The following is a 144179-nucleotide window of genomic DNA, read 5'->3' as shown; positions in this document are numbered from 1 at the left end:
CCGTAGATCCTCGCCATGGGCAACGTCCTGGCCGCCAGCTCCCCGGCCCCCCCTCCGGCGGCCCCGCCCGGGCCGGGCTCCGGCTTGGTCTCAGTGCCGCCGGGCTTCTCCATGCCCCCCGTCGCTGGGCTGGTGCCCCCCACGCAAGACCGCCCCGCCGACGACAAGTGCGACCAGCTCCCCAACCCAGGAACGTTTGAGCAGTGTCACCGGAAGTGCAAAGGTACGGGAAGGGTCCCCCACTCAGGGGAAGGGAAAGGAACAAAGCAGATTGGTTGTGGCTGGGGTGAAGTGGCCCTCTGTCATGGGGCTGAGAAAGAACGTGAAGCGGATTGGCTGCTGCTAGGTGACGTGTGTGAGGGGAAGGGATAGATCCAGAATAATAATAATAATAATAATAATTATTATTATTATTATTAATAATAATAATAATAATAGATCACATCAGCTGATTCTGAAAATTGCATTGGATAGATCACATCAGCTCTAGATTGTTAAATATGGTTTTCTGTGGGCAAGCAGATGACAACTACTGGATGGCATATGTTCTGTATCAAAACTAGATCTGATGTGGTCTATCCAGTGCAATTTTCTGAATCAGCTGGTGTAGTCTATCCAGTGCAATTTTCTGAATCAGCTGATGTGGTGTATCCAGTGCAATTTTCTGAATCAGTTGATGTGGTCTATGCATTGCAGTTTTCTGAATCTGCTGATGTGGTCTATCCAATGCTGTTATCTGAATCAGCCGATGTGGTCTATCTAGTGCAATTTTCTGAATCAGCCAATGTGGTCTATCCAATGTAATTTTCTGAATCAGCTGATGTGGTCTATTCAATGCAATGTTCTGAATCAGCAGATGTGGTCTATCCAATCCAGTTATCTGAATCAGCGGGTGTGGTCTATCCAATGCAATTTTCAGAATCAGCTTATGTGATCTATTCAATGCAGTTATCTGAATCAGCTGATGTAGTCTATCCAATGCAGTTATCTGAATCAGCTGATGTGGTCCATCCAATGCAGTTATCTGAATCAGCTGATGTGGTCTATCCAATGCAGTTATCTGAATCAGCTGATGTGGTCTATCCAAGGCAATTTTCTGAATCAGCTGATGTGGTCTATCCAATGCAATTCTCTGAAACAGCCAATGTAGTCTATGCAAGGCAATTTTCTGAATCAGCTGATGTTGTCTGTCCAATGTAATGTTCTGAATCGTCTGATATGGTCTATTCAATGGATTGTTCTGAATCAGCTAATGTAGTCTATCCAATTTACTGAATCAGCTGTTGTAGTCTCTATCCAAGGCAATTCCCAATCAGCTGATGTGGTCTATCCAATGCAATTTTCTGAATCAGTTGATGTAGTCTATCCAAGGCAATTTTCCAAATCAGCTGATGTGGTCTATCCAAGGCAATTTTCTGAATCAGCTGATGTGGTCTATCTAATGCAATGTTGTGAATTAGCTGATGTGGTCTATCCAGTGCATTTTTCTGAATCAGCTGATGTGGTCTATCAAATGCAATTTTCTGAATCAGCTGATGTGGTCTATCCAATGCAATTTTCTGAATCAGTTGTTGTAGTCTATCCAAGGCAATGTTCTGAATCAGCAGATGTGGTCTATCCAATGCACTTATCTGAACCAGCTGATGTGATCTATCCAATGCAGTTTTTAATCAGGTGATGTGATCTATCCAGTGCAATTTTCTGAATCAGCACCCCAAATAACCAAACCGAATCTAAAGTTGACCAAAAACAGATTCGTAACCCTTTTGGTCCTAATATTGTAGAGTGGTCCCTGGTCAGAAAAAAGGTTGGGAACTATTGGTCTACACTGTCGAAATAATACAGTTTGACCCCCCCTTTTGGTCAGTGCAATATGATCCTGAGAGCTGAACCTTGTTTTCCCCCCGACTATTTCCAGAATTGTTTCCCATCCAAATGGAGGGCGTGAAGCTGACGGTGAACAAAGGGCTCAGTAGTCACTTCCAGGTAAGATGGAACGCTTGCTGTTTTCAGGGAGGGTTTCCCAAGGGAGTGGCTTTGGAAACACATTATTGTGCGGCCGCCTCTCCGGTCTACAAAAGTTAGATGTCGGCCCCTTTAATCATCCATGAATGTTGTCTTCCTCGAAGGTGAATCACACGGTGGCCCTCAGTACCGTCGGCGACTCCAATTACCACTTTGGGGTGACCTACGTCGGGACGAAGCAGGTCAGCCCCACAGAGGTACGTACACGTGTGTGTGCAAAGATTCAAAAGGGGCTCTAAACCCAGTCTAGGATGGTCACAAGCCTTGCAAAACCATTAATGCGCCAACAGCCTCCCTTTGGGGGCACTTCTTCCTCTTAAGGAGCCTCCCACCAACCCAACAGGCAAGCATGATGGGAGTTGGAGTCCAGAATCCCTAACTAGGATAGTCACAAGTCATGCAAAACCATTAATGGAGCAGGAACTCCCCTTTTGATCCCTCTTCCAAGAAGCCCTGACCCACCTCACCCCCAACTTCCTCTTTCCAGGTCCAACAGGCCACGGATGATGGGAACTGGAGTCCTGAAACCCAATCTAGGAAGGTCACAAGTCTTGCAAAACCATTAATGCACCAAGAACTCCCCTTTTAATGCCTCCTCTAAGAAGCCCTAACCCCCCCCCCGCCCCAAACTTCCTCTTTCCAGGCCAAGGATGATGGGAATTGGAGTCCAGAAACTCTTCTCAAGGCTCACCAAAAGTCCAGAAACCCAATCTAGGAAGGCCAGAAGCCTTGCAAAACCATTAACGTGCCAAAAGCCTCCTTTTGAGGGCCCTTCCTCCTCTTCAGAAGCCTCCCACCAACCCAATAGCCTGCTTCACCCGCGCTACGTCTCTCTTTTCCGCTCAGGCCTTTCCCGTCTTGGTGGGCGACATGGACAACAGCGGCAGCCTCAATGCACAGATCATCCACCAGCTCTCCAGCCGGATCAGCTCCAAGTTGGCCTTTCAGGTATGCGCCCAAGGGTTTGCGCTCCCACCCATGGGTGGGATGGAGCAGTATATAAATAAAGTTTTATTATTATTACTAAAAAAGGACGACCCAAACAGTGACCAATGTCCGGTCATCCTCACATCGATACCAGGCAGGATTCTGGAAAGGGTAATTAAGGAAGTGGTCTGCAAACATTTATTTATTTACAACATTTACTGTAATATGTCGCCATTCTCACCCCGAAAGGGACGCAGAGCGGCTTACAAGATACATATACATACAATATATTAGTGCTGCTGTGGCCCAGTCTGTGAATATGTGTTTTGTGTGTGTATATATGTGTGTTTGTGTGTATTTATGTGTGTATACATGTGTATATATTTGTGTTGTGAGCCAGAAGCCTTAACAGAGCCAAACACAAGTGAAAGGTCCAAACAAGGTTTATTAATAAACAAAAATAGCTTAGAAACACTTGAATTCAGTGAGTCTAGCAATAAAACAAAGTCTGTAGCAACTGCTAAGCAAAAAACGCAACTTGGAGAATAATCCGGATTATACAGGAATATAATCCGGGATAACAAAAACTTTTAAGCAAACTGCTTCAAAATCACAGAATTCACTACACACAATGTAGCAAGGGAGAAAGCAAAAACGTGGTCAGGAAACAGTCCAAGGTTGATGCACGTCCAAAAGCAGAAGTTGAGTCCAAAACGCGATGTCGTCGTCCAAAAACAATCCAAAGTCAGCAAGGAAGTAGAAGTCAGCACTTACAGGATTCCAGTCAGTAGAAGCACGGAAGCACAGCGATCTGCAGTCCCAGGACCCAAGGCAAGAGTAATGGCAGCAACAAAGTCCCAAGCCCAGTACAACACTTTGCCTACTGCAAAGTTCCAAAAGTTTGATACCATACTTTTATCCTATAATTCCTCATCAGAGGTGGAGCTGGACTCCACCGTGTCTTCATCACTCTCAATACACATGCACACATATATACACATATATACATATGCACACATATATACACATATATACATATACACATGCACACATATATACACATATATACATATACACATGCAAACCACACATATATACATATACACATGCACACATATATGCATATACACATGCACACATATATACACACATATATACATATACACATGCAAACTACACATATATACATATACACATGCACACATATATACACATTATACATATACACATGCAAACCACACATATATACATATACACATGCACACATATATGCATATACACATGCACACATATATACACATATATACATATACACATGCAAACTACACATATATACATATACACATGCACACATATATACACATATATACATATACACATGCAAACTACACATATATACATATACACATGCACACATATATGCATATACACATGCACATATATATACACATATAAACATATATACACAAGCACACACAAATATACACATATATACACATGCACACAAATACATATACGTTGCCTACCTTCATAATCTTTGAAAAACCTTGCAGCTTAAAAGCCTGGCTTCTTCCTGCCTACAGGAAACCTTTGTGGGAAGATGTTCTCTAGTCCAAATTGTTTCATGTCCGGGATTCCTGTTTTCAGAGGCCACAGCAACACATGGCCAGGGTGCAGCTAGTATTGTAATATAATATCAAGAATTAATCACATTTTTCCCCTCAAAGTAAGGCAGAACTATAACTCCCTCCCTTCTCCCTTTGCATCCTTTTTCTCTTCCCTCGCAGACGCAACAGTCCAAGTTTGTGAACTGGCAAGCGGACTGTGAGTACCAGGGCACAGACTTCACGGCGGCCGTCACGCTAGGGAACCCCGACGTTTTACTGGGATCAGGTGAGGTGGCTCCTCCTTTCCCTTCTTGATATTCAGGTATATTGAGTATTCTTGTAGAGTTTGGTTCAGATCCATCATTGTTTGAGTCCACAGTGATCTCTGGATGTAGGTGAACTACAACTCCCAAACTCAAGATCAGTGTCCCCCAAACCCTTCTATAGTGTTCTGTTGGTCATGGAAGAACTGTGTGCCAAGTTTGGTTGAATTCCATCGTTGTTGGGGTTCAGAATGCTCTTTGATTGTAGGTGAACTATAAATCCCAGCAACTACAACTCCCAAATGTCAAGATTCTATTTTCCCCAAACTCTGCCAGTGTTCACATTTGGGCATATTGAGTATTCATGTACAGTTTGGTCCAGATCCATCATTGTTTGAGTCCACAGTGATCTCTGGATGTAGGTGAACTACAACTCCAAAACCAGAGGACACTGCCCACCAAACCCTTCCAGTATTTTCTGTTGGTCATGGGAGTTCTGTATGCCAAGTTTGGTTCAATTCCATCGTTGGTGGGATTCGGAATGCTCTTTGATTGTAGGTGAACTATAAATCCCAGCAACTACAACTCCCAAATGTCAAGATTCTATTTTCCCCAAACTCCACCAGTGTTCACATTTGGGCATATTGAGTATTCATGTAGAGTTTGGTCCAGATCCATCCTTGTTTGAGTCCACAATGCTCTCTGGATGTAGGTGAACTACAACTCCAAAACCAAAGGACAGTGGCCACCAAACCCTTCCAGTATTTTCTGTTGGTCATGGGACAACCGTGCGCCAAGTTTGGTTCAATTCCATCATTGGTGGGGTTCGGAATGTTCTTTGATTGTAGGTGAACTATAAATCACAGCAACTACAACTACCAAATATAAAGATTTTATTTTCCCCAAACTCCACCAGTGTTCACATTTGGGAATATTGAGTATTTGTGTAGAGTTTGGTCCAGATCCATCATTGCTTGAGTCCACAGTGATCTCTAGATGTAGGTGAACTACAACTCCAAAATCAAAGGACACTGCCCACCAAACCCTTCCAGTATTTTCTGTTGGTCATGGAAGAACTCTGTGCCAGGTTTGGTTCAGTTCAATCATTGGTGGGGTTCAGAATGCTCTTTGATTGTAGGTGAACTATAAATCCAAGCAACTACAGCTCCCAAATGTCAAGATTCTATTTTTCCCAAACTCCACCAGTGTTCACATTTGGGCATATTGAGTATTTGTGTGGAATTTGGTCCAGATCCATCATTGTTTGAGTCCACAGTGATCTCTGGATGTTGGTGAACTACAACTCCAAAACCAAAGGACACTGCCCACCAAACCCTTCCAGTATTTCCTGTTGGTCATGGGACAACCGTGCGCCAAGTTTGGTTCAATTCCATCGTTGGTGTGGTTCAGGATGCTCTTTGATTGTAGGTGAACTATAAATCCCAGCAACTACAACTCCCAAATGACAAAAATCACTTTTTTTTAGTGAAGGACATACCTTGGGTTGTTAGGTGTCTGGACTAGATGGCCTTCAGGGGTCCCTTGTAACTCTCTGATTCTGACGGCCACCTCTTTGTTGGTAGGGATCCTGGTGGCGCATTACCTGCAGAGCATCACGCCGTGCTTGGCGTTGGGCGGGGAGCTGGTGTACCACCACCGCCCGGGAGAAGAAGGCACCTTGATGTCTCTGGCCGGGAAGTACACGGCGCCCAACTGGATCGGGACCCTGACGGTCGGGCAGACGGGGGCCCACGCCACCTACTACCACAAAGCCAGCGACCAGGTAGGCAGGTGGTCCTCTGTCGGGAGGGCTTTGATTGTGTCTTCCTGCCTGGCAGAAGGGGGCTGATTGGATGCCCTTTGGGGGTCCCCTCCAACTCTAAGGTCCAATGGCTGTATTTCTCCATACATGCTTACATATTCCTCCAATAATAATAAAGAGTGAAAAATAATAATTGTAATAATAATAATAATAATAATAACAGAGTAAAATAATAAAATAATAATAATAATAATGGGAGTAAAATAATGTAAATTTAATAATAAGAATAAATAGAGTAAAATAATAATTGTAATAATAATAATAATAATAATAACAGAGTAAAATAATAAATGTAATATAATAATAAAAAAAGTAAAATAATGTAAATGTAATAATAAAAATAGAGTAAAATAATAATTGTAATAAAATAATAATTATAACAGAGTAAAATATTGTAAATGTAATAATAAAAATAAATAGAGTAAAATAATAGATGTAATAAAATAATAATTATAACAGTAAAATAATGTAAATGTAATAATATGAATAAATAGAGTAAAAATACATGTAAAATAATAATAAAAAATAATAGTAAAATAATGTAAATGTAATAATAAGAATAAATAGAGTAAAATAATAAATGTCATAAAATAATAATAATAATAGAGTAAAATAATGTAAATGTAATAATAAGAATAGAAATAATAAATGTAATAAAATAATTGATAATAACAGAGTAAAATAATGTAAGTGTAATAATAAGAATAAATAGAGTAAAATAATAGATGTAATAAAATAATAATTATAACAGTACAATAATGTGAATGTAATAATATGAATAAATAGAGTAAAATAATAAATGTAATAAAATAATTATAACAGTAAAATAATGTAAATGTAATAATAAGAATAAAAAGAATAAAATAATAAATAATAAAAATAAATAGAGTAAAATAATAGATGTAATAAAATAATAATTATAACAGAGAAAAATATTGTAAATGTAATAATATGAATAAAAAGAATAAAATAATAAATGTAATAAAATAATAATTATAACAGAGTAAAATAATGTAAATGTAATAATAAAAATAAATAGAGTAAAATAATAGATGTAATAAAATAATAATTATAACAGTAAAATAATGTAAATGTAATAATATGAATAAATAGAGTAAAATAATAAATGTAATAAAATATTGATTATAACAGAGTAAAATATTGTAAATGTAATAATAAAAATAAATAGAGTAAAATAAATGTAATAAAATAATAATAATAAGAATAAAATAATGTAAATGTAATAATAAAAATAGAGTAAAATAATGAATGTCATAAAATAATAATAATAATAATAATAGAGTAAAATAATGTAAATAATAAGAATAAAAATAATAAATGTAATAAAATAATAATGTTAATAACAGAGTAAAATAATGTAAGTGTAATAATAAGAATAAATAGAGTAAAATAATAGATGTAATAAAATAATAATTATAACAGTAAAATAATGTGAATGTAATAATATGAATAAATAGAGTAAAATAATAAATGTAAGAAAATAATTATAACAGTAAAATAATGTAAATGTAATAATAAGAATAAAAATAACAAATGTAATGAAATAATAATGATAATAACAGAGTAAAATAATGTAAGTGTAATAATAAGAATAAATAGAGTAAAATAATAAATGTAATAAAATAATAATAGAATAAAATAATGTAAATGTAATAATAAGAATAGAGTAAAATAACAAATGTAATAAAACAATAATAACAATAAGAGTAAAATAATGTAAATGTACTAGTAAGAATAAATAGAGTAAAATAATAAATATAATAAAATAATAATAAGAGTAAAATAATGTAAATGTAATAATAAAAATAATAAATGTAATAAAATAATAATGATAATAACGGAGTAAAATAATGTAAATGTAATAATTATAAATAAAAATAATGTAAATGTAATAAAACAATAATAACAATAAGAGTAAAATAATGTAAATGTACTAGTAAGAATAAATAGAGAAAAAAATAAAAGTAATAAAATAATAATAGTAAGAGTAAAGTAATGTAAATGAAATAATAAGAATAAATAGAGTAAAATAATAAATGTAAAATAATAATTAGAGTAAAATAATAAATAGAGTAAAATAATAAATGTATAATAATAATAATAATAATAATAATGATAATGATAATAATAACAGAGTAAAATAATAAATAACCTTGACTCGAGTATAAGCCAAGGGGGCTTTTTCACCTTAAAAAGGGGGCTGAAAAACTTGGCTTATATTTGAGTATATACGGTAATTGGTTTCTTCCATCTTCACGTCCTTTCTTTGTCTCTCCTCCAGTTGCAAGTTGGGGTAGAATTCGAAGCCAGCACTCGGATGCAGGACACCAGCGTCACGTTCGGCTACCAGCTGGACCTTCCCAAAGCCAACCTTTTGTTCAGAGGTATGGAAATATTACACACCATCGATTCTCATGAGAAGACCTCGAGTGGGCTCGAAAGGTGCCTTTATGGCAGAAGGGGGTTGGACTGGATGTCCTTTGGGGGTCCCTTCCAACTCTAGACTGGGAGCCTGGCGGAAACTTCTTCTCCGGAGGTTTGTAAGCAGAGGCTGGATGGCCATCTGTTGGGAGGGATCGGATTGTGCCTTCCTTTATGGCAGAAAGGGGGTGGGCTGGATGGCCTCTGGGGATCCCTTCCAAATCTAGGATTCCATCTATCTATCTATCTATCTATCTATCTATCTCTCAGTCGTATATATGGCTGGATGGCCACCTGTTGGGAGGGATTGGATTGTGTCTTCCATTATGGCAGAAAGGGGGTGGACTGGATGTCCTTTGGGGGTCCCCTCCAACTCTAGTGGAATGTAGACTGGGAGCCTTGCGGAGACTTCTTCTCTGGAGGTTTGTATGCAGAGGCTGGATGGTCATCTGTTGGGAGTGATCAAATTGTGCCTTCCTTTATGGCAGAAGGGGGTTGGGCTGGATAGCCTTTGGGGAGCACTTGCAAATCTAGAATTCTATCTATCTATCTATCTATCTCTCAGTCATATATATGGTTGGATGGTCATCAATTGGGAGGGATCAGGTGGTGCTTTCCTTGATGTCAGCAGAAGGGGGTTGGACTGGATGGCTTTGGGAGTCCCTTCCAGGTCTAGGATTCCATCTATCTATCTATCTATCTATCTATCTCTCAGTCATATATATGGTTGGATGGCCATCAGTCGGGAGGGATTGGATTGTGCCTTCCTTTATGGCAGAAGGGGGTTGGACTGGATGGCCTTTGAGGGTCCCTTCCAAATCTAGAATTCCATCTATCTATCTATCTATCTATCTATCTATCTCTCAATCTCTCAGTCATATATATGGTTGGATGGCCATCAATCAGGAGGGATCAGGTGGTGCCTTTCCTTTCTGGCAGTAGAAGGGGATTGGGCTGGATGGCCTTTGGGGGTCCCTCCCTTTGGGAGTCTGGTGGAGTCTTCTTCTTTGGAGGTTTGTAAGCAGAGGCTGAATCTGTTGGGAGGGATCAGGTGGTGCCTTCCTTTATAGCAGGAGAGGGTTGGACTGGATGTCCTTTGGGGGTCCCTTCCAACTCTAGTGGAATGTAGACTGGGAGCCTGGTGGAGTCTTCTTCTCTGGAGGTTTGTAAGCAGAGACTGGATGGCCATCTGTTGGGAAGGATCGGATTGTGCCTTTCTTGATGTCAGCAGAAGGGGGTTGGACTGGATGGCCTTTGGGGGTCCCTTCCAAATCTAGGATTCTATCTATCTATCTTGTAAGCCACTCTGAGTTGCCTTTGGGGTGAGAAGGGCGGCATAAAAATGTTGTAAAGAAATAAATAATATGGTTGGATGGCCATCAATCGGGAGGGATCAGGTGGTGCTTTCCTTGATGGCAGCAGAAGGGGGTTGGATTGGATGGCCTTTGGGGGTCCCTTCCAACTCTAGGTCTCTGTTCCGCCCCCTGGCTTTACTCTGGCACTCTTTGACACCCCAGCTTTCCCTTGGCAGGTTCCGTGGCCATCAGTCGGTGCTTTCCTTGATGTCAGCAGAAGGGGGTTGGACTCGATGGCCTTTGGGGGTCCCTTCCAAATCTAGAATTCCGTCTATCTACCCTATCAATTTTTTTAAAACTGTTTATGTCACTATTGATTGTTTATGTGATTTATATGATTTGTATTTTATTGATTGTTTATTGATGTTGTGTTCGATGTACTTTGGGCTTGGCCTCATGTAAGCCGCACCAAGTCCCTTGGGGAGATGGTAGCGGGGTGCAAAGAAAGATTATTATTATTATTATTATTATTATTATTAGCTATCTCTCAGCCATATATATGGTTTGTTTACAGCTTTTCTATTCCGCCCTTCTCCTCACCCCGCAGGGGACAGGGCGGATTACAGTGTACACATATATGGCAAACATTCAGTGCCAATTTTTGACATACAAACATATACAGACATAAACAGAGGCTATTTAACTTTTTCTGGCCGCCGGGGGAGCTGTCGCTTTCCTCGTCCATCTGCGACACTGATGAAGCACTTCCGCATTCCCCGCATGCTTCCCCGCTGGAATGCTTTGCTGGAGTCTTCTTTATGGCCTCATAAATCAGTTAATTTAGCCGCCCCACACTTTATTTTCCTACTTGACAGATGCAACTGTCTTTCGGGTTGCAAAGGTCGACAACAGGCTACACACAATTGGTTGGAAACCCACTCCAACCCGGGCTGGCTTTGAACTCATGACCTTTTGGTCAGAGTGATCTTCATGCAGCTGACACTCAGCCAGCTGCGCCACAATCCTATGGTTGGCTGGCCATCAGTCGGGAGGGATCACGTGGTGTTTCCTTGATGGCAGCAGAAGGGGACTGGATGGCCTTTGGGGACCCCTTCCAACTCTAGGTCTCTGTCCCGCCCCCTGGCTTTGCTCCGGCCCCCTTTGATACCCCGTCTTTCCCTCGGCAGGTTCCGTGGACAGCAACTGGATTGTGGGGGCCACCTTGGAGAAGAAGCTTCCCCCCTTGCCCTTGACGCTGGCCATGGGCGCCTTCCTCAACCACCGCAAGAACAAGTTCCAGTGCGGGTTCGGCCTCACCATCGGATAGACACCGGGGGGTGGGGGGCTCCCACGCCTCCGCCGGCCGCTCTCTCGTTCTTCTCTCTCTCTCCGCGCCTCCTCCCCACCTGCATCCTCTCCCCCCCTTTTTTTATTTACCTTTGCCGTTCCAGAGGACACAGGGCGGTTGGGCAGTGCCAGCATGACATGATGGGCAGTGCCAGTAGAATGTGTTGGGGCAGCGGCAGCATAATGTGTTGGGCATCGCCAGTGTAAAATAATAATAATTCGGGCAGTTCCAGCACGTTTTGAGCATTGCCGGCATAACATAAGGGCAATCGTTAGGCAGTGCCAGCATGATGGGTTGGGTATTGACAGCATAATATTTTGGGCAGTGCCAGCATAATATGATGGCCGTCACAACGTGTTTCGCACAGCCAGCGTAATGTTTTAGGGAATGCTAGCATAACAATGTAAAATAATGGTCAGTGCTAACATATGTTGGGCATTGCCAGCATAACAATTTGGGCAGTTGCAGCATAATGTTTTGGGCAATGCCAGTATAAACACGATAGCTATCGTTATGCACTGTCACCATAATGTTTTGGTAATGCTAGCATAACATTTTGGGCAGTTCCAGCACAATGTTTTGGGCATTGCCAGCATAACACAATAGCTATCATTACACACTGTCAGCATAATGTGTTGGTAATGCTAGCATAACATGTTGGGCATTGCCAGCATAACAATTTGGGCAGTTCCAGCATAATGTTTTGGGCGCTGCCAGTATAACACAACAGCTATCTTTACACACTGTCTGCGTAATGTCTTAGGTAATGCTAGCATAACATGTTGGCCAGTGCCAGGATGTTGTGTTGGGCATTGCCAGTGTAAATTAATGCACAATGCCAGCATGTGTTGGGCATTGCCAGCATAACATTTTGGGCATTGCCTGCATAACAATTTGAGAAGTACCAGCACAATGTTTTGGGCATTGCCAGTATAACACGATTGCTATTGTTATGCACTGTCAGCATAATATGTTGGTAATGTTAGCATAACATGTTGGCCAGTGCCAGCATGTGTTGGGCATTGCCAGCATAACAATTTGGGAAGTGCCAGCATAATGTTTTGGGCATTGCCAGTATAACACAACAACTGTCATTACACACTGTCTGCATAATGTCTTAGGTAATGCTAGCATAACATGTTGGCCAGTGCCAGTGCAAAATAATGCATCATGCCTGCATGTGTTGGGCTTGCCAGCATAACATTTTGGGCAATACCAGCATAATGGGATAGCCATCATAATGTGTTTTGTGCTGCCAGTATAATATTTTAGGTAATGCTGGCATGTGTTGGGCAGTGCCAGTGTAAAATAATGCATAATGCCAGCGTGTGTTGGGCATTGCCAGCATAACATTTTGGGCAGTGCCAGCATAACAGGATAGCCATCATAACATGTTTCGTGCTGCCAGCATAATATTTTAGGTAATGCTGGCATGATGTGTTGGGCAGTGCCAGTGTAAAATAATGCATAATGCCAGCATTCGTTGGGCATTGCCAGTATAACATTTTGGGCAGTGCCAGCATAACAGGATAGCCATCATAATGTGTTTTGTGCTGCCAGTATAATATTTTAGGTAATGCCGGCATGATGTGTTGGGTATAAAATAATGCTCGATGCAAGCGTATGTTGGGCAGTGCCAGCATAACATGATGGCCATCATCATGCACCGCCAGCGTAATACGATGTTGGGCAGTGCCAGCATAGTTATGTAACATTTTGGGCAATACTGGCATAACACGTTGGGCATTTCCATAATGTACGGGGCAGTGGCAGCATGATGTGTTGGGCATTGCCAGTATGACATGCTAGGCACCTCCCTCCATCCCACAACAAGTTGCTGGTTCTCAGGGAACGTGGAAGGCAGGCAAGAGGGCCCCCCAATTCCCTTCTCCTGCCAATCATTTGCCCACCAAAGGTACGGTTTATGCCAGCCGGGTTCTGTTCCGCCAGCTGCCACCAGGAGGAGCTCTTGCTTTGGCAATGGGATGCGTCCACCTTTCTCTACGGCTGCTAATTCAGTGGGGAGGATACAGCTTTGTGGGTGTTTTGGTTTTCCAAGTCCCAAACTATGAGGGTTAGGGCAGGATATCTATGACTCTGGGGGTCTTTCCTTTCGTCACCCCTCGGGCCGCCATTGGCATCGCTCAGGACGCGTCCTCCACTGCTGCGTTTGCTGGATATCAAATCGGATGCAAAGTCCTGCTCTGCAGAGAGAAAGAACTACAAAGCCCATCCGCCTATGGAAAGAGAGAGAGAGAGAGAGCGCATGGGGCCTCCGCCTGCCCGCTGCTTCCTGCCGCCAGAGACTGAGTGTAAATCATGTTTATAAGTTATGGGGGTCTCTTACGGGAAGCAAAGCCGTCCCCCAAAAGCTGCCCTTCCTGCAAAGTTGGCAACATCCGGTTTCAATTAAAAGGAAAACACACACACACACACACTTGGTCTTGCTTTGCGTCCTTTTTTTGCCACTGATCTAATGATGCACAGAAGCAGGAAATGTTCCAGAGGTTGCACTGTCACTATATTGCTACTACTAGTATTATTTATTTACTGACCTCTCCTCAAGCCAGAGAACTCGGTTTTAAACCAGAGAAGGAAGGAACTTCCTGGTCTCACCTCAAGCCAGAGAAGCCAGTTTTAAACTGGAGAAGGAAGGAACTTCCTGGCTTCGCCTCAAGCCAGAGAAGCCAATGTTAAACCAGAGACAGAAGGAACTTCCTGGCCTCGCCTCAAGCCAGAGAACTCAGTTTTAAAGCAGAGAAGGAAGGAATTTCCTGACCCGGCTCAAGCTAGAGAAGCCAGTTTTAAACCAGAGAAGGAAGGAACTTCCTGACTTTGGCTCAAGCCAGAGAAGCTAATTTTAAAGCAGAGAAGGAAGGAACTGCCTGGCCTCGGCTCAAACCAGAGAAGCCAGTTTTAAACCAGAGAAGGACAGAATTTCCTGACCTCGGCTCAAGCCGAAGAAGCCAGTTTTAAACCAGAGAAGATAGGAATTTCCCGGCTTCTCCTCAAGCCAGAGACGCCAGTTTTAAGCCAGAGAAGGAAGGAATTTCCTGGCTTCTCAAGCCAGAGAAGCCAGTTTTAAACCAGACAAGGAAGGAATTTCCTGGCCTCGGCTCAAGCCAGAGAAGCCAGTTTTAAACCAGAGAAGGAAGGAACTTCCTGGCCTCGGCTCAGGCCAGAGAAGCCAGTTTTAAAACAGAGAAAGAAGGAATTAACTGTCCTTGACTCAAACCAGAAAAACCAGTTTTAAACCAGAGAAGGAAGGAACTTCCTGGTCTCACCTCAAGCCAGAGAAGCCAGTTTTAAACTGGAGAAGGAAGGAACTTCCTGGCTTCGCCTCAAGCCAGAGAAGCCAATGTTAAACCAGAGACAGAAGGAACTTCCTGGCCTCGCCTCAAGCCAGAGAACTCAGTTTTAAAGCAGAGAAGGAAGGAATTTCCTGACCCGGCTCAAGCTAGAGAAGCCAGTTTTAAACCAGAGAAGGAAGGAACTTCCTGACTTCGGCTCAAGCCAGAGAAGCTAATTTTAAAGCAGAGAAGGAAGGAACTGCCTGGCCTCGGCTCAAACCAGAGAAGCCAGTTTTAAACCAGAGAAGGACAGAATTTCCTGACCTCGGCTCAAGCCGAAGAAGCCAGTTTTAAACCAGAGAAGATAGGAATTTCCCGGCTTCTCCTCAAGCCAGAGACGCCAGTTTTAAGCCAGAGAAGGAAGGAATTACCTGGCTTCTCAAGCCAGAGAAGCCAGTTTTAAACCAGACAAGGAAGGAATTTCCTGGCCTCGGCTCAAGCCAGAGAAGCCAGTTTTAAACCAGAGAAGGAAGGAACTTCCTGGCCTCGGCTCAGGCCAGAGAATCCAGTTTTAAAACAGAGAAAGAAGGAATTAACTGTCCTTGACTCAAACCAGAAAAACCAGTTTTAAACCAGAGAAGGAAGGAATTTCCTGACCTCACCTCAAGCCAGAGACACCAGTTTTAAACCAGAGAAGGAAGGAACTTCCTGGCCTCGGCTCAAGCCAGAGAAATCAGTTTTGAACCAGAGAAGGTAGGAATTACCTGGCCTTGGCTCAAGCCGGAAAAACCGGTTTTAAACCAGAGAAGGTGAGTAGATCAATAGGTACTGTCTTGGCGGGAAGGTAACGGCTCTCCATGCAGTCATGGCTATGGCAACATTACTTTGGAGGTGTCTGTGGACAACGCCAGCTCTTTGGCTTAAAACTGGCTTCTCTGGCTTGAGCTGAGGCCAGGAAATTCCTTCTCTGGTTTAAAACTGGCTTCTCTGGCTTCAGCTGAGGCCAGGAAGTTTCTTCTCTGGTTTAAAACTGGCTTCTCTGACTTGAGCCGAAGCCAGAAAATTCCTTCCTTCTCTGGTTTAAAACTGGCTTCTTTGGCTTGTGGCAAGGCCAGGAAATTCCTTCCTTCTCTGGTTTAAACCTGGCTTCTCTGGCTTGAGCAGAGGCCAGGAAATTCCTTCCTTCTCTGGTTTAAAACTGGCTTCTCTGGCTTGAGCCAAGGCCAGGTAATTCCTTCCTTCTCTGGTTTAAAACTGGCTTCTTTGGCTTGTGGCAAGGCCAGGAAATTCCTTCCTTCTCTGGTTTAAACCTGGCTTCTCTGGCTTGAGCAGAGGCCAGGAAATTCCTTCCTTCTCTGGTTTAAAACTGGCTTCTCTGGCTTGAGCCAAGGCCAGGTAATTCCTTCCTTCTCTGGTTTAAAACTGGCTTCTTTGGCTTGTGGCAAGGCCAGGAAATTCCTTCCCTCTCTGGTTTAAACCTGGCTTCTCTGGCTTGAGCAGAGGCCAGGAAATTCCTTCCTTCTCTGGTTTAAAATTGGCTTCTTTGGCTTGTGGCAAGGCCAGGAAATTCCTTCCTTCTCTGGTTTAAAACTGGCTCCTTTGGCTTGTGGCAAGGCCAGGAAATTCCTTCCTTCTCTGGTTTAAAACTGGCTTCTCTGGTTTAAAATTAGCTTCTCTGGCTTGAGCCATGGTCAGGAAATCCCTTCCTTCTCTGGTTTAAAATTAGCTTCTCTGGCTTGAGCCATGGTCAGGAAATTCCTTCCTTCTCTGGTTTAAAACTGGCTTCTCTGGCTCGAGCCAAGACCAGGAAATTCCTTCCTTCTCTGGTTTAAAACTGGCTTCTCTGGCTTGAGCCGAGGCCAGGAAATTCCTTCCATCTCTGGTTTAAAACTGGCTTCTCTGGCTTGAGCCAAGACCAGGAAATTCCTTCCTTCTCTGGTTTAAAACTGGCTTCTCTGGCTTGAGCCGAGGCCAGGAAATTCCTTCCATCTCTGGTTTAAAACTGGCTTCTCTGGCTTGAGCCGAGGCCAGGAAATTCCTTAGAAATGGAGATGAACACCAGAGTTAGACACGACTTAATGTTGGACACGAGTAGACTTATTTTTAGCTCATTATAAATAAGTTTCCATTAGTATTACAGTATAATAAATGTGACTTGATTATTATTGCAATAATAAATGAGGCTCAATTGTTATATTGATGAGACTCGAAAGCATCTTGCCACACTAAAAACAATACCACTTGCCATTTGAAACCTGGCACATGTAAGTATGTACACACATACACATATGGATGTATGTGTATATATATGATATGCATGTGTAAACACACACACAGGTAGTAAGTAAGTATGGGAATGTACGCATGTAGTATATGTATGCGCACGGTTTGGGCTGGTTTGTTTGCCCTTCTAGGTTTGCAAACCTTGGATGTTTTTTTGCAAACGGAGAAGCAAGCTTGCGTTTTGCTGGCCTGCCTTGGTTGCGTGCAGATCCTTGCCTTGGGTTTTTGCAGCCTTTGCCTCCAGGAGTTGTAGTTTGCCAACGGGCAGCATGGCGTGGCGCTTGAAATCTCTTTCGGGGCAAGGTCCAGGAGGTCATCGCTTGAGGGGAAAGCAGAAGCAGGGATGGAGAGATATGTGAGCAAACAATGCTAACCCACAACCATATGCATGTGTGTGTGTGTGTGTGTGTATATATATATATAGGCTGTTGCTGAGTTACAAACATCTGACTTACAAACAACTTGGAGTCCTCGTGGACAACAAATTTATTTATTTATTTTATTTAAAAGTTTTCTATACCGATCTTCTCACCTCCAGGAGGGACTTGGATCCGGTTCACAACATGTGTTCATATACAAAATACAAACCACACAATGCGTTATCATTACACGTTAAAAACATATTACAATACAACATCGTCATCATCACAATTACACAGCCAGGTCATCAAATACATTCATGGTCATAATTCACAGTTACTCATTCTCCTTCCATGTGGACCAAGGTTGACTTAGTTATCAAAGGCCGCATTCCATAGCCAAGTCTTTGTTAATTTCCTGAACGTCAGGAGGGAGGGGGCCGTCCTAATCTCCTGTGGGAGGGAGTTCCACAGCCGGGGAGCCACCATTGAGAAAGCCCTGTCTCTCGTCCCCACCAACCGCAATTGTGACAGTGGTGGGATCGAGAGCAGCCCCCCCCCCCCCCAGAAGATCTTAAAAACCTTGATGGTTCATAGGGGATAATCCGTTCGGACAGGTAAACTGGGCCAGAGTCGTTTAGGGCTTTGTAGGTCAAAACCAGCACTTTGAATTGTGCTCAGAATCTAATCAGCAGTCAGTGGAGCTGGCGTAACAGAGGGGTTGTATGCTCCCTGTACCCAGCACCCGTTAGTAATCTGGCTGCCGAGCGTTGGACTAGCTGTAGCTTCCGGGCAGTCTTCAGAGGCAGCCCCACGTATAGAGCGTTGCAGTAATCTAAACGGGATGTAACCAAAGCGTGGACCACTGTGGCCAAGTCAGACTTCCCAAGGTACGGGCGCAGCTGGCACACAAGTTTTAGTTGTGCAAAAGCTCCCCTGACCACCGCCGAGACCTGGGGTTCCAGGCTCAGTGATGAATCTAGGAGACCTCCCAGGCTGCGAACCTGCGCCTTCAGGGGGAGTGTGACCCCATCCAACACAGGCTGTAATCCTATACCCTGTTCGGCCTTTCGACTGACCAGGAGTACCTCTGTCTTGTCTGGATTTAGTTTCAATCTGTTGTCCCTCATCCAGTCCGTCACAGCGGCCAAGCACTGGTTCAGGACCTGGACAGCCTCCTTAGTAGCAGGTGGAAAGGAGTGACAGAGTTGGACATCATCTGCGTACAGATGACACCGTACCCCGAAACTCCGGATGATCTCTCCCAACGGCTTCATGTATATGTTAAACAGCATAGGGGACAGTACTGAACCCTGCGGGACCCCACAGTACAATGGCTGAGGAGTCGAGCAGGAGTCCCCTAGTAACACCTTCTGGGAGCGACCCTCGAGGAAGGACCGGAGCCACTGCAAAGCAGTACCCCCAAGACCCATTCCTGCGAGGCGTCCCAGAAGGATAGCGTTAAGTTAAACATGAACCAACAGGATAAGTTAAACATGAGCCAACAATGTGATGTGGCAGCAAAAAAAAGCCAATGGGATTTTGGCCTGCATCAATAGGAGCCTAGTGTCCAGATCTAGGGAAGTCATGCTCCCCATGCTCTATTCCGCTTTGGTTAGACCACACCTGGAATATTGTGTCCAATTCTGGGCACCACAATTCAAGAGAGATATTGACAAGCTGGAATGTGTCCAGAGGAGGGTGACTAAAATGATCAAGGGTCTGGAGAACAAGCCCTATGAGGAGCGGCTTAAGGAGCTGGGCATGTTTTGCCTGAAGAAGAGAAGGCTGAGAGGAGACATGATAGCCATGTATAAATATGTGAGAGGAAGCCACAGGGAGGAGGAGGGAGCAAGCTTGTTCTCTGCTTCCCTGGAGACTAGGACGTGGAACAATGGCTTCAAACTACAAGGGAGAAGATTCCATCTGAACATGAGGAAAAACTTCCTGACTGTGAGAGCCGTTCAGCAGTGGAACTGTCTGCCCCGGAGTGTGGTGGAGGCTCCTTCTTTGGAAGCTTTTAAGCAGAGGCTGGATGGCCATCTGTCAGGGGTGATTTGAATGCAATATTCCTGCTTCTTGGCAGAATGGGGTTGGACTGGATGATGGCCCAGGAGGTCTCTTCCAACTCTTGGATTCTCTGATTCTATGTATTATGCTATTATGGTATATTAAGCTATGATGGTATATGATCTGCTATTACTTTGTTATGGTATATGATATGCTATTAAGTGTGTGTCAAGAGTGAAATACTCAAGGCGCAATTGCAAACTGTGCCAACAAAGAGAAAAAATAGGACAAGTGCAAAGAAGCCAGAATGGATGTCCAAAGAGCTTCTAACTGTGCTAAAACACAAAAAAGACATGCACAAGAAGTGGGAAAAGGGAGAAATCACCAAAGAAGAATTCAAACAAATAGCCAACACCTGTAGGGAAGTCATTTCGGAGTGAGAGCCGTTCAGCAGTGGAACTCTCTGCCCCGGAGTGTGGTGGAGGCTCCTTCTTTGGAAGCTTTGAAACAGAGGCTGGATGGCCATCTGTCAGGGGTGCTTTGAATGCAATATTCCTGCTTCTTGGCAGAATGGGGTTGGACTGGATGGTGGCCCAGGAGGTCTCTTCCAACTCTTTGATTCTAGGATTCTAAGTTTGCAAGGAATATCTTAAGTGTCCCAACCTATTCAACATTGTGGCGGCGACAAAAACAATGTTTCTGGAGTAGAGCAACTGTTTTCAAAGTACGGACTGTACAGTTAAACAGGAAATAATACTTTCAAACCAGGAACAGAACATTTTCCCCATTTTGTTTAGCGCCCAAAGTCCGAGTCCCAGGGCATTGGAGGCGCAGCTGTGGCGGTTCAAGTGGCATGGAAACTGCGATAATTGTGGCGCAAAGCAATTGAAACTCTCCCACTCCAGAGTCCGTTTGCAGGGTTGGCAGAACGGCGCAGAGTGGACTCTGGAGTGTGAAAGTGGCAGAAGAAGGGAGGAAAAACAGGCCTTTTGCCCCGAAGGAGGAGCATTCCTGCCAAGTCAGCAGCGCATGCCTGGCCGATAAGCCTAAGCCCCGGCGGCCCTGAACTGTGTCTCCCAGAGATGTTTCCAACCCATATCAACCGCAAGGAAAAGGGGGCTCACCTCGAGAGAACAACAAACACAAACCAGCCCAGAGTCCAGGTTGAAATAAAAAGTGAATATATGTGTGTGCAAGTGTGTGCGCACGCGCATCTGGTGTCCAAGAATGTGCCCATTTCAGAGATGCCCATCTCTGAAATGGGCACACAACCCAGCTGCTAGGTTTCCTTGATGGCAGAACAAATACGAAACTAGCCACTCAAGGCTGAATTGAAAACTATTGTTTGTGTGAGTATATGCACTCATGTATATGTAGTATAGGTATGGCCCAAGAATGTGCCATGTGTGGCATACAGATAGCAGAACAAATACAAACCAGGTTGAAATAATATGAGAATATGTTGTGTGTATCTGGTGTCCAAGAATGTGCCACGTGGTTATAAAGGCTAAGGGTCTTCTTGGCAAACTACAACTCCCAGGACTCAATTGCAATGAAGTAGAGATGCAACATATGTCTATAAAGGCTAAGAGTCTTCTTGGCAAACTACAACTCCCAGGACTCCATTGCCATGAAACTGGTAAGGCTAAGGGTCTTCTTGGCAAACTACAACTCCCAGGACTCAATTGCAATGAAGTAGAGATGCAACATATGTCTATAAAGGCTAAGAGTCTTCTTGGCAAACTACAACTCCCAGGACTCCATTGCCATGAAACTGGTAAGGCTAAGGGTCTTCTTGGCAAACTACAACTCCCAGGACTCCATTGCCATGAAAGTGGTACGAAGCTGCATTCATTCTATAGTAGAGATGCAAAATGTGTCTATAAAGGCTTAAGAGTCTTCTTGGCAAACTACAACTCCCAGGACTCCATTGCAAAGAAAGTAGTACCAAGTTGCATTCATTTTATAGTAGAGATTCAACATAAGTCTACAAAGTCTAAGGGTCTTCTTGGCAAACTACAACTCCCAGGACTCCATTGCATTGAAACTGGTACCAAGTTGTGTTCATTCTATAGCAGAGATGCAACATATGGCAACAAGGATAAGGGTGTTCTTGGCAAACTACAACTCCCAGAACTCCATTGCAATGAAAGTGGTGCCAAGTTGCATTCATTTTATAGTAGAGATGCAACATATGTCTATAAAGGCTAAGAGTCTTCTTGGCAAACTACAACTCCCAGGACTCAATTGCCATGAAAGTGGTACCAAGCTACATTCATTCTATAGTAGAGATGCACCATATGTCTATAAAGGCTAAGGGTCTTCTTGGCAAACTACAACTCCCAGGAGTGTATTGCAGAGAATCGTACCATGTGGCTATGAAGGCTAAGGGTCTTCTTGGCAAACTACAACTCCCAGGACTCCATTGCAATGAAAGTGGTGCCAAGTTATATTCATTCTATAGTAGAGATGCACCATATAGCTACAAAGTCTAAGGGTGTTCTTGGCAAACTACAACTCCCAGGACTCCATTGCCATGAAAGTGGTGCCAAGTTGCATTCATTCTATAGTAGAGATGCACCATATAGCTACAAAGTCTAAGGGTGTTCTTGGCAAACTACAACTCCCAGGACTCCATTGCCATGAAAGTGGTGCCAAGTTGCTTTCATTCTATAGTACGGATGCAACTTTAGAGATGTCGTAATCAAATGCAGGCATTGCAACAACAACAACGGCAACACCAAAGTGTTTGTATACCCCTTTTCTCACCCTGAGGGGGACTCAAAGCGGTCTTGGCAAACTACAAGTCCTAGGACTCCATTGCCATGAAAGTGGTGCCAAGTTGCTTTCATTCTATAGTGTGGATGCAACTTTAGAGATGTAATAATCGAATGCATGCGTTGCAACAACAACAACAACAATACCAAAGTATGTGTATACCGCTTTTCTCACCCTGAAGGGGACTCAAAGCGGTCTTAGCAAACTACAAGTCCTGGGTCTCCATTGCAACGAAAGTGGTGCCAAGTTGCTTTCATTCTACAGTGCGGATGCAACTTTAGAGATGTCGTAATCAAATGCAGGCGTTGCAACAACAACAACAAAGAAGTCTTCATCCATAAGACTTCTGGACCACATCCTTTTGGAAAAGGGATGCTGAGCCTCTCCTTATTCCCATTTCCACCCCTGCGAGGCAGGCCACTTGGAACCAAAGTCCCTCCTTCGGATTGCCAGCTGCATCTTGGATTTTGAACCCAGAACGAAGCAAGCCACGTGGAGCATTTGGACCCATTTGCAATGGTCCGGGTTCGAGTCCAGCCCGGCGGCCTATCTCCAGCCCGGGAATGTGATAAGCGGCCTTCGAGATGCGATAAGCGCAAACAGTGATCTCCTGCAGAGTATAAATACAAGCGGAGGGGAGCAAACAAGCCTACTCGAGAGAAGCCAGCAACCTGCAAAGCCAGGTAAGCAGAAAGGTAGGGAATATTTTGGAATATTTTGGGGTCTAGTCCGAACTGGACCTCGTTTGTCGTGCAACTTCTTCTTCCATTGGATGCCACTCATTCCAGATGTTGTTTGGAGCTCTAGGGTTTGCTTTGGCCAAGTGTTCAGGTTCCTTTGCTTGCCAAAGGCCTCGGGTTAATGAGTGACCGGTGCAGAAGGGGGTCACCTTGTCCTGACCCCGCTCGCCCCATAAATGGAAGCCACCGAGCCATCGAGTGACCATTCCCCTTCTTTCTGCCTTTCAGCCCCTCGGGTCCAGTGGCCATCATGAGGTTCGGCGCCGTTTTCCTTGCTTTGGCCGTCCTGACAGGTGAGTGATGGACAGATGGACAGTTGGACAAATGGACCCCCTTTGGGCCAAATCGTTGGCATTGAGGGCATCTTGCAATGAGAGCCCATAAATCTTATATCTACTATAATGATATTATTGTTTTATTATTATTATTATTATTATTATTATTATTATTATTTGATGGGAGCCCACAAATCTTATATCTACTATGATGATGATATTATTGTTATATTATTATTATTATTACTATTATTATTATTATTATTATTTGATGAGAGCCCATAAAATCTTATATCTACTATGATGATGATATTATTGTTATATTATTATTATTATTATTATTATTATTATTATTATTTGACGAGAGCTCATAAATCTTATATCTACTATGATGATGATGATATTATTGTTATATTATTATTATTATTATTATTATTATTATTATTTGATGAGAGCCCATAAATCTTATATCTACTATGATGATGATATTATTGTTATATTACTATTATTATTATTATTATTATTATTTGATGAGAGCCCATAAATCTTATATCTACTATGATGATGATATTATTGTTTTATTATTATTATTATTATTATTATTATTATTTGATGAGAGCCCACAAATCTTATATCTACTAAGATGATGATATTATTGTTATATTATTATTATTATTATTATTATTTGATGAGAGCCCATAAATCTTATATCTACTATGATGATGATATTATTGTTATATTATTATTATTATTATTATTATTATTATTTGATGAGAGCCCATAAATCTTATATCTACTATGATGATGATATTATTGTTATATTATTATTATTATTATTATTATTATTTGATGAGAGCCCATAAATCTTATATCTACTATGATGATGATATTATTGTTATATTATTATTATTATTATTATTATTATTTGATGAGAGCCCATAAATCTTATATCTACTAAGATGATGATATTATTGTTATATTATTATTATTATTATTATTATTTGATGAGAGCCCATAAATCTTATATCTACTATGATGATGATATTATTGTTATATTATTATTATTATTATTATTATTATTATTATTATTTGATGAGAGCCCATAAATCTTATATCTACTATGATGATGATATTATTGTTATATTATTATTATTATTATTATTATTATTATTTGATGAGAGCCCATAAATCTTATATCTACTATGATGATGATATTATTGTTATATTATTATTATTATTATTTGACGGGAGCCCACAAATCTTATATCTACTAAGATGATGATATTACTTTTATATTATTATTATTATTATTATTATTATTATTATTATTATTTGACCAGTCATATGACCATTTCAAAATACAACACAAGTCAAATATAAGGCAAAGGGGATTATTATTATTATTATTATTATTATTATTATTACTATCATCATCACCCCACTTTTGCCTCCCTAGTTTCCATCCATAATGAGGGTATTATTATTATTATTATTAATATTTGACCTCCCTAGTTTCCATCCATTATTATTATTATTATTATTATTTGACCTCCCTAGTTTCCATCCATTATTATTATTATTATTATTATTATTATTATTATTTGACCTCCCTAGTTTCCATCCATTATGATGGTGTTATTATTATTATTATTATTATTATTATTATTATTATTTGACCAGTCATATGACCATTTCAAAATACAACACAAGTAAAATATTAGGAAAAAGGATTATTATTATTATTATTATTATTACTATCATAATCATTACCATTGATTGCATCATCACCCCACTTTTGCCTCCCTAGTTTCCATCCATTATTATTATTATTATTATTATTTGACCAGTCATATGACCATTTCAAAATAGTAAAATATAAGGCAAAAAGGATTATTATTATTATTATTACTATCATAATCATTACCATTGATTGCATCATCACCCCACTTTTGCCTCCCTAGTTTCCATCCATTATGATGGTATTATTATTATTATTATTATTATTATTATTATTATTTGACCTCCCTAGTTTCCATCCATTATTATTAATATTATTATTAATATTATTAATATTTGACCTCCGTAGTTTCCATCCATTATTATTAATACAGGGTTAGTCAAAATGAATAGGCCAATAAGAATATTAATTGTACCCGAATTGGCCTATTCATTTTGACTAACCCTGTATTATTAATATTTGACCTCCGTAGTTTCCATCCATTATTATTATTATTATTATTATTATTATTATTATTATTATTATTTGACCTCCCTAGTTTCCATCCATTATTATTAATATTATTATTAATATTATTAATATTTGACCTCCGTAGTTTCCATCCATTATTATTAATACAGGGTTAGTCAAAATGAATAGGCCAATAAGAATATTAATTGTACCCGAATTGGCCTATTCATTTTGACTAACCCTGTATTATTAATATTTGACCTCCATAGTTTCCATCCATTATTATTATTATTATTATTATTATTATTATTATTATTTGACCTCCCTAGTTTCCATCCATTATTATTAATATTATTATTAATATTATTAATATTTGACCTCCGTAGTTTCCATCCATTATTATTAATACAGGGTTAGTCAAAATGAATAGGCCAATAAGAATATTAATTGTACCCGAATTGGCCTATTCATTTTGACTAACCCTGTATTATTAATATTTGACCTCCGTAGTTTCCATCCATTATTATTATTATTATTATTATTATTTTATTATTATTTGAAACACAGTAAGATGAGTACACAGCAAACAAACAAGGTCACTCTGCTGGCTGTTGTATTAGATCACAAGTCGGACCTTTCCCAAGTCTCGAGGACTGTGTTGGCGAATAATGTGTGCAGATCCCAGTAAGGTGGCCTTTTGCAGCGATTTTGTCAGTGCCAATTGTGTTTAAGTGCAAGCCAAGGTCTTGAGGCACTGCACCTAGTGTGCCGATCACTACTGGGTCCACCTTGACTTGCTTGTACCAGAGTCTTTGCAGTTCGATCTTTAAATCTCATATTGTGTCAGCTTTTCCAATTGTTTCTCTTCAATCCTGCTGCTGTTGTTGTTGTTATTATTACTATTACTATTATTATTATTATTATTATTATTATCATTATTATTTGAAACACAACAAGATGAGTCCACAGCAGATACTCTGCTGGCTGCTGTATTGGATCACATGTCGGACACTTCCCAAGTGTCTAGGACTGTGTGATGTATCAGCAAATGATGCGAACTGCAATATCGTGGTTAACTTTCTGAAATATTTCCAAGTTGTGGATGATGGGATCTGTGGTTGCAGGATCCGTGGATGCTCAAGCCCTTTTAGATACAATACCATACCATAAAACAGCATTGCTCATATAAAACTGCAATATTGTGGTTTGCTTTCTGAAATATTTCCAAGTTGTGGATGATGGGATCTGTGGTTGCAGGATCCGTGGATGCTCAAGCCCTTTTAGATACAATACCATACCATAAAACAGCATTGCTCATATAAAACTGCAATATTGTGGTTTGCTTTCTGAAATATTTCCAAGTTGTGGATGATGGGATCTGTGGTTGCAGGATCCGTGGATGCTCAAGCCCTTTTAGATACAACGCCATAGCATAAAAGAGCATTGCTCATATATAACTGCAATATCGTGGTTTGCTTTCTGAACTATTTCCAAGTGGTGGATGATGGGATCTGTGGTTGCAGGATCCGTGGATGCTCAAGCCCTTTTAGATACAATACCATACCATAAAACAGCATTGCTCATATAAAACTGCAATATTGTGGTTCGCTTTCTGAAATATTTCCAAGTTGTGGATGATGGGATCTGTGGTTGCAGGATCCGTGGATGCTCAAGTCCTATTGTGGTTGCAGGATCCATGGATACCCAAATCCTATTAGTTGCAGTAGCATAGCAGAAGAGCCTTCCATTATAATAGTGGTTCCCAACCTTTGGGCCTCGAGGTGTTTTGGACTCCAACTCCCATCAAGCTTACCAGCTGTTAGGAACTATGGGAGTTGAAGTCCAAAACACCTGGAGGCCCAAAGGTTGGGAACCACTATTATAATGGAAGGCTCTTCTGCTATACTATTGCAACTAATAGCGTTTGGGTATCCATAGATCCTGCAACCACATATCCCATCATCCACTGCATGGAAATATTTCAGAAAGCGAACCACGATACTGCAGTTTTATATGAGCAATGCTCTTTTATGCTATGGCGTTGTATCTAATAGGGCTTGAGCATCCACAGATACTGCAACCACAGATCCCATCATCCACAACTTGGAAATATTTCTGAAAGCAAACCACGATATTGCAGTTTTATATGAGCAATGTTTTGGGTTTTGCTATGCCATTGTATCTAATAGGGCTTGAGCATCCACAGATACTGCAACTACAGATCCCATCATCCACAACGTGGAAATATTTCAGAAAACGAACCACAATATTGCAGTTTTATATGAGCAATGTTGTTTTATGCTATGGCGTTGTATCTAACAGGGCTTGACCATCCACAGATGCTGCAACTACAGATCCCATCATCCACAACTAGGAAATATTTCAGAAAGCGAACCACGATATTTCAGTTTTATATGAGCAATGTTGTTTTGTGCTATGGCGTTGTATCTAATAGGGCTTGAGCACCCACAGATACTGCAATTACAGATCCCATCATCCACAACTTGGAAATATTTCAGAAAGCAAATGTTTCCAAGCTGTGGATGATGGGATCCATGGGTGCCCAAGCCCTACGATGCACAATTGCACAGCAAAACAAATGCCAAATGGCAATCTCTAGGTTTGCTTTTGGGGGGGACTCCTTCTGAGCCGTGGATGATGGGATGTGTTGTCCTTCTCGTAGGATCGTATGCCTCTTTCCTGAGCGACGAGCCCCGCCGTCCCCGTTTGGAGCAGATCCACGACACCATCCGGGAATACATCGACAAGATCTCCAAAAGCACCTCCGACAACTTGCAGACCATCCGCAACTCGGAGCTGGGCCGGGAGATCAAGTAAGCGAGCCAAGCCGCTCTTTCCACATCCTCCGCCAAAGCACAGGTTGTGCCGACCTCGAAGCTTGGGTCGGTCCCGGCGCCCTGACCCAAAGTCACACTGACCCCAACGATGCATTGGGTGCATTTCACTTGGCTTTCGTGGCCGGAATCACTGGGTTGCTGTGAGTTTTCCAGGTTAACTGGTCATGTTCCAGAAGCATTCTATCCTGACGTTTCTCCCACATCTATGACTCAGAAGTTGCGAGGTCTGTTGGAAACTAGGCAAGCGGGGTTGATATATGTGTGGAATGATGTCCAGAGTGGGAGAAAGAAAGAACTCTTGTTTCTTGCCATTGGTCACCTTGATTAGCATTGAATGGCCTTACAGCTTCAAGGTCTGGCTGCTTACTGCCGTCTGCTGGAGGCAAGTGCAGACGTTGCCATTGGCCAGCTCGATTGGCATTGAATGGCCTTGCAGCTTCAAAGTCTGGCTGCTTACTGCCGTCTGCTGGAGGCAAGTGCGGACGTTGCCATTGGCCACCTTGCTTAGCATTGAATGGCCTTGCAGCTTCAAGGTCTGGCTGCTTACTGCCTGTTTATATACCTGTGGAGTAATGTCCAGGGTGGGAAAAAGAATTCTTGTCTGCTGGAGGCAAGTGTAGATGTTGCCATTGGCCACCTTGATTGGCACTGAATGGCCTTGCAGCTTCAAAGTCTGGCTGCTTACTGCCGTCTGCTGGAGGCAAGTGCGGATGTTGCCATTGGCCACCTTGATTGGCACTGAATGGCCTTGCAGCTTCAAGGTCTGGCTGCTCACTGCCTGTTTATATATCAGTGGAATAATGTCCAGGGTGAGAGAAGGAACTCTTGTCTGCTGGAGGCAAGTGCGGATGTTGCCATTGACCACCTTGATTGGCATTGAATGGCCTTGCAGCTTCAAGGTCTGGCTGCTTACTGCCTGTTTATATATCTGTGGAATGATGTCCAGGGTGGGAGAAAGAAACTCTTGTCTTCTGGAGGCAAGTGTGGATGTTGCCATTGGCCACCTTGATTGGCACTGAATGGCCTTGCAGCTTCAAGGTCTGGCTGCTTACTGCCTGCTTATATATCTGTGGAATTATGTCCAGGGTGAGAGAAGGAACTCTTGTCTGCTGGAGGCAAGTGCGGATGTTGCCATTGACCACCTTGATTGGCATTGAATGGCCTTGCAGCTTCAAGGTCTGGCTGCTTACTGCCTGTTTATATATCTGTGGAATGATGTCCAGGGTGGGAGAAAGAAACTCTTGTCTTCTGGAGGCAAATGCGGATGTTGCCATTGTCCACCTTGTTTAGCATTGAATGGCCTTACAGCTCCAAAGCCTGGCTGCTTCCTGCCTGGGGGACTCCTTTGTTGGGAGGTATTAGCTGGCTCTGATTGATTCTTGTCTGGAATTCTCCTATTGTTGTTATTGTTTATTTACATGCACATAACAGGAGGGCCCAAGTTTGCCCATGCCTGGTTGTTATTGTTATTGTTTATTTACATGCACATAATCAACCACAATTGGTCCCACTGTTGTTCTCTTTGGCCAAAGTCGTTCCATTTGAATGTGTAAGTCCTTTGTAATAATAATAATAATAATTATTATTATTATTATTATTATTATTATTTTAGGTGCGCATTAGATTTGATGGCGCATTAGACTCAAGTAAATACAGAGTTTTTTTGTGTGTCAAGAGCAACTTGAGAAACTGCAAGTCCCTCCTGGTGTGAGAGAATTGGCTGTCTATAAGGATATTGCCCAGGGGACATTGCCCCAGATGTTTTTGATGCTTTACCATCCTTGTGGGAGGCTTCTCTCGTGTCCCCGCATGGGAAGCTGGAGCTGACGGAGGGAGCTCATCTGCGCTCTCCCCGGATTCGAACTTCCGTAATAATAATAGTTAGATCAGGGGTTGTCAACCCTATCGTCATGGATAATAATAATAATTGCCCCAGATGTTTTTGATGCTTTACCATCCTTGTGGGAGACTTCTCTCGTGTCCTCGCATGGGAAGCTGGAGCTGACAGAGGGAGCTCATCTGCACTCTTCCCGGATTCGAACCTTAGTAATAATAACAGTTAGATCAGGCGCTGTCAAACTCATTTTCATGGATAATAATAATAATAATAATAATAATAATAATAATACTTCATAATACAAAGCTTTCCTTGGAGGCTTTAAAACAGAGCCTGAATGGCCATCTGTCGGGGGTGCTTTGGTTGTGCTTTCCCCAGGAACACAAATAAGTGTTACATAGTGTAATTAGGCTGAGGTGGCCTTCTGTGAAAATGTGTTTGACACCCTCTGATCTATTTATCTATTATTATTATTATTATTATTACTATTATTATTATTATTATTATTATTACCGTATTGACTCGAGTCTAATGCAGCATCGAATCTAATGCGCAATTCAATATTCAAAACACGGAAACCCAAAAAAAGCATTTGCCGTATTATGCGCATCTAATGCGCACCCTAATTTTGGAAAGGTAATTTAATCAAAAATGGTTGAGCATTAGAATTGAGTAAATACAGGATGATGATTCCATCTGAACGTAAGGAAGAACTTCCTGACTGTGAGAGCCGTTCAGCAGTGGAACTCTCTGCCTCAGAGTGTGGTGGAGGCTCCTTCTTTGGAAGCTTTTAAACAGAGGCTGGATGGCCATCTGTCAGGGGTGATTTGAATGCAATATTGGACTGGATGGCCCATGAGGTCTCTTCCAACTCTTTGATTCTATGATTCTATGATGATGATGACTACTATTATTTAATTGAGGGAATCTTTGACTGTCATAGCTCAATGCTTTGGAATCCTGGGAGTTGTAGTTTTACAAGGACTTTGTGTCCACTGTCAAAGTGTGCAGGCGCCTCATCTGCCATAGCATTGCGCCATGGCAGTGTGGAATGAGTGCTATCCAACACAACTTTGACTCTCATTGCTCAATGCTTTGGAATCCTGGGAGTTGTAGTTTCACAAGGTTTTGTGTCCACTGCCAGAATGTGCAGGTGCCTCATCTGCCATAGCATTGCGCCATGGCAGTGTGGAATGAGTGCAGTCCAACACAACTTTGACTGTCATCGCTCAATGCTTTGGAATCCTGGGAGTTGTAGTTTTACAAGGTCCTTGTGTACACTGCCAAGGAGATGGCAAGAACTCTGGGAGTTGTAGTTTTGCAAGGTCCTTGCGTACACTGCCAAAGTGTGTAGGTGCCTCATCTGCCATAGCATTGTGCCATGGCAGTGTGGAATGAGCGCAGCCCAACACAACTTTGGCTGTCATAGCTCAATGCTTTGGAATCCTGGGAGTTGTAGTTTTACAAGGTCCTTGTGTACACTGCCAAGGAGATGGCAAGAACCCTGGGAGTTGTAGTTTTACAAGGTCCTTATGTACACTGCCAAGGAGATGGCAAGAACTCTGGGAGTTGTAGTTTTACAAGGTCCTTGCGTACATTGCCAAAGTGTGCAGATGCCTCATTTGCCATAGCAATATGCCATGGCAGTGTAGAATGAATGCAGTCCAACACAACTTTGTCATAGCTCAATGCTTTGGAATCCTGGGAGTTGTAGTTTTACAAGGTCTTTGTGTCCAATGCCAAAGTGTGCAGGTGCCTCATCTGCCATAGCATTGCACCATGCCAGTGAAAGTGGTGTAGAACCGGATTACTTCTACAGTGTAGACGCAGAGAAGACTATTTATTTATTTATTTGCTTCACTTTTATACCGCATATTTCAGCCCTTGACAGGCGACTCAATGCGGTTTATGGACTTTGCAAAACTACTACTCCTTCAAACTAGATTTCTTCTACAGTGTAGACGCAGACAGAGAAGGCTATGGACTTTGCAAAACTACTACTCCATAGTGTGGAGCCATGGCAGTTAAAGCAAACTATGCAATGCATGCAGCCAAAATAACACGGCCGATGCGTGACCCCGTTGCTCTTCTCTCCCCGCACAGTTCCCGCGTCTCCGACAGCCTGGCGAGTGCCCAGAGCTACCAGGCCGAATTGCAGAAGCAGCTCCCGCCGGTGGCCCAGGACCTCCTGCAGAAGATCATCACCGACCTGAAGCAGGTGAACGAGAAGATGCAGCCCTTTGCCGAGGAGCTGAACCAGAAGATGCAAGGCGGGGTGAGCCAGCTGCAGGAGCGCCTGGCCCCCTTTGCCGAGGACCTCCTGGAGCAAGCGGAGCAGCACACGCAGACCCTGCGCCAAGCCCTGGCCTCCGGCACCGAGGAGCTCAAGGCCAACCTCCAGCGCAACGTGGAGGACCTCCAGGCCCAGCTGGGGCCCCTGGCCGAGGACATGAAGGGCAAGATCCAGCAGCAGGTGGAGGACTTCCGGCAAGGCGTGGAGCCCCTGGCCCAGCGCCTGCAGGGGAGCCTCTCCGAGGGGCTGCACCGCGTCCGGCACAACCTCCACCCCTACGCCGAGGACCTCCACCAGAAGCTGGTCCCGCTGGCCGAGAACCTCCAAGGGCAGCTCAGCGGCCTCTGGAACGCCTTCCGGGAGAGGTTCCAGTGAGCCTCCAGTCAAGCCCGTGGTGGCCCTCAAAGTTTTCCATCTGGGGGGATTGATTTGGGGGAGGAACTAGACTTCCCAAGCCATGCCAATAAAACCACATGCAATGACCCACTCTTGTTGTTGTGCCCTTCTTTGGAGAGATGGCAAGTAACGGTACACATAAATGGAGAGCTCGAGGGGGGAAAACTAGACTTCCCAAGCCATGGCAATAAAGGCACATGCAATGACCCACTCTTGTTGCTGTGCTCTTCTTTGGAAAGGAGGTGGCAAGAAACGATACTTACAAATGGAGGGATGGAGGAGGGAAACTAGATTTCCCAACCCATGCCAATAAAGTCACATGCAATGACCCACTCCTATATTTTGCCCTTCTTTGGAGAGGACCCCACTGTTGTCTTTCATCCTTTCTTTGGAGTGAAGTTGACAAGAAATGGTACCTACAAATAAATGGATGGAGAGGGCAAACTACACTTCCCAATAGGGCCTGTGACAATAAAGCTACACGTGATGACCCATTGTTGTCCTTGTGCCTTCTTTGGAGAGAACCAACTCTTGTCTTTCATCCATCTTTGGAGAGGAGATGACAGGAAATGGTACCTACAAATAGAGGAATGGAGAGGGAAAACTACACTTCCCAAGCCATGCCAATAAAGCCACATGCAATGACCCGTTCTTGTCGTTGCGCCCTTCTTTGGAGAGGACTCCACTCTTGTTTTTCGTCCTTTCTTTGGAGAGGAGTTGACAAGAAATGGTACCTACTAGGGCTGGTCAATTCGTTTCGTTAATTTGTAATTCGTTAAAAAATTTGTTATTTTTTGAATTACGAAACGATTACAAAACATTTTTTTTAACCTGGAAGTGTTTTTAAATATCGAAATGGCAGGCGCCAAAAATTTTTGTATTTCCGTCCATTTCGGAAATACGTAAGATGGCCGCCTGCCGATGCTTGCTGAGAGGGGCGAGCGAGAGGGGCGAGCGAGCGGCGAGCGAGAGGGGCGGAAGCACTCTCTCCTGACATTTCACCCACATCTATGGCAGGCATCCTCAGAGGTTGTGAGGTCTGTTGGAAACTAGGCAAGTGGGGTTGATATATCTGTGGAATAATGTTCAGGGTGGGAGGAAGAACTCTTGTCTGCTGGAGCGAGAGGGGCGAGCGAGCGGCGAGCGAGAGGGCCCGCCAGAGTGAGTGCCTGCCTTCCCTCCTTAATAATAATTAATAATAATTAATCCCTATTCTACTAAATTAATAATTAAATTAAAAAAATATTTAAAAAATATTGGGAAAAAAAGGGCGCCATCTTTACAAAATGTTTTGTAAATATTTACGAAATTTCGTAAATACCGAAACTTTTTTTTGGGAAAGTTTTGTAATTATTTTAAATATCGAAACAAAAAAAAACCCCAATTACAAATCGATTTTAGAAACAAATTTTTGCGTTGTTACCCAGGCCTAGTACCTACAAATAAATAGATGGAGGGGGCAAACTACACTTCCCAACAGGGCCGGTGACCCGAGGCAATAAAGCCACATGTGATGACCCATTGTTGTGCTTGTGCCCTTCTTTGGAGAGAACCAGCTCTTGTCTTTCATCCATCTTTGGAGAGGAGATGGCAAGAAACGGTACCTACAAATAGAGAGATGGAGGGGGAAAACTAGACTTCCCAATAGGGCCTGTAACCCCAAGCCAATAAAGGCACATGCAATGACTCGTGCTTGTTGTTGTGCCCTTTTTTTGGAAGAGGAGATGGCAAGAAATGGTTCCTTCAAATGGAGAGATGGAGGGGGAAAACTAGACATCCCAGTGGGACTTGATCTTGGGTTGTAACCCCCTAATCTAATAAAGTCACAAGCAATGGCCCTCACCTTCTGCCCTTCTTTGGAGAGGACCCACTTTTGTCTTTCTGTCCTTTTTTTGGAGTGGATCCACTCTTTCTTTGGAAAGGACCCACTCTTGTCTTGCTTCCTTTCTTCGGAGAGGAGATGGCAAGAAGAAAGGGATGGAGAGGGGGAAACTACACTTCCCAATGGGATTTGATCATGGGTGGCAACCCATGACTAAATAAAGCCACATAGGATGACCCAGTCTTGTTGTTGTGCCCATCTTTGGAGAGAAGGTGTCAACTAACGGTACCTATAAAGGGATTGAGAGGGGGAAACTACACTTCCCAATGGGACTTGATCTTGGGTTCTCAAATCACAAGTTATGACAACCCACTCGTTCTGCCCTTCTTTGGAGAGGACCCACTCTTGTCTTTCGTCCCTTCTTTGGAGAGAAGACGACAAGAAAGGGGAACTACAATTTTTCACATATTGTTATTTTCCAAATTGGAAAGTAGATCATGATTTATATAAACAAAAATGCAATGTTTGTTTGTGGGATCAACAGAACTCACAAACCACTGGATGAATTGACACCAAATTTGGACACAAGACACCTAACAACCCAATGTATGTCCTTCAATAAAAAAAAAGAGTTTGTCATTTGGGAGTTGTAGTTGCTGGGATTTATAGTTCACCTACAATCAAAGAACATTCTGAACCCCACCAATGATGGAATTGAACCAAACTTGGCACACAGTTCTCCCATGACGAACAGAAAATACTGGAAGGGTTTGTTGGGCAGTGTCCTTTGGTTTTGGAGTTGTAGTTCACCTACATCCAGAGAGCACTGTGGACTCAAACAATGATGGATCCGGACTAAACTCTACATGAATACTCAATATGCCCAAATATGAACACTGGTGGAGTTTGGGGAAAATAGAATCTTGACATTTGGGAGTTGTAGTTGCTGGGATGTATAGTTCACCTAAAATCAAAGAGTATTCTGAACCCTGCCAACGATGGAATTGAACCAAACTTGGCACACAGTTCTCCCATGACAATCAGACAATACTGGAAGGGTTTGTTGGGCAGTGTCCTTTGGTTTTGGAGTTGTAGTTCACCTACATCCAGAGAGCACTGTGGACTCAAACAATGATGGATCCGGACTAAACTCTACATGAATACTCAATATGCCCAAATATGAACACTGGTGGAGTTTGGGGGGAACATAGAATCTTGACATTTGGGAGTTGTAGTTGCTGGGATTTATAGTTCACCTACAATCAAAGAACATTCTGAACCCCACCAATGATGGAATTGAACCAAACTTGGCACACAGTTCTCCCATGACCAACAGAAAATACTGGAAGGGTTTGGTGGGCAGTGTCCTTTGGTTTTGGAGTTGTAGTTCACCTACATTCAGAGATCACTGTGGACTCAAACAATGATGGATCCGGACCAAACTCTACAAGAATACTGAATATGCCCAAATGTGAACACTGGTGGAGTTTGGGGAACATAGAATCTTGACATTTGGGAGTTGTTGCTGCTGGGATTTATAGTTCACCTACAATCACAGAGCATTCCGAACCCCGCCAACGATAGTATTGGGCCAAACCTCCCAGTCAGAACCCCTATGTGGGCCACTCAATGCGTGGCAGGGGACAACTAGTAATCAATAAATCTGCCTTCCCCCTTCCGTTGGGTAAACCTTTCCCACCTGCTCTTGTTTTCCTCCGGGTGCCCATGATCCCAGAATTCAAATATCCGCAAATACACCCGAATCCAGTGCCCAGGATTAATGATTCACAGCTTCCAAAGAAAAGTTGGGACAGTTACTTTCTCCATTTCGGCTTCGTGAATGTCCTCCCTTGAACCCAAGCCTGGGATCCGTGCAACTAGACCCACCGTGAAGGTGCAATGGAAGAAGATGAAGATGTTACAAGGGTTGAATGAAAAGTCATGCCTCCACCTTCGTTACTTGGGTTTGGATGGGGATATTTTAATAAATCAAATGCAGAAATAATCCTAGAATCCTAGAATCCTAGAATCAAAGAGGTGGAAGAGACCTCATGGGCCATCCAGTCCAACCCCATTCTGCCAAGAAGCATTCAAATCACCCCTGACAGATGGTCATCCAGCCTCTGTTTAAAAGCTTCCAAAGAAGGAGCCTCCATCACACTCCGGGGCAGAGAGTTCCACTGCTGAACGGCTCTCACAGTCAGGAAGTTCTTCCTCATGTTCAGGTGGAATCTCCTCTCTTGTAGTTTGAAGCCATTGTTCCGAGTCCTTAGAATGTGCTCTTTAACTATTCACCTTTCCACATAATCAGCAGACAATTGGATACATTTCTGACAACGATGAACAAGTTTTCTGAAGCTGTCTTGGAAGAAGTCCGTGCGCTTTCAATTCAGGCGTCAGCATCCTGGGTACCCACTGTGCACAGATCTTCCGATAGTCAAGTAAAGCAATAATGTGACCCACACGTTCTTGTGAAATGCCAATTATGCTTGAAATTTCTCTCTGAGTGATACGACGATCGTCCTGAATCAATCTGTCAACCTGAGTCCCCCTTTGTGGGGAGAAGGGCGAGGTATAAATATAGGAAATCTATATAAATAAAAATGTAATGTTCGTTTGTGGGATTAACATAACTCAAAAACCACTGGATGAATTGACATCAAATTTGGACCCCTTACATCTATTGGGCTAATGAGTGACAATCACTCAGAAAAACACTGGAAAACACAGTGGAAGGGACTTAAAAAGTAAAAAACAAACAAACATTACAACACATGCGCAAAACCATACATATACACAAACACACATATATACATATATACACAAATATATACACACATATATGCATATATATATATATGCACACATATACACACATATGTGTGTGTGTGTGTGCACAAATATATACACACATATACGAATATATATATATATATATATGCACAAATATATACACACATATATGCATACACACACACATATAAATATACATATACATATATACTATACACACAAACACAAAACACATAGACACGGACTGGGCCACAACAATGTGTGGCAGGGGATGGCTAGTAAATAAATAAATAGATTTTGCTTGTGAAACTCGGTGTCACTGGCCGTCCAACTCTTTGTTTGTCACGCAAGTCAGATGTTCCCACCTCAACATCTTTAAACTTACTCGCCCAACGACACACAGTACTCACATCAACACAATCACCATAAACAGCTTGCATTCTGTGATGAATCTCCTTTGGGGTGACACCTCCTGTGGTCAAGAATTCAATGATTGCACATTGCTTAAGTTGCATTGACCGACCATCTGTGCCGGGTTCCACACTTCGCACTTTAACAACACAACCATTAAATGCTAAGGCTTCCTGCCAAAATGGAACTGTAGAGGAGAGTCTACTGAACAAGCCAGTACCTGCCGCATACGTTGCTTAAGTCACATTGACTGACCATCTGCGCAGGGTCCATACTTTGCACTTTAACAACACAACAATTCAATGCTAAGGCTTCCTGCCAAAATGGAACTGTAGAGGAGAGGCTACTGAACAAGCCAGTAACTGCCGCATACATGTCTTAAGTCGCATTGACTGACCATCTGCACAGGGTTCCATACTTTACACTTTAACAACACAACCGTTTAACGCTAAGGCTTCCAATAAAAAAAAAATTGTAGTCTACTGAACAAGCCAGTACCTGCTGCATACGTTGCTTAAGTCGCATTGACCAACCGTCTGCACAGGGTTCCGTACTTTGCACTTCAACAACACAGCCATTCAATGCTAAGGCATCCCACTAAAATGGAACTGTAGAGGAGAGTCTACTGAACAAGCCAGTACCTGCCACAGACCAGTATTGCCATCTGTTGAGGAGTTACAAGGGCAGAGGCATTACTTTTCATTCAACCCTCGTAGAAATGTCCCTGTTCTATATCTATTATTGTATCTTTCCCCGCATCAAAGTTATACAGGGGGGAAACATGACCAACAGGCATGCCACAAAGCAGACCAAAATAGATCATTGTTGGGAAGGTTTAGTCCATGATGTGGAGAGAGCCATGCCACTTGACCTGGTGGTCACTTCCTGGCCAGTTTACCCCTTGTTGTTGTTCATTCGTTCAGTCATCTCAGACTCTTCGTGACTTCATGGACCAGTCCATGCCAGAGCTCCCTGTCGGCCGTCACCACCCCCAGCTCCTTCAAGGTCAGTCCAGTCACTTCAGTGGATTTCCCTTTTAGAGTCCAGTCTTTTCAGGCTAAGCATCCTGAAATCTTTCAGCTTAAAGAGCTTGGGATGTTTATCCTGCATGTTACCGAAATCAACTATTTGCCACCAGAGGGCAGTGTAGAACCATGGAGAAACATGACTGGGTGTCATGATGCCAGGGCTCTGTCGGTATTTAGGCAGAGGTGAATCAAACAAGCACCCAGTTTGTATCAAACAGTTTAATTAGAACAGCACTTACTTCATAGCTGTTTTAATAGTCTGAAATACAAAACATAAAGCCACATAATATAAAACAAAAACTGACAGCAAACGCGGTTGCAGGTTCAAGATAACACCATAGTCAAAAGGTCCAGTCTAGTGGTCAAGCACTGAGAGTCCAATGAGCAAAGTCCAGGGATCAAGAATCTATACCGTAGTCAAAAGCCAGTCCAGAGATTCAAGGTTTCAAGGTTCCAAGTGTTGGGGTTCAGCCTGAGTTTGAACCTGATTCTCTGTTTGTAGCTCCTGATGCTAATGAAAATATATGTACTGATGCTAATGAAAATGTTGACGTTGTCGGATCCTTAGGGGCAAGTGACCATGTGCTCCTGCAATTTGAGGTACAAAGGAAGGCCGAAACTAAGACAAGTCAAACCCGCATTTTGGACTTTAGGAGAGCTGATTTCCAAAAAATGAAGGAAACGCTGAGCAGCATTCCGTGGACACAGATACTAAAAGATAAGGGAATTACGGATGGATGGGAATTTCTCAAGAGTGAAATACTCAAGGCACAATTGCAAACTGTGCCAACAAAGAGAAACAATGGCTTCAAACTACAAGAGAGGAGATTCCATCTGAACACGAGGAAGAACTTCCTGACTGTGAGAGCCGTTCAGCAGTGGAACTCTCTGCCCCGGAGTGTGGTGGAGGCTCCTTCTTTGGAAGCTTTCAAACAGAGGCTGGATGGCCATCTGTCAGGGGTGATTTGAATGCAATATTCCTGCTTCTTGGCAGAATGGGGTTGGACTGGATGGCCCATGAGGTCTCTTCCAACTTTAGGAATCTATAATTCTATGATTCTATGATTCTATGTACTTCTTGATGTCAATGATCCTGAAATTAGTGACAATGCTTCTGAAATTAATGAGGAAGAAACTTCTGTAGATTTGGAAAATGAAAGTACCAGTGTTCATGAGAATGTTTCAGAGGGAAGCCATGACCTTTCACTCCCTTCTGCACCTGGGAACCTTAATGAGAATAGAAGGGGCCAGATCTGGCAAGACAGGAGTCAATCACTCAGCTTGCGAAGGTCTTCCAGATTAAAAGAAATACAAACAAGGGCTTCAAAGCAGGGAGGCGTATCATGGAACCAGCTTTAAGTGCCTTCCGCCGGGCTGACTTTCTCAGTTCAGGCATCATTTCAGATTGATGAAGACCTTGGCAGTTCTCCCGCTTTCCCTGGCCATCGTCTTGAGAGATTTCTAGGACACCGAGTACGGTTAGTGGATTGCTAACAGGTTCCAGTATTTTACAGTGTGGCTTTTGGTTTTTGATCTTGTTTATGGACATTCATGTTTGCTGATTTTGCTGTGGCTTTTGACTTTGCATTTTTCCTTTATTTTGTAACCATTTTTCATCAATAAAAAAGGATTGTTTTTTCCCACTCAAGTGTGGTGGATGGTTATCTTAGGGTCTCGTTTCCTGCTCTGGGTTGCAACACCAAGAGTACAGGAGACAGGTCAGGATATCGAAAATCCACAAACCTGGGGGGAAAACCAGCAGCGTCTACCACCAAAATAAGACAAATCTCCCAAAGATCAGTCCCAAGGCTGGCTCTTTATATCCAGAAACACCCAGCTGCAACCTATCTCTTGCATACCTCCACCCTTATTTGTAGTTCAAAAAACACTTAAAAACAATACAATAATTAAAATGAAGAACAATTTTAACAAATATAAACATATTAGTATTTCAATGGTAAGTGTGGCTGATGAGATAGGATTGTTGTTGTTGTTGTGTGCTTTCAAGTCATTTTAGACTTATGTTGACCCTGAGCGAGGGCCGGGTAAATGACTTTGGAGGGCCGTATCCGGTCCCCGGGCCATAGTTTGAGGACCCCTGGTCTATACCGTTGTCAAAAGCCAGTCCAGAGATTCAAGGTTCCAGGGTTCCAAGAGTAAAGAAAATCCACAAACCTGGGGGAAAACCAGCAGCGTCTACCACCAAAATAAGACAAATCTCCCAAGGATCAGTCCCAAGGGTAACTCCTTCTATCCAGAAACACCCAGCTGCAGCCTATCTCTTGCATACCCCCACCCTTAATTGCTTTCATCCATGAACTCTTACTCGCAGATTACTCAACCCTTTAGAACTAAGACTTACATTAACCCTTCCATCACCAACTGCTAGGCCTACCACCACCAACCACCACCAACTGCAGAACATGATACATGACACTGGATTTGAATGGAGTAACAGAAGTTTTATTCATTTGACCAAGTGACTGACAGAACATGTAATTGCCAGAAAGAACTGACATAACTCAAGCGGAAAAGTACAGCTCATTCCATAAAGTTTGCCAGCTATTCAAGTCTCCCAAATAAATGGGGAAATGTATTCTGTGATGGGGAGGCAGCCATACCGCTTGACCTAGTGGTCACTTCTCTAGGATTTTTCTTTTAGGGTCAGTCTTTTTTCGGAGGGGGGAACAACGGACTTTCCATCCACTCTCTGATTGCTGGGTCGTACTTCTTGTACTCCTTCAGGAATGGGATCCAGTAGGGCTTCAAGTGCTTGTTGAGGGTCTCCAACCCCAGCTGGATCTGCTTGGCTCCTCCGTCTAATGAGGTCTGGAGGCTTTCCATAATTGTTTGTAGCTTCTCAGTCAGTGTGCTTCCCAGGGACTCTATCGCTTGATCCACAGATCCCTCGTACGGCTCGTACATTTTGATCACTACAGGCCCGACGTTTTGCTCCAGCCACTCCATGCACCGAACCGCCTTGGAGGCCACTGGGTCGACGTACACTGCAAGAGCATCCATGATGCCTTCACTTTCCTTATAATGGCGTCTCTTCCACGCGTGCAAATCCATAGGAATCTTCTCCTTGAAGCCATCGGAGAGATTGGACACGATCTCCTCCATTTCCCTCATCTCCAGAGGAAGCTCTCTCTCTTGCTTCTGGAGCTTTTCAGCGATTTGGTCCAGCTGTTCTCTGCAAAGAAGCAAAGCCAGATACATCTAGGACCAAAGTGGACATTTATTTATTTATTTATTTATTTATTTATTTATTTATTTACTAGCTGTACCCGGCCACGTGTTGCTGTGGCCCTCAGAAAACAGGATTTGCAGACATGAAGCAATCTGGCCTAGGGAAGTCCTCCCACCAAAGGTTTCCTGCTGGCTAGTAGAAGCCAGGCTGTTAAGGTGCAAGGTGGCGTGGAAAATAAAGTAATGAGAAGCAGCCACTGAAGCTGCAAGGCTTCTCAGTTATATTCATACTGGCCAAAACACTCCAAAAAGCCTCTTTGAAACAGAGGCTGGATGGCCATCTGTTGGGGGTGCTTTGAATGTGATTTTCCTGCTTCTTCACAGAATGGGGTTGGCCTGGATGGCCCACCAGGTGCCTTCCAACTCTAGGACTCTTCGATTCTATATCCTCCTCTTCCCTTCACTAGTTTCCCTCTTTCTTTCTTTCTTTCTTTCTTTCTTTCTTTCTTTCTTTCTTTGTTCCTTCCCTGCCTCTTCCCTTCCTTTCCTCTCCCATCCCTGCCTCCTTTCCCTTCCTCCTTCTTTCTTTCCTTCTACCTTTCCTTCCATTCAAAATCTTCTCTTCTCTTCACCAATCCTTTCCTTCTCTTCTTTCCCTTTCTTTCCCCTCCTTCCTCCGTGTGTGTGTGTGTGTGTGAAAGGGGGGATGTGGAGCCGAAGTGGGAGAGTTGCATCCTCCCTTCACTCCTCCCTTCACCCAACCTTCACTTGCAATCCTCTGGTCTTGGGGGAAGAGTTGCCTGGTAGCCACGTGGGCCTCATGGAGCCCCTGCGGTGGCTCCAGCTGCTGCCGGGGCTTGCCTCGCCAAGCCCCCACCCCTCCATTGAGTCAGGCTTTCTCCTTCCTTCCCTCTTTCCTTTCCTCAATCCCTCCCCTCCCCAAAAGAAAAAGGACTCTGCCTTCCCACATGGAAAGGGACTCCATGGCGAGGCTTCTCTTCCCTCACAACGGCTGGTGCTCCATTCTTCTCACGCAATGGGGAGAGGGGCTTTTGCGCATGCTCTGCAAGGCATTTTTCTTTTTGGGGAGTTTTAAGTTATTTCCACTTCATTTTTATGGGGTTTTTTTGTTTGAAAGACATAGATCAGATTAGAATGTGTTTTGCTGCCAAATTTGGTGTCAATTCGTCCAGTGGTTTTTTGAGTTATGTTAATCCCACAAACGAACATTACATTTTTATTTATATAGACTAGCTGTCCCCTGCCACGTGTTGCTGTGGCCCAGTCTGTATATATGTGTGTTTGTGTGTGTGTATATATATATATAGATAGAGAGAGAGAGAGATAGAGATAGAGATAGAGATAGAGATAGAGATAGAGATAGAGATAGAGATAGAGATAGAGATAGAGATAGATAGAGATAGAGATAGAGATGTGTGTGTGCGTGTGTATATATACACACACACATATGTGTGTGTGTATTTGTGTATATATGTGTGTTTGTTTGTGTGTGTGTATAGATAGATAGATAGATAGATAGAGAGATAGAGAGATAGAGATAGAGATAGAGATATGTGTGCGTGTGTGTATATATATACACACACACATATGTGTGTGTGTGTGTATTTGTGTATCTGTGTATATATGTGTGTTTGTGTGTGTGTGTATATATAGATAGATAGAGAGATAGAGAGATAGAGATAGAGATAGATAGACAGACAGACAGACAGATAGAGATATAGATAGGGGGTATGTGTGGGTGTATATATGTGGGTGTATATGTGTGTGTAGATGTGTATATATGTGTATATATATTTGTGTGTTTATAAGTGCATATGTATATTGTATATATGTGTGTGCTTATCTTTATGCATATTTGTGTTTATATATGTATATGTGTGCATGTGTATATGTATATGAGTGTGTGTGTGTGGTGTATTTTTGGGGTTTTTACGTCCGTTCTGCTGAGGGTTTTTTGTATTTTTAGGGGTGATGAACACTTGTTGGACTGCTAGGTGTACTGTGTCTACATCATAAAAGTAATGCAGTTTGGCTCTCGTTTGAAGTGCTATAGAAACATAGAATCCTAGAATCCTAGAGTTGGAAGAGACCTCCTGGGCCATCCAGTCCAACCCCATTCTGCCAAGAAGCAGGAATATTGCATTCAAATCACCCCTGACAGATGTCCATCCAGCCTCTGTTTCAAAGCTTCCAAAGAAGGAGCCTCCACCACACTCCGGGGCAGAGAGTTCCACTGCTGAACAGCTCTCACAGTCAGGAAGTTCTTCCTCACTGTGAGAGCTGTTCAGCAGTGGAACTCTCTGGCTCAATGTGAAGGATTCTTGGAGGTTGCAGATTGACCAGGCACCCACCCTCTTGGGCAGAGAAGGCAAAAGACCTTGTGAAACTAAAATGTCTGTAGCACTGAGCCACAGAAGTTCAAGTGGTCTGCGGACTTGTCATACCTGATAGGCTCAGATTCGACGATTTTTGCAAAAATCCTCGTCGTGATAAAAAAACCATTTATCCCGATTGTGGTTACTTTATCGAGCAACTCTCTTAACTTGGGCTCTGAACTGGGGGCTTCTCTGGTGGTCACGGCTCGGCCTCCTGCAAGACAAAACCAGAGTCAAATGTTTTCATTGCACTCTTTCATCTATGCTGGTGATCGTGCCATCACCGCTCAAGCAGGGAGCTTTGAGATGGTTGTGATATCGAGCTGCTTTTAGGAGGATCTCCAGCTAGGGAGATCCCGAGGACTACACCAAAGAGAGTCCTTAAACCTTGGTGAGGCCAGCGGAAGCCAATTTCAGCAATAAAATATTTAAAAAAAATAATCCTCACCAAAGCGGAAGAAGTTCAGCAATCGAGGTGTCTTTATTAGTGATTCAGCTGAGATCGGATGCATTGTAGGAATAATTCCACCACAAGCATGCTGCTAGGGCAGTTACAAGCATATTTATAGAGAAAATACAAAGGAAAACAGTTCAAATCCCCCGCCCGTCCTCTGCCTCTGGAGGGCCAATCAGCAGGCTTTCCTTGCTTCTGAGGATGGGCGAATCAGAAGCAGGCAAGGCGGGACAACCGCGGACAATGGGGGAAATGATGGGATTACAGATTTGCCGGCTGTGATGATTGTTTTTGTTTCTTGCCGGCAAGATACAATCTCTGTAAACAAAGGCTTTCCTGTCCATGATGAGTTTCGGTTGAGAATGACAACAGGGTGGGCAGCAGACCTCAGGGGGTCAACGCTGCCCCTTGTAAATCAATCACAAATGTCCGGTATCTCAAATGGCTATATTGTCCATGCCTTATAAGTCAATCAAAACTGAGTTCCGAGGGAGGCAGGGGGTCTCCCTCAGGCATTTCCACATTTCCTGGTCACTTTTAGTAGGGCAAAAGTCAAGGGGGAAAGGGGGAAACAAACTACATTTCATACAATAATTTCTTATACAAAGTTCATATAAAATTTCCTTTCCCACCCCACACCTTTATTTTTTATTTTTTTACAATATTGATTTATTAAAAGAACTGGAAATCCCATGCCCCTGGGGAAGGTTTGTGGAAGCGGAGGTGGCTTGCAGTCCAAGTCAGGCAGCAAAGAGTTATTTCTCTTGGTAGAAGTCAGCGGATGGGCGCTGAGTTGATAGATAACACGATCCATCGCTCGGTCCTTGGGGGAACTACAACTCTCACAAAGGGCAGAAGTCCCAAGATCCAGCCATTTCCCAAAAGCCTCGTGGGGTCCTTGTTGTTGTCAGTGCCTTGGCAATGTGACCAAGACTTAACCCCTGTTGTGTAGTCCGGTGCCCTTGCCCTTTGCAGAACTATAAGTCACTATCCCTTATTTTGGGGGGGGGGGTGCTCGACATCAGTTGAACAGAAGCTCTCCGAAGCTCGAGGTGCTCTTACTGCCTATTACAGGGAAAACCAGCTGATCCCTTATCCATCTAAAACACAGACATGTGCCTTTCACCTCAAGAACAGACAAGCACCCCGAGCTCTGAGGATTATTACCTGGGAAGGAATCCCATGGGAGCATTGCAGCGCACCCAATTACACTGATGCACCCCAAGAACAGAAGTGGGACTCACCTGTGATTGCAGCCAAGGCAAAGAGCACAACGAGGAGCTTCATGGCTGCAAGGAAGGAGGCTCCGGACAGACCCAGACTCTGTATTCTCTCTCTCTGGAAGGGAGGCTGCGAAGGGCATCAAGCCTCCCACTCCCTCCCTGCCTCTGGTCACTCATTAACACTGACCACTGCCCTGGGTGCCTTCCCTTCGCTTCTCCCTTTGGGTCACTCGGACGATGACCTCTTCGGAGAAGGATGGAGGAGACAATCACCTGTCTCTTTCACCCACTTCCACGTCCTTCGGAAAAAGAGGGAGATTGTTTTCAACTCTTTCCAAAATGACCTGGAGTTAGCATTGAAACGCACATTGCGCATGTTCACATTGGACGACCCATTATTTACAGGTCATAGGATGGAAAAAAGGCCATGGATCACTCTCCAAATTGATAGGGACTTGATGTAAGGAAGCGGAAAATGGATGCTGCTTATGACAGAAGAGAAATCCCAACTTTAGAAATGCATCAATGAGGGTCTAGGTTTCAGAAACTGTGCAGATTGATGTTCAATTTGAGCAATGTGGAGCAGACGTGGTTATAAGGGAAATACAACCCAAAATAGGTCAAGAAGTAGTCCAGGAATGCAAGTTCTGTCGTCAGCCAATCACCACTGGGACCACCTTTACTGGTTTGTGCTAGAGTCTTGGTAGTTTGATCATAGAAGCAGTTGAGCCCCCTGCCAATGACAAGGCGGCACCCAATGGGGGGATGATGATGATGATGATGATGATGATGATGATGATTATCTCAGATTGCAGTGGCTCCAGTCCTTCCTCGAGGGTCATTCCCAGAAGGTGTTACTAGGGGACTCCTGCTCGACTCCTCGGCCATTGTACTGTGGGGTCCCGCAGGGTTCAGTACTGTCCCCTATGTTGTTCAACATATACATGAAGCTGTTGGGAGAGATCATCCGGAGTTTCGGGGTGTGGTGTCACCTGTACGCAGATGATGTCCAACGCTGTCACTCCTTTCCACCTGCTACTAAGGAGGCTGTTCAGGTCCTGAACCGGTGCTTGGCCGCTGTGACGGACTGGATGAGGAACAACAGATTGAAACTAAATCCAGACAAGACAGAGGTCCTCCTGGTCAGTCGAAAGGCCGAACAGGGTATAAGGTGACAGCCTGTGCTGGACGGGGTCACACTCCCCCTGAAGACACAGGTTTGCAGCTTGGGAGTTCTCCTGGACTCATCGCTGAGCCTGGAACCCCAGGTCTCGGCAGTGGTCAGGGGAGCTTTTGCACAATTACAACTTGTGCGCCAGCTGCGCCCGTACCTTGGGAAGTCTGACTTGGCCAGGGTAGTCCACGCTCTGGTTACATCCCGTTTAGACTACTGCAACACTCTCTACGTGGGGTTGCCTCTGAAGACTGCCCGGAAGCTTCAATCAGTCCAACGGGCGGCAGCCAGATTGCTAACAGGAGCGGGGTACAGAGACCATACGACCCCTCTGTTACGCCAGCTCCACTGGCTGCCAACTAGCTTCCGTGCACAATTCAAAGTGCTGGTTTTGACCTATAAAGCCCTAAATGTCTCCGGCCCTGAACGGATTCTCCCCTATGAACCATCAAGGCTATTAAGATCTTCCGGGGGGGGGGGGGGGCTGCTCTCGGTCCCACCACCCTCACAATCACGGTTGGTGGGGACGAGGGACAGGGCCTTCTCAGTAGTGGCTCCCCGGCTTTGGAACTCCCTCCCACTAGAGATCAGATCTTCTCCCTCTCTCCTGACGTTCAGGAAACTACTAATGACCTGGCTCTGGAATGTGGCATTCGAGGACTGAACCTATGACCGCCTTCCTTGTGGTGAACTGTGATGAACTGTGACTATGATTATGACTATGACTATGACTGGATTGACGACTTGGCTTAGGTAATTGTGATGATGATGTTTTTATTGTACTTTATTGTACTTTTTTAATATGTAATGACTTTGCACTTTGTTGTACTTATATATTATTGTACTTTCATATATGCTGTAAACCGACCTGAGTCCCTCGTTGAGGTGAGAAGGCTGGTATAGAAAACTTCTAAATAAATAAATAAATAAATAAATAAATAAATAAATATCCTGCATGTTATTGAAAACAGCTATCTTCCACCAGGGGGCAGTGCAGAAACATGGAGAAACATGACTGGGTGTCACGATGCCAGGGCTCTGTCCGTATTCAGGCAGAGGTGAATCAAACAAACACCCAGTTTGTATCAAACAGTTTAATTAGAACAGCACTTACTTCCTGGCTGTTTTAATAGTCCAAAATACAAAACTAAAGATAGCATTCAGCCAGAGAATATAAAACAAAAACCGACAGCAAACACTGTTGCAGGTTCAAGATAACACCATGGATTAGCAATCAAGACCATCTGACCATGGATTAGCAATCAAGACAACGAATTGGATGACGATTTTAACTATGAGATGTCCCGATCTGTATTGGTGGCCCAATGCTGCGTATGTTTTTTGTATGTATTCTTAATTTTAATTTTATATGCTTAAGTGAATTGTATATTTTAACATTGTATATTTTAACATGTTGTAAACCGCAATGAGTCGCCGCATAGGCTGAGATATTAGCGGTATACAAGCATACCAAATAAATAACACCGTAGTCAAAAGGTTCAATCCAGTGGTCAAACACCGAGAGTCCAATGAGCAAAGTCCAGGGATCAAGAATCTATACCGTAGTCAAAAGTCAGTCCAAAGATTCAAGGTTCCAAGAGGACAGGAGACAGGTCAGGATGCCGAAAATCCACAAACCTGGGGGAAAACCAGCAGCGTCTACCACCAAAATATGACAAATCTCCCAAAGATCAGTCCCAAGGGTAGCTCCTTCTATCCAGAAACACCCAGCTGCAACCAGGGGCGGCTCGTCCATTACGCGAAGTAAGCGGTCGCAGAACACTTTTTTTGCCAGGGGCGCAGAGGCGCCTCTGTAAATGCCCCTCGACCGCCACTTGAGGAGCGCCCCCTCAGCTCACAACAGCCCTAGCAGTCCGGGGGGAGCCTCGGCTTTCTTGCCTCGCTGCCGGGCGATCCTCTTCCCAAAGGGGCCAGGCCCTTGAGCCCCACCTTGCCTCTCTCGTTCCTGCTCCACCCGGCCACCAGGTGCGCGAGCAGAGCCGGCACTCAATTGTTCTCCGTTTTCAATCCCTTCCCCATGACCGGATTCCTTTCCCGATCCCCCGACGCTCCACCCGCCTCCTCTCCTCTCCCCAATCCGTGGGTGGGCCAAGGGGCAGAGCCGCCACGCCTGGCCTGCTTCAGGTCCGGAGGCATGTCTGAAGACCCCAGCGTGCGCACCAAAACTCGCCTCTTCTCCTGACTTTCTCTTCTGCCATTGGGACCAAGAGAGAGAGAGAGAGAGAGCCCCTCCGGCTGGAGGTATCTCCCACCTCCGCTCCCTCCTTTGTTTTTGCGCCTACCTTCAGGAAAGGTGGGCATCTCCTTCTCCTCTCTCTCTCTCTCACTCTTGGTCCCAATGGCTGAGGAGAAAGTCAGGAGAAGAGGTGACTTTTGGTGCACAAGCCAGGGTCTTCAGGCACGCCTCTGGACCCAAAGTGGGCCAGGCAAGGGAGCAAGTGCGGCAAATGTAGTTACTGGGATGTATAGTTCCCCTACAATCAAAGAGCATTCTGAACTCCACCAATGATGGAATTGAACCAAATATGGCACACAGAACTCCCACGACAAACAGAATATATATATATCAATGATTGGTTGGGGGGGGGGGCAAAATACTGTTTGCTTACCGTTGAAAATTACCTAGGGCCGCCTCTGGCTGCAACCTATCTCTTGCATACCCCCACCCTTAATTGCTTTCACCCATGAACTCTTACTCGCAGATTACTCAGCCCTATAGAACTAAGACTTACATTAACCCTTCCATCACCAACTGCTAGGCCTACCACCACCAACCACCACTGTTCTGGTATGCCTGTACCAGGGGCTCCCACTTTATTTGCTTTGTTTTAAATGCTTGCTTGCAATCCTAGGCTTGGGATTCTGCAGCAGGGTGGCTTCCTGTTAAAGTTTGCAGTTATAGGGCAGGCCACCTGTCCATCATCATTAGGTTCCTTAGTTCCGCCCCCTTTTGGGTTTGGGAAGGGACGGGAGCCATTTTCAGTCAGTCTCACACAAGGAAGCTAGTCTATAGGACACAGACCAGCTCGTCCCGTAGGAAAAGCTTCATTCCTCATGATCATCCGGAGATCATCAGGTGATCATCTGGGGATCATTCAGGGAAATAGAAACAGAAGGAAAAGATCCCAAAGCTCTAATGCCGCGACCCCTTAGTACAGTTCCTCATGTTGTGCTGACCCCCAACCATAACATTATTTTCATTGCTACTCCATAACTGTAATTTTGCTACTGTTATGAATTGTCATGTAAATATAAGATAGGCAGGATGGATTTTCATTCACTGGACCAAATATGGCCCAAATACCCAATACGCCCAATTGCAAAAACTGATGAGGTTTTTTTGGGGGGGGGGATTGATTTTGTCATTTGGGAGTTGTAGTTGTTGGGATTTATAGTTCACCTACAATCAAAGAGTATTCTGAAGTTCACCAACGATGGAACTGAACCAAACTTCGCACAGAGAACTCCCATGACCAAGAGGAAATACTGGAAGGGTCTGGTGGACATTGACCTTGAATTTTTGGAGTTGTAGTTCACCTACATCCAGAGAGTACGGTGGACTAAAACAATGATGGATCTGGACTAAACTTGGCACAAATACTCAATATCCCCAAATGTGAACACTAGTGGAGTTTGGGGAAAATAGACTTCAGCATTTGGGAGTTGTAGTTGCTGGGATTTATAGTTCACCCACAATGAAATAGTAGGCTTGGGTAACAACGGAAAAATTTGTTTCTAAACTCGTTTCGTTTTTAGGGGTCCATCGCGTTTCGTTTTTTTAAAGAATTCCGAAATTTTCCTTTTAAAAATTTCGAAATTCACGAAATTTCGTAAAATTACGAATCGATTCGTTAATGGCGGACGCGATTGTGCAATATGCTAAAAAAACCTCCAAATGGGGCAGGGGGAACTTCTGAAGCTTCCCTCTCCCTCTGTTGTTGACTGTTGGTGTGATAAAACAAACAACAACTATAAAACTTGCACTAGGCATGCGAAAATAATTACGAAATAATTACGAAAAAATTATGAAGTAAATTGAAAAAAAATGTTTCGAATCTAATTTACTCCTCACACTATTCCTACATGGCTCAATATTGGATCGTAAGCTAATTTAAATACGAATTAATAACGAATTACGAAATTAACGAACGAAACCGCCCAAGCCTATGAAATAGCATTCTGAACCTCACCAATGATAGAATTGGACCAAAATTCCCACACAGAACCCCCATGACCAACAAAAAATACTATGTTTTCTGATGGTCTCTGGTGACCCCTCTGACACCCTCTCGCGACCCCCACAGGGGTCCCGACCCCCAGGTTGAGAAACACTGCTCTAAAGACTATCACTTCAGGAAATCCCTAAGAATCTCTCTTTGAGGCACCCCGGCTTCCCATTGGGTTTAAAGTATGTTGTTTAACATCTACATGAAGCCGCTGGGAGAAATCATCCGGAGTTTCGGGGTGCGATGTCATCTGTACGCGGATGACGTCCAACTCTGTCACTCCTTCCCACCTGCTACTAAGGAGGCTGTCCAGGTCCTGAACTGGTGCTTGGCCGCTGTAACGGTCTGGATGAGGGCAAACAAATTGAAACTGAATCCAGACAAGACAGATGTCCTCCTGGTTAGTCGTAAGGTTACAGCCTGTGTTGGACGGGGTCGCACTCCCCCTGAAGACGCAGGTTCGCAGTTTGGGTGTGATCCTGGACTCATCGCTGAGCCTGGAACCTCAGGTTTCGGCAGTGACCAGGGGAGCATTTGCACAGTTAAAGCTTGTGCGCTAGCTGCGCCCGTACCTTGGGAAGTCTGACTTGGCCACGGTAGTCCACGCTCTGGTTACATCCCGTTTAGACTACTGCAACGCTCTCTATGTGGGGTTGCCTTTGAAGACGGCTCGGAAGCTCCAACTAGTCCAACGCGCGGCAGCCATGATACTAACAGGAGCGGAGCGCAGGGAGCATACAACTCCTTTGCTGCACCAGCTCCACTGGCTGCCGATTTGCTACCGGGCTCAATTCAAAGTGCTGGCGTTGGCCTTTAAAGCCCTAAACGGTTCTGGCCCAACTTATCTATCCGAACGTATCTCTGCTTATGAACCCACCAGGACTCTAAGGTCTTCTGGGGAGGCCCTGCTCTCGATCCCGCCTGCATCACAAGCATGGCTGGCGGGGACGAGGGACAGGGCCTTTTCTGTGGTGGCCCCTCGACTGTGGAACGCCCTTCCTACGGACATTAGATCAGCCCCTTCGTTAATGGTGTTTCGAAGAAAACTGAAAACCTGTCTGTTCGAACAGGCGTTCGGTTAAACAATGCAATGTACACGATGAATATAGGAAACGGAATTTATGGACGATGAATTGGATCACGATTCTAGTTACGAGACGTTAATGTGTTGTTATTGATGTGTCATTTTGTATATTATGCTGTTAAGGGTTTTTAAATTTTGTATGCTGTTGGATTGACTTTTGCTCTTGTTGTAAACCGCGTTGAGTCGCCTACAAGGCTGAGAAATTGCGGTATACAAGCAAAGTAAATAAATAAATAAAATAAAGTATACGATAAAGACAATTTGTTCAGACGCAGTGCGCGACAGAACAACCACCAACTGCAGAACATGATACATAGAATCATAGAATCCTAGAATCAAAGAGTTGGAAGAGACCTCATGGGCCATCCAGTCCAACCCCATTCTGCCAAGAAGCAGGAATATTGCATTCAAATCACCCCTGACAGATGGCCATCCAGCCTCTGCTTAAAAGCTTCCAAAGAAGGAGCCTCCACCACACTCCGAGGCAGAGAGTTCCACTGCTGAACGGCTCTCACAGTCAGGAAGTTCTTCCTCATGTTCAGATGGAATCTCCTCTCTTGTAGTTTGAAGCCATTGTTCCATTGCGTCCTAGTCTCCAAGGAAGCAGGAAACAAGCTTTTTCCCTCCTCCCTGTGGCTTCCTCTGACATATTTATACATGACACTGGACTTGAAGGGAGTAGCAGAAGTTTTATTCATTTGGCCAGGTGACTGACAGGACATGTAATTGCCAGAAAGAACTGGAATAACTCGTACAGAAAAGCACAGCTCATTCCATAACGTTTGCCAGCTTTTCAAGCCTACCAAATAAATTGGGAAATCTATTCCATGATGGGGAAGCAGCCATACCGCTTCACGCAGTGGTCAGTTTCCCTTAGGATTTCCCTTTTAGGATCAGTCTTCTTTCGGAGGGGGGAACAACGGACTTTCCATCCACTCTCTGATTGCTGGGTCGTACTTCTTGTACTCCTTCAGGAATGGGATCCAGTAGGGCTTCAAGTGCTTGTTGAGGGTCTCCAACCCCAGCCGGATCTGCATGGCTCCTCCGTCTAATGAGGTTTGGAGGCTTTCCATCATATTTTGCAGCTTCTCGATCAGTGTGCTTTCCAGGGTCTCTATTGCGTGATCCACAGATTCCTCGTACGGCTCGTACATTTTGATCACTATGGGCCCGACGTTTTGCTCCAGCCACTCCATGCACCAAACCGCCTTGGAGGCCACTGGGTCGACGTACACTGCAAGAGCATCCATGATGCCTTCGCTTTCCCTATAATGACGTCTCTTCCACGCATCAAAATCCATAGACATCTTCTCCTTGAAGCCTTTGGAGAGGTTGGACACGATCTCCTTCAACTCCCTCATCTCCGGAGGAAGCACTCTCTCTTGCTCCTGGAGCTTTTCAGAGATTTGGTTCCGCTGTTCTCTGCAAAGAAGCAAAACCAGAGACATCTAGGACCAAACTGGAAATTTATTTCTTTACTTAGAATCATAGAATCATAGAATCAAAGAGTTGGAAGAGACCTCCTGGGCCATCCAGTCCACCCCCATTCTGCCAAGAAGCAGGAATGTTGCCTTCAAATCACCCCTGACAGATGGCCATCCAGCCTCTGCTTAAAAGCTTCCAAAGAAGGAGCCTCCACCACACTCCGGGGCAGAGAGTTCCACTGCTGAACGGCTCTCACAGTCAGGAAGTTCTTCCTAATGTTCAGGTGGAATCTCCTCTCTTGTAGTTTGAAGCCATTGTTCCGCGTCCTAGTCTCCAAGGAAGCAGAAAGGAAGCTTGCTCCCTCCTCCTCCCTGTGGCTTCCTCTCACATATTTATACATGGCTATCATATCTCCTCTCAGCCTTCTCTTCTTCAGGCTAAACATGCCCAGTTCCCTAAGCCGCTCCTCATAGGGCTTGTTCTCCAGACCTTTTATCATTTGAGTCGCCCTCCTCTGGACACATTCCAGCTTAGAGTCAATATCTCTCTTGAATTGTGGTGCCCAGAATTGGACACAATATTCCAGGTGTGGTCTAACCAAAGCAGAATAGAGCGGTAGCATTACTTCCTTAGATCTAGACACTATGCTCCTATTGATGCAGGCCAAAATCCCATTGGCTTTTTTTGCCGCCACATCACATTGTTGGCTCATGTTTAACTTGTTGTCCACGAGGACTCCAAGATCTTTTCCCCACGTACTGCTCTCGAGCCAGGCATTGTCCCCCATTCTGTATCTTTGCATTTCATTTTTTCTGCCAAAGTGGAGTATCTTGCATTTGTCACTGTTGAACTTCATTTTCAACAATATACAGGGTTAGTCAAATGCATAGGCCAATAAGCCATTCAATTGAATGGCTTATTGGCCTATGCATTTTGACTAACCCTGTACTTACCGTATATTCCGGAGTATAAGACGACCCCCACATTTTCCAGTTAAAATATAGAGTTATACTCACCATACAAGACTACCCCTCTTATTTATTTATTTATTTGGTTTACTTTTACCCCGCCCTTCTCACCCCGAAGGGGACTCAGGGCGGCTTACACATCCAAGGCACAATTTGACGCCCGTAACATACATCAACAATAAAACAATAGAGCAGAATAACACAAATTAGCAAGCAACAACAATACATTGCATCTAGCCCGTTAAAAGCAATAAAACCAATAAAGTTTCGTACAAACCGATACAAACCACTTCTTCCTTATTGCCGGTCAATGTTCGCTATCTCATGGTTCAGAGTTTCCTTTCACATTTATCAGTCCACATATATCAGTCCTGCCGGTCCTATTTGCCTGGTTGTCCTACCTAGTTTGCAGATTGCCCGAAGGCCTGGTCCCACAACCACGTCTTTACCTTCCTCCTAAAGGACAGGAGTGATGTCAATGCCCTGATATCCATTGGGAGTGAGTTCCACAGGTGGGGGGCCACCACTGAGAAGGCCCTGCTCCTCGTCCCCACCAGCCTCGCTTGAGAAAGTGGTGGAGTTGAGAGCAGGGCCCCCTCTTCCATAGCCGGCTCTTAGGCTTAGAAATTGAGATGAGCACCAACCCCCAAAGTTGGATACGACTGGACTTAATGTCAGGGGAAAACCTTTACCTTACTTAGAGTGAGCCCAGGGCCAGGTCCAACGTCCTTTCCCCAACAGCAACAAGAATAATAGGACCCTAGAGTTGGACGGGACTCCGATGGCCAGTCTAACCCTAATTCTGCCAGGCAGAAACACACATCGGGATGATAGGTGGCCATCCTCCTTTGCTTAATCACAACCCTAATAACAACCACAGGAATATTGTGTCCAATTCTGGGCTCCACAATTGAAGAGAGATGTTGACAAGCTGGAATGTGTCCAGAGCAGGTCGACTAACACGATCAAGGGTCTGGAGAACAAGCCCTATGAGGAGCGGCTTAAGGAACTGGGCATGTTTAGCCTGAAGAAGAGAAGGCCGAGAGGAGACATGATGAGGGCCATGTATAAATATGTGAGAGGAAGCCACAGGGAGGAGGGAGCAGATCAGGAGTCTGGAGAACAAGCCCTATGAGGAGCGGCTTAAGGAGCTGGGCATGTTTAGCCTGAAGAAGAGAAGGCTGAGAGGAGACATGATAGTCGTGTATAAATATGTGAGAGGAAGCCACAGGGAGGAGGGAACAGATCAGGGGTCTGGAGAACAAGCCCTATGAGGAGCGGCTTAAGGAGCTGGGCATGTTTAGCCTGAAGAAGAGAAGGCTGAGAGGAGACATGATAGTCGTGTATAAATATGTGAGAGGAAGCCACAGGGAGGAGGGAGCAGATCAGGGGTCTGGAGAACAAGCCCTATGAGGAGCGGCTTAAGGAGCTGGGCATGTTTAGCCTGAAGAAGAGAAGGCTGAGAGGAGACATGATAGTCGTGTATAAATATGTGAGAGGAAGCCACAGGGAGGCAGGAGCAGATCAGGGGTCTGGAGAACAAGCCCTATGAGGAGCGGCTTAAGGAGCTGGGCATGTTTAGCCTGAAGAAGAGAAGGCTGAGAGGAGACATGATAGTCGTGTATAAATATGTGAGAGGAAGCCACAGGGAGGAGGGAGCAGATCAGGGGTCTGGAGAACAAGCCCTATGAGGAGCGGCTTAAGGAGCTGGGCATGTTTAGCCTGAAGAAGAGAAGGCTGAGAGGAGACATGATAGTCGTGTATAAATATGTGAGAGGAAGCCACAGGGAGGAGGGAGCAGATCAGGGGTCTGGAGAACAAGCCCTATGAGGAGCGGCTTAAGGAGCTGGGCATGTTTAGCCTGAAGAAGAGAAGGCTGAGAGGAGACATGATAGTCGTGTATAAATATGTGAGAGGAAGCCACAGGGAGGAGGGAGCAGATCAGGGGTCTGGAGAACAAGCCCTATGAGGAGTGGCTTAAGGAGCTGGGCATGTTTAGCCTGAAGAAGAGAAGGCTGAGAGGAGACATGATAGTCATGTATAAATATGTGAGAGGAAGCCACAGGGGGGAGGAGGGAGCAAGCTTGTTCTCTGCTTCCCTGGAGACTAGGACGCAATGGAACAATGGCTTCAAAGTACAAGAAAGGGGAGGCAGTGTTAGAAGAGGACCCCGCCCCTCGCGGCCCTGCCCCACGCTCTGGTGATGGCTCCCTCGGCAGTTGCTCTGGCGGAGCTAGCAGTAGAGCAGTAGCGGCGGGGACAGCACAGGACACAAACACCCCCAGCCGGCCTGGTAACGCGGCAGGAGTTGAAGCCGGAGCGGGGGGGGGGGTGGTACCGGGAGGGGCGGGGTCGGAGCAGACAGAGGCGATCTCTCCTGCCCCCGCCCCTCTGGCTTTGGCTCCTGCAGCAGCTGTTCTGGGATTCAGGGCGGAGGCGGAGCCAACTCAATGCCGGCGACGGTGAAGACAGCCCAGTAGGCTACCGCACTGCCGGTTTGGCAGCGAAGCCTGCCGCTCCTCCTCCTCACCCCCTCCCTCCCTCCCTCCGTCCTCCTCTTCCTCAGACTCCACCACGCAGGGATGCCAAGGGCGAGGGGGAAATGATCCGATGAACTTTGTACCGGGGTACAAGACAACTCCCCACTTTTGAGATGATTTTCCTGGCTTAGAAAGTAGTCTTGTACCCCGGAATATACGGTACTTGCTAGCTGTACCCGGCCACGTGTTGCTGTGGCCCTCAGAAAACAGAGGATTTGCAGACATGAAACAATCTGGGCTAGGGAAGTCCTCCCACCAAAGGTTTCCTGCTGGCTAGTAGAAACCAGGCTGTTAAGATGCAAGGAGGTATGGAAAATAAAGTAATGAGAAGCAGCCACTGAATCTGCAAGCCTTTTCGGTTATATTCATGCTGGCCAAAACACTCCAAAAAGGCTCCTTTTTTTGGAGGCTTTTAACAGAGGCTGGATGGCCATCTGTCAGGGGTGCTTTGAATGTTATTTCCTGCTTCTTCACAGAATGGGGTTGGCCTGGATGGCCCACCAGGTCTCTCCCAACTTGAGGACTCTCTGATTCTATATTCTTCTCTTCCCTTCACCAGTTTCCTTCCTTCCGCCGCTCCCTCTTTCCTTCCTTTTCTTTCCTTCTCTCTTTCCTCTCTATCTCTTTCCCTCCTTCCCCCCTTTTCTTTTCCGTCTCTTTCTCTCCTTTCTTCCTTCTCTACCTTTTCCCTTCCTTCATTTGCTCTTTCCCTCTTTCCTTCCTTCCTTCCTTCTTTCTTTCTTTCTTTCTTTCTTTCTTTCTTTCTTTCTTTCTATCTTTCTTTCTTTCATTATTCCTTCCCTTCCTCTTCCCATCCTTTCCTCTCCCATCCCTGCCTCCTTTCCTTTCCATCCTCTTTCCTTCCTTCTACCTTTCCTTCCATTCATAATCTTCCCTTCTCTTCACCAATCCTTTTCTTCCTTTCCCTTTCTTTCCCCTCCTTCCTCCGGGGTGTGTGTGTGTGTGAGAAAAAGGGCATGTGGAGCCCAAGTGGGAGAGTTGCTGGCCTTCCTATGGTTCACATTCTCCCTTCACCCAACCGGGAAGAGGGTGTGTGTGCAGCCATTCCTGCAGCCAGGCTTGCCCTGCAATCCTCTGGTTTTGGGGGAAGAGTTGCCTGGTAGCCACGTGGGCCTCATGGAGCCACTGCGGTGGCTCCAGCTGCTGCCAGGGCTTGCCTCGCCAAGCCCCCACCCCTCCATTGGGCCAGGCCTTCTCCTTCTTTCCCTCTTTCCTTTCCTCAATCCCTCCCCAAAAGAACTCTGCCTTCCTGCATGCAAAGGGACTCCATGGCAAAGCTTCTCTTCCCTCACAATGGTTAACACTTGATTGCTTGCTGTCTGGAGTTCTCCTGTTTCTGAGTTGTGTTCTTTATTTGCTGTCTTGATTTTGGTGTTTTGGTGCAAGGCCACATCTACATCGTAAAAGTAATGCAGTTTGGCCCTCGTTTGAAGTGCCAGGGCCCAATGTGAAGGATTCCTGGAAGTTGCAGTTTGGCCAGGCACCCACCTTCTTGGGCAGCGAAGGCAAAAGACCCTGTGAAACTAAAATGTCTGTAGCACCGAGACACAGAATTATTTATTTACTTTATTTCTATACCGCTTTTCTCAGCCCTCAGGCAACTCAAAGCGGTGAACAACATCAATACAAAACATCACGAGACAAGTATAGGGCAATTATAAACAATTGTAACATAAATCATTAAACATCCGTATAACAATCTGTGACGATGTGTAAATTTTATTCCTTTGGTTATGTGTAATTTAAACAGTAGTTTAGGGGATGGTAAGTATGGAGGATTATGTTTTGTTGGAGATGGTGGCTTGGCGTTAGCTGAGTTGCCATAGCAACAGGGGCGGAGCCAACTGCCTCTTCAGGAGGCAGCTGTTTTAGAAAGTCAGTCAGTACGCTGGTGAGCTACTGAGAGGACTGAGTCTCTGGGTGGAGATTCAGGGAATGTGTCTGTAGCCGGTGTGCTATAGGAAAGACTGAATCTCAGGGGGGGGGGGGGGATTCAGGGAATCAACTGGTGACCAAAGTAGTTGCAGAGAAGGACCCAGTAGTGAGAGAGCTACAGGGGGTTGTTGATTCTAAATTAAGAATCAAGGTTTGGCTGGGTTTAAGCCTGCTGTGCCTGCTGTGAAACGTTTTGAAGTCTGTGCCTGAGATTACTCATGAAACCTTACTAATTAGGGCTGGTCAATTCGTTTCGTTAATTCGTATTTCGTTAAAAAATTCGTTATTTTTTGAATTACGAAACGATTACAAAACTTTTTTTTAAACCTGGAAGTGTTTTTAAATATCGAAACGGCAGGCACCAAAAAATTTTGTATTTCCGTCCATTTCGGAAATACGTAAGATGGCCGCCTGGCTTGCTGGGAGCTCTCCTCTCTCGGCGCCGGCTGAGCAAGCGAGAGGGCGAGCGAGAGGGCGAGGGCGAGCGGCGAGCGAGAGGGCGAGTGAGAGGGCGAGCGAGAGGGCGAGCGAGAGGGCGAGGGTGAGCAGCGAGCGAAAGGGCGAGCGAGAGGGCGAGCGGCGAGCGAGAGGGCGAGTGAGAGGGCGAGCGGCGAGCGAGAGGGCGAGGGTGAGCGGCGAGCGAGAAGGCGAGTGAGAGGGCGAGCGGCGAGCGAGAGGGCGAGGGTGAGCGGCGAGCGAGAGGGCGAGCGAGAGGGCGAGGGTGAGCGGCGAGCGAGAGGGCGAGCGAGAGGGCGAGGGCGAGCGGCGAGCGAGAGGGCAAGTGAGAGGGCGAGCGGCGAGCGAGAGGGCGAGGGTGAGCGGCGAGCGAGAGGGCGAGTGAGAGGGCGAGCGGCGAGCGAGAGGGCGAGGGTGAGCGGCGAGCGAGAGGGCGAGCGAGAGGGCGAGCGGCGAGCGAGAGGGCCCGCCAGAGTGAGTGCCTGCCTTCCCTCAATAATAATTTCTCCTCCCTATTCTACTAAATTAATAATTAAATTTAAAAAATATTTTAAAAATATTGAAAAAAAAAGGGCGCCATCTTTACAAAATGTTTTGTAAATATTTACGAAATTTCGTAAATACCGAACTTTTTTTTTTTGGAAAATTTTGTAATTATTTTAAATATCGAAACAAAAAAACACCCCAATTACAAATCGATTTTAGAAACAAATTTTTGCGTTGTTACCCAGGCCTATTAAACATGTTATACTCCTGTTAAAATAAACTTGTTACTGTTTTCCTCAAGCCTTGCCTGATACAGTTTCTCCTAAGTTGAACAGCCTGCATAAGTAAAGTCAAGCCAGGAAAGTAAACACTACGCTATCAAGTGAATAAAGCCTTCTGTAATTAACAGTCCCTTTATAAAATAGCTCCTAGGCTGATATTGATCGTTGCCCGGCTTCCCTCACAGATTAGGTGGCAGTGGGTGTTTTACCACTCACTCGCACCTTCACATTTGGTGGCATTCGGTGGCATTAAAACGGTCTTCTTTACAATTGGTGTTAGCAGTTTAACCCACTTCTTCACACAATCATTAGCGCCTCAACAGTAAAATCAGAATCCAGTCTCAAGAAGTTCAAGTTGTGACGCCACATCAGAGGGGTCTGCGGACTTGTCATACCTGATAGGCTCAGATTCGAGGATTTTTGCAACAATGCTTGTCATGCTAAAAACGCCAATTATCCCAATTGTGGATACTTTATCGACCAACTTTCTTAACTTGGGCTCTGAAGAGGGGGCTTCTCTGGTGGTCACGACTCGGCCTCCTGCAAGACAAAACCAGAGTCAAACATATCGGCTTTTTCGTGGCTTTCTTTGAGGTTGAATTTAGACCAGAGTTTCTCAACCTGGGGGTCGGGACCCCTGGGGGGTCGCGAGGAAGGTTTCAGAGGGGTCACCAAAGACCATCAGTAAACACATATTTCTGATGGTGTTAGGAACCCTTTTGGCAGAGAAGGTTGAAGATCTCTCCACCTGTCCTTCTCTTCCTTTTTAGTGTTGGTGAACTACAACTCCCAGAATTCAAAAACAGTACCCCCCAACCCCACCAGTGTTAAATGTTGGCCATGTAGATAGTGTGCCAACTTTGTTGCAGATCCACTGTGGGCTGGGTTCAGATTGCGGGTTGATTGTAGGTGAACTATAAATCCCAGCAACTACAGCTCCCAAATGTCAAGGTCTTTTTTCCACCAGTGTTCACATTTGGTCCAGGTCCATCCACAGTGCTTTCTGGATGTAGTTGAACTACAACTCCAAAATTCAAGGTCAATGCCCACCAAATGCTTCCAGTATTTTCTGTTGGACACGGGAGTTCTAGGTGCCAAGTTTGGTTCAATTCCATCATTGGTGTAATTCATAATGCTCTTTGATTATAGGTGAACTATAAATCCCAGAAACTACAGCTCCCAAATGTCAAGGTCTTTTTTCCACCAGTGTTCACATTTGGTCCAGGTCTATCCACAGTGCTTTCTGGGTGTAGTTGAACTGCAACTCCAAAATTCAAGGTCAATGCCCACCAAACCCTTCCAGTATTTTCTGTTGGACACGGGAGTTCTAGGTGCCAAGTTTGGTTCAATTCCATCATTGGTGTAATTCATAATGCTCTTTGATTATAGGTGAACTATAAATCCCAGCAACTACAACTCCCAAATGTCAAGGTCTATTTCCCCCCAAACTTGACCAGTGTTCACATCTCGGCATATTGAGTATTTGTGCCAAGTTTGGTCCAGAGCCATCATTTTTTGAGTCCACAGTGCTCTCTGAATGGAGGTGAACTACAACTCCAAAATTCAAGGTCAATGCCCACCAAACCCTTCCAGTATTTTCTGTTGCTCATGAGAGTTTTGTGTGCCGGGTTTGGTTCAATTCCATTATTGGTGGAGTTCAGAATGCTCTTTGATTGCAGGTGAACTATAAATCCCAGCAACTACAACTCCCAAATGTCAAGGTCTATTTCCCCCCCAAACGTGAGCAGTGTTCACATCTCGGCATATTGAATATTCATGCCAAGTTTGGTCCAGATCCATCATTTTTTGAGTCCACAATGCTCTCTGAATGGAGGCGAACTACAACTCCAAAATTCAAGGTCAATGCCCACCAAACCCAGTATTTTCTGTTGCTCATGAGAGTTCTGTGTGCCAAGTTTGGTTCAATTCCATTATTGGTGGAGTTCAGAATGATCTTTGATTGTAGGTGAACTATAAATCCCAGTAACTACAACTCCCAAATGACAAAATCATCAGGGATTTCTGCCACATTTGGTCCAGTGAATGAAAATAAATCCTGCATAACAGGAGCAAAATGACAGTTATGAAGGCATTGATATGGCATTATTTGAGGGCGAGAGAGTGTGACTTGCTCAAAGTGTCGCCCAGAAGGATGTAAATTAAACAAAACGAATCCTTTCCAATATTTTTTTTGTTGTGTCAGAAGTTACTTGAGAAACTGCAAGTCGCTTCTGGTGTGAGAGAATTGGCCGTCTGCAAGGACGTTGTCCAGGGGATGCCTGGATGTTTTTGGTGTTTTACCGTCCTTGTGGGGAGCTGGAGCTAACAGAGGGAGCTCATCCGCGCTCTCCCCAGATTCGAAACTCTGACCTGTTGGTCTTTAGTCCTGGGGGCTATTGGCCGTCTGCAAGGACGTTGTCCAGGGGATGCCTGGATGTTTTTGGTGTTTTACCATCCTTGTGGGGAGCTGGAGCTAACAGAGGGAGCTCATCCGCGCTCTCCCCAGATTTGAAACTCTGACCTGTTGGTCTTTAGTCCTGGGGGCTATTGGCCGTCTGCAAGGACGTTGTCCAGGGGATGCCTGGATGTTTTTGGTGTTTTACCGTCCTTGTGGGGAGCTGGAGCTAACAGAGGGAGCTCATCCGCGCTCTCCCCAGATTTGAAACTCTGACCTGTTGGTCTTTAGTCCTGGGGGCTATTGGCCGTCTGCAAGGACGTTGTCCAGGGGATGCTTTTGGTGTTTTACCGTCCTTGTGGGGAGCTGGAGCTAACAGAGGGAGCTCATCCGCACTCTCCCCAGATTTGAAACTCTGACCTGTTGGTCTTTAGTCCTGGGGGCTATTGGCCGTCTGCAAGGACGTTGTCCAGGGGATGCCTGGATGTTTTTGGTGTTTTACCATCCTTGTGGGGAGCTGGAGCTAACAGAGGGAGCTCATCCGCGCTCTCCCCAGATTCGAAACTCTGACCTGTTGGTCTTTAGTCCTGGGGGCTTCCAATAAATAAAAATAGTGAATCATGCCTTTAGCTGCAAAAACGTTTTGTATAGACAGGATGCATCTACGCTGCAGAGTTGATGTGGTTTAATACCACTTTGGATGACACGGCTCAAGACTAGGGAAATTCTGGGAGTTGTAGTTTTACTACACTGAAGAATTATGACAGTTTGAAACTGCCATGGCTCAAATGGTTTGGAATTTTGGGCATTACAGTTCTGCAAAACTTTTACCCCTCACTGCCAAAGACTGCCTGGGCTGTTTGGCGGGGAAGACCAACAATCTTGCAAAACTACAATTCCCAAGATTCCAGAGCATTGAGCCACTGCAGTCTGAAGTGGTGCCAAACTACCTTCGTTCGACAGTAGGTGCATCAATGGTAAATGTTATTTATTTATTTACTATATTTGTATACCGCTCTTCTCGGCCCTCAGGGCGACTCAGAGCGGTTAACTCGTTAACAACGTTAACTCGTTGCTTCTCTTAAATACAAATTAGTGAATTATGGCTTTATCTACAAAACCTTTTTGAGAGACAAGGTGCATCTACACTGCGGAGTTAACGCAGTTTAACACCACTCAAGGCTAGGGAATCCTGGGAGTGGTAGTTTTACTAATCCCGGGAGTTGTAGTTTTACTCACCTAACCTGTAGAGTCAAGGCAGTTTGAAGCTGCCATGGCCCAAATGGTATGGAAACCTGGGAGTTATAGTTTTGCAAGGCCTTTTAGTTCTTGTTGCTAAAGAATGCTAGTACTCTTCAGCAGGGAAGACCAATGACCTTGCAAAACTACAATTCCCAGTATTCAAGAGCATTAAACCATGCTCATTTCCAGCTGTAGAGTCAAGGCATTTTGAAGCTGCCATGGCCCAAATGGTATAGAAACCTGGGAGTTATAGTTTTGCAAGGGCTTTTAGTTCTTGTTGCTAAAGAGTGCTCTTCGACAGAGAAGACCAACGACCTTGCAAAACTACAATTCCCAGTATTCAAGAGCATTAAGCCAAGCCCAATTCCGACTGTGCCAAACTGCATTATTTCGACAGAAGGTGCATCAGTGGTAAATGTTAATGCGTTGCTTCTCTTACATCAGAACCAAGCTTGCATCCACACTGTAGAGATAATGCAGTTTAGCACCAGGTGATAGAATCCTGAGTGTTGTGGATTTGCAGTGCTTTTTAGCCAAAGAGTTTTACTAATCCCGGGAGTTGTAGTTTTACTCGCCTAACCTGTAGAGTCAAGGCAGTTTGAAGCCGCCATGGCCCAAATGGTATGGAAACCTGGGAGTTATAGTTTTGCAAGGGCTTTTAGTTCTTGTTGCTAAAGAGTGCTAGTGCTCTTCGACAGGGAAGACCAACGACCTTGCAAAACTACAATTCCCAGTATTCAAGAGCATTAACTGCGCCACCGGGGAGTCCCCGGTGGTGCAGTGGGTTAAAGCACTGAGCTGCTGAGCTTGTTGATCGAAAGGTCGCAGGTTCGATTCCGGGGAGCGGCGTGAGCTTCCGCTGTCAGCCCTAGCTTCTGCCAACCTAGCAGTTCGAAAACATGCAAATGTGAGTAGATCAATAGATACCGCTCTGGCGGGAAGGTAAGGGCGCTCCATGCAGTCATGCCGGCCACATGACCTTGGAGGTGTCTACGGACAACGCTGGCTCTTCGGCTTAGAAATGGATTTGAGCACCACACCCCAGAGTCAGACATGACTGGACTTAATGTCAGGGGACTAGCTTTACCTTTTTACTAAGAGCATTAAGCCAAGCCCAATTCCGACTGTGCCAAACTGCATTCGTTCAACAGTAGGTGCATCAGTGGTAAATACTAACTCGTTGCTTCTCTTACATCAGAACCAAGCTTGCATCTACATTGTAGAGACAATGCAGTTTGGCACCAGGTGATAGAATCCTAGGTGTTGTGGATTTGCAGTGCTTTTTAGCCAAAGAGTGCAAACTGCTACTCATGGTATTCCATAGAACCAAGCCACGAGAATTAAAGTGGTCTCAAACTGGGTTAACTCTACGGTGTAGATGTACCCCAAGAACAGAAGTGGGACTCACCTGTGACCGCAATCAAGGTGAAGAGCACAACCAAGAGCTTCATGGCTGCAAGAAAGGAGCCTCCGCACAGAGCCAGACTCAGTATTCTCTCTCTCCGGAAGGAAGGCTAGGAAGGGCATCAAGCAGCCCAGTCCCTCCCTGCCTCTGGTCACTCATTAACACTGACCACTGCCCTGGTTGCCTTCCCTTTGCTTCTCCCTTTAGGACAATCGGGCACTGACCTCTTCGGAAGAGATGGGGGGGACAGTCACCTGTCTCTTTCACCCACTTCCACGTCCTTCAGAAAAAGAGGGAGATTGTTTTCAACTCTTTCCAAAATGACCTGGAGTTAGCATTGAAACGCACATTGCGCATGTTCACATGAGACGACCATAGAATCATAGAATCCTAGAATCCAAGAGTTGGAAGAGACCTCATAGGCCATCCAGTCCAACCCCATTCTGCCAAGAAGCAGGAATGTTGCATTCAAATCACCCCTGACAGATGGCCATCCAGCCTCTGTTTAAAAGCTTCCAAAGAAGGAGCCTCCACCACACTCTGGGGCAGAGAGTTCCACTGCTGAACGGCTCTCACAGTCAGGAAGTTCTTCCTTGTGTTCAGGTGGAATCTCCTCTCTTGTAGTTTGAAGCCATTGTTGCCTTGCGTCCTAGTCTCCAGGGAAGCAGAAAGGAAGCTTGCTCCCTCCTCCTCCCTGTGGCTTCCTCTCACGCATTTATACATGGCTATCATATCCCCTCTCAGCCTTCTCTTCTTCAGGCTAAACATGCCCAGCTCCTTAAGCCGCTCCTCATAGGGCTTGTTCTCCAGATCCTTGATCATTTTAGTCGCTCTCCTCTGGACACATTCCAGCTTGTCAATATCTCTCTTGAATTGTGGTGCCCAGAATTGGACACAATATTCCAGGTGTGGTCTAACCAAGGTGAAATAGAGCATGGGGAGCAGGACTTCCCTAGATCTAGACACTTGGCTCCTCTTGATGCAGGACCAAATCCCGTTGGCTTTTTTTGCTGCCGCATCACATTGTTGGCTCATGTTTACCTTCCTGTCCACGAGGACTCCAAGATCTTTTTCACACGTACTGCTCTCAAGCCAGGCACCCCCCATTCTCTATCTTTGCATTTGTTTTTCCTGCCAAAGTGGAGTATCTTGCATTTGTCACTGTTGAACTTCATTGTGTTAGTTTTGGCCCATCATCTCTCTAATCTGTCAAGATCGTTTTGAATCCTGCTCCTGTCCTCTGGAGTATTGGCTATCCCTCCCAATTTGGTGTCGTCTGCAAATGAGGGTCTAGGTTTCGGAAACGGTGCAGTTTTGCAGCGGAGATCGGTGTTCAATTTGAGCAATGTGGAGCAGACGTGGTTATAAGGGAAATACAACCCAAAATAGGTCAAGAAGTAGTCCAGGAATGCAAGTTCTGTTGTCAGCCCAATACTGCTCAACCTCCTTATTATTGACTTAGATCAGTGATGGGCAACCTTTGGAGCTTGGTGTGTCAAAGATTTGCCAAAACACCAAGCCTAACTTGGGTGGTTTGCCACTTAGAGAAAACCCCCCACAATTTCACGATATTTATAGTTTAAATAGCAAAAATGTATAAATGTAATATATCACTGTATTTAGTAAACCAAAAACAAATTATTTCACTTACTGTTGTTGGTCTTGATATTTTTTTATGCTTCTGCGTATGCTCCCTTTGTTTTGGAAATTGTGGGTTTGGTAAAATGTTGTTTGCTATTTTGATGATTTGTGCATACCTTGTGGGTTGAGGTATGTGCACGGGAATTTTGGTAAATTTTCGTCAGGGGGTTTTGAGTTGTGCTGTCCCGTTGGACGCCCCTTACAGATTTATATATATAGATTATCTTGGACTATTTAGCCGGCATGTTACCGAAAACAGTAGGCCTGGGTAACAACGGAAAAATTTGTTTCTAAAATCGATTTGTATTTGGGGGGTTTTTTTGTTTTGATATTTAAAATAATTACAACATTTTCCTTTTAAAAAGTTCGATATTTACGAAATTTCGTAAATGGTAAAAAATTAACGAATCGATTTCCGAAACAATAACGAATCGATTTGTTAATGGCGGACGCGACTGCGAAATACGCTAAAAAACCTCCAAAACCTTCTGAAGCTTCCCTCTCCCTCTGTTGTTGAGTGTTGGTGTGATATTATAATTTTTTTTCACTAATTAAACCATAAAACTGGCCCAGACATGCGGAAATAATAATGAAACAACCTCAAAACAATAACGAAACGAATACAATATCGAAATATGAAGCATTTACAAAACGTTTTTGAAAATTCGTTTTTTTAAATAATTGCTCCAGAATGGTTCGTTATCGTTTTGTAATTGAAAAAATTAACGAATTATTAACGAATTACGAATTAACGAAACGAAACTGCCCAGCCCTAGAAAACAGCTATCTTTCAGCCAGTGTACAAACATGGAGAAACATGACTTGAAGGCAGTAACAGAATTTTTATTCACCTGGCCAGGTGGATGACAGAACATGTAATTGCCAGAAAGAACTGACATAATTCGTACAGAAAAGCGCAGCTCATTCCATAAAGTTTGCCAGCTATTCATGCCTCCCAAATAAATGGGGAGATATATTCCATGATGGGGAGGCAGCCATACCTCTTGACCTAGTGGTCACTTCCCTAGGATTTCCCTTTTAGGGTCAGTCTTCTTTCGGAGGGGGGAACAACGGACTTTCCATCCACTCTCTGATTGCTGGGTCGTACTTCTTGTACTCCTTCAGCAATGGGATCCAGAAGGGCTTCAAGTGCTTGTGGAGGGTCTCCATCCCCAGCTGGAACCGCTTGGCTCCTCCTTCCAATGAGGTTTGGAGGCTTTCCATATCTTTTTGCAGGTTCTCGATGAATGTGCGTCCCAGGGACTCCATCGCTTGATCAAGGGATTTCTTGTACAGTTTGTACATTTCAATCACAATGGGCCTGACGTTTTGCTCCAGCCACTCGATGCACCAAAGCATTTTGGAGGCCACTGGGTCGACGTACAGCGCAAACGCATCCATGGAGCCTCTAATTTCCTTATAATGGCGGCTGTTCCACTGCTCAATAACCCGAAAAGTCTTGTCCATCAAGGCGTTAGGGAGATTGAACACAATCTCCTTCAGTTCCCTCATCTCCGGAGTTTTCTCTCTTGCTCTCGGAGTATTTCTAAGATTTTGTACTGATGTTCGCTGCAAAGAAGCAAAATCAGATACACCTAGCACCAAAATAGAGAAACATATATAGGAAAAGTGTTGTCGAAGGATTTCATGGCTGGAATCACTTTGTTGCTGTGAATTTTTTGGGCTATATGACCGTGTTCCAGTAGCATTTTCTCCTGACATTTTGCTTGCATAGATACCTGCCACACATGCAGGCGAAACATCAGGTGAGAATGCTACTGGAATATGGCCATACAGCCCGAAAAACTCACAGCAACCCATATATAGGAGAGGTGTTCAATGTATTGTCGAAAGTTGCAACTGCAAGGCTACTCAATGAAAATGAACACAATCACGTTACCAGAATCAAGACAGTAAATAAAGAACACCACTCAGAAACAGGGGAACTCCAGGCAGCAAGCAATCACGAGCCACTCGTTTCTTGTGGGTTTTTTCGGGCTATATGGCCATGTTCTAGAGGCATTTCTCCTGACGTTTCGCCTGCATCTATGGCAAGCATCCTCAGAGGAGACCTCACCTCTGAGGATGCTTGCCATAGATGCAGGCGAAACGTCAGGAGAGAATGCCTCTAGGACATGGCCATATAGCCCAAAAAAATCCCTACAACAACCCAGTGATTCCAGCCATGAAAGCCTTCGACAATATATTGAGATCTTGTCTGTTTATGCAAGTGTGAATGTTGCAATTGGACACCTTTATTTGCACTGAATGGCCTTGCAGCTTCAAAGCCTGGCTGGTTACATGGCCATATAGCCCGAAAAAACCCACAAGAACTGAGTGATTCCAGCCATGAAAGCCTTCAACAATACAATCAAGGGCCAGTTAACATTGCTTACTTTTTTTTAGCGGTACCTAATTTCTCTAATCACAGCTAAAGCTGTTTTTGAACTGCTTAGGTAAACAATGAGCTAGGCGGACAGTTGGCAGCTCATGCCAACCCAGGGCTTCGAACTTGCAACCTTTTGGTTGATAGATCTTATAATTGCTGATGATTTACCAGCTGTGCTAAACCTCCAGCCCATATTCCAGTAACATTCTGTCCTGGTTTTGCCTGCATGGATGCCTGCCACACATGCAGGTGAAACATCAGGTGAGAATGCTACTGGAATATGGCCATACAGCCTGAAAAACTCACAGCAATCTATGTATAGGAAAGATGCTCAATGTCTTGTCAAAGGCCTCCCCCACAAATGTACCTTTTCATTACTATCTCACCCAGAGTTGTATCATTTTATGTCGTGCATTTGCCCCACCCACTGCGTTTTATTTTCCATAATGTTATTTTGCACTGTTTATTTTACTTGATTGGTTGATTTATTTTATTGTGATGTTGTTGCGACGGCGCGTCTGGCCCCACTTCTATGTGAATGTATAGCTAAATTGTTTGGTTACCTATAGCTGTCAATCAGTGTTATTTTGCACTGGTTGGATTGCTCCCCCCTGCTTTCTTTTCATTTTTTTTTTTTTAACATTTTTTTTTATTTTTCAAAGGACTTTTTTTTCAATACATCCAATCACCCAGTGCTGACCCTTCACCCCCGACCAGCCAATTACAATATTTATTCCCAAAAATCAGTTGTTTCTATTACAGGTTTGGTCCCCTTACCTTCTATATATACATATTCTATCAATTTCCCCCAAATCTTCCCAAAATCATCTTTTTTTGATAATCCTCTTTTAACCTTAATGTTTCCTGTCAGTTTATCATTTATTGCGATGTCCCAGATCTCCCTATACCACTCTTCCAATTGACACTCCCCTCCTTCTTTCCATTTTTTAGCTATTAATAATCTTGCTGCTGTGACCAGATTGGCAATTAATTCTTTTAGTTCTTTTGGTATTTTAACATTGTCAATAAATGACAGCAGTGCTATCTCCGGTGTTCCTGTTATCTCTATTTGGGTGATTTCTCTTATTTCTTGAAATACATTTTCCCAAAATTTTTGAACATATTTGCAAGACCACCACATGTGTATATATGTGCCAGTTTCTTGACAGCCCCTCCAGCACTGCTTAGAATTTTTCTTGTCAATTTGATTTAATCTGATTGGTGTGAGGTACCACCTCCACACCACTTTATAATAGTTCTCTTTTATTCTTATTGACATATTTTTTAAAATACGCATATTCCACATTCCTTTCCAGTTTTGTGGGTCTATTACTTTATTACAGTCTAACTCCCACATTCTTTTAAGGTGGTCCTCCTCCTGGACTCCTTCCAGCAGCATTTTGTAGATATCACTTGTTATACCTTTTGTTCTTTCTTTTCCTTCCTTACTTCCCCTTTGGTTAATCATTTCTTCAAATTTGGTAAGTTCTCTCTCTCCTTTATATTTCTTTCTTATTTCCCTTAACCATCTTTCAAGTTGTAGAACTTTGTACCATCCAATGTTCCCTCCTAATAACTGGACCTTTATCTCATCTATATTTTTCATCTTTGATTCCCAATCTTTTAATTTCGTTATTCCTTTTTCCTTAAATTCACTTTCCAACTCCTTTTTGAGATTTATGGGGAAATTATTTGTAATCAACACCGGTGTTAATGGGGATATAGATGGTATTAATTTTTCTTCATATTTAGACCATATTCCCAGTATGTTTTTTAGAAAAGGGTTGTCTATTTTGTTATACCATTTCTTGTCTAGATTCCTAGTTTTCCCTATAAAGAAAATATATTCTAGTTTCATATCTATATCTTCACTCTCTTCTTCTAACCATTCTAAATCCTTTTGACCCATAATCCCTTCAACAATATACCTTAACTGGTTTGCTATATAGTATAGTTTTAAGTTTGGTATCCCCAGACCTCCCTTCTTTTGTAGTTTATACCATTTTGCTTTGTTAATTCTAACTCTTTTGTTCTCGTTGCAGAAGGTGTTTATCATATTCTGCCACTTTGTAATTTCTCCGGCTGAGATTTTAATAGGTAGCATCCTAAACAAAAAGTTTATTTTAGGTAAAATTTTCATCTTTATTAGAGCTATTCTACCAAACCATGACAATTTGAGCTTAGCAAATTTAGCCAGAGTATCCTTCACATTTTTCCTTAATTTGATTAGATTCTCCTCTTCTAATTTATCAATTTCTTTAGAAATATTAATTCCTAGATACTTTATTGAGTTCTTTATTTTTAATCTGCCCAATCTCCCTTCTCTTAATTTTACTTCCTCATCTTTAGTGTGGTTAAATAATAAGATTTCCGATTTATCCCAATTAACTTTAAGGCCTGTAATTTCTCCAAACTCTGTTAAATGTGCTTCTATTCTTTTTATCTGTTCTAATGGATTTCTGAAGGTTAGTAGTGTATCATCTGCAAATAAACATATCTTGTATCTTCCCTCCTTCCCTATCCCCTTTATATGTTTATCCTCTCGTATCATATTTGCTAGCATTTCTATGACTATTGCGAACAGGGTAGGAGAGAGAGGGCATCCTTGTCTTGTTCCTCGAGTCAATCTTATTTTCCCAGTAAGGCCATCGTTTACTTGTATAGTTGCATAGTTGGTTGAATATAGTCTCTCAATCAGTCCTCTAAATCTCTCTCCTAAACCAAATTTTTCTAATATTTTTTTTAATGCCAGCCATGAGACACAATCAAATGCTTTAAATATGTCTAGGGCCAATATCCCTGCTTTAATATTCTTTTTCTTAATTGAATGAATCACATTTAGTACTCTTCCCACTGGGTTTGACATTTGTCTACCAGGAATAAATCCACATTGATCTTTATTAATATAATTATATATAAAGTTATTTAATCTCTTTGCCATTATTGCCGTCAATATTTTAGCATCCTGATTTATAAGGGCAATAGGTCTATATGAACCAGGATCTTTAGGATCCTTATTTGTTTTTAGAATTAATATGATCCTTGATTCCTGCCATGATGAAGGGATCTGTTCTCCTTCCATTATCCTATTATATAGTTCTTTTAATTTTGGTACTAAAATTGATTTAAATTTTTTATAATATTCCGGTCCTAGGCCATCCATTCCAGGAGTCTTCCCTCCTTTCAATTTATCTATAGCGTCTCCTATCTCTTTTTCTGATACTAATTGTTCCATACTCATTTTATCCATCTCCTGTAATTTTATTTTCCAGTATTTATCTATAACCCCTTCTATTTTGTTGTTAGGGTTATCCACTGCTGTATATAATTTTTGATAAAATTCTTGGAAGACAGCTAGCTTTTCTTTCATTGATATAATTTCCCTACCCCACTTATCTTTTATAGTTCCAATTGTGTTCTTATTCTTCTTCTCTTGTGCTGCTTTAGCTAGCATCCTAGAGTTCCGATTGCTATATTCAAAATATTCCCTTTTTGTGTATATTAAATCTCTCTGTACTTTTTCCAAGTCATGTTTATCCAATTCTTTCCTTTTGGCCATTGCTTTAAGATAACTTTGTTTATCTTTTTCCTTTATGTATCTCTTTTCTAGTTCTTGGATTTCTAATTCTAACTTCTTTCTCTCTGCTTCTTGCTCTCTTCTTAGGTTGCATGCTTCTTTTATGCACAGGCCCCTTGATACTGCTTTCATCGTATCCCACACAGTTGCATAAGAGCATTGATTGTTATCATTAATTTCCCAAATATCTCCTAATTCTTTGGTTATTTTCCCCACTATCTTACTATTTTCTAATACTGCATTTCCTATCTTCCAGTATTTATATGTTTGATAATCCTTCTTTATTTGGAGATCCAAGCTTATTAATGCATGGTCTGAGCATCTTATTACCCCTATTCTAGTATCTAGAACTTTGGGTAGTACCTGTTGTGAAACAAAAAAGTAATCAATTCTAGAAAACATTTGATGAGCTGTCGAATGGAATGTAAATCTTTTCTCATTCCCCCTTAACGTTCTCCAAATATCAACCATATTTTTGTTCCTTATTATTCTATTTAGAGTTGTTCTATTTTGCATTTTCCCTTTCTTTGTGTGGTGGGATTTATCCATTTCCTCATCCATTATTCCATTGAAATCCCCTCCTATGATCAAATACCCTTTTTGTATTCCCTCTATTTCTTTAAATATTGTTTCATAAAATTCCGCTTGGTTAGTGTTTGGAGCATATACATTAGCAAAAGTGAAATCCTCATTCCCCATCGTCCCTTGTATGATAATATATCTTCCTTGCTCATCTATCTTTGTTTCCTTTATATTGAAACCACATTGATTTTGGATTATAATTGCCACACCTCTCGATTTAGATGTTCCATATGATTTTATATACGTTACAGATCCCCGCATCTTAAGCTCGTTCACCTTTGGTTTGGATTGGTGTGTCTCTTGTAAGAATACAAGATGAGCTTTAGCTTTATAAATCAAATCTGCAATGGTTTTCCTTTTATAAATTGAGCCCAAACCTTTACAATTCAAAGATACGATCCTCAGGTGTTCCCCCATTTCTTTACCATTCTACTTATCCTCTTACTTGGCTGGTCCCTAATTCGTGCTCCCCACTGCTTTCCCCCCCTCTTCCTCCCTTCCCTCCCTTCCTTTGTGAAGTGCTCTTCTCCCCCTATTCCTTTCACCCCACGATGTTCAAAGACTACTTGTCTTGAACCTGGTTTACTCCAAACCGTTTTGTGGGGTGGGGGGAGAGGACCCATCCTCCATCTGAGTGCACCCATTCCGATATCTCCCAGGGTATTCTTATATTGCCTTAACTAGTAGGATTACATATTTCATACTAATGATTAGTCAGTCCTTCTCACAGTCTTTTTCATTCCTGTCTTGGTCCATATTGGTCTTCTTTTCCAGTCGCCAGATCCGGCTTCCCTTTCTCTTTCTCCCCTCCCTTCTTTTCTATCTGTGTTGTATCTGTTGTCCCATTTGTCAAATTCAGTTCATTCAGCAATACTAGACCTTGATCTAGAGACGTAATTTTATAGTTATTATTTCTCCAGCGAAACCTCAAGAAAACCGGGTAACCCCAGTTGTACTGAATTTTCTGGCTTTGTAAAATGGTGGTACATTGGCGAATGGATTTCCGCCACTCCAAAGTTTCAGGGCACAGATCTGGAAAAATCTGTATCGGTGTCTCTTGGTATTTTAGTGAGGATGCTTGTCTTCGTAGTGCTTTCATTATCTTGTCTTTGTAGTAATAATTCCCAAATCTGACCAAAATGTCGCGAGGAAAAGAGATCGTTTTTTTAAATCCCACTCTATGGATTCTCTCAAACCAGGCTTCTTCACAGTCTGTTTCGGAATTCTGTTTAAGCCATGTCATTATTTCTCTTTTTAACATCCCAGGATTTTCTCCATTTATTTCTGGGAAATTCCTTATTCGAATGTTCATTCTTCTATCTCTGTCCATTAAATTTATTACCTTCAAGTCCATTCTTTGAAGGCTTTTTTGAGATTGTTTTATCTCTGCTGTGTTTACTACCAATTGTACTTCCGCTGCTGTTACTCTTACATCCAAGTCTTGGTTTTTCTTTTCCAGTTTCTGTGAAGTTGCTTGTAAATTTTTTATTTGATTTTCTAGTCCGGTGATCTTAGTTGTAATTTCTTGAGTGCTGTTTAAGATCAAATCTTTGATCCCTTGAATCTGCTGTAGTAGTTCTTTATTTGTGATTTCCTCTGATTCATCCTTTCCACCATTTCGTGCTGTTGCCATTGTGGCTGATTTATAGCTCCTTCCCTGGGTTGAGCAATCAGCGAGATACTCAGCCGATTCTGTCTCCTGTGCTCTTTCCCAGCTTCTATCGGAGGGGGAGGGTCGGCGTCGTAGGTAATAATTAATTTGTCTTTGCTCAGCCCTTCCTCTCTGTTTGGGCTGGGTTTTCTTCCCTCGTTTCATAAAGCTTTACTTTGCCACTCTTTGCTAAGTTTGCTGAGTTGCTAGTCTCAGTTTGGTCTTTCCACCATTGAGAGACGCTCAGCCTTCCAGCCTTCCAGGAGCAAAACCGAAAGTGATTTATTTTACCTTGTTATCTTCTCTTTCCCGACAACAAAGAAATTTATGGGTGGCTTAACAACTCACCCAGGCAGAAAGTCTCTTTTTACTCACTGTGAGTCCATTCCTAATAGTTAATTTTCTTATTTTCTTTTCCCCTTCATGGGAGCTCCGGGTTTAGCGTCCACTCATCAGGCTGAGGCTCCACCCCCTCCTGCTTTCTTTTCATTTTACCATCAGACAACTCAGCAGATGGACGTGAGAAAGACTTGGCTCTAAAGCCCTCTGTCAAGTCATCTCTCATCACCAATTCCTAAGTTTGTACTCTTAAGATTCATGCTTCATGTTCAGATCACCCTGGACAACGTTGAGGAAGCTTAAGCGCCTTCAAACCAGTCCTTTGGCATCAAGAGGAAGACTTTGTGCCTTCAAATATAGGCTATTGGACTGGGGTTGTGAATGTTCAGGCCTTCACAGCCATTGAGAAAGAGCGAACTTGGAAAGCTTCTCAGCTGGAAAACTCCTTGGACCCAAGACTTCAGAGACTGTAACGTATATTTCCCTTACCCCTGTTGAAACATCAAGTCTATGCCTAAGAAAGATAACTCATCAACTACAACTCTCAAATGTCAAGGTCTATTTCCCCCAAACTCCATCTGTGTTCATATTTGGGAATATTGAGTTTTCGTGCCAAGTTTGGTCCAGATCCATCATTGTTTGAGTCCACAGTGCTCTCTACAACTCCAAAACTCAAGGTCAATGCCCACCAAACCCTTCCAGTGTTTTCTATTGGTCAGGGGAGTCCTGTGTGCCAAGTTTGGTTCAATTCCATTGTTGGTGGAGTTCGGAATGCTCCTTGATTGTAGGTGAACTATAAATCCCAGCAACTACAACTCCCAAATATCAAGGTCTATTTCCCCCAAACTCCATCTGTGTTCATATTTGGACATATGGAGTATTCATGCCAAGTTTGGTCCAGATCCATCATTATTTGAGTCCACAGTGCTCTCTGGATGAACTACAACTCCAAAACTCAAGGTCAATGCCCACCAAACCCTTTTAGTGTTTTCTTTTGGTCAGGGGAGTTCTGTGTGGGATGTTTGGTCCAATTCCATCATTGGTGGGATTCAGAATGCTCTTTGATTGTAGGTGAACCATAAATCCCAGCAATTACAACTCCCAAATGACAAAATCATAATTGTTTGAGTGATGGTCACTCCTTGTGTTGTGAGACTTTTGTTGCCAAATTTGGTGTGATTTCGTTCATTGGTTCTTTTGTTTTTAAGGTACTCATTACGCACAAAGCTTAGATAGATAGATAGATAGATAGATAGATAGATAGATAGATAGGTGGGTGGGTGGGTGGGTGGGTGGGTGGGTGGCTGGCTGGGTGGGTGGCTGGGTGGCTGGGTGGGTGGCTGGGTGGGTGGGTGGATGGATGGATGGATAGGTAGGTAGGTAGGTAGGTAGGTAGGTAGGTAGGTAGATGGATGGATGGATGGATGGATGGATGGATGGATGGATGGATGGGTGGGTGGGTGGGTGGGTGTATAGGTAGGTAGGTAGATAGATAGATAGATAGATAGATAGATAGATAGATAGATAGATAGATAGATAGATAGATTATTCTTTCATGGCTGGAATGATTAGATTGCAGTTGCAAGGCTACTTAATGAAAATGAAGACAATCAGGTCATCAGTATCTTAAAAAACCACCAGAATCGAGACAGTAAATAAAGGTCACCATGCAGAATCAGGGGAACTCCAGACAGCAAGCAATCAAGTGCCAGTGAACACCTCCCAAACAGAGGGTGCCTCCAGGCAACAACAGCCAGGCTACTTTTATTCAGATACCTTCATTGATTGCAACTGCAAAGCTATTGAATGCTAATTAAGATTGCTCATTGCAACATCCACAAACAGATAAGGGTTCTGACTCCCACCCTGGACATTATTCCAGGTAGTCCCATCCAACTTTAGGATTCCACGATTCCATGACTCCATTGCTGGAGGCTTTCCAATGGAAGCCAAAGGTCTGCCTCTCAGGCTTATGAGGAATGATGGGACTTGCGATCCTAAATTTTGGGTGCATCATAGAAGCAAATGGAGAAGGAAGGGTTTGGTGGGCAGTGTCCTTTGGTTTTGGAGTTGTAGTTCACCTACATCCAGAGAGCACTGTGGACTCAAACAATGATGGATCTGGACCAAACTTGGCACAAATATTCCATATTCCCAAATATGAAGACAGATGGAGTTTGGGGGAAATAGACCTTGACATTTGGGAGTTGTAGTTGCTGGGATTTATAGTACACCTACAATCAAAGAGCATTCTGAACTCCAACGATGGAATTGAACCACAATTGGCACACAGGACTCCCCTAGAATCATAGAATCCAAGAGTTGGAAGAGACCTCCTGGGCCATCCAGTCCAACCCCATTCTGCCAAGAAGCAGGAATATTGCATTCAAATCACCCCTGACAGAGGGCCATCCAGCCTCTGTTTAAAAGCTTCCAAAGCTTCCTGTTGACCGAAAGGTCGCAGGTTCGATTCCAGGGAGTGGCGTGAGCTTCCGCTGTCAGCTCTAGCTTCTTCCAACCTAGCAGTTCGAAAACATGCAAATGTGAGTAGATCAATAGGTACCGCTTCGGTGGGAAGGTAACGGCGCTCCATGCAGTCATGCTGGCCACATGACCTTGGAGGTGTCTATGGACAACGCCAGCTCTTCGGCTTAGAAATGGAGATTGAAAACATGCAAATGTGAGTAGATCAAGAGGTACCGCTTCGGTGGGAAGGTAACGGTGTTCCATGCAGTCATGCTGGCCACATGACCTTGGAGGTGCCTATGGACAACGCCGGCTCTTCGGTTTAGAAATGGAGATAAACACCAGTCCCAGTCGGACACGACTGGACTTAATGTCAGGGGACAACCTTTACCTTTACCATAAAAGCAATGCAGTTTGGCCACCATTTGAAACGTCATGGCTTAATGTGAAGAATTCCTGGGAGTTGCAGTTTGGCCAGGCACCCACCCCCTTGGGCAGAGAAGCTTGTGAAACTACATGGAGCCCACGTCAGAGGCGTCTGCTTACTTGATAGCCCTGGTATTCGAAGATTCAATTCCGTTCAGAAAATTTCCTGCCAGAGAAAGGAAGACTTCTAACCCGAGCTTGAATATTTTATCAACCAACTTTCCTAACTTGGGCTCTGAAGTGGGGGCTTCTCTGGTGCTCACGGCTCGGCCTCCTGCAAGACAAAACCAGAGTCAAACATATCCGCCTTTTCATGGCTCTTTGAGGTCGAATTTAGACCTCGTACCGCGGATAAAGGAGGTCCCTGCCTGGCTGGTAGGTCTACTCGATACCCAGACGCTAGGGCTGTCCAAACACGGGAAAATTTGTTTCTAAACTCGATTCGTTTTTAGGGTTTTTTTGCGTTTCGTTATTTAAAAGAATTCCGAAATTTTCCTTAAAAAAAGTTCGATATTTACGAAATTTCGGAAATCATAAAACAATTACGAAACAATTACGAATCGATTACGAATCGATTCGTTAATGGCGGCCGCGATCGCGCAATACGCTAAAAAAACTTCTGAAGCTTCCCTCTCCCTCTGTTGTTGACTGTTGGTGTGATAATTATATATTTTTTTCACTGAGAAAACAAACAGCAACCCTAAAACTTGCACCAGACATGCGGAAATAATAACGAATCAATAATGAATCAATAACGAATCAATAACGAATCAATAACGAATCAATAACGAAACAATTCCGAAACAATTACGAAACGAATTGGAAAAATTCGTTTCGTTTTTTAGTTGCTCCTGAATGGTTCAATATCGCTTCGTTATAAAAAAAAAATAACGAATTTTTAACGAATTACGAAATTACGAAATGAAACCGCCCAGCCCTACCAGACGCATTTGGAGTCGGTAGTAGGACCCACTCCGATGAGGCATAGATAGAAAGCAGCCTGGGAGCGGTTGAAAAGGGTTTTTCCTACAGAGAAAGTTTAGTTAATCAAAGTCAGGTACCAGTCCATTGAGGACTAGACTAAGAAAGCCATTGAAGATTTGTTGTTTGTTCCATAATAAAGACTTTGTTGTATCATTAAAGACTCTAAAGGCCATCACTTCAGAAAAATCCCTGAGAACCTCTCTTTGAGGCACCCTGGCTTCCCGCTGGGCTTAAAGTATACGTCCTATAGTCCCAGTGTGCGACACAGAGGGCGTGTGTTCCAGTGGGAAGAGCATTGAGGGGTGCAATGGTGTCATGTTGCACACCTACTCGCCAAAGGCGCAGCGGAAGAGCCGGGTTTTAAGGTCCTTTTTGAATGTTTCTAGAGAAGGGGCTTTCCTGATCTCTCCAGGTAATGAGTTCCAAAGTCGGGGAGCCACAGAGGAGAAGGCTCTCTCCCTTGTGCACACACCAGAATACACACACCAGGATGACGACAAACAGCAGAAACTTGCGTTGGCATTGTTTGAGGGTGAGAAAGTGTGACTTGGCCACAGTGGCACCCAGGAAAATATATATTAAACAAAACAAATCCTTCCCAATAAATAAAAATAGTGAATTATGCCTTTAGCTGCAAAAAACCCCTTATTTAAATAGACAGGGTGCATCTACGCTGCAGAGTTAAAGTGGTTTGACATCGCTCAATGCCAGGGAAATTCTGGGAGTTGTTGTAGTTTTACTAAGGGCTCACCTACACTGAAGAATTATGGCAGCTTGGCTCAAATGGTTTTGGAATTCTGGGCATTATAGTTTAGCTGCAAAAAACCCACCTTTTTTAATAGACAGGTTGTATCAAGGCTGCAGAGTTAATGTGGTTCGACATTGCTCAATGCTAGGGAAATTCTGGGAGATGTAGTTTTACTAAGGGCTCACCTACACTGAGGAATTATGGCAGTTTGAAGCTACCATGGCTCAAATGGTTTGGAATTCTGGGCATTATAGTTTAGCTGCAAAAAACCCACCTTTTTTAATAGACAGGGTGCATCTACGCTACAGAGTTAATGTGGATTGACACCGCTTTGGTTGACACGGCTCAAGGCTAAGGAAATTCTGGGTGGTGTTGTAGTTTTACTAAGGGCTGACGTACACTGAAGAATTATGAAGTTTGAAACTGCCATGGTGCAAATGGTTTGGAATTCTGGGAATTATAGTTTAGCTGCAAAAAAACCCAACTTTTTTAATAGACAGGGTGCAACTACGCTGCAGAGTTAATGTGATTTGACATCGCTCAGTGCTAGGGAAATACTGGGAACTGTTGTAGTTTTACTAAGGACTCACATACCCTGAAGAATTATGGCAGTTTGGCTCAAATGGTTTGGAATTCTGGGCATTATAGTTTAGCTGCAAAAAACCCACCTTTTTAATAGACAGGGTGAATCTACGCTGCAGAGTTAATCTGGTTTGACATCGCTCAATACTAGGGAAATTCTGGGAGTTGTAGTTTTACTAAGGGCTCACCTACACTGAAAAATCACAGCAGTTTGAAACTGCCATGGCTCAAATGGTTTGGAATTCTGGGCATTATAGTTTAGCTGCAAAAAACCCACCTTTTTAATAGACAGGGTGAATCTACGCTGCAGAGCTAATGTGGTTTGAAGTCGCTCAATGCTAGGGAAATTCTGGGAGTTGTAGTTTTACTAAGGGCTCAACTACACTGAAAAATTACGGCAGTTTGGAACTGCCAGGGCTGAAATGGTTTGGAATTCTGGGCATTATAGTTTAGCTCTCTCTTCCAAAGATTGCCTGGGCTCTTTGGCAGGGAAGACCAACGACCTTGCAAAACTACAATTCCCAAGATTCCAGAGCATCGAGCCACTGCAGTCTCAAGTGGTGCCAAACTGCCTTCGTTCAACGGTAGATGTATCAGTGGTAAACGTTGACTCGTTGCTTCTCTCATCATCAGAACTAAGCCTTCATCCACACTGTGGATTTAACACAGTTTGGCTCCAAGTGATGGAATCCTGGGTGTTTTTGTTTTGCGGTGCTTTTTAGCCAAAGAGTGCAAACTGCAACTCCCGGCACTCCATAGCACTGAACCATGAGAGTTAAAGTGGTTTTGAACTGCATTAATTCTATGGTGTAGATGCACCCCAAGAACAAAAGTGGGACCCACCTGTGACTGCAACCAAGGCAAAGAGCACAACCAGGAGCTTCATGGCTGCAAGGAAGGAGGGTCCGGACAAACCCAGACCCAAGACTCTCTCTCTCTGTGAAGGGCATCAAGCTGCCCACTCCCTCCCTGCCTCTGGTCACTCATTAACACTGACCACTGCCCTGGGTGCCTTCCCTTCGCCTCTCCCTTTGGGACAATCGGGCATTGACCTCTTCGGAGGGGGACGGAAGGGACATTTGTCCATCTCTTTCACCCAACTTCCATGTCCTTCGGAAAAGAGGGAACTTGTTTTGAACTTGTTCTGAAATGACCTGGATTCAGCAGCAACATACAAATTGTGCAGGTTCACATCGTATGACCCATTAATTACAAGGGTTGAATGAAAAGTAATGCCTCCACCTTCGTTCCTTGGGTTTGGATGGGAATATTTTAATAAACCAAACACAGATATAATCGGGTTGTTGTAGCTTTTTTTGGGCTATATGGCCATGGTCTAGAGGCATTCCCTCCTGACGTTTCGCCTGCATCTATGGCAAGCATCCTCAGAGGTTGTGAGGTCTGTTGGAACTAGGAAAAAGGGTTTATATCTCTGAGAGTGCCTTGGACTGCGAGAAGATCCAACCAGTCCATCCTCCAGGAAATAAAGCCCGGCTGCTCACTGGAGGGAAGGAGACGAGAGGGAAAGCGGAAGTCCTTTGAATGCCACATCATGAGGAGACAGCAAAGCCTAGAGAAGGGAATGATGCTGGGGAAAGTGGAAGGCAAAAGGAAGAGGGGCCGACCAAGGGCAAGATGGATGGATGGCATCCTTGAAGTGACTGGACTGACCTTGAAGGAGCTGGGGGTGGTGACGGCCGACAGGGAGCTCTGGCGTGGGCTGGTCCATGAGGTCACGAAGAGTCGGAGACGACTGAATGAATGAACAACAACAACAATCTCTGTGGAATGACCAGGGTGGGACAAAGGACTCTTGTCTGCTGGAGCTAGGTGTGAATGTTTCAACTGACCAACATGATTAGCATTTGATGGCCTGGCAGTGCCTGGAGCAAACTTTTGTTGAGAGGTGATTAGATGTCCTTGTTTGTTTCCTCTCTGTTGTTTTGCTGTTGCAGTTTTAGAGTTTTTTAATACTGGGAGCCAGATTTTGTTCATTTTCATTGTTTCCTCCTTTCTGTTGAAATTGTCCACATGCTTGTGGATTTTGATGGCTTCGCTGTGTAGCCTGACATGGTGGTTGTGAGCGTGGTCCAGCATTTCTGTGTTCTCCAATAATATCACAGACATTTGCATGGACAATAGCAACTGGAAATTCTTTGTTTATTTTTCTGAGTTGGCCTGATAAACAGGGAATTCCTCTGGTCACATTTTAATTTGATCACAAAGGGGCGAGACTGGCCCCAGGGGTCTTCTTGCCCAGCTCTGTTTGTTTCACCCAAAAACCCATCAAAATCAACACACCTTATCTGATCCTGGAAGGGGAAAACCTGAATCAAATGATTATCCCTAATCACTGATCCATCACAAGAACAAAAAAACTGGTTTCATCCTCTCTGGACACAATGCCCCTCTTCCGTCCTGCCTCCCTCTCCCTGATTTGCTAAGGAGCCGAAGAGGGAGGGAGTTTTGAAACTTTCAAACCTGTATAAATATGCCTCTGATCAATGTGTTGGTATGCTTGCATGTGAATGACCACTGCAACTGCATCCGCTTCAGCTGAATCGCTAATAAACCTCGGTGCCACTTCTTTGCCTTGGCAAGAGTCTCATTTCAATTATTAATATCAATAAAATTGCTGGAATCAGGCTTCTTCTGACGGCTCGCCAAGGACAAGGGACTCTCTTTGGTGCGGTCCTAGAAGTCTCTTCTACCGGGGAGACTCTCCCAAATCCAGTCTCGATATCAGTTCCAAGAGTACAGGAGACAGCCCAGGATACTGAAAATCCACAAATCTGGGGGGAAACCAGCAGCGTCTACCACCAAAATAAGACAAATCTCCCAAAGATCAGTCCCAAGGCTAGCTCCTTCTATCCAGAAACACCCAGCTGCAACCTATCTCTTGCATACCCCCACCCTTAATTGCTTTCACCCATGAACTCTTACTCGCAGATTACTCAGCCCTATAATACTAAGACTTACATTAAGCCTTCCATCACCAACTGCTAGGCATACCACCACCAACTAGGGAAGATCTAGGGAAGTAATGCTACCCCTCTATTCTGCTTTGGTTAGACCACACCTGGAACATTGTGTCCAATTCTGGGCAACAAAATTCAAGAGAGATATTGACAAGCTGGAATGTGTCCAGAGGAGGGCGACTCAAATGATCAAGGGTCTGGAGAACAAGCCCTATGAGGAGTGGCTTAAGGAACTGGGCATGTTTAGCCTGAAGAAGAGAAGACTGAGAGGAGATATGATGAGGGCCATGGATAAATATGTGAGAGGAAGCCACAGGGAGGAGGGAGCAAGTTTGTTTTCTGCTTCCTTGGAGACTAGGATGCATTGGAACAATGGCTTCAAACTACAAGAGAGGAGATTCCATCTGAACATGAGGAAGAACTTCCTGACTGTGAGAGCTGTTCAGCAGTGGAACTCTCTGCCCTGGAGGGAGTGTGGTGGAGGCTCCTTCTTTGGAAGCTTTTAAACAGAGGCTGGATCTGTCAGGGATGATTTGAATGCAATATTCCTGCTTCTTGGCAGAATGGGGTTGGACTGGATGATGGCCCAGGAGGTCTCTTCCAACTCTTTGATTCTATGATTATTATTATTATTATTATTATTATTATTATTATTATTTGAAACACAACAAGATGAGTCCACAGTAGACACTCTGCTGGCTGTTGAATTGGATCACACCTCGGACCCTTCCCATAGTCAAAAGCCAGTCCAAAGATTCAAGGTTCCAAGAGTACAGGAGACAGGTCAGGATACCGAAAATCCACAAACCTGGGGGGAAACCAGCAGCATCTACCACCAAAATAAGACAAATCTCCCAAAGGCTAGCTCCTTATATCCAGAAACACCCAGCTGCAACCTATCTCTTGCATTGTTGTTGTTCATTCGTTCAGTCGTCTCCGACTCTTCGTGACCTCATGGACCCGCCCACACCAGAGCTCCCTGTCGGCTGTCACCACCCCCAGCTCCTTCAAGGTCAGTCCAGTCACTTCAAGGATGCCATCCATCCACCTTGCCCTTGGTCGGCCCCTCTTCCTTTTACCTTCCACTTTCCCCAGCATCATTCCCTTCTCTAGGCTTTGCTGTCTCCTCATGATGTGGCCAAAGGACTTCCGCTTTCCCTCTCGTCTCCTTCCCTCCAATGAGCAGTCAGGCTTTCTTTCCTGGAGGATGGACTGGTTGGATCTTCTTGCATTCCAAGGCACTCTCAGAACTTTCCTCCAACACCACAGCTCAAAAGCATCGAGCTTCCTTCGCTCAGCTTTCTTGCATACCTCCACCCTTAATTGCTTTCACCCATGAACTCTTACTTACAGATTACTCAGCCCTATAGTACTAAGACTTACATTAAGCCTTCCATCACCAACTGCTAGGCATACCGCCACCAACTGCAGAACATGGTACATGACACTAGGTTTAAGGCAGTAACAGAAGTTTTATTCATCTGTCCAGGTGGATGACAGAACAGTATAAATGCCAGAAACAACGGACATAACTTGTACAGAAAAGTGCAGCACATTCTACAAAGTTTGTCAGCTATTCAAGCCTCCCAATCAAATGGGAAAATTGATTCGTACTGCTCGATGCAATGGTCATTCCCTGGCCAGTTTCCCTTAGGACAGTCTTTCTTAACCTGGGGGTCGGGACCCCTGAGGGGGTCGCGAGGGGGTATCAGAGGGGTCGCCAAAGACTATAAGAAAACACAGTATTTTCTGATGGTGATTGGGATTCCATGTGGGAAGTTTGAGCCAATTCTATGGTTGGTGGAGTTCAGAATGTTCTTTGATTATAATGAACTATAAATCCCAGCAACTACAACTCCCAAGTGTCAAGATCTATTTTCCCCGGACTCCACCAGTGTTCACATTTGGGCATATTGAGTATTCATGCCAAGTTTGGTCCAGATCCACCATTGCATGAGTCCACAGTGCTCTCTGGATACAGGTGAACTACAACTCCCAAACTCAAGGTCAATGCCCATCAAACCCTTCCAATGTTTTCCATTGGTCATGGGAGCCAAGTTTGGTTCAAATCCATTGCTGGTGGAGTTCGGAATGCTCTTTGATTATAAGTGAACTATAAATCCTAGCAACTACAACTCCCAAATTACAAAATCAATCCTCGCCCAACCCCACTAGCATTCACATTTGGGTGTATTGGGTATTTGTGCCCAGTTTGGTCCAGTGAATGAAAATACATCCTGCATATCAGATATTTACATTATGATTTATAACAGTAGTAAAAGGACTGTTATGAAGTAGCAATGAAAACAACGTTATGGTTGGGGGTCACCACCACATGAGGGACTGGATTCAGGGGTCACGCCATTAGAAAGGTTGAGAACCACTGCTATAGGATTTCCCTTTTAGAGTCAGTCCTCTTTTGGAGCGGGGAACAACGATCCTTCCAACAACTCTCGGAGCCCTGGATCGTACTTCTTGTACTCCTTCAGGAATGGGATCCAGTAGGGCTTCAAGTGCTTGTGGAGGGTCTCCATCCCCAGCTGGAAGTCCTTGGCCGCTTTGTCCAGAGAGGTCTGGAGAATATCCTCATTTTCTTGCAGCGCATTGTTGTAATAGGTCACCAGGCTTCCCAGGTAACCCACTGCCTCTTCCAGGGGTCCATTGAACATCTGGGACACTTCAATCACTGTGGGCTTGATGTTCTGCTCTAGCCACTCCACGTACCAAAGTGCCTTGGAGGCCACTGGGTCGACATACAGCGCCAGCGCACCTACGACACGTTCAATGTCCTCGTAATGGCGCCTCATCCACCGATCAAAAGCCCAAGAAGTCTTCACCTTGTAGGCTTCAGAGAGATTGGACACAATCTCCATCAGTTCCTTCATCTCCGGAGGAAGCTCTCTCTCTTGTGCCCGGACTTTTTCGGAGATTTCATCCAAATGTTCGCTGCAAAGAAGCAAAGGCAGATAGATCCAGGACCAAAGTGGACACAGAGATAGAAAATGTGTTGTCGAAGGCTTTCATGGCAATTATAACTTTGTGGTTGTGATTTTTTTTGTTCCAACAGCATTCTCTCCTGATGTTTTGCCTGCATAGATGCCTGCCACAGATGCAGGTGAAACATAAGGAGAGAATAATACTGGCATATGGTCATACGGCCCAAAACTTGACAGCAACCTATATATAGGATATAAGTTCAATGTGTTGTCAAAGGCACATTGACATGGTGTTGGGAATCAGCCTGTGTTTGTGTTTCAGGATCCTGATGTGGGAAATGATGAGAGAAATGATGAAGGAAATGATGGTGCTGAGGCTGAGGCACAAGTTGGAGATGGTTTAGTCAATGATTTTCAGGCAGACAATGACAGAGAGGCCCCAGTGCAAAGGGCAGTTTCTCATGAGAATATTCCTGCTGGGCCTAGCGATGATGGTTCACTCCCTCTCTCTGTGAGCATTCTCTCCTGACGTTTTGCCTGCACAGATGCCTGCCACAGATGCATTGAAACATAAGGCTAGAATAATACTGGCATATGGTCATACAGTCCGAAAACTGACAGCAACGTATATATAGGAAATAAGTTCAATGTATTGTCGAAGGCTTTCATGGCCGGAATCACTGGATTGTTGTAGGTTTTTTTGGGCTATATGGCCATGGTCTAGAGGCATCCTCTCCTGACGTTTCGCCTGCATCTATGGCAAGCATCCTCAGAGGTAGTGAGGTCTGTTGGAACTAGGAAAAAGGGGTTTATATATCTGTGGAATGACCAGGGTGAGACAAAGGACTCTTGTCTGCTGGAGCTAGGTGTGAATATTTCAACTGATCACCTTGATTAGCATATAATGGCCTGACAGTGCCTGGAGCAAACTTTCGTTGAGAGGTGATTAGATGTCCTTCTTTGTTTCCTCTCTGTTGTTGTGCTGTTGCAATTTTTAGAGTTTTTTTTTAATACTGGTAGCCATAAGTTCAATGTGTTGTCAAAGGCTTTCATGGTGTTCGGAATCAGCCTGTGTTTGTGTTTCAGGATCCTGATGTGGGAAATGATGAGATAAATGATGGTGCTGAGGCTGAGGTACAAGATGGAGATGGTTTGGTCAATTATTTTCAGGCAGACAATGACAGAGAGGAATATTGGAATATTGTGTCCAATTCTGGGCACCACAATTCAAGAGAGATATTGACAAGCTGGAATGTGTCCAGAGGAGGGCGACTAAAATGATAAAGGGTCTAGAGAACAAGCCCTATGAGGAGCGGCTTAAGGAGCTGGGCATGTTTAGCCTGAAGAAGAGAAGGATGAGAGGAGATAGGATAGCCATGTATAAATATGTGAGAGGAAGCCACAGGGAGGAGTGAACAAGCTTCCTTTCTGCTTCCCTGGAGACTAGGATGCAAGGGAACAGCGGCTTCAAACTACAGGAAAGGAGATTCCATCTGATCATGAGGAAGAACTTCCTGACTGTGAAAGCCGTTCAGCAGTGGAACTCTCTGCCCCGGAGTGTGGTGGAGGCTCCTTCTTTGGAAGCTTTTAAACAGGGGCTGGGTGGCCATCTGTCAGGGGTGATTTGAATGCAATATTCCTGCTTCTTGGCAGAATGGGGTTGGACTGGATGATGGCCCAGGAGGTCTCTTCCAACTCTTTGATTCTATGACTTTATGATTCTATGATAGGGGTAAATGTGGGGGAAAGCAAAACCAATTTCTGACTTTTGGGATAGAAGGTTTGCCTCAAGGGGAAACCTGTTAGATCAGGCATCGTTTGGAAATCAAGTTCATCTTTGCATCTTGTTGATTCCTGTCTGGACAAATGCTGTCTTGGATTGCTTTTATATCTGGTGTGGACATTGCTTTGAGTTACTACCTTTTATGGACTTACTACTTTTTGGAACTTTCTTATTTTCTTACAAGCATTTATTTCATCTGGCTATTTACTAAACTTCAATAAAAGAATATTTGTTTTTTCACTCTTCGTGCGGTGTGTTTTAAAGTCAGAGGGCTTTTTCCTGACCTGACTGGAATCACTGGGTTGCAGTTGCAAGGCTACTCATTGAAAATGAACACAATCGAGTTATCAGTATCTAAAAAAACCAACCAGAATCAAGACAGTAAATAGTGAACACTACTAAGAAACAGGAGAATTCCAGGCAGCAAGCAATCATGTGCCAGTTAACACCTCCCAACTAGAGGGTGCCTCCAGGCAACAACAACCAGGCTACCTGGACCGGGTTGTGGCGCAGCTGGTTGGGAGTCAGCTGCATTAAAATCACTACTGACCAAGAGGTCATGAGTTTGAAGGCAGCCCAGGTTGGAGTAAGTTCCCAACCATTTGTCTAGCTTGCTGTTGACCTTCAAGCCTGAAAGACAGTTGCATCTGTCAAGTAGGAAATTTAGGTACTTCTTTATGCAGGGAGGCTAATTTAATTAATTTATGACACCATAAAACTCTCCAGCAGTGTGCAAAAGAATGAGGAAGTACTCCATCGGTGTCACAAGTGGATGGTGAAGCGACAGCTCCAGCGGTGGGTGGAATTCAAAGCCTACCCTCATGAAGTTGGAAAGTTAAATTGCCTCTGTGTGTTTGTCTATATATGTTGTGTGGAAAGTTGGAAAGTTACATAGCCTCTGTGTGTATGTCATGTATGTATGTCATGTGTCTATGTATGTCATGTGTCTATGGCATTGAATGTTTGACATGTATATGTGCATTGTGATCTGCCCTGAGTCCCCTATGGGTTGAGAAGGGCAGAATATAAATACTGTAAATAAATAAATAAGTAAATAATAGTCTAGCTTGCTGTTGACCTTTGCAGTATGAAAGACAGTAGGAAATTTAGGTCCTGCTTATGCGGGGAGGCTAATTTAACTAATTTACGACACCATAAAACTCTCCAGCAGCGTGCAAAAGAATGAGGAAGTACTCCATTGGTGTCACAAGTGGAGGGTGAAGCAACAGCTCCCTTGGTGGCCAGAATTCGAAGCATACACTCACAAAGTTGGAAAGTTAAATAGCCTCTGTGTGTCTCTCTATATATGTAATGTGTCTATGGCATTGAATGTGTGACATGCATATGTGCATTGTGATCCGCCCTGAGTCCGCTGCGGGGTGAGAAGGGCGGAATAGAAATACTGTAAATAAGTAAATAAGTAAATAATAGTCTAGCTTGCTGTTGACCTTTGCAGTATGAAAGACAGTAGGAAATTTAGGTACCGCTTTATGCGGGGAGTCTAATTTAACTAATTTACGACGCCATAAAACTCTCCAGCAGCGTGCAAAAGAATGAGGAAGTACTCCATCGGTGTCACAAGTGGACGGTGAAGCGACAGCTCCCCCGGTGGCCGGAATTCGAAGCATACCTTCACGAAGTTAGAAAGTTAAATAGCCTCTGTGTGTCTGTCTATATATGTTGTGTGCATTGTGATCCGCCCTGAGTCCCCTGAGGGTTGAGAAGGGCGGAATATAAATACTGCAAATAAATAAATAAATACCGTATATTCTGGCATATAAGACGACTGGGCGTATAAGACGACCCCCAACTTTTCCAGTTAAAATATAGAGTTAAGACGACTCCCATGCATAAGACTACACCCGCGTATAAGACGACCCCTGACTTTTGAGAAGATTTTCTTGGGTTAAAAAGTAGTCTTATATGCCAGAATATACTGTACTTTTATGCAACTACCCTCACTGATTGACTTTGGAACTGCAAGGCTATTCAATGCTAATCAAGCTTTCTAATTGCAACATCCATACTTGCTCCAATGGAACATCTGCCTCTCAGGTTGTGATGGATGATGGGACTTGTGGTCCTAAATGTCTGGGTGCATCTATGTTGTAAATGTAATGCAGTTACCATTTGAAGTGCCATGGCTCAATGTGAAGGATTCCTGGGAGTTGCAGTATGGCCAGGCACCCATCCTCTTGGGCAGAGCAGGCAAAAAAAATTTGTGAAACTATAATGTCTGTAGCATTGAGTTGTGGCTGTTCAAGCGGTGACACCACATCAGAGCGGTTTGCTTACGTGATAGCCGTGATATTCGCAGATTCCAAGATTTTCTCTAATATCTCCGACGCGGCAAAGAAGCCCTTCGTCCCGAATGTAAATATTTTATCAACCAACTCTCTTAACTTGGGCTCTGAACTGGGGGCTTCTCTGATGGTCATGGCTTGGCATCCTGCAAAACAGAACCAGAATCAAACAAATCAGCTTTTTCATAGCTATCTTTGAGGTCGAGTTTAGACCATGGACCGCGGCTAAAGGAGGGCCCTGCCTGGCAAGCGTTCACAATAACACTCAAAGTTTCAGATTAAAGAATACACACATCAGGATGACGACAAACAGCAGAAGCTTGTGTTGCATTCTTCGAGAGCGAGAGAGCATGCCTTGCCCAAAGTGCCACCCAGAAAAATGTCAAATAATCAAAAGTAATCCTTTCTGTGCTGTCTCACGCCGGGCCTGAAATAATGTCTGTTTACAGGACGTGCCTTCTGTATGCTCAACGGAACGCCGGGGTGCCTCAGCTGAAGGGCCCCTTAGCTTTCATAGAATCATAGAATCAAAGAGTTGGAAGAGGCCTCATGGGCCATCCAGTCCAACCCCATTCTGCCAAGAAGCAGGAATATTGCATTCAAATCACCCCTGACAAATGGCCATCCAGACTCTGCTTAAAAGCTTCCAAAGAAGGAGCCTCCACCACACTCCCTCCGGGGCAGAGAGTTCCACTGCTGAACGGCTCTCACAGTCAGGAAGTTCTTCCTCATTTTCAGATGGAATCTCCTCTCTTGTAGTTTGAAGCCATTGTTCCGCGTCCTAGTCTCCAAGGAAGCAGAAAACAAGCTTGCTCCCTCCTCCTCCCTGTGGCTTCCTCTCACATATTTATACATGGCTATCATATCTCCTCTCAGCCTTCTCTTCTTCAGGCTAAACATGCCCAGTTCCCTAAGCCGCTCCTCATAGGGCTTGTTCTCCAGACCCTTGATCATTTGAGTCGCCCTCCTCTGGACACATTCCAGCGTGTCAATATCTCTCTTGAATTGTGGTGCCCAGAATTGGACACAATATTCCAGATGTGGTCTAACCAAAGCAGAATAGAGGGGTAGCATTACTTCCTTAGATCTAGACACTATGCTCCTATTGATGCAGGCCAAAATCCCATTGGCTTTTTTTGCCGCCACATCACATTGTTGGCTCATGTTTAACTTGTTGTCCACGAGGACTCCAAGATCTTTTTCACACGTACTGCTCTCGAGCCAGGCATTGTCCCCCGTTCTGTATCTTTGCATTTCATTTTTTCTGCCAAAGTGGAGTATCTTGCATTTGTCACTGTTGAACTTCATTTTGTTAGTTTTGACCCATCTCTCTAATCTGTCAAGATCGTTTTGAATCCTGCTCCTGTCCTCTGGAGTATTGGCTATCCCTCCCAATTTGGTGTCGTCTGCAAACTTGATGATCCTGCCTTCTAGCCCTTCATCTAAGTCATTAATAAAGATGTTGAACAGGACCGGGCCCAGGGGGGAACCCTGCGGCACTCCACTCGTCACTTCTTTCCAAGATGAAGAGGAAGCACTAGTGAGCACTCTCTGTGTTCGAACTTTGTGTTTCCCAACACAAAGTTCTATTGAGGCTCAAAATAAGTTCAACAAAGTTCTTTATTTGGGCTTAAATCTTCAAACAAATGAATTAAATGCTTTATAACTTTGGAAAACCGGTAGCTTCCTCAATCTGCCAACAAGGGCAGGCAACTGGTGGTAAACTGTTCCTTTCTTCCTTAGGGAAATCTTTTGACCCCTTCCTGGGCAATCTTTCTTTACCTTGCTGGCGTGAGGCCCCTACTCCCAGCTCCAAGCTGCTTTATGGATAGCCCCCCGAGTGGTCCCTTACCAGACAAGGTTCCTGTAGATCTGCCAAGCTGAAAGATGTCCTTTAGTTTTCTCCACGAAGGCTGTAGGAACTGTCCTGTTGCCCTAGCAAAGGCTGACTTATCCCCCCAGCAAAAGCTGTGGAACTATTCTTTACTCCCCCAGCAGAGCTGTGAGAAGTGAAGCCTTTGTGCAGGTGGGATAGAGAAAACCCACACATCCTGCTGTTAGGCTCCAAACAGTGAGACTGAACAAAAGTCCCTTTTGCCTCCAAAACCCTGGGGAAAGGGCTATAGGACTAAAGATCCTATTCATGATTGCCAAGTTACTGGCCCTATGGCTGCAATCTTGAAGCCTTTGTGCAGTTGGGATAGAGAAAACCCACACGTCCTGCTGTTAGGCTCCAAACAGTGAGACTGAACAAAAGTCCCTTTTGCCTCCAAAACCCTGGGGAAAGGGCTATAGGACTAAAGATTCTATTGATGATTGCCAAGTTACTGGCCCTATGGCTGCAATCTTGAAGCCTTTGTGCAGGTGGGATAGAGAAAACCCACACGTCCTGCTGTTAGGCTCCAAATAGTGAGACTGAACAAAAGTGCCTTTTGCCTCCCAAACCCTGGGGAAAGGGCTATAGGACTAAAGATTCTATTGATGATTGCCAAGTTACTGGCCCTATGGCTGCAATCTTGGGAAGCTACCTGATTGCAAAATGCATGGCTTAAATAAATTCATACAAACTAGCAGTGCAAAAAAAAAAAAAGGAATTCAAATCTCCTGGCACTGCCATGCCAGCACACTTTCCAATAAATAAAAAATAGTGAATTATGCCTTTAGCTGCAAAAAACTTTTTTTATACACAGGGTGCATCTACGCTGCAGAGTTGATGTGGTTTGACACTGCTTTGGCTGACACGGCTCAAGGCTAGGGAAATTCTGGGAGTTGTTGTAGTTTTACTAAGGGCTCAACCACACTTCAAAATTACAGCAGTTTGGAACTGCTATGGCTCGAATGGTTTGGAATTCTGGGCATTATAGTTCTGCAAGACTTTTAGCTCTCTCTTTGAGGTCGAATTCAGAGCATGGACCACGGCTAAAGGAGGGCGATGCCTGGCAAGCGTTCACAATAACATTCAAAGTTTCAGAGTAAAGAATACACGCGCCAGGATGACGACAAACAGCAGCAGCTTGTGTTGGCATTGTTTGAGGGTGAGAGAAAGCATGACAAAAATCTATTTTTATAGACAGGGTGCATCCACACTGCAGAGTTAATGTGGTTTGATACTGCTCAATGCTAGGGAAATTCTGGGAGTTGTAGTTTTACTAAAGGCTCAACCACACTGAAAAATTACAGCAGTTTGGAACTGCTATGGCTCTAATGGTTTGGAATTCTAGGCATTATAGTTCTGCAAGACTTTTAGCTCTCTCTCATTGAGGTCGAATTCAGACCATGGACCACGGCTAAAGGAGGGCCATGCCTGGCAAGCGTTTACAAAAATACTCAACGTTTCAGAGTAAAGAATACACACACCAGGATGATGACAAACAGCAGCAGCTTGTGTTGGCATTGTTTGAGGGTGAGAGAAAGCATGACAAAAATCTATTTTTATAGACAGGGTGCGTCCACACTGCAGAGTTAATGTGGTTTGATACTGCTCAATGCTAGGGAAATTCTGGGAGTTGTTGTAGTTTTACTAAAGGCTCAACCACACTGAAAAATTACAGCAGTTTGGAACTGCTATGGCTCGAATGGTTTGGAATTCTGGGCATTATAGTTCTGCAAGACTTTTAGCTCTCTCTTTGAGGTCGAATTCAGACCATGGACCACGGCTAAAGGAGGGCCATGCCTGGCAAGCATTTACAATAACACTCAACGTTTCAGAGTAAAGAATATATGCACCAGGATGACGACAAACAGCAGCAGTTTGTGTTGACATTGTGTGAGGGCAAAAGAGAGCATGACTTGCCCAAAGTATCACCCAGGAGGATGTAAAGTAAACAAAATAAATCCTTTCCAATAAATAAAAATAGTGAATTATGCCTTCAGCTGCAAAAAAATATATCTATTTTTATAGATAGGGTGCATCCACGCTGCAGAGTTAATGTGGCTTGATACTGCTCAATTATAGGGAAATTCTGGAAGTTGTTGTAGTTTTACTAAGGGTTCAACAACACTGAAGAATGACGGCAGTTTGAAACCACCATGGCTCAAATTTACATTTATTTACACTATTATTTGCATTATTTCTATCCCGCCCTTTTACCGCGACTTAGGGCGGTATATACAGTTGGCACAATTCGATGCCGAAACAAAATACATACATTGATAAAGCAAAAACATTAAGTGCAATTAAACATAAACGACAGTGCATAATAACAATTTAGGAAGAAACTATGTCCTCTGTTCAAATCTCCATCCGTTACATTGCCTTGGCCGTACCTGGGTCAATTTCCAACTCTAGTTTGTCTGTTTACTCCGGGGTTCCGAATGCTTGCTCAAAGAGCCAAGTTTTTACTGTTTTTTGGAAAATCAGGAGGGAGGAATTGTGTCCAATTCTGGGCACCACAATTCAAGAGAGATATTGACAAGCTGGAATGTGTCCAGAGGAGGGCAACTAAAATGATCAAGGGTCTGGAGAACAAGCCCTATGAGGAGCGGCTTAAGGAGCTGGGCATGTTTAGCCTGAAGAAGAGAAGGCTGAGAGGAGATATGATAGCCATGTATAATAAATATGTGAGAGGAAGCCACAGGGAGGAGGGAGCAAGCTTGTTTTCTGCTTCCTTGGAGACTGGGACGCAATGGAACAATGGCTTCAAACTACAAGAGAGGAGATTCCATCTGAACATTAGGAAGAACTTCCTGACTGTGGGAGCCGTTCAGCAGTGGAACTCTCTGCCCCGGAGTGTGGTGGAGGCTCCTTCTTTGGAAGCTTTTAAGCAGAGGCTGGATGGCCATCTGTCAGGGGTGATTTGAATGCAATATTCCTGCTTCTTGGCAGAATGGGGTTGGACTGGATGGCCCAGGAGGTCTCTTCCAACTCTTTGATTCTATGATTCTATGATTCTAGGGGCTGATCTAATATCCTTGGGGAGGGAGTTCCACAGCCGGGGGGCCACCACAGAGAAGGCCCTCAAATGGTTTGGAATCCTGGGCATTACAGTTCTGCAAGACTTTAAGCCCTCTCTGCCAAAGACTGCCTGGGCTCTTTGGCAGGGAAGACCAACGACCTTGCAAAACTACAATTCCCAAGATTCCAGAGCATTGAGCCACTGCAGTGTCAAGTAGTGACAAACCACCGTCTTTCAACAGTAGGCGCATCAATGGTAAACGTTAACTTGTCACTTCTCTTACATCAGAACAAAGTTTGCATCCACATTGTAGAGATAATGCAGTTTGGCACCAGATGATAGAATCCTGGGTGTTGTGGATTTGCAGAGTGCAAACTGCTACTCCTGCTATTCATAGAATCATAAAATCAAAGAGTTGGAAGAGACCTCCTGGGCCATCCAGTCCAACCCCATTCTGCCAAGAAGCAGGAATGTTGCATTCAAATCACCCCTGACAGATGGCCATCCAGCCTTTGTTTAAAAGCTTCCAAAGAAGGAGCCTCCACCACACTCTGGGGCAGAGAGTTCCACTGCTGAACGGCTCTCACAGTCAGGAAGTTTTTCCTCATGTTCAGATGGAATCTCCTCTCTTGTAGTTTGAAGCCATTGTTCCGCGTCCTAGTCTCCAAGAAAGCAGAAAACAAGCTTGCTCCCTCCTCCTCCCTGTGGCTTCCTCTCACATATTTATACATGGCTCTCATCATGTCTCCTCTCAGCCTTCTCTTCTTCAGGCTAAACATGCCCAGTTCCCTAAGCCGCTCCTCATAGGGCTTGTTCTCCAGACCCTTGATCATTTTAGTCGCCCTCCTCTGGACACATTCCAGCTTGTCAATATCTCTCTTGAATTGTGGTGCCCAGAATTGGACACAATATTCCAGGTGTGGTCTAACCAAAGCAGAATAGAGGGGTAGCATTACTTCCCTAGATCTAGACACTAGGCTCCTATTGATGCAGGCCAAAATCCCATTGGCTTTTTTTGCCGCCACATCACATTGTTGGCTCATGTTTAACTTGTTGTCCACGAGGACTCCAAGATCTTTTTCACATAGAACCGAGCCATGAGAATGGAAGTGGGCTCAAACTGGATTAATTCTACGGTGTAGATGCACCCAAGAACAGAAGTGGGACTCACCTGTGACCACAGCCAAGGCGAAGAGCACAACCAGGAGCTTCATGGCTGCAAGAAAGGAGGCTCCGCACGGACCCAGAACCAAGACTCTCTCTCTCTGAGAAGGGCATCAAGCCTCCCACTCCCTGCCTGCCTCTGGTCACTCATTAACACTGACCACTGCCCTGGGTGCCTTCCCTTCGCTTCTCCCTTTGGGACACTCGGACGATGACCTCTTCAGAGGTGGACAGAGGGGACATTCACCCATCTCTTTCACCTGCTTCCACGTCCTTCAGAAAAGAGGGAGATTGTTTTGGACTTGTTCCAAAATTACCTATAGTTAGCAGCAACATGCAAATTGTGTAGGGTTGCATCACATGACCCATTAATTACAGGGCAAAGGCTGAAAAACAGGCCATCGATAACTCACCAAATTGATAGGGATTATTATTATTGTATTGTCGAAGGCTTTCATGGCCGGGATCACTGGGTTGTTGTAGGTTTTTCCGGGCTATATGGCCATGTTCTGGAGGCATTCTCTCCTGACATTTCGCCTGCATCTATGGCAAGCATCCTCAGAGGTAGTGAGGTCTCTGAGGATGCTTGCCATAGATGCAGGCGAAACGTCAGGAGAAAAATTGCCTCCAGAACATGGCCATATAGCCCGGAAAAACCTACAACAACCCATTATTATTATTATGTACTATTATGTATTATTATGTATTCGTAAGGTGCTTTACGCATGAGTAGGCTGCACGGTGCTGCTCCTTCCTTGGCAGGCTCACGCTATCCGTCAGGTCTGATGAGAGGCTGCTCCATGCAATCATGCCGGCCACATGACCTTGGAGGCGTCTACAGACAACGCCGGCTCTTCGACTTAGAAATGCAGATGACTTAGAAATGCAGAAATCCACACCCCAGAGTCAGACACGACTGGACTGGAGTCAGACACGACCGGCCCTCCAATGGTCCAATGTCAGAGGAAAACCTTTAGTGAGGAAAATTGTGGAAGATCCAGGGTGGGAGAAAGAACTCTTGTCTGTTGGAGGTAGGTATGAATGTTTCAATTGGCCACCTTGATTACCATTTCATAGCCTGACAGTTTTTAGGGAGAATGCTTTGTTGAGAGGTGATTAGCTGGCCGTGATTGTTTCTTGTCTGGAGTTCCCCTGTGTTTGAGTGTTGTTCTTTATTTACAGTAATAATTTTAGAGTTGTTTTTTAAATACTGGTAGCCAGATTTTGTTCAGACTAGAAATAGGAAGATTTCCCATTCACTGCTCCTGGAATTACTGCCTAATGCGGGCGAGAAAGAACCCCCTCCTTTTAAGGGTCCTTCCACACAGCAAAATAAGATATACACAATGTGCAGAGGAATTTTTAATTGATTTTTTAAAAAAATTATAGTCCAGCCCTCCAACGGTCTGAGGGACAGTGAACTGGCCCCCGGTTTAAAAAGTTTGAGGACCCCTGGTATAGACCTTCACAGTGGTTCTAATAGCATGAATCCCAGGCATGGGTTAAAGGGAGAACCTCACAAAGCCAAAATGGAGAAAGCAACTGTCCCAACATTACTTTCAATTATTAATCCTGAGCACTGGGATCGGGTGTATTTACAGATATTTGAATCCTGGGATCATGGGCACAAGCGCAGATGGTAAAAGTTTACCCAACCAAGGGGGGGGGGGGCAGGATTTATTGATCATCGCCTGCCTTCCAATTTAGCAAATGATCTTGCAAACTATACCACTGGCCCACTCCATCCCTAGTCCATCTACACTGAGGAATGAATGCGGTTTGACACTGCTTTACAACTTCCATGGCTCCATGTGATGGAAACTCAAGGTCAATGCCCACCAATTCCTTCCAGTATTTTCTGTTGGTCATGGGAGTTCTGTGTGGGAAGTTTGGCCCAATTCTATCATCGTTGGGGTTCAGAGTGCTCTTTGATAGTAAGTGAACTATAAATCCCAGCAACTACAATTCCCAAATGTCAAGGTCTATTTTCCCCAAACTCCACCAGTGTTCAAATTTGGGAATATTGAGTATCTGTGCCAAGTTTGGTCCAGATCCATCATTGTTTGAGTCCACAGTGCTCTCCGGATGTAGGTGAACTACAACTCCCAAACTCAAGGTCAATGCCCACCTAACCCTTCCAGTATTTTCTCTTGGTCATGGGAGTTCTGTGTGCCAAGTTTGGTTCAATTCCATCATTGGTGGAGTTCTGAATGCTCTTCGATTGTAGGTGAACTATAAATCCCAGCAAACTACAACTCCCAAATGACAAAATCAACCTCCCCCTACCCTAACCCTAACCCTAACCCTAACCCTAACCCTAACCCTAACCCTAACCCTAACCCTAACCCTAACCCTAACCCTAACCCTAACCCACCAGTATTCAAATTTGGGTGTATCTGGTATTTGGTGGAGTTCAGAATGCTCTTCGATTGTAGGTGAACTATCAATCCCAGCAAACTACAACTCCCAAATGACAAAATCAACCTCCCCCCTAACCCTAACCATAACCATAACCACAACCCTAACCCACCACATTTGGGCATATTGAGTATCCGTGCCAAGTTTGGTCCAGATCCATCCGTTGTATGAATCCAAAATGCTCTCTGGATGTAGGTGAACTACAACTCCCAAACTCTAGGTCAATGCCCACCAAACCCTTCCAGTGTTTTCTGTTGGTCATGGGAGTTCTGTGTGCCAAGTTTGGTGGAGTTCAGAATGCTCTTTAATTGTAGGTGAACTATAAATCCCAGCAACTACAACTCCCAAATGTCAAGGACCAGTATTCAAATTTGGGTATATCGGGTATTTGGATATATCCAGTGAATGAAAATACACCCTGCCTATCAGATATTTACATGACAATTTGTAACTTTAGCAAAATTACAATTATGAAGTAGCAACGAAATTAATTTTATGGTTGGGGGTCACCACAACCTGAGGAACTGGATTAAGGGGTCATGGCATTAGGGAGGTGCTAGGGTCAGTCTTTTTTCTGAGTGGGGATCAATGGCCTTTCCATCCACTCTCTGAGCCCTGGCTCGTACTTCTTGTACTCCTTGAGGAAGGGGCTCCAGTAGGGCTTTGAGTGCTTGCTGAGGGTCTCCATCCCCAACAGGAGCTTCTTGGCTGCTTCAACCATGGAGGCCTGGAGGCTATCTCCAAATTCTTGCATCTCCTTAGCTTGCAGCTCCTTGGAGTAAGAGAACACTTGGATCTTCAGGGACTCCATCGCCTGGTCCAGGCCTCTCTCGTACGCCTGGAACGCTTCGACCACCATGGGTTTGACGTTCTCCTCCAGCCACTCCACGCCCATAAGCGCCTTGGAGGCCACTGGGTCCACGTACAGCGCCAGCGCCTCCATGACCCTTTCCAACCCGTCAGAATCGTATCGTTTCAACTGATCATAAACCCGGAAAGTCTTCTCCAAGACGGCCTCGAGGAACTCCTTCGCTTCCTGAAATTCCGGAGGAAGTTCTGCCTCTTGTTCCCGGAGAGTCTCGTAGGTTTTCGCCAGCAGGGAGCTGCAAAGAATCAAAAACAGATACTTCCACCATCGAAGGAAACATTGAGGCAGACCTTTGTGTATACTGGCTTTTCTTCTCACTAGGCAACCCACAATGGCTTGGATCTCTCTATCCACAGCCACTCTAAATTGCTCGACAACACTTTCTCCCCTAAACAGTGCTACCCTTAGACAATAAACATCAAATGCAAGAGATATAGGATGGGGGCATGGAAACAGTCCATATAATAGGGATCTAGGAGTCTTAGAGGACCACAAGTTGAAGATGAGCCAACAGTTTGATGCAGCAGCTAAAGAAGCCAATGCAATTCTAAGGTGCAGCAATAGGTGTGTAAGATGGCTGAATGGCCATCTGTCAGGAGAGTTACAATTGTGTCTTGCTTTGTAGTTGGACTGGGTGGCCCTTGAGAGTCCCATCCAACTTTAGGATTCCACGATTCTATGGTTCCTTCACTGGAAGCTTTTCAATGGAAGCCAAAGGTCTACCTCTCAGGCTTGTGAGGGATGATGGGACTTGAAATGCTAAATTTCTGGGTGGCACCAAAGGCGGAACCAAACATAGTAAACATAGGGTGGCACCAAACATAGTAAACATAGGGTGGCACCAAACATAGTAAACATAGGGTGGCACCAAACATAGTAAACATAGGGTGGCACCAAACATAGTAAACATAGGGTGGCACCAAACATAGTAAACATAGGGTGGCACCAAACATAATAAACATAGGGTGGCACCAAACATAGTAAACATAGGGTGGCACCAAACATAGTAAACATAGGGTGGCACCAAACATAGTAAACATAGCGTGGCACCAAACATAGTAAACATAGCGTGGCACCAAACATAGTAAACATAGGGTGGCACCAAACATAGTAAACATAGGGTGGCACCAAACATAGTAAACATAGGGTGGCACCAAACATAGTAAACATAGGGTGGCACCAAACATAGTAAACATAGGGTGGCACCAAACATAATAAACATAGGGTGGCACCAAACATAGTAAACATAGGGTGGCACCAAACATAGTAAACATAGGGTGGCACCAAACATAGTAAACATAGCGTGGCACCAAACATAGTAAACATAGCGTGGCACCAAACATAGTAAACATAGGGTGGCACCAAACATAGTAAACATAGGGTGGCACCAAACATAGTAAACATAGGGTGGCACCAAACATAGTAAACATAGGGTGGGACCAAACATAGTAAACATAGGGTGGCACCAAACATAGTAAACATAGGGTGGCACCAAACATAGTAAACATAGCGTGGCACCAAACATAGTAAACATAGGGTGGCACCAAACATAGTAAACATAGGGTGGCACCAAACATAGTAAACATAGGGTGGCACCAAATATAGTAAACATAGGGTGGCACCAAACATAGTAAACATAGGGTGGCACCAAACATAGTAAACATAGGGTGGCACCAAACATAGTAAACATAGGGTGGCACCAAATATAGTAAACATAGGGTGGCACCAAACATAGTAAACATAGCGTGGCACCAAACATAGTAAACATAGGGTGGCACCAAACATAGTAAACATAGGGTGGCACCAAACATAGTAAACATAGGGTGGCACCAAACATAGTAAACATAGGGTGGCACCAAACATAGTAAACATAGCGTGGCACCAAACATAGTAAACATAGGGTGGCACCAAACATAGTAAACATAGCGTGGCACCAAACATAGTAAACATAGGGTGGCACCAAACATAGTAAACATAGGGTGGCACCAAACATAGTAAACATAGGGTGGCACCAAACATAGTAAACATAGGGTGGCACCAAACATAGTAAACATAGGGTGGCACCAAACATAGTAAACATAGGGTGGCACCAAACATAGTCAAAGTACTGCCATGGCTCAATGTGAAGGATTCCTGGGAGTTGCAGTTTGGCCAGGCACCCACCCTCTTGCGCAGAGAAGGCAAAGACCTTGTGAAACTACAATGTCCATAGCATTGAGCCATGGAAATTCAAGTGCTGCAGCCAGCCATATCACTCTGGGGGTCCTTACCTGATAATCGTGCTAGGTGCAGAGAAGGCGATTTTCTCTAAGGTCACCGCCACGGCAGTGAAGCCACCGTACCCAAACACGTATATTTTGTCCATCAACTCTCTTAACTTGGGCTCTGAACTGGGGGCTTCTCTGATGGTCATGGCTTGGCCTCCTGCAAGACAAAACCAGAATCAAACATATCAGCCTTTTCATTGCTCGCTTTGAGGTCGAATTTAGACCATGGACCGTGGATAAAAGAGGGCCCTGCCTGGCAAGCATCTATATAAATACAAATGTAATGTTAGTTTGTGGGATTGACATAACTCAAAAACCACTGGATGAATTGACACCAAATTTGGACACAATAGACCTATCAGGTCAATGAGTGACCATCACTCATAAAAATACTCAAAAACACAGCAGAAGGGAATTAAAAAGCCAAAAAAACAAAAAATACATTACAACTCATGTGAAAAATGACATACATATATATATATATATATATGTGTGTGTGTGTGTGTGTGTGTGTGTGTGTGTGTGTGTCATTTTTCACATGAGTTGTAATGTATTTTTGTTTTTTTGGCTTTTTAAGTCCCTTCTGCTGTGTTTATATATACTGTGTTGCATATATATATATGCAAACACACATATACATATAAACACAAATATATACACACACATATACACACACAAAACACATATACACAGACTGGGCCACAGCAACGCGTGTCAGGGGACAGCTAGTTTACAATAACACCTAACGTTTCAGATTAAAGAATACGCACAGTAGGATGATAACAAGCAGCTGGAATGTGTCCAGAGGAGGGCGACTCAAATGATCAAGGGTCTGGAGAACAAGCCCTATGAGGAGCGGCTTAAGGAGCTGGGCATGTTTAGCCTGAAGAAGAGAAGGATGAGAGGAGATATGATAACCATGTATAAATATGTGAGAGGAAGCCACAGGGAGGAGGAGGGAGCAAGCTTGTTTTCTGCTTCCCTGGAGACTAGGACGCAATGGAACAATGGCTTCAAACTACAAGAGAGGAGATTCCATCTGAACATGAGGAAGAACTTCCTGACTGTGAGAGCCGTTCAGCAGTGGAACTCTCTGCCCCGGAGTGTGGTGGAGGCTCCTTCTTTGGAAGCTTTTAAACAGAGGCTGGATGGCCATCTGTCAGGGGTGATTTGGATGCAATATTCCTGCTTTTTGGCAGAATTGGGTTGGACTGGATGGCCCAGGAGATCTCTTCCAACTCTTTGCTTCTATGATTCTATGATTCAGAGGCTTTCATTACGATCTGGCCAGAAAGGATACAAGCATGGCTAGTGCCAAAAAGACAAATGTAAACATGCATTGCGTAGACTGTTAGATAGGGAACGCATTGTTAGACAGGAATGCATTGACAGTTATCATATTGTGTAAAATACAGTTCTAATGGACATGTGGTCACACACCTGTTGAATGATTGAGGGGTTAGTGATGCATTATGTGACATTCACAGGCTAGAAAGGCTCAATCATGACCATGTGACATTCACAAGAAGGGCTGCATCATTCATTTGTGTCCATAGTTGATGACGGGTAAGTGGTGGGTATGAAAAAGGGCAGGAAAGGTTTGTTCTTTCTTTTGCCATGCAAAGGACCAGGCTGTGGCACAGCTAGTTAGTAGCCAGCTGTATTAAATCACTACTGACTGGGAGTAGTAAGCTCCCTACCATTAATAGTTTCGCTTGCTGTCGACCTATGCAGCCCAAAAGACTCGCCTACACTGTAGAATCAAGGCAGTTTGAAACTGCCATGGCCCAAATGGTATGGAAACCTGGGAGTTATAGTTTTGCAAGGCCTTTTAGTCCTCGTTGCTAAAGAATGCTAGTGCTCTTCAGCAGGGAAGACCAATGACCTTGCAAAACTACAATTCTGAGTATCCAAGAGCATTAAGCCATGCCCATTTCCAGCTGTGCCAAACTGCTTTCGTTCAACAGTAGGTGCATCAATGGTAAATGTTAACTCGTTGCTTCTCTTACATCAGAACCAAGCTTGCATCCACACAGTAGAGAGATAATGCAGTTTGGCACCAGGCGATAGAAACCTGGGTATTGTAGCATTACAGTGCTTTTTAGCCAAAGAGTGCAAACTGCGACTCTCAGGATTCCATAGCACTTAGCCAGAGGCGGCCCTAGGTAATTTTCAATGGTAAGCAAACAGTATTTTGGCATCCCCCCCCCCCCCCCCCAAACCAATCACTGATATATATTTTCTGTTCGTCGTGGGAGTTCTGTGTGCCATATTTGGTTCAATTCCATCATTGGTGGAGTTTGGATTGCTCTTTGATTGTAGGTGAACTATACATCCCAGTAACTACAACACGCATATGTCAAGGTCTATTTGCCCCCAAGAGCGCCTCAAGAGCGCCCCTGAGCAAAATCAACTCTACTGCAAAGGCCTACTTTGCGTAATGGCTTGAGCCGCCCCTGCACTTAGCCACGGGAATTAAAGTGGTCTCAAACTGCATTAATTCTATGGTGTAGATGCATCCCAAGAGAAAAGGTGGCACTCACCTGTGACCGCAGTCAAGGCAAAGAGCACAACGAGGAGCTTCATGGCTGCAAGGAAGGAGGCTCCGGACAGACCCAGATTCAACTCTCTCTCTCTGAGAAGGGCACCAAGCCTCCCACTCCCTCCTTGCCTCTGGTCACTCATTAACACTGACCACTGTCCTGGGTGCCTTCCCTTCACTTCTCCCTTTGGGACAATCGGGCAATGACCTCTTCGGAGGGGGACGGAGGGGACATTTGCCCGCCTCTTTCCCCCTCTCCCATGACCTTCGGGAAAGAGGGAGATTGTTTTGAACTTGTTCCAAAATGACCTGGAGTTAGCAACGAAATGCAAATTGTATTTTGCTTTGTTCGTACCTCACCTAGAATACAGTTCTGGGCACCACAATTTAAGAGGGATACTGATCCTAAGCTGAAAGTTGTCCAGAGGAAGGCGACTAAAGGCACTTCCAGAAAGCAGTAAATCACGGGTTTTCAGCAGGGGCAAAAAATCCCGGGACTTCAAAAGAGGTCCACATACAGACCTGTTGGTCTCAGGATTTCTCCCTCCATTGTCCAGGTTCAATACTTTGTTGTGAGATTTAGAGGCTTCCCAGACGGCCGCTGAGGGACTTCTGTGAATCACTAGAAAATTTCTGTTTTTTGTCCTGGGCAGAGTAAGCCCCCGACCATTTGTCTAGCTTGCTGTCGACCTTTGCAGCCCAAAAGACAGTTGCATCTGTCAGGTAGGAAATTTAGGTACCGCTTATGCGGGGAGACTAATTTAACTCATTTACGACGCCATAAAACTCTCCAGCAGTGTGTAAAAGTCCACCAGGACTTTGAGATCTTCCAGGGAGACCCTGCTCTCGATCCCGCCTGCTTCTCAAGCTCGGCTGGCGGGGACGAGAGATAGGGCCTTCTCGGTGGTGGCTCCTCGGCTGTGGAACGCCCTTCCTACGGACATTAGACTAGCACCATCTCTAATGGTATTCCGCAAAAAAGTGAAGACCTGGCTGTTTGAGCAGGTGTTCCAATAATTAGTGCAATGATTGGTTAATGAACACTGGAATGGAACAATGGATGACGAATCTGGAACATGTTTTTGATGATGAGATGACAGTGAATGGGTATTGTAGTAACTGTTTATTAATTGTGTAATGTGTTAGGTTGTTAACTGTTTCTATACTGTAGCACTGAATTTTGCTGTTCGTATTTGTTGTGAACCGCTGTGAGTCGCCTTCGGGCTGAGAACAGCCGTATAGAAGTCAGGTAAATAAATAAATAAAAGAATGAGGAAGTACTCCATCGGTGTCACAAGTGGGCGGTGAAGCAATGAAATGCAAATTGTATTTTGCTTTGTTCGGACCTCACCTGGAATACAGTTCTGGGCACCACAATTTAAGAGGGATACTGTCCCTAAGCTGAAAGTTGTTCAGAGGACAGCGACTAAAGGCACTTCCAGAAAGCACTAAATCACGGGTTTTCAACAGGGGCAAAAAATCCCGGGACTTCAGAAGAGATCCACATACAGACCTGTTTGTCCTGGGTTGTGGCCCAGCTAGTTGGAAATCAGCTGCATTAAAATCACTACTTACTGAAAGGTCATTAGTTTGAAGTCAGCCTGGGTCGGAGTAAGCTTCCGACCATTTGTCTAGCTTGCTGTCGACCTTTGCAGCCCGAAAGATAGTTGCATCTCTCAAGTAGGAAATTTAGGTGCCACTAATGCGGGGAGGCTAATTTAACTAATTTACGACGCCATAAAACTCTTCTGCAGCATGTAAAAGAATGAGGAAGTACTCCATTGGTGTCACAAGTGGGTGGTGAAGCAATGAAATGCAAATTGTATTTTGCTTTGATTGGACCTCACCTGGAATACAGTTCTAGGAACCACAATTTAAGAGGGATACTGACCCTAAGCTGAAAGTTGTCCAGAGGACGGCGACTAAGGGTGCTTCCAGACAGCAGTAAATCGCAGATTTTCAACAGGGGCAAAAAATCCCGGGACTTCAGAAGAGGTCCACATACAGACCTGTTGGTCCCAGGATTTCTCCCTCTGTTATCCAGCCTTGAAGCTTTGTTGTGAGATTTAGAGGTTTCCATGACAGCCACTGAGGGATTTCTGCAAATCACTGGAAAATTTCCGTTCTTTGTCCTGGGCAGAGTAAGCTCCTGACCATTTGTTTTCTTCATCCCTCCTCTCATTTAGAAAGAACTTGAAAATGTGGATGTGGGACCAGGCCTTCAGGTAATTATATTAACATTGACAATGAAAATGATGACAATTGGAAATGGAGCTTGATTGTTGAGGCTCAGCGTCACAGCAACGTATCTACTACCAGTTGCAGGAGACGGAGGAGTGATGCTGAGTCAGACGGAGGAGTGATGCTGAGTCAGTGTCACAGCAACGTATCTACTACCAGTTGCAAGAGACGGAGGAGTGATGCTGAGTCAGTGTCACAGCAACGTATCTACTACCAGTTGCAGGAGACGGAGGAGTGATGCTGAGTCAGTGTCACAGCAACGTATCTACTGCCAGTTGCAGGAGACGGAGGAGTGATGCTGAGTCAGTGTCATAGCAACGTATCTACTACCAGTTGCAAGAGACGGAGGAGTGATGCTGAGTCAGTGTCACAGCAACGTATCTACTACCAGTTGCAGGAGACGGAGGAGTGATGCTGAGTCAGACGGAGGAGTGATGCTGAGTCAGTGTCACAGCAACGTATCTACTACCAGTTGCAAGAGACGGAGGAGTGATGCTGAGTCAGTGTCACAGCAACGTATCTACTACCAGTTGCAGGAGACGGAGGAGTGATGCTGAGTCAGACGGAGGAGTGATGCTGAGTCAGTGTCACAGCAACGTATCTACTACCAGTTGCAAGAGACGGAGGAGTGATGCTGAGTCTCCGATTAAAGAATTCAGCTAGAGATGGCCACAAGGCTGTTATTTTAAAGCATATTTTAATTATATTGATTTTGTTGTGGCTGAGATATTATGTGATTATGAGGATGATGGGATTCAGATTCCTGGCTCATTTTCTGTGCCTCAGATCTCTGGGCCTGTGGCTCCCACAGACAGCACAGACAGTGCACAGTCAACATCAACACAGCGGAGTTAATCCAGTTTGACACCGCTCAAGGATAGGGAATCCTGGGAGGTGTAGTTTTACTAATCCTGTGAGTTGCAGTTTTACTAATCCTGGGAGTTGTAGTTTTATTAATCCTGGGAGTTGTAGTTTTACTAATCCTGGGAGTTGTAGTTTTATTAATCCTGGGAGTTGTAGTTTTACTAATCCTGTGAGTTGCAGTTTTACTAATCCTGGGAGTTGTAGTTTTATTAATCCTGGGAGTTGTAGTTTTACTAATCCTGGGAGTTGTAGTTTTATTAATCCTGGGAGTTGCAGTTTTACTAATCCTGGGAGTTGCAGTTTTACTAATCCTGGGAGTTGTAGTTTTATTAATCCTGGGAGGTGTAGTTTTACTAATCCTGGGATAGAATCATAGAATCAAAGAGTTGGAAGAGACCTGGTGGGTCATCCAGTCCAACCCCATTCTGCCAAGAAGCAGGAATATTGCATTCAAATCACCCCTGACAAATGGCCATCCAGCCTCTGCTTAAAAGCTTCCAAAGAAGGAGCCTCCACCACACTCCGGGGCAGAGAGTTCCACTGCTGAACGGCTCTCACAGTCAGGAAGTTCTTCCTCATGTTCAGATGGAATCTCCTCTCTTGTAGTTTGAAGCCATTTTTCCCTTGCGTCCTAGTCTCCAGGGAAGCAGAAAGGAAGCTTGCTCCCTCCTCCTCCCTGTGGCTTCCTCTCACATATTTATACATGGCTATCATATCTCCTCTCAGCCTTCTCTTCTTCAGGCTAAACATGCCCAGTTCCCTAAGCCGCTCCTCATAGGGCTTGTTCTCCAGACCCTTGATCATTTTAGTCGCCCTCCTCTGGACACATTCCAGCCTGAGAATGTAATCCTGGGAGTTGTAGTTTTATTAATCCTGGGAGTTGTAGTTTTACTATTCCTGGGAGTTGCAGTTTTACTCGCCTACACTGTAGAATCAAGGTGGTTTGAAGCTGCCATGGCCCAAATGGTATGGAAACCTGGGAGTTATAGTTTGCAAGGCCTTTTAGTCCTTGTTGCTAAAGAATGCTAGTGCTCTTAGGCAGGGAAGACCAAAGACCTTGCAAAACTACAGTTCCCAGTATCCGAGAGCATTAAGCCATGCCCATTTCCAGCTGTGCCAAACTGCCTTTGTTCAACAGTAGGTGTGCTGCCACATGCTGGGCCTGTAATAATTGATTTTTTATACATGACGTGCTCTTTGTGCCCAGCGGGGAGCCGTGGTGCCACAGGTAAGAGGCCTTCAAGGATTTTCCCATACACAGTCTTTAGAAGACTTGAAATGAAGCCACCTTGTTGCAAATGCATGGAACCTTGGAATATATGCAAACACTAAATAGAAAGAAAATGAAGCTGAAGCTCCTGGTACAGCCGTACCAGCACAGTTCTAATGGGTTGAGTAATTTGTAAGTAAGAGTTCATGGGTGAAAGCAATTAAGGTTGGAGGTATGCAAGAGATAGGTTGCAGCTGGGTGTTTCTGGATATAAGGAGCAAGCCTGGGAAATGATCTTTGAGAAAAAAAGTATTTATCATATTTTGGTGGTGGATGCTGCTGGTTTTCCCCCAGGTCTCTGGATTTTTGGTATCCTGACCTGTCTCCTGAACTCTTAGAATCCTGGAAACTTGAATCTTTGAACTGGCTTTTGACTACGGTATAGACTCTTGATCCCAGGACTTTGTTTCTTGAATTCCCGGCATTTGACCACTGGACTCAACCTTTGACTACGGAGTAATCTTGAACCTGCAACTGAAGTCAATAGGAACTTTAGAAGTGTCTACCCCAGGAGGAGAGACCCTGTGGCCCCACCAAAGAGGGATCGCTACATTGGTGAGCAAAGAGAAGCCTAATTTTAAGCAATTTATTTTCCCTAAGTTCCCAAAAAGAATCTCACCAAAGTTGAAAAAAGTGCCACCGAGGTTTATTAGCGATTCAGCTGAAAAGGATGCAAAGCCGCAATCATTTGTCAAGCAGAGCATGTGGTTACAGAAATAAAGTGGAAATAAAGGGGTACCCATTTTTCTTGTCTGTTACAGAAATAAAGGCCATTTTAATAGAAAATACAGAGTTGTGGGTTTCAAAATTCCTGCTCCCCCCCCCTCTCACCCAGCTCGAAGGGGATTGGCTAATGCGCAAACAGTTGAAGGAGGCTTGGCCGTCCCCCATGCGTCAGGGCCAATCACAGGGCTTTCGCAGTGCGCCAGAGCCAATCAGGAGGCTCCTGCTGCCTCAACGCACCAGCGAATCGAAAGGGAGGGAAGCGGGACAAAGGGATACAGTGCATTCTTGAGTGGATTATGGAGTTTAATGTCCTGGAAGTTTAACGAGTCAAGAACCGGCCTGCCAGAAAAACCAAGGCTATTGTCTTGAGATGGGTCTGCGATAAGCATTGATTACTTAATCTGGGTTTTCCTCTTGCGATCAGATAGGGCACAAAGGGGGAGGCTTTGGTGAATGTCTTTAGTGGAGAGATTTGAAAGAAAAACGGGTTTTGGGAAGAAGGACTTTTCGAAGGTCATCTTTCCCCCATTGTTATATGATTAAAAGTTTGCCAAGCAAAAATCTTCTTGATGGCCCGACTCCGAAGTCAAGAAAGATAATTCTTTGTTATTTTCCATGCAAGTAATGTCGTAAGATAAGGGGCTTTCATGATCACTGCTTTTTTTCAGAGGCAGGGTGTAAAGATCCCTTACCTTGCCAGCCTGGATGGCAGGGCCTAGGAGAAGCAGGCCAGTTAGTTGCAGCTTTAGAAGGCCTGGCAGAGGGCAGCAGGAGCCATTTTAGTTTAGGGAAAGCACCATTTCAGAGAGGGGGAGTGGCCTAGGCCTGAGTTAGCATTAGAACAGCCAGGATTGGTTTAAAAAAAGGGGGCGGAGATTAGCAAGGTTTGGAGGGAAAGAAAGAGGCTTTTTCAGTCAGTCTGTTGTTGTTGGAGATTAGAGTAGGAAGGTAGTTTAGGAGTTCGTGTTTTAGGATTAGTTTAGGGAAGGCAGTTTGCCTTAGGTATGCCAGCAAAAGAAGCTGTGGCAAACTGGAACAGTTATCAGGGAAAGATAGCTGGTTTTGTAGTTAGCTAGGCCACAGTTGAGGGTAGCTAAGCTACAGTTGTATCTTGACAGAGATTCAGCTCCTGTCAAGTGTACTTGGTTTTTAAAGAGAAGTAAATCTCTATATTTGTAACAAAGAAAGAAGCATTCACACGTAACCGTTACGTTTTTCAAGACACAAGCCAGAAGTTCTCTGTAACCATCAAGATTTTAAACAGCATTTACTCTCTTCTGTATTTCTATCAATAAACTTTCCTTGTTTATTTTAAAACTCAAAAAGCCTGAGTCAAGTGTGCCTTTGTGGCGATAGTCCCTTTTCCTGTGCAACCTCAACGAGTTTTCCTTTAAACAAATAAGAAGACACAGTGCTTGGTGATCTTAAAAAGCCTTTTTATTATTTTAAATCGCTAGGGTGTTCCTGTGCATTGCAGTTTATGGTGGCAGCGAAAGTTAATAGAGAGACATCCCCTCAAATGTTATATTGGTGCCTAAGTGGTGTGAATTCTTTATATTGGAGGGACAGTTGGTGGGATCTGCTTTACCCCCTGTCCAGAGATATCGTTTTGCCATACCCCGTGCAACTTCCTTATGTAATTTCCTCAAGGAGAGGGAAAGGGGGCAAAAGAGTCAGGGCAAGGTCAGATTCATGAAGGGAAATATAGAAATACAGGAGAAAATACGAAAATATAGAAATCATAATACAGAGAGTAAACCCAACTACCTTCCCCCAGTGTCCATAGTTCATATTATTCATAGGAAGGTCCATAAAGGGAAATCTATCCACGAGGGGGAAAGAGAGTCCCTTGTTTGTGAGATGGGGAACCCTCAGGAGCCCAGGTGTGCCTCAGGTGGGAAAAGTCAAATACTTTTGTGGCATGATTTTTCAGTAATAAATTGGTTCCCTTCTGCTGTAAACATATGAGAATAGGGCATAAAGCCTTGATTAAATGATACACATCAAACTGACCAAGGCTTAACCCTGGACAACAAGTTAAACATGAGCCAACAATGTGATGTGGCGGCAAAAAAAGCCAATGGGATTTTGGCCTGCATCAATAGGAGCATAGTGTCTAGATCTAAGGAAGTCATGCTACTTTCTACTTTCTATTCTGCTTTGGTTAGACCACATCTGGAATATTGTTTCCAATTCTGGGCACCACAATTCAAGAGAGATATTGACAAACTGGAATGTGTCCAGAGGAGGGCGACTAAAATGATCAAGGGTCTAGAGAACAAGCCCTATGAGGAGCGGCTTAGGGAACTGGGCATGTTTAGCCTGAAGAAGAGAAGGCTGAGAGGAGATATGATAGCCATGTATTAATATGTGAGAGGAAGCCACAGGGAGGAGGAGGGAGCAAGCTTGTTTTCTGCTTCCTTGGAGACTAGGACGTGGAACAATGGCTTCAAACTACAAGAGAGGAGATTCCATCTGAACATTAGGAAGAACTTCCTGACTGTGAGAGCCGTTCAGCAGTGGAACTCTCTGCCCCGGAGTGTGGTGGAGGCTCCTTCTTTGGAAGCTTTGAAACAGAGGCTGGATGGCCATCTGTCAGGGGTGATTTGAATGCAATATTCCTGCTTCTTGGCAGAATGGGGTTGGACTGGATGGCCCAGGAGGTCTCTTCCAACTCTTTGATTCTATGATTCTATGATTCTATGATTATCCAGCCTGGTTTCCTTACTCTTAGCAAAACTATAAGTTGCTATCTCTTATGAAGGGGGGGGGGGGGGAGGTCATGTTCGACTTCACAACAGTGTTTACTATTTTTGTTTATTCTGTGGCTGAGTGCAATCTTTATGTTTTATATTTTGGACTATTAAAACAGCCAGAAAGTAAGTGCTGTTTTAATTAAATTGTTTGATACACCTGGGTTGTTGTTTGGTTCATCTCTGCCTCTGAATAAGGCGGAGCCCTGGCAACGTGATAGCTGTCTTCTTTCGGAGGGGGGAACAAAGGTCCTGTTATCCACTCCATGAGCGCTGGGTCGTACTTCTTGTACTCCGTCAGGAACGGGACCCAGTAGGGCTTCAAGTCTGCGTTGAGGGTCTCCACCCCCAGTCGGAGCTGCTTGGCCACTTCATTCAGCGGGGCTTGGAGGCTTTCCCCGATTTCTTCCAGCTCCTTGGTGTAAGGGGACAGTGTGCTCATCAGGGACTCTATCGCTTGATCAAAGGGTCTCTCGATCTCTTGGTATATTTTGATCGCTGTGGGCCCGACGTTCTGCTCCAGCCACTCCACGCACCAAAACGCCTTGGAGGCCACTGGGTCGACGTACAGTGCCAGCGCTTCCGTGATTACTCTTAATTCATCATAATAGCGCCACTTCCACTCAAAGAAAGCCCAAAAAGCCTTCCCCAAGGCAGCCCAACTGAGAGTCGACACTTTCTCCATTGCTTCCCTCATCTCAGGAGGAAGCTCTTCCATTTGCTGCCAGAGGGTTTCCAAGGTTTTCTCCTGCTGTTCCCTGCAAAAAAAAAGCATAGCAGATACATCCAGGAGCAAAGTGGAAACATATATATCGCAAATATTGTATGTTTTAAGATGGGTTTGGGTTGTTACCCTTGTTTGGCCCTTTCTCCCCTAAAAGACCCAAATGGTGCTACACAAAGGCAAAAAACATGAAATGCAAGAGATATAGGGTTCAGGGCACCTGGTTAGGAAGAACTTCCTGATGGTAAGAGCTCTTCTATAGAGGAATATGGACTACTGGTGGAGTCTGGATGGCCATCTATCAAGAAGGATCAAATTGTGCCTTTATGGCAGAAGGAGGTTGGACTGGATGGCCCATGGGATCCTTTCTGTCAGGTTTTACAATGTATTGCAATGTAATACAGCTGAGTCATGCACTGCTAATGGGCTTCTATTGGGAATGCTGAGTCATGCATTGATTGTATATGGGGAATCATTTGGGGAATGTGTTCTGGCCTAGTCCAGGTGATTGTGAATGATGCAATCCTGGGTTTGAGTTGAGTCAATGAGTTGGGAACCAATCGGTGATTGCTATGTGTAAATGAATTGTATATAAGGAAGTCATGTACAGTGTATATTTCTCCTTGTGCTGTGATGTTGTTTGTCGAAGGCTATATGTAATTAAAGAACCTGTATGCTAAGACAAGATATAACTGTATACTGTGGTAAGTTTGTAATGTCATCTAGACTGGGGGAAAGCAGGAAGAAGCTTTGTGATAGACCAATTGTGCTGACCACTGCCGTGTTGACCATCTCCGGAAGATTGAAGATTCATCCGCTTTTCTACATCAACCGTCCAGAGATTACACCTTGAATCATGATAACCTTACCTGATTGTTACCACTGATATCCTCTTAGTAGTGTGTTTACAGATTACTAACATAGTACGTTCCTTAGTTGCTTTTTGCTGCTAATTTGGCATAAGAACGCAATATAGCACTTTAAGGCGCCTGCCTAGTTACTGCTAAACTGTACTAGCACTTACGCCCCCTCCCCTATCCCTCTATGCCGCACTTTAGTTAGCGTTGAGAGCCAGTTCCGGGCAATTGCTGCACTTTAAGATCTTTGCACTTTATGAATTTACCTCAATGGCACGCAGTTGTGTCATTAACTGAGTTGTTTTGTTGACTGTGCTGCGCTTTAAGACTCTTGCACTTTACGAACTCTCTAACTGTCGTAGCTGGAACGCTTATTACCATCTGAATCTACTGCTATCCATGTGGTTCTCCATCCCCCTATTTGTGCTGTCCCTGTTATTGTTGACCAGTGGAAGGGACAAGGGAGGAAGTGGGCTGGAGCCTGTGAACAACAATGAGGCGGGGAGGGGGAAGAAAGGGAAGCAAGGGAGTTGGCAAGGGCCAACAAACCAAACAACTAGCGAAACAGAAACTAAGATCTTGGGTTTGGACTGCGGCATGGAGGAGGGGAGGTGTTCCATTAGCCGAGGGGCCCCCATAGAGGTCATGGTGGGGAGGGGGAGATGCGGAAAAAGGAGACCTCAAATTCGGCCTAATTCGGACCGCCTATCTACATTAATAATCCCAAACCGGTCTCCTAAGGTAAATTGGTGTAACCAGGTGAGCGGGCCCTCTGGATTGAAGGTGGTGCTGTTGAACGCCAGATCTGTCAACGGAAAAACGACCTTTATCCAGGATCTAATCCTGGATGAGCGGGCAGATCTGGCGTGCATCACGGAGACCTGGCTGGATGATGCTGGAGGCGTAAATCTTACCCAGCTTTGTCCTCCAGGCTTCTCCGTACAGCACCAACCGAGATCCGGAGGACGGGGAGGCGGGGTCGCAGTGGTCTACAGAGATTCCATCCATCTGACCAGGAGTCCCATCCCGCAGACCACAAATTTTGAATGCGTCCACCTGAGGGTGGGTGACCGGGACAGAATAGGGATTCTGCTAGTGTACCGTCCACCTCACTGCACTACAGTCTCCCTACCTGAGCTAGCGGGGGTAGTCTCGAGCCTGGCGTTGGAGTCTCAACGGCTTCTTGTGCTGGGGGACTTCAATATCCATGCCGAGGCGACCCTCACAGGAGCGGCTCAGGACTTCATGTCTGCCATGGCAACCATGGGGCTGTCCCAACAAATATCTGGCCCCACCCACTGTGCTGGACATACATTGGACTTGGTCTTCTGCCAGGGATGGGAGCAGGGTGGCGGTGTGGAGGAGTTGTCCATCTCTCCGTTGCCATGGACCGACCACTTCCTGATCAGATTTAGGCTCACTGCGCCCCCTAACCTCCGCAAAGGTGGAGGACCCATTAAGATGGTCCGCCCCAGGAGGCTTATGGATCCGAATGGATTCCTGATGGCTCTTGGGGATTTTCCCGCCACCTCGGTAGGTGACCATGTCGAGGCCTTGGTCGCTCTCTGGAATGGGGAGATGACCAGGGCAATTGACATGATCGCTCCGGAACGTCCCCTCTCAAGTAGCCGAGCTAAACCAGCTCCTTGGTTTACTGAGGAGCTGGCAGTGATGAAGCGAAGGAAGAGGGAACTAGAGAGCGTGTGGCGCTCGGACCCAAGCGAGTCAAATCGAGCACGGTTTGTGTCCTTTCTAAGGGCATATGCCGCGGCAATAAAAGCCGCAAAGAAAACTTTCTTTGCGGCCACTATTGTGTCTGCAAAAAACCGTCCGGCGGAGTTGTTTCGGATTGTCAGAGGTCTTTTAACTCCCGCCACCTCAGGCGGGAGCCCTGACAATTCGGTCACGCGCTGTGAAGCATTTGCTCGGTTCTTTGCAGACAAAGTCGCTTTGATCGTTCTGGGCTGGACACCATGTTAAATGCAGTCTCTGAGGATGTGACACGAGCACCTGCTTGTCCTATTTTGATGGATTCTTTTCAGTTTGTGAAGCCCGAGGATGTGGACAAGATACTTGGAGGAATGAGGCCCACCACGTCCATCCTAGACCCCTGCCCATCCTGGCTTCTGAAGGAGGCCAGAGGGGGATTGGCTGAGTGGGTAACGGTGGTGGTTAATGCCTCCCTTCGGGAAGGCAAGATTCCAGCGAGCTTAAAACAAGCTATTATAAAACCGCTGTTGAAGAAACCATCACTGGACCCCACTAAATTTGACAACTTTCGGCCTGTTTCCAATCTCCCCTTCTTGGGCAAAGTCATGGAAAGCGTGGTGGCCTCACAACTCCAGGTATTCTTGAGAGACACGGATTATCTAGATTCGGCACAGTCTGGTTTCAGACCGGGACATGGTACCGAGACGGTCTTGGTCGCCTTAGTGGATGATCTGCGCCGGGAGCTAGACAGGGGGAGTGTGTCCCTGTTGGTGCTCCTGGACCTCTCAGCGGCCTTCGATACCGTCGACCACGGTATCCTTCTGGGGCGTCTTGCGGAAATGGGTCTTGGGGGCACTGCCTTGCTGTGGCTCCAGTCATTTCTGGAGGGTCGCACCCAGAAGGTGTCATTGGGGGACTCCTGTTCAACACCACAGCCTTTGACCTGTGGGGTTCCACAGGGCTCTATATTGTCCCCCATGCTGTCTAATATCTACATGAAGCCGCTGGGTGAGATCATCCGGAGTTTCGGGGTGCGATGTCATCTGTACGCGGATGATGTCCAACTCTGTCACTCCTTCCCACCTGCTACTAAGGAGGCTGTCGAGGTCCTGAACCGGTGCCTGGCCGCTGTAATGGTCTGGATGAGGGCGAACAAACTGAAATTAAATCCAGACAAGACAGAGGTACTCCTGGTCAGTCGCAAGGCCGAGCAGGGTATAGGGTTACAGCCTGTGCTGGACGGGGTCGCACTCCCCTTGAAGGCGCAGGTTCGCAGCTTGGGTGTGATCCTGGATTCATCGTTGAGCCTGGACCCCCAGGTTTCAGCGGTGACCAGGGGAGCATTTGCACAGCTTAGGCTCGTGCGCCAGCTGCGCCCGTACCTTGGGAAGTCTGACTTGGCCACAGTGGTACATGCTCTGGTCACATCCCGCCTTGACTACTGCAACGCTCTCTACATGGGGCTGCCCTTGAAGACGGCCCGGAAGCTTCAGCTAGTCCAGCGCGCGGCAGCCATGTTACTAACAGGAGCGGGACGCAGGGAGCATACAACGCCCTTGTTGTTCCAGCTCCACTGGCTGCTGATCTGCTACCGGGCCCAATTTAAGGTGCTGGTGTTATCCTACAAAGCCCTAAACGGTTCCGGCCCAAAATACCTTTCGGACCGCATCTCTGCCTATGAGCCCACGAGGGCCTTGAGATCGTCTGGGGAGGCCCTTCTCTCGATCCCGCCTGCTTCACAGGCACGTCTGGCGGGGACGAGAGAGAGGGCCTTCTCGGTGGTGGCCCCCCGGCTTTGGAACACCCTCCCTGTTGACATCAGACAGGCGCCCTCCCTTATGTCTTTCCGTAAGAGCCTAAAGACATGGCTATTTGAGAAGGCATTTAACTGAGTGCTACATTAACTGGTAACGACAACTGGAACGGAATATGGATTACGAGATTGGTTATGATTCTACGATAAGACGGAGCGGATTATTTTAGTGTAATTATATGACTGTGTATTAGTGATATGTTGGTTTTTTCATTATGGCTTATTGTAAATTGTCTTTTATATGTTGTACACCGCCGTGAGTCGCCCTAGGGCTGAGAACGGCGGTCAACAAATGCAGCAAATAAATAAATAAGCTACTGGAAAGCGCTGAAGTTGTCCAACTGATCTGCTGCTGAATTGTGAAGTTACTCTCAACACTTTCCAACTCTAGGATTTGATGGATACAGCAGCTAAAGAGGCCAATGCCATTCTAAGCTGCATCAGTAGATAAGTTAGCGGAATGGCCATTTGTTGGGAAGGCTTTAATGCTGTCTTGCTTTGTGGAGCATTGGGGTTGGACTAGATGGCTTTTAGGAGTCATGCCAAAGGGGGTTGAACTAGATGGCCCTTGGGGTCCTTTCCAACTCTAGGATTTGAAGGATACAGCAGCTAAAGAGGCCAATGCCATTCTAAGCTGCATCAGTAGATGTGTAAGTTGGCTAAATGGCCATCTATTGGAAAGACTTTAATGCTGTCTTGCTTTGTGGAGCATTGGGGTTGGATTAGATGGCCTTTAGTAGTCCCATCCAACGTTAGGATTCCAGGATTCCATGATTTGTTCATTGGAGGCTTTTCAATGAAAGCCAAAGGTCTACCTCTCAGGTTTGCAAGGGATGATGGGACTTGCAATCCAAAATTTCTGGGTGACACTGGAAGTTCATCGGAGTGTGGTGGAAGCAGTTTCCTTCCTATTGTGTCCAATTCTGGGCACCACAACTGAAGAGAGTTATTGATGAGCTGGAATGTGACCAGAGGGGGCGACTAAAATGATCAAGGGTCTGGAGAACAAGCCCTATGAGGAGCAGTTTAAAGAGTTGGGTATGATTAGCCTGAAGAAGAGAAGGTTGAGAGGAGACATGATAGCCATATATAAATACATGAGAAGAAGTCATAGGGTGGAGGGAGCAAGCTTCCTTTCTGCTGCCCTGGAGACTAGGACGCAATGGAGCCATGGCTTCAAACTGCAAGAAAGGAGATTCCACCTGAACATGAGGAAGAACTTCTTGATTGTGAGAGCTGTTCAGCAGTGGAACTCTCTGCCACAGAGTGTGGTGGAGGCTCCTTCTATGGAGGCTTTGAAACAGAGGCTGGATGGCCATATGTCGAGGTGCTTTCAGTGCAATATTCCTGCTCCTTGGCAGAATGAGATTGGACTGGATGAAACCATGGAGTATCTCCTCAGCTGTTGCAAGAAAATCACAGGGACGGACTACAAACAGAGGCACAACTCTGTGGCCCAAATGATTCACTGGAACCTATGTCACAAGGACCACTTGCCAGGTGTCAAGAACTGGTAAAGAGACCATAAACCCGCAAAGGTCGTGGAAAATGAACACGCAAAAATCCTGTGGGACTTTGGAATCCTGACTGACAAAGTTTTGGAACACAATATGCCAGACATCACGATTGTGGAAAAGGAAAATGTCTGGATTATTGAGGTCACCATTCCAGGTGAGAGTCGCATTGAGGAAAAACAACAGGAAAAACTCAGCCACTATCAAGATCTCAAAATCGAACGGCAAAGGCTCTGACGGCATAAACCAGTCCAGGTGGTCCCAGTGGTCATTGGCGCACTGGGAGCCGTGCCAAAAGATCTCAGCTGGCATTTGGAAACCATAAACATTGACAAAACCATGATCTGTCAACTGCAAAAGGCCACCTGACTTGGATCTGCACACATCATTCGGAAATACATAATACAGCCCTAGATGCTTGGAAAGGGTTTGTTTGTGAATGTGAAACATTGAAAGTCTACTTCAGAAAAGTAAACCAAGTATATTATACTGACTGTAAGCCTCAAGATTACAACAAAACACAAATGTAACCACAAGTGTTGGAGCCAGAAGTTATAAATAAACTGTGTTACTTCGTTATACAGAAGTGTGTCTCAGTGCCTGTACAAAGGTTAAAGAGCACACAGAAAGTCCCAGCCAAGATAAAAGAAGAAACTGAATCATTGTAAGAGTAAAAAGGTTTTTTCTTAAATAAAGAAACAGTCTCTCTCCCTCGCTACAGATGATAAAAAAAAAATCAATTCATCCAGGTGTCCCCTGCCGACAGCCAATTCTCTCACACCAGAAGTGACTTGCAGTTTCTCAAGTTGTTCCTGACATGACATAATAATAATAATAATAATAATAATAATAATAATAATAATAGAGCTGTATTTCTATCCCGCCCCCCTCTCTCAGGGGACATCTATACAGGATGCTTTTATTGTGCTTTCCCTGCATGACAGATTGGTTGTTTACAGGATGGCCTAGGATGCTAGGATTCTAATGCTGTTTGACACTACTTGAACTGTGATGGTCCAATGCTAGGGATTCCTGAGAGTTGCAGTTCGGCCAGGCACCCGCCCACTTGGGCAGAAAAGGCAAAAGGCCTTGTGAAACTACAATGTTGTCTATAGCATTGAGCCGCAGCAGTTCAAACGCTGCAGCCATGTCAGAGTGGTCTGCTTACCCGACAGTCCTGACAGGCTCATAACTGCGGATGGTATTGAATTTCTCCATTATGGCATGGAAGGCTTCTGTCCAGAATCTGTCTATTTTCTCCATCAACCTTTCTAACTTGGGCTCTGAACGGGGGTCTTCTCTGATGGTCAAGGCCTGGCCTCCTGCAAGACAAAACCAGACTCATATGTATCAACTTTTCCATCGCTCCCTTCTGAGGCTGAGAGAGCGTGACTTGCCCAAAGTGTCTCTCAAGAGGATGTAAACAAAGCAAAACCAATCTTTCCAATAAATAGAAAAAAGTGAATTATGGCTTTAGCTGCAAAACCCTTTTGAGAGGTAGGGTGCATCTACACTGCAGAGTTAATGCAGTTTGAAACTATTCTGGGAGTTATAGTTTAGCAAGACCTCTTAGCCCCCTCTATCAAAGAGTGCTTGGGGCTCTTTGGTAGGGAAGATCAGCAATCTTGCAAAACTACAATTTCACTGCGTAGTTAATACAGTTTGACACCAGTCAAGGCTAGGGAATCCTGGGAGTTATAGTTTAGCAAGACCTCTTGGCCTCCTCTACCAAAGAGTGTTGGGGTTCTTTGGCAGGGAAGACCAATAATCTTGCAAAACTATAATTCCATTGCTGAGTTAATACAGTTTGACACAGCTCAAGGCTAGGGAATCCTGGGAGTTATAGTTTAGCAAGACCTCTTGGCCTCCTCTACCAAAGAGTGTTGGGGTTCTTTGGCAAGGAAGACCAACAATCTTGCAAAACTATAATTCCATTGCTGAGTTAATACAGTTTGACACCGCTCAAGGCTAGGGAATCCTGGGAGTTATAGTTTAGCAAGACCTCTTGGCCTCCTCTACCAAAGAGTGTTGGAGTTCTTTGGCAGGGAAGACCAACAATCTTGGAAAACTACAGTTCCACTGTGGAGTTAATACTGTTTGACACCTCTCAAGGCTAGGGAATCCTGGGAGTTATAGTTTAGCAAGACCTCTTAGCCCCTTCTACCAAAGAGTGTTGGGGCTCAGTTCTTGTGGGTTTTTTCGGGCTATATGGCCATGTTCTAGAGGCATTTTCCCTGACGTTTCGCCTGCATCTATGGCAAGCATCCTCAGAGGTAGTGAGGTCTGTTGGAAATAGGACAATGGGTTTATATATCTGTGGATGGTATCTGTGTCTCTGCAGCGTAGAAGGAAAGTCAGTGTTGGGGCTCTTTGGCAGGGAAGACCAATCTTGCAAAACTACAGTTCCACGGCGGAGTTAATACAGTTTGACACCACTCAAGGCTAGGGAATCCTGTGAATTGTAGTTTTACTAAGGATTCACCTACACCTTAGAATCAAGGCGGTTTGAAACTTCAGTGGCCCAAAAGTTATTGAATCCTGGGCTCTTCGGCAGGGAAGACCAACTATCTTGCCAAACTACAATTCCACTGCGGAGTAAATACAGTTTGACACCACTCAAGGCAAGGAAATCCTGGGAGTTGTAGCTTTACTAAGGGCTAACCCTGTAAAATCAAGGCAGTTTGAAACTGCCATGGCCCCAAAGTTGTGGAATTATGGGAGATAGTTTTGCAAGACCTCTTCGCCCTTTCTACCAAAGAGTGCTGGGGCTCTTCGGCAGGGAAGACCGATGACCTTGCAAAACTACAATTCCCAGTATCCAAGAGCATTAAGCCATGCCCATTTCCAGCTGTGCCAAACTGCATTCGTGCCAAACACCAGGTGATAGAATCCTGAATGTTGTGGGTTTGCAATGCTTTTTAGCCAAAGAGTGCAAACTGTTATTCTCAGGATTCCATAGCACCCAGCCATGGGAATTAAAGTGGTTGCAAACTGCATTAATTCTACGGTGTAGATGCACCCAAGAGAAGAGGTGGCACTCACCTGTGACCACAGTCAAGGCAAAAAGCACAACGAGGAGCTTCATGGCTGCAAGAAAGGAGGCTCCGCACGGACCCAGACCCAAAACTCTCTCTCTCTGAGACGGGCATCAAGCCTCCCACTCCCTCCCTGCCTCTGGTCACTCATTAACACTGACCACTGCCCTGGGTGCCTTCCCTTCCCTTCTCCCTTTGGGACAATCGGGCGATGACCTCTTCGTAGTGGGATGGAGGGGACATTTGTCCATCTCTTCAACCCAGGAGATTGTTCTGAACGTGTTCCAAAATGACCTGGAGTTAGCAGCAAAATGCAAATTGCACATGTTCGCAACGGATGACCCATTATTTTCAATCCAAACGAGCCCAAGTGTCCTCTCCAAATGGATAGGGAATCATGCGCACGTTCGCATTGGACAGCACATTATGTCCAATCCAAATCAGCCAAAGTGTCCTCTCCAAATGGATAGGGAACCATGCGCACGTTCGCATCAAACAGCACATTATTTCCAATACAAATGAGCTAAACTGTCCTCTCCAAATGGATAAGGAATCATGCACATGTTCGCATCAGCTGGCACATTATTTCCAATCCAAATGGACCAAAGAGTCGCTCTACAAATGAATAGAGAATCATGTCCATGTTCACATCGGATGGCACATTGTTTCCAATCCAAATGGGCCAAACTGTCCTCTCCAATTGGATAGGGAATGATGCACATATTCACATTGGACAGTACATTATTTCCAATCCAAATCAGCCAAAGAGTCCTCTCCAAATGGGTAGGGAATCATGCGCATGTTTGCATCGGATGGCACATTATTTTCAATCCAAAGGGCCAAAGTGTCTTCTCCAAATGGATAGGGTATCATGCACATGTTTGCATTGGACTGCACATTATTTCCAATCCAAATGGGCCAAAGTGTCCTCTCCAAATGGATAGGGAATCATGCACATGTTAGCATCGGATGGCACATTATTTCTAATCCAAACAAGCCAAAGTGTCCTCCCTAAATGGGTAGGGAATCATGCTCTCGTTCTCATCAGACAGCATATTATTTCCAATCCAGATGGGCCAAAGTGTCACCTACAAATGGATAAGGAATCATGCGCATGTTTGCATTGGATGGCACATTATTTCCAATCCAAACAGGCCAAAGTGTCTACTCCAAATGGGTAGGGAATCATGCGCACATTCGCATCGGACAGCATATTATTTCCAATCCAAATGGGCCAAAGAGTCTTCTCCAAATGGATAGGAAATCATGCATCAGACGGCGCATTATTTCCCATCCAGATGGGCTAAACTGTCCTCTCCAAATGGATAAGGAATCATGCGCATGTTCACATCGGATGGCACATTATTTCCAATCCAAATGGGTCCAAGTGTCCTTTTCCAAATGGATAGGGAATCATGCGCCTGTTTGCATCGGATGGCACATATTTTCCAATCCAAATGGGCCAAAGTGTCCTCTCCAAATGGATAGGGAATCATGCACATGTTTGCGTCGGACGGCACATTATTTCCAATCCAAATGGGCCAAAGTGTCCTCTCCAAATGGATAGAGAATCATGCGCACGTTTGCATCGGACGGCACATTATTTCCCATTCAAAGAGCCAAAGTGTCCTCTCCAACTGGATAGAGAATCATGCGCATGTTCGCATCGGATGGCACATTATTGCCAATCCAAATGGGCCAAAGTGTCCTCTCCAAATGGATAGAGAATGATGCGCATGTTTGCATCAGAAGTGCAAGGACTCACCTGTCAGGTGCAGGTAAATGGGACCATGCTGTATATATTTACAATGTTTTCCTTGCCACAGCTCGAGACATAGCATGAATGGGCTATGAATTCCTAAGAGATGTAGTTTGGAGAGGGGACTAGAAGGCAAAAGACCTTGTGAAACTACAACTCCCAGGATTCCATTACATTGAGTCCTGGCAATAAAAGTGGGGCCCAATTTGCAGTGCAGATGAACCCTGGGATGCCTGTTCTGTGCAAGTATTTCCTCTCCAGGTGAGTCTCCATCCTATGGGATCCTGGGAATTTCCTTGCACAACTTCCTATGGGATCTTGGGAGTTGTAGTTTTGCATCCAAAGATTGTTGGAGCCCTTCCAAGCTGCAACTCCCAGGATCCCGTTGCGTCAAGCCATGGGAACTAAAGTAGAGTGAAACTGCAGCAATTCAACAGTGTGTACGCTTCCATGGATTGGTTGGCAGCCTATAATAGAAATGAAGAGCAGCTAGAGGTGCATCTGCACTGCAGCGCTCTTTGACAGAGAAGGCGAAAGACCTTGTGAAACTGCAACTCCCAGGATTCCATCTCATGGAGTCACAGCAGTTAAAGCAGGGGCCAAATTGCATTCATTCTACAGTATAGACCAGTGGTTCTCAATAGACCGAAATGTAAACACAGGTGGAGTTTGGAGGAAATAGACCTTGACATTTAGGAGTTGTAGTTGCTGGGACTTATAGTTCACCTACAATCAAAGAGAACTCTGAACTCCGCCAATGATGGAAATGACGCAAACTCGGCACACAGAACTCCCATGACCAGCACAGAATACTGGAAGGGTTTGGTGGTCATTGACCTTGAGTTTGGGAGTTGTAGTTCATATTCCATATGCCCAAATGTAAACACTGGTGGAGTTTGGGGAAAATAGACCTTGACATTTGGGAGTTGCAGTTGCTCGGATTTCTATTTCACCTACAATCAAAGAGCATTCTTACTCCACCAATGATGGAAATGACACAAACCCGGCACACAGAACTCCCATGACCACCACAGAATACTGGAAGGGTTTGGTGGACATTGACCTTGACTTTGGGAGCTGTAGTTCACCTGCATCCAGAGAGCACTGTGGACTCAGACAATGGTGGATCGGGACCAAACTTGGCACGAATACTCAATAAGTCCAAATGTAAACACTGGTGGAGTTTGGGGAAAATAGACCTTGATATTTGGGAGTTGTAGTTGCTGGGATGTATAGGTCACCTACAATCAAAGACCATTCTGAACTCCACCAATGATGGAAATGACCCAAACTCGGAACACAGAATTCCCATGACTAGCACAGAATACTGAAAGGGTTTGGTGGACATTGACCTTAAGTTTGGGAGCTGTAGTTCACCTCCATCCAGAGAGCACTGTGGACTCAGACAATGGTGGATCTGGACCAAACTTGGCATGAATACTCAATAGACCCAAATGTAAACACTGGTGGAGTTTCGGGAAAATAGACCTTGACTTTGGGAGTTGTAGTTCACCTACATCCAGAGAGCACTGTGGACTCAGAGAATTGTGGATTGGGACCAAACTTGGCACGAATACTCAATAGGCCCAAATGTAAACACTGGTGGAGTTTGGGGAAAATAGACCTTGACATTTGGGAGTTGTAGTTGTTGGGATTTCTAGTTCACCTACAATCAAAGAGCATTCTGAACCACACCAACATGAGAACTGGACCAAACTTCCCACATAGAATCCCCATGACCAACAGATGGTCTTTGGCCCCCTCTCGACCCCCCCTGGCAACCAGAGGAGGACACAAAATCATTTTGGAGGTCATCTCCTTTATTTTGGGATCTAGGGTTGGAAAAACAGAAGGGAGTGGGACAACTCTTCGGATTCTGGGAAAGCAAAGCGTTGCCCGTTTCCAAATTGCAGGTGAGCATGATCCAAGTCAGGGCCATCGGGAATCTTCTTGAATTATTTCTTCCTCTTCGGGAGGGTTTGATTCCGGCCACCTTGGGCTCCTATAACAGTTTGGAGAAGTACGCTGAGACCTTCTGGAGGTATTGTGGGGCCACCTTGTCCAGTGAGTCCAGGCTCTTCTGGAATTCTGCATCCATCTCAGGGTTCAAGCCCTCGTGGTTCTTGATGGCCTCCATCATCGGAACCAAGTAGGGCCTCACCTTTTCGACCACGGGGTCCAGGCGGTAGCCCACTGCGGCCACCACCTCCGCCTTGAGCTTCTTCCAGATCTTCGTGCTGTGCTTGTCTATCTCATCGATGGCCTTCTCTCCTAGGTCAAACATGTCACCGACCAGGTCAATCACGGCCTCCACGAAGCCCTCCTCTTCCTTCGGGCCCTGGCCCTCGGCAGGAGCCCCGGTTGCAGCCTCGTCCTCATCCTCCAACCATTCCCTGAAGAAGACGGAGAACAAGGAGGTGGTAGAAGATGAAGGACGAGAGTTAGAGGAAGAACATAACAGATGGAGAATGAGGAGGTGGAAGAGGATGAAGGACGAGAGGGAGAGGAAGAACATAACAGATGGAGAATGAGGAGGTGGAAGAGGATGGACGAGAGGGAGCGGAAGAACATATCAGATGGAGAATGAGGAGGTGGAAGAGGATGAAGGACGAGAGGGAGAGGAAGAACATAACAGATGGAGAATGAGGAGGTGGAAGAGGATGGACGAGAGGGAGAGGAAGAACATAACATGGAGAACGAGGAGGTGGAAGAGAATGAAGGAGGAGAGTTAGAGGAAGAACATAACAGATGGAGAATGAGGAGGTGGAAGAGGATGAAGGAGTAGAGGGAGAGGAAGAACATAACAGGTGGAGAATGAGGAGGTGGAAGAGGATGAAGGGCGAGAGGGAGAGGAAGAACATAATAGATGGAGAATGTGGAGGTGGAAGAGGATGAAGGAGGAGAGGGAGAGGAAGAACATAACAGATGGAGAATGAGGAGGTGGAAGAGGATGAAGGACGAGAGTTAGAGGAAGAACATAACAGATGGAGAATGAGGAGGTGGAAGAGAATGAAGGAGGAGAGTTAGAGGAAGAACATAACAGATGGAGAATGAGGAGGTGGAAGAGGATGAAGGAGGAGAGGGAGAGGAAGAACATAACAGATGGAGAACGAGGAGGTGGAAGAGGATGAAGGACGAGAGGGAGAGGAAGAACATAATAGATGGAGAATGTGGAGGTGGAAGAGAATGAAGGAGGAGAGGGAGAGGAAGAACATAACAGATGGAGAATGAGGAGGTGGAAGAGGATGAAGGACGAGAGTTAGAGGAAGAACATAACAGATGGAGAACGAGGAGGTGGAAGAGAGTGAAGGATGAGAGGGAGAGGAAGAACATAACAGATGGAGAATGAGGAGGTGCAAGAGGATGAAGGACAAGAGGGAGAGGAAGAACATAACAGGTGGAGAATGAGGAGGTGGAAGAGGATGAAGGACGAGAGAGAGAGAGGAAGAACATATCAGATGGAGAATGAGGAGGTGGAAGAGGATGAAGGACGAGAGGGAGAGGAAGAACATAACAGATGGAGAATGAGGAGGTGGAAGAGGATGAAGGACGAGAGAGAGAGGAAGAACATAACAGATGGAGAATGAGGAGGTGGAAGAGGATGAAGGACGAGAGGGAGAGGAAGAACATAACAGATGGAGAATGAGGAGGTGGAAGAGAATGAAGGAGGAGAGTTAGAGGAAGAACATAACAGATAGAGAATGAGGAGGTGGAAGAGGATGAAGGAGGAGAGGGAGAGGAAGAACATAACAGATGGAGAATGAGGAGGTGGAAGAGGATGAAGGACGAGAGGGAGAGGAAGAACATAATAGATGGAGAATGTGGAGGTGGAAGAGAATGAAGGAGGAGAGGGAGAGGAAGAACATAACAGATGGAGAATGAGGAGGTGGAAGAGGATGAAGGACGAGAGAGAGAGGAAGAACATAACAGATGGAGAATGAGGAGGTGGAAGAGGATGAAGGACGAGAGGGAGAGGAAGAACATAACAGATGGAGAATGAGGAGGTGGAAGAGAATGAAGGAGGAGAGTTAGAGGAAGAACATAACAGATAGAGAATGAGGAGGTGGAAGAGGATGAAGGAGGAGAGGGAGAGGAAGAACATAACAGATGGAGAACGAGGAGGTGGAAGAGGATGAAGGACGAGAGGGAGAGGAAGAACATAATAGATGGAGAATGTGGAGGTGGAAGAGAATGAAGGAGGAGAGGGAGAGGAAGAACATAACAGATGGAGAATGAGGAGGTGGAAGAGGATGAAGGACGAGAGTTAGAGGAAGAACATAACAGATGGAGAACGAGGAGGTGGAAGAGAGTGAAGGACGAGAGGGAGAGGAAGAACATAACAGGTGGAGAATGAGGAGGTGGAAGAGGATGAAGGGCGAGAGGGAGAGGAAGAACATAATAGATGGAGAATGTGGAGGTGGAAGAGGATGAAGGAGGAGAGGGAGAGGAAGAACATAACAGATGGAGAATGAGGAGGTGGAAGAGGATGAAGGACGAGAGTTAGAGGAAGAACATAACAGATGGAGAATGAGGAGGTGGAAGAGGATGAAGGACGAGAGGGAGAGGAAGAACATAACAGATGGAGAATGAGGAGGTGGAAGAGGATGAAGGGCGAGAGGGAGAGGAAGAACATAATAGATGGAGAATGTGGAGGTGGAAGAGGATGAAGGAGGAGAGGGAGAGGAAGAACATAACAGATGGAGAATGAGGAGGTGGAAGAGGATGAAGGACGAGAGTTAGAGGAAGAACATAACAGATGGAGAATGAGGAGGTGGAAGAGGATGAAGGACGAGAGGGAGAGGAAGAACATAACAGATGGAGAATGAGGAGGTGGAAGAGAATGAAGGAGGAGAGTTAGAGGAAGAACATAACAGATAGAGAATGAGGAGGTGGAAGAGGATGAAGGAGGAGAGGGAGAGGAAGAACATAACAGATGGAGAACGAGGAGGTGGAAGAGGATGAAGGACGAGAGGGAGAGGAAGAACATAATAGATGGAGAATGTGGAGGTGGAAGAGAATGAAGGAGGAGAGGGAGAGGAAGAACATAACAGATGGAGAATGAGGAGGTGGAAGAGGATGAAGGACGAGAGTTAGAGGAAGAACATTACAGATGGAGAACGAGGAGGTGGAAGAGAGTGAAGGATGAGAGGGAGAGGAAGAACATAACAGATGGAGAATGAGGAGGTGCAAGAGGATGAAGGACAAGAGGGAGAGGAAGAACATAACAGGTGGAGAATGAGGAGGTGGAAGAGGATGAAGGACGAGAGAGAGAGAGGAAGAACATATCAGATGGAGAATGAGGAGGTGGAAGAGGATGAAGGACGAGAGGGAGAGGAAGAACATAACAGATGGAGAATGAGGAGGTGGAAGAGGATGAAGGACGAGAGAGAGAGGAAGAACATAACAGATGGAGAATGAGGAGGTGGAAGAGGATGAAGGACGAGAGGGAGAGGAAGAACATAACAGATGGAGAATGAGGAGGTGGAAGAGAATGAAGGAGGAGAGTTAGAGGAAGAACATAACAGATAGAGAATGAGGAGGTGGAAGAGGATGAAGGAGGAGAGGGAGAGGAAGAACATAACAGATGGAGAATGAGGAGGTGGAAGAGGATGAAGGACGAGAGAGAGAGGAAGAACATAACAGATGGAGAATGAGGAGGTGGAAGAGGATGAAGGACGAGAGGGAGAGGAAGAACATAACAGATGGAGAATGAGGAGGTGGAAGAGAATGAAGGAGGAGAGTTAGAGGAAGAACATAACAGATAGAGAATGAGGAGGTGGAAGAGGATGAAGGAGGAGAGGGAGAGGAAGAACATAACAGATGGAGAACGAGGAGGTGGAAGAGGATGAAGGACGAGAGGGAGAGGAAGAACATAATAGATGGAGAATGTGGAGGTGGAAGAGAATGAAGGAGGAGAGGGAGAGGAAGAACATAACAGATGGAGAATGAGGAGGTGGAAGAGGATGAAGGACGAGAGTTAGAGGAAGAACATAACAGATGGAGAACGAGGAGGTGGAAGAGAGTGAAGGACGAGAGGGAGAGGAAGAACATAACAGATGGAGAATGAGGAGGTGCAAGAGGATGAAGGACGAGAGGGAGAGGAAGAACATAACAGGTGGAGAATGAGGAGGTGGAAGAGGATGAAGGACGAGAGAGAGAGAGGAAGAACATATCAGATGGAGAATGAGGAGGTGGAAGAGGATGAAGGACGAGAGGGAGAGGAAGAACATAACAGATGGAGAATGAGGAGGTGGAAGAGGATGAAGGACGAGAGAGAGAGGAAGAACATAACAGATGGAGAATGAGGAGGTGGAAGAGGATGAAGGACGAGAGGGAGAGGAAGAACATAACAGATGGAGAATGAGGAGGTGGAAGAGGATGAAGGACGAGAGAGAGAGGAAGAACATAACAGGTGGAGAATGAGGAGGTGGAAGAGGATGAAGGACGAGAGGGAGAGGAAGAACATATCAGATGGAGAATGAGGAGGTGGAAGAGGATGAAGAACGAGAGGGAGAGGAAGAACATAACAGGCGGAGAATGAGGAGGTGGAAGAGGATGAAGGACGAGAGAGAGAGAGGAAGAACATAACAGATGGAGAATGAGGAGGTGGAAGAGGATGAAGGACGAGAGGGAGAGGAAGAACATAACAGATGGAGAATGAGGAGGTGGAAGAGGATGAAGGACGAGAGGGAGAGGAAGAACATAACAGATGGAGAAGGAGGAGGTGGAAGAGGATGAAGTATGAGAGGGAGAGGAAGAACATAACAGATGGAGAAGGAGGAGGTGGAAGAGGATGAAGGACGAGAGGGAGAGGAAGAACATAACAGATGCAGAACGAGGAGGTGGAAGAGGATGAAGGACGAGAGGGAGAGGAAGAACATAACAGATGGAGAACGAGGAGGTGGAAGAGGATGAAGGACGAGAGGGAGAGGAAGAACATAACAGATGGAGAACGAGGAGGTGGAAAAGGAAGAGGAGAATGAAAAGGAAGGGGAAAATGAGAAGGAGAGGGAGAAGGAGGAAAGACAGAAAGAAAGAAAGAAAGAAAGAAAGAAAGAAAGAAAGAAAGAAAGAAAGAAGAGAAGTAAGAGCAAGGCACAGGACATGCAAAAAAAGGAGAAGAATGATGAGGGAGGGAGGAAAAGCTGAAAAAAGAGGAGAGGAAAAGTAGGAAAAGGAGAATGAGAAGGAAGGGGAGAAGTAGGAAAGAAAGAGAACAAGATGGAGAAAGAAGAGCAACGTATACATAAGAAGGAGAAGAATGAAGAGGAGTGATGAAAGAAGAGAGGAAAAGGAAAAGGCGAATGAGAAGGAAGGAGAGAATGAGAAGGAATAGGAAAAGGAAGGGAGGGAGGGAGGGAGCAAGAAAGAAGAAGGGAATGAAAAAGATGGAGGGAAGGAAGGAAGGAAGGAAGGAAGGAAGGAAGGAAGGAAGGAAGGAAGGAAGGAAGGAAGGAGAGAAGGAAGGATGGAACCAGAGAGCAAAGGAAGGGAAGAAAGAAGTAGAGAAGTGAAAAAGAAGAAGGGAAAGAAAAAGAGGGAGGGAAGGAAGGAAGGAAGGAAGGAAGGAAGGAAGGGAGCAAGAAAGAAGAAGGGAAAGAAAAAGAGGGAGGGAAGGAAGGAAGGAAGGAAGGAAGGAAGGAAGGAAAGAGAGAAAGGAAGGAAGGAAAGATAGAAGGAAAGAGAGAAGGAAAGAGAGAAGGAAGGATGGAACCAAAGAGCAAAGGAAGGGAAGAAAGAAACAGTTAGAGAAGGAAGAAAGAAGAAGGGAAAAAAGAGGGAGGGAAGGGAGGGAGCAAGAAAGAAGAAGGGAAAGAAAGAGGGAAGGAAGGAAAGAGAGGAAAGAAAGAAGGAAGGAAAGAGAGAAGGAAGGATGGAACCAAAGAGCAAAGGAAGGGAAGAAAAAAGTAGAGAAGGGAAAAAGAAGAAGGGAAAGAAAAAGAGGGAGGTAAGTAAGTAAGTAAGTAAGGAAGGAAGGAAGGAAGGAAGGAAGGAAAGGAGCAAGAAAGAAGAAGGGAAAGAAAAAGCGGGAGGGAGGGAGGGAAGGAAGGAAGGAAGGAAAGAGAGAAAGGAAGGAAGGAAGGAAAGATAGAAGGAAAGAGAGAAGGAAGGATGGAACCAAAGAGCAAAGGAAGGGAAGAAAGAAACAGTTAGAGAAGGAAGAAAGAAGAAGGGAAAAAAGAGGGAGGGAGGGAGGGAGGGAGGGAAGGAAGGGAGGGAGGGAGGGAGGGAGGGAAGGAGGGAGGGAGCAAGAAAGAAGAAGGGAAAGAAAAAGAGGGAAGGAAGGAAAGAGAGGAAAGAAAGAAGGAAGGAAAGAGAGAAGGAAGGATGGAACCAAAGAGCAAAGAAAGGGAAGAAAGAAACAGAGAAGGAAAAAAGAAGAAGGTAAAGAAAAAGAGGGAGGGAAGGAAGGAAGGAAGGGAGCAAGAAAGAAGAAGGGAAAGAAAAAGAGGGAGGGAAGGAAGGAAAGAGAGGAGGAAGGAAAGAAAGAGAGAAGGAAGGATGGAACCAAAGAGCAAAGGAAGGGAAGAAAGAAAGAAGGAAGAAAGAAGAAGGGAAAGAAAAAGAGGGAGGGAGGGAGGGAAAGAAGGAAGGAAGGAGGAAGAAGGGAAAGAAAAAGAGGGAGGGAGGGAGGGAGGGAGGGAGGGAAGGAAGAAAGGAAGGAAGGAAGGAAGGGAGGGAGGAAGGAAGAGAGCAATGAGGAGAAAGAGGAGAAAGAGCAAGGTATAGAACATATAACTTTGTAACCTCTGAGGCTCAGGCTTACGACACCCCAAATTATTAACCCAAAATCAAGCCGCGTCCCTCCCAAACATCAGGGTGCAAGATCATGATATCTTCCAGGGGATGAATGGGGACTGTCCTTGGCAAACTGGAAACATTATGGGATACGCAGTACGACTGGGGGAAAAGGGGATTTGCTTACGCTATGATCTTGCCGGTCTTTGATTTCTTGAACTGCTCCCATCGGTGGTCTGTGGTGTTATCCATTTCATCCATTAAATGATCAAAATCATCGAGGAACTCGGACAGCTTGCTCGGGGCGTGCGGTTCCGGGGCCGAGCGGATGACGAGGGCCTGGGACCCTGGAAGAATTTAGTGGGCATTGACCTTGAGTTTGGGAGTTGTAGTTCACCTATATCCTGAGAGCTCTTTGGACTCATGCAATGATGGATCTGAACCCAACTTGGCACTAAAATTCAATATGCCCCAATGTGAACATTGGTGGAGTTTGGGCGAAATAGACCTTGATATTTGGGAGTTGTAGTTGCTGGGATTTATAGTTTACCTATAATCAAAGAGTATTCCGAATACCACCAACAATGTATTTGAACCAAACTTGGCACACAGAACTCCCATGACCAGCGGAAAACACTGGAAGAATTTAGTGGGCATTGACCTTGAGTTTGGGAGTTGTAGTTCACCTATATCCAGAGAGCACTGGCACACAGAACTCCCATGACCAGCGGAAAACACTGGAAGAATTTAGTGGGCATTGACCTTGAGTTTGGGAGTTGTAGTTCACCTATATCCTGAGAGCACTTTGGACTCATGCAATGATGGATCTGAACCCAACTTGGCACTAAAATTCAATATGCCCCAATGTGAACATTGGTGGAGTTTGGGGGAAATAGACCTTGATATTTGGGAGTTGTAGTTGCTGGGATTTATAGTTCACCTACAATCAAAGAGCATTCTGAACTCCACCAGTGATGGATTTGAACCAAATTTGGCACACAGAACTCCCATGATCAACGGAAAACACTGGAAGGGTTTGGTGACCATTGACCTTGAGTTTGGGAGTTGTAGTTCACCTACATCCAGAGAGCACTGTGGATTCAAACAATGATCTGGACCAAAGTAGGCATGAATACGCAATATGCCCAAATGTGAACACTGGTGGAGTCTGGGGAAAATAGATCTTGACATTTGGGAGTTGTAGTTGCTGGGATGTATAGTAGTTTACCTATATCCAGAGAGCACTGTGGACTCATGCAATGATGGATCTGGACCCAACTTGGCATGAATACTCAATATGCCCAAATGTGAACACTGGTGAAGTTTGGGTAAAATAGATCTTGACATTTGGGAGTTGTAGTTGCTGGGATGTATAGTTTACCTCCAATCAAAGAGCATTCTGAACTCCACCAATGATGTCTTTTCTACTGGTCTTTGGTGACCCCTCTGGAACCCCCTTACGACCCCCTCCCAGGGGTCCCGACCCCCAGGTTGAGAAACACTGGTGTAGATGTACCCGTGGAGGCCTCCCGTAAGCTGTGGCCACCACCGTGGCACATCTAAGGTCACCTATGGAGTCCCAACGCATTGCCCACCTGGGCTGTCCACTCACCTGCAAAGACAGCCAAGGCCAAAGAGATGATCCAGAGCTTCATGGTGATCCAGAAGAAGTCACGCTGAGGATGGAAAGGAAGGTGCCTCTGAATGATGAGATGGACCTTCACAACTGGGAATTAAATAGCAATCCGGCACCCAGGTCAGCCTATTGTCAATCATTAATGCAGGACGTGTGGGAACGTCCTCTTCAACCCACCGGTTTGGGGTTCATTGTCCCAGCGTCGCCCACACACAAAAAACAACACCCCGTTGCAAAATAACACCGGAGAGTTGTGTCAATAAGAAGGAATAATTGAGTGTGGTGCAGCTAGTGTTTCACTCCAGGACAGGAATAACCCTCTGGCTTTAAAACACCACACGTTGAATAGGGAAAACAATCCTTTTGTTGAAGATAAGTAAAAACATCAAAGTAAAAAAGATTCTTTAAAGGAATAGGTAAATCCAATGAGGTAAAAAGATAAGCAGAAACAAATTAGTCCAAGGAATAACTCTCTGACTTTAAAACACCACATGTTGAATAGGGAAAACAATCCTTATAGTGAAGATAAGTAAAAGCATCAAAGTAAAAAAGACGCTTTAAAGGAATAGGTAAATCCAATGAGGTAAAAAGATAAGCAGAAACAAATTAGTCCAAGGAATAACTCTCTGACTTTAAAACACCACACGTTGAATAGGGAAAACAATCCTTATAGTGAAGATAAGTAAAAGCATCAAAGTAAAAAAGACGCTTTAAAGGAATAGGTAAATCCAATGAGGTAAAAAGATAAGCAGAAACAAATTAGTCCAAGGAATAACTCTCTGACTTTAAAACACCACACGTTGAATAGGGAAAACAATCCTTATAGTGAAGATAAGTAAAAGCATCAAAGTAAAAAAGACGCTTTAAAGGAATAGGTAAATCCAATGAGGTAAAAAGATAAGCAGAAACAAATTAGTCCAAGGAATAACTCTCTGACTTTAAAACACCACACGTTGAATAGGGAAAACAATCCTTATAGTGAAGATAAGTAAAAGCATCAAAGTAAAAAAGACGCTTTAAAGGAATAGGTAAATCCAATGAGGTAAAAAGATAAGCAGAAACAAATTAGTCCAAGGAATAACTCTCTGACTTTAAAACACCACACGTTGAATAGGGAAAACAATCCTTATAGTGAAGATAAGTAAAAGCATCAAAGTAAAAAAGACGCTTTAAAGGAATAGGTAAATCCAATGAGGTAAAAAGATAAGCAGAAACAAATTAGTCCAAGGAATAACTCTCTGACTTTAAAACACCACACGTTGAATAGGGAAAACAATCCTTATAGTGAAGATAAGTAAAAGCATCAAAGTAAAAAAGACGCTTTAAAGGAATAGGTAAATCCAATGAGGTAAAAAGATAAGCAGAAACAAATTAGTCCAAGGAATAACTCTCTGACTTTAAAACACCACACATTGAATAGGGAAAACAATCCCTTTATTGAAGATAAGTAAAAACATCAAAGTAAGAAAGACGCTTTAAAGGAATAGGTAAATCCAACTAGGTAAAAAGATAAGCAGAAACAAATCAGTCCAAGGTAGAGTTCATAGAATCAAAGAGTTGGAAGAGACCCCCGGGTCATCCAGTCCTTAGAATCATAGAATCATAGAATCAAAGAGTTGGAAGGGCCATCCAGTCCAACCCCATTCAGACCATAGAATCATAGAATCAAAGAGTTGGAAGAGTTGAAGATAAGTAAAAACATCAAAGTAAAAAAGACGCTTTAAAGGAATAGGTAAATCAAACTAGGTAAAAAGATAAGCAGAAACAAATTAGTCCAAGGTAGAGTTCATAGAATCATAGAATCAAAGTGTGGGAAGAGACCTCCTGGACCATCCAGTCCAACCCCATTCTGCCAAGAAGCAGGAATATTGCATTCAAATCACCCCTGACAGATGGCCATCCAGCCTCTGTTTAAAAGCTTCCAAAGAAGGAGCCTCCACCACACTCTGGGGCAGAGAGTTCCACTGCTGAACGGCTCTCACAGTCAGGAAGTTCTTCCTCGTGTTCCGATGGAATCTCCTCTCTTGTAGTTTGAAGCCATTCTTCCATTGCGTCCTAATCTCCAGGGAAGCAGAAAACAAGCTTGCTCCCTCCTCCTCCCTGTGGCTTCCTCTCACATATTTATACACTCCAGGACAGGAATAACCCTCTGCCTTTAAAACACCACACGTTGAATAGGGAAAACAATCCTTTTATTGAAGATAAGTAAAAACAGCAAAGTAAAAAAGACGCTTTAAAGGAATAGGTAAATCCAATTAGGTAAAAAGATAAACAGAAACAAATTAGTCCAATGTATTGTCGAAGGCTTTCATGGCCGGAATCACTGGGTTGTTGTAGGTTTTTTCGGGCTATATGGCCCTGGTCTAGAGAGGCATTCTCTCCTGACGTTTCGCCTGCATCTATGGCAAGCATCTTCAGAGGTAGTGAGGTCTTTTGGAACTAGGAAAAAAGGGTTTATATATCTGTGGAATGACCAGGGTGGCACAAAGGACTCTTGTCTGCTGGAGCTAGGTGTGAATGTTTCAACTGACCACCTTGATTAGCATATAATGGCCTGACAGTGCCTGGAGCAATCTTTTGTTGGGTTGCTGTAGGATTTTTCGGGCTATATGGCCATGGTCTAGAAGCATTCACTCCTGATGTTTCGCCTGCATCTATGGCAAGCATCCTCAGAGGTAGTGAGGTCTGTTGGAAGTAGGAAAAAGGGGTTTATATATTTGTGGAATGACCAGGGTGGGACAAAGGACTCTTGTCTGCTAGAGCTAGGTGTGAATGTTTCAACTGACCACCTTGATTAGCATATAATGGCCTGACAGTGCCTGGAGCAAACTTTTGTTGGGTTGTTGTAGGTTTTTTTGGGCTATAGGGCCATGTTCTAGAGGCATTCTCTCCTGACGTTTCACCTGCATCTATGGCAAGCATCCTCAGAGGTAGTGAGGTCTGTTGGAACTAGGAAAAGGGGTTTATATATCTGAGGAATGACCAGGGTGAGACAAAGGACTCTTGTCTGTTGGAGCTAGGTGTGAATGTTTCAACTGACCACCTTGATTAGCATATAATGGCCTGACAGTGCCTGGAGCAATCTTTTGTTGGGTTGTTGTAGGTTTTTTTGGGCTATAGGGCCATGTTCTAGAGGCATTCTCTCCTGACGTTTCACCTGCATCTATGGCAAGCATCCTCAGAGGTAGTGAGGTCTGTTGGAACTAGGAAAAGGGGTTTATATATCTGTGGAATGACCAGGGTGGGACAAAGGACTCTTGTCTGCTAGAGCTAGGTGTGAATGTTTCAACTGACCACCTTGATTAGCATATAATGGCCTGACAGTGCCTGGAGCAAACTTTTGTTGGGTTGTTGTAGGTTTTTTTGGGCTATAGGGCCATGGTCTAGAAGCATTCTCTCCTGACGTTTCACCTGCATCTATGGCAAGCATCCTCAGAGGTAGTGAGGTCTGTTGGAAGTAGGAAAAGGGGATTTATATATTTGTGGAATGACCAGGGTGGGACAAAGGACTCTTGTCTGTTTGAGCTAGGTGTGAATGTTTCAACTTTCCTTGGTTCCGCTTTCCTTGAGTGGCCCTTATCTTTTTCTGTTGAAGCCTGGCAGAACGCCGAAGGCATTGCTCGGCCTTAAGAACTCCTCAATCCTGATTAAGAACTCCTGATTAAGAACTCCTCAATCAACTTCAACATACGACAACAGCTATGTAAATCAGAAGCCCTTCCACCTAGGCTTTATGAACTCCCAAAAATCCATAAGGAATCCACCCCACTCAGACCCACTGAGTGCCAATGGATCCCCCACATACGACCTAGCAAAATTTCTTGTTGCACAGTTACAAAGCCATATTGGGCTCACTACACACTACATCAAGGACTCATCCCACTTCATAGAAAAAATCAGCAATCTCAAGCTAAATACAAACGACAAACTGATCAGCTTCGATGTGGTGTCTCTATTGACCATGGTCCCGGTAGCAGACACCATGGCACTCATCAACCAGAGGTTCCCAGAAGACATCACAGCTCTTCATAGTCATTGCTCGATACCGAGGAGTCATAGGAATTGTAATATGGTCACGCAATATTGGCTAAGGACCTTGTAAAACTACATCTCCCATGTATCCATAGCAGTTAAAGTGGTGCCAAACTGCATTCCTTCTAGAGCAAAGGGTAGGGTACATCTATATTGTATGTAGCTTGTCAACACCTTCATAGTCATTGGGTGACACCTGTTCGGCCCCACAACCGTTGTCGTGTGGGGTCCCACAGGGATCAATTCTGTCCCCAATGTTGTTTAACATCTACATGAAGCCGCTGGGGGAGATCATTCGGAGTTTCGGGGTACGGTGTCATCTGTACGCGGATGATGTCCAAATCTGGAGAACAAGCCCTATGAGGAGCGGCTTAAGGAGCTGGGCATGTTTAGCCTGAAGAAGAGAAGGCTGAGAGGGGATATGATAGCCATGTATAAATATGTGAGAGGAAGCCACAGGGAGGAGGGAGCAGATCAGGGGTTTGGAGAACAAGCCCTATGAGGAGCGGCTTAACGAGCTGGGCATGTTTAGCCTGAAGAAGAGAAGGCTGAGAGGGGATATGATAGCCATGTATAAATATGTGAGAGGAAGCCACATGGAGGAGGGAGCAGATCAGGGGTTTGGAGAACAAGCCCTATGAGGAGCGGCTTAACGAGCTGGGCATGTTTAGCCTGAAGAAGAGAAGGCTGAGAGGGGATATGATAGCCATGTATAAATATGTGAGAGGAAGCCACAGGGAGGAGGAGGGAGCAAGCTTGTTTTCTGCTTCCTTGGAGACTAGGACGCGGAACAATGGCTTCCAACTACAAGAGAGGAGATTCCATCTGAACATGAGGAAGAACTTCCTGACTGTGAGAGCCGTTCAGCAGTGGAACTCTCTGCCCCGGAGTGTGGTGGAGGCTCCTTCTTTGGAAGCTTTTAAGCAGAGGCTGGATGGGCATCTGTCAGGGGTGATTTGAATGCAATATTCCTGCTTCTTGGCAGAATGGGGTTGGACTGGATGGCCCAGGAGGTCTCTTCCAACTCTAGGATTCTATGATTCTATGATCTGTCACTCCTTCTCACCTGTCACCAAGGAGGCTGTCTAGACCTTGAACTGGTGTTTGGCCGCTGTATCGGACTGGATGAGAGCTAACAAATTGAAATTGAATCCAGACAAGACAGAGGTACTCCTGGTCAGTCGCAAGGCCAAACAGGGCATAGGGTTACAGCCTGTGTTAGACGGGGTCACACTCCCCCTGAAGACGCAGGTTCGCAGATTGGGAGTGATCCTGGACTCGTCGCTGAGCCTGGAATCCCAGGTCTCGGCGGTGGCTGGGAGAGCATTCACACAATTAAAACTTGTGCACCAGTTGCGCCCGTACCTTGGGAAGTCGGATCTGGCCATGGTGGTCCACGCTCTTGTTACATCCGGAATAGATTACTGCAATGCGCTCTACGTGGGGCTGCCCTTGAAGACTGTTCGGAAACTTCAACTGGTCCAGCGAGAAGCAGCTAGATTGCTCACCGGAGCGTCATACAGGGAGCACACCACCCCCCTGTTATGTCAGCTCCACTGGCTGCCGATCCAGTTCTGGGCACAATTCAAAGTGCTGGTTTTGACCTACAAAACCCTTTACGGCTCCAGCCCAGCCTATCTGTCCGAACGTATCTCCTTCTACGTCCCACCTCGGAGTTTAAGATCTGCTGGGGGGGCCCCTGCTCTCGGCCCCACCTTTATCACAAGCGAGATTGGTGGGGATGAGGGACAGGACCTTCTCGGTGGTGGCCCCTCGCCTGTGGCATTCACTCCCTGGGGAAATTAGGACATCAACATCCCTCCTCTCCTTCAGGAAGAAGCTAAAAACCTGGATGTGGGACCAAGTGTTCGGGTAAGCTGGCAGATGGACTAAGACAACCAATAATGACCAGAGTAGGAAAGGACAATGACGATGCTCAATGGTTTACGGACTTGGATTTGGTGAACACTGACCACAAGATGTTTTATTGCTGCTAGTATACTGTCTGATGGTTTGAATTAGTTATATCTGTGATATTAGGTGGTAAATTTGTGTATTTATTTATTTATTTACTTTACTTTACTTCTATACCGCTGTTCTCAGCCCAGAGGCAACTCACGGCGGTTCACAGCACACAGGACACAGCAAAATTCAATGCACCAATATAAAAACAGTTAACAACCTAATCTAATACACAGTTAGTACACAATTACTATAATAACCGTTCACTAGCGTCTCATCACTAAAAAACATGATCCAGATTCGTCATCCATTGTTCCATTCCTATGTCATTACCAGTCATTGCACTAATTATTCTAACGCCTGCACAAATAACCAGGTCTTTACTTTTTTACGGAATACCATTAGAGATGGTGCTAATCTAATGTCTATGGGAAGGGCGTTCCACAGCCAAGGAGCCACCACCGAGAAGGCCCTATCTCTCGTCCCCGCCAGCTGTGCTTGTGAAGATCTCAAAGTCCTGGTGGGTTCATAGGCTGAGATGCGGTCAGATAGGTATCTTGGGCCGGAACCGTTTAGGGCTTTAAAGGTCAACGCCAGCACTTTGAATCGAGCCCGGTAGCAAATCGGTAGCCAGTGGAGTTGGCACAACAGGGGGGTTGTATGCTCCCTGCGTTCCGCTCCTGTTAGGATCATGGCTGCCGAGCGTTGGACTAGTTTATTTATTTTATTTTATTTGCTTCACTTTTATACCGCATATTTCAGCCTTTGACAGGCGACTCAATGCGGTTTACAGTGCAATTAAAACACAGCAATACAACAACCGGGACGACAACGTCGCTCCACAACAATTAACATCAGACAGACAAATCAACAACAACATATATAGCGCCTCCGTTAAGGTCAGAACCATTCTCATAGTCATTGTGCCGTTCCTATATTCAGTTACCGTCTTCCTTAGTTAGTTGCATTGCCTAGCCAAACGCTTGTTCGTAAAGCCAGGTCTTGACCATTCTCCGAAACGCCAGCAACGAAGGTGCCTGTCTGATGTCTGCTGGTAAGGCATTCCATAGCCGAGGGGCCACCACTGAGAAGGCCCTGTCTCTCGTCCCCGCCAAGCGCACCTGTGACGCAGGCGGGATCGAGAGCAGGGCCTCCCCAGACGATCTTAATATTCTAGTCGGTTCGTAGGTGGAAATGCGTTCGGAGAGGTAAGCGGGGCCAGAACCGTTTAGGGCTTTATAGGCCAAGGCCAGCACCTTGAATTGAGCCCGGTAGCGGATTGGCAGCCAGTGGAGTTGGCTCAGCAGAGGAGTGGTGTGCTCCCTGAGTGCCGCTCCTGTTAGCAACCTGGCTGCCGAGCGCTGGACCATCTGAAGCTTCCGGGCCGTCTTCAAGGGCAACCCCACGTAGAGCGCGTTGCAGTAATCAATCCGGGATGTGACCAGAGCGTGGACCACCGTGGCCAAGTCCGACTTCCCAAGGTACGGGCGCAGCTGGCGCACAAGTTTGAGTTGTGCAAATGCTCCCCTGGACACCGCCGAGACCTGGGGTTCCAAGCTTAGCGAGGAGTCCAGGATCACACCCAAGCTGCGAACCTGCGTCTTCAGGGGGAGTTGAAGCTTCCGAGCTGTCTTCTAAGGCAACCCCATGTATAGAGCGTTGCAGTAGTCTAGGCGGGATGTAACCAGAGCGTGGACTACCGTGGCCAAGTCAGACTTCCCAAGGTACGGGCGCAGCTGGCGCACAAGTTTTAACTGTGCAAATGCTCCCCTGGTCACCGCTGAAACCTGCGGTTCCAGGCTTAGCAATGAGTCCAGGGTCACTCCCAAGCTGTATTGTATAGTGTACTGTATTTTGTGAGTTGCTAGGCATCGAATTGTGCCTTTTGTAAGCCGCCCTGAGTCCCCCCGAGAGGGTTGAGAAGGGCGGGGTAGAAGCACCCCAAATAAATAAATAAAATAAATTGCTAGAATCCGAGGAGTCATAGGAATTATAATATGGGCACGCACCAGCACTCTTTGGCTAAGGACCTTATAAAACTACACCTCCCGTGTATCCATAGCTGTTAAAGTGGTACCAAACTGCATTTCTTCCAGATGCACCCCTGGTTGGCAAAGAGAAGACCTGAATAAAGAAATTACCGAGGAGGAAATCAAGGTAGCCATAAGAAAAATTGATGCAAATAAAGCACCAGGCCCAGACGGATTTACCGCTGGGTACTATAAAGTATTTAAGAAGGAGCTTATGCCTATGTTAAAGACAGTAATGAATGGGGTCCTCCAGAATCAGGGAATCCCACAGACATGGAACCTAGCAGAAATAATAGTAATTCCCAAAGAACAGTCAAATGGATGTACGGAACTATAGACCAATTTAACTCCTGAATGTGGATTATAAAATTTTTACAAATATCCTGGCACAAAGATTAAAGAATTTCTTAGACAATTGGATAGGGGAAGAGCAGGTTGGCTTCCTACCAAAAAGAAATACGAAAGATAATATGAGAATAGTGGTGGACATGATTGAATACTATGAAGCTAACCCTCAAAAGGAAGAGGCCTTCCTAGCGGTGGACGCCAAGAAGGCATTTGACAATTTGAACTGGGACTTTTTCAAAACTCTTATGAAAGAAATGGATCTGGGTTTTCAATTTATTACAGCTATAGAAGAAATCTATCAGAATCAAAGGGCCAGGATCCAAATAGAAAAATATCAGAAGAATTTAAAATAGAGAAAGGTTCCAGACAAGGTTGCCCCTTATCCCCCCTGATTTTTATAATGTCGCCAGAAATCTTGATGAAAAAGATAAAAGAGGAGGAAAAAATTAAAGGGGTAAAAATTGGAAAACAAGAATATAAGGCCAGAGCCTATGCGGACGACATGATTGGAATAATAGAAAACCCACAGGAGAACATTAAGAATTGGCTAAATATTATCGAAGAATTTGGGAAATTGGCATCTGTGCTATGTTGGGGGTATTGGGGATTGCCATAG

At 44.7% G+C, this 144179-nt stretch overlaps 4 protein-coding genes and 1 long non-coding RNA gene across 16 annotated transcripts in view; 3 read left to right on the top strand and 2 right to left on the bottom strand.

Annotated features, from left to right (window-relative positions):
• The window catches only part of LOC137095009 (mitochondrial import receptor subunit TOM40 homolog), a 16336-nt gene extending 4537 nt beyond the window's left edge, over positions 1-11799 (top strand). Inside the window, exons 2-9 of the mRNA XM_067461151.1 lie at positions 7-223; positions 1919-1986; positions 2130-2222; positions 2872-2973; positions 4740-4845; positions 6406-6605; positions 8947-9049; positions 11569-11799. Coding sequence (XP_067317252.1) covers positions 16-223; positions 1919-1986; positions 2130-2222; positions 2872-2973; positions 4740-4845; positions 6406-6605; positions 8947-9049; positions 11569-11708 — 1020 coding nt within the window. The 5' untranslated portion in view covers positions 7-15 and the 3' untranslated portion in view covers positions 11709-11799. The remainder of the gene's footprint in view (positions 1-6; positions 224-1918; positions 1987-2129; positions 2223-2871; positions 2974-4739; positions 4846-6405; positions 6606-8946; positions 9050-11568) is intronic.
• Positions 11800-23383: 11584 nt separating this feature from the next.
• Positions 23384-33123, top strand: LOC132780524 (apolipoprotein A-IV-like). The gene is made up of 3 exons (XM_067473541.1): positions 23384-23482; positions 28336-28486; positions 32451-33123. The coding sequence occupies exons 1-3, from the start codon at positions 23440-23442 to the stop codon at positions 33013-33015; spliced, it is 759 nt and encodes a 252-aa protein (XP_067329642.1). The 5' UTR covers positions 23384-23439; the 3' UTR covers positions 33016-33123.
• Positions 33124-41522: 8399 nt separating this feature from the next.
• On the bottom strand, positions 41523-97597 carry LOC137095008 (apolipoprotein Eb-like). Of its 5 annotated transcripts, none has more exons than XM_067461147.1 (3): positions 97463-97588; positions 44745-44889; positions 41523-42283 (listed from the first exon to the last, which is right to left on the bottom strand). In XM_067461147.1, exons 1-3 carry the CDS (start codon positions 97503-97505, stop codon positions 41755-41757), a joined length of 717 nt encoding a protein of 238 aa, XP_067317248.1. In that variant the 5' UTR covers positions 97506-97588; the 3' UTR covers positions 41523-41754. The 5 variants fall into 5 exon arrangements, with proteins under 5 accessions (XP_067317248.1, XP_067317249.1, XP_067317247.1 ...); XM_067461148.1 differs by lacking the exon at positions 97463-97588 and adding an exon at positions 46374-46560; XM_067461146.1 differs by lacking the exon at positions 97463-97588 and adding an exon at positions 66015-66157 and having other exon boundaries at positions 41524-42283.
• A 2557-nt stretch (positions 97598-100154) lies between these two features.
• LOC137095007 (apolipoprotein Eb-like) lies at positions 100155-123212 on the bottom strand. Of its 6 annotated transcripts, none has more exons than XM_067461144.1 (4): positions 123065-123205; positions 103143-103165; positions 103012-103064; positions 100155-100976 (listed from the first exon to the last, which is right to left on the bottom strand). In XM_067461144.1, the coding sequence occupies exons 1-4, from the start codon at positions 123105-123107 to the stop codon at positions 100436-100438; spliced, it is 660 nt and encodes a 219-aa protein (XP_067317245.1). In that variant the 5' UTR covers positions 123108-123205; the 3' UTR covers positions 100155-100435. The 6 variants fall into 6 exon arrangements, with proteins under 6 accessions (XP_067317245.1, XP_067317244.1, XP_067317242.1 ...); XM_067461143.1 differs by lacking the exon at positions 123065-123205 and adding an exon at positions 105552-105627; XM_067461141.1 differs by having other exon boundaries at positions 103012-103165; positions 123065-123198.
• A 4610-nt stretch (positions 123213-127822) lies between these two features.
• Positions 127823-132432, top strand: LOC137095006 (uncharacterized). 3 transcript variants are annotated; one of them, XR_010908753.1, is made up of 8 exons: positions 127823-128110; positions 128880-129115; positions 129234-129528; positions 129706-129764; positions 130357-130415; positions 130593-130828; positions 130888-130946; positions 131008-131078. It is a non-coding gene; the product is annotated as an uncharacterized lncRNA (long non-coding RNA). The 3 variants fall into 3 exon arrangements; XR_010908754.1 differs by lacking the exons at positions 130888-130946; positions 131008-131078 and adding an exon at positions 131659-132432; XR_010908752.1 differs by lacking the exon at positions 131008-131078 and having other exon boundaries at positions 130888-130962.
• Positions 132433-144179: the final 11747 nt, after the last annotated feature.

This window comes from Anolis sagrei, chromosome X (genome assembly GCF_037176765.1).
Source record: "Anolis sagrei isolate rAnoSag1 chromosome X, rAnoSag1.mat, whole genome shotgun sequence".
In the NCBI taxonomy this organism is placed as follows: domain Eukaryota; kingdom Metazoa; phylum Chordata; class Lepidosauria; order Squamata; family Dactyloidae; genus Anolis; species Anolis sagrei.
The sequence above is the reverse complement of the archived record's forward strand: the minus strand, read 5'-3'. Positions and strand labels throughout refer to the sequence as shown.

Coding starts and splice junctions, on each gene's coding strand:
- LOC132780524 (XM_067473541.1), top strand. CDS start 23,440: ATGAGGTTCGGCGCCGTTTTCCTTGCTTTGGCCGTCCTGACAG. Junction 23,483..28,335: donor TGCTTTGGCCGTCCTGACAG/GTGAGTGATGGA, acceptor TCCTTCTCGTAG/GATCGTATGCCTCTTTCCTG. Junction 28,487..32,450: donor GAGCTGGGCCGGGAGATCAA/GTAAGCGAGCCA, acceptor CTCCCCGCACAG/TTCCCGCGTCTCCGACAGCC.
- LOC137095008 (XM_067461145.1), bottom strand. CDS start 97,505: ATGAAGCTCCTGGTTGTGCTCTTCGCCTTGGCTGTGGTCACAG. Junction 91,543..97,462: donor CGCCTTGGCTGTGGTCACAG/GTGAGTCCCACT, acceptor TCTGTTTTGCAG/GATGCCAAGCCATGACCATC. Junction 87,321..91,388: donor GCGAATATCACGGCTATCAC/GTAAGCAAACCG, acceptor GCTTCTTTGCAG/CGAACATTTGGATGAAATCT.
- LOC137095007 (XM_067461139.1), bottom strand. CDS start 123,107: ATGAAGCTCCTCGTTGTGCTTTTTGCCTTGACTGTGGTCACAG. Junction 121,345..123,064: donor TGCCTTGACTGTGGTCACAG/GTGAGTGCCACC, acceptor TTTGTCTTGCAG/GAGGCCAGGCCTTGACCATC. Junction 114,163..121,190: donor GAGCCTGTCAGGACTGTCGG/GTAAGCAGACCA, acceptor TTTTTTTTGCAG/GGAACAGCAGGAGAAAACCT.